This window comes from Delphinus delphis, chromosome 3 (assembly GCF_949987515.2).
Source record: "Delphinus delphis chromosome 3, mDelDel1.2, whole genome shotgun sequence".
NCBI classification, from domain to species: domain Eukaryota; kingdom Metazoa; phylum Chordata; class Mammalia; order Artiodactyla; family Delphinidae; genus Delphinus; species Delphinus delphis.
Genome location: NC_082685.1, coordinates 104,214,646 through 104,358,824, shown reverse-complemented (window position 1 = coordinate 104,358,824; position 144,179 = coordinate 104,214,646).

Genomic DNA, 144,179 nt, shown 5'->3' with positions numbered 1-144,179 from the left:
TATTGGAGAATTTTAGGATGGAAATGACATATATTTGTATTCAAGAAGAGGAAATAATTTATAGTTTCTCAAAATGTGCATGAGAGATTGTATTTCTGATTTAGTAAATAGGAGTAATGGCTCAGAAATATGCATTTTTAACAGAAAGTCCAACACCAACCCCAGGTATTTCTGATGCAGTTTATTCATGAAACTTGGAAGAAAATTACTGGGACATTCTGTCAGCCAGTAAACTGTTTTCATCCATTGTTTGACAAAAGTCCTAACAGCTCTCTCTACTCTACGTGTCCTTACAAGTGAGAGGTCCAGAATGTCACCTGCAGCTTCATCCCTTGAATGTTACTGGCCCTATGAGTAGATGGAGCCACTGGGCATTTGCATGTTGTGAGTTACAAATACACAGATTACACCTACTTTTTTTTTTATTGATTTATTTTATTTTATTTTTTATTTATTTAATTTTGGTTAAGTTGGATCTTCGTTGCTGTGCACGGGCTTTCTCTAATTGTGGCAGCGCAGGAGCTACTCTTTGTTGCGGTGCGTGAGCTTCTCATTATAGTGGCTTCTCTTGTTGCAGAGCACAGGCTCTAGGCGGGTAGGCTTCAGTAGTTGTGGCTCACGGGCTTAGCTGCTCTGCGTCATGTGGGATCTTCCCAGACCAGAGCTCGAATCCATGTCCCCTGCATTGGCAGGTGGATTCTTAATCACTGCACCACCAGGGAAGCCCTACAGCTACTTTTTGAGGTGTCAGATGTTGAATAAAGAATGCTGAATCAGAAGTCACCAGACCTCTGTCGATATCTTAATACTTACTGTGTGGCTCTGAGGCAGCTACTAAACTTCTCAAGTTATCAACCGTGTGCATGTAAATTAAAATGCTTACTCTCTCTGCCTCAGGGTGACTTAGAGGTTCATAAGAAATCTTGTTTGTGAAAAGCTCCTTGAAATAATCTACCAAGTGCTATACAAATGTGAGACATTTTAATCCCTTTGGGTTAAATCATTAAATCTCCAGACAATTCTATTTAGATGCAAATATGTTGTATATAAAGGTATAACATTAGCACATATATTAGAATTTCAGCTATGCATTAAGGCACATGGCATTTTCACAAACATCTGACACTGAAGAAATGGGTAGTAAGACCATTATATATATATTTTTTCTTTTGCGCTACATGGGCCTCTCACTGTTGTGGCCTCTCCCGTTGTGGACCACAGGCTTCAGACATGCAGGCTCAGCTGCCATGGCTTACGGGCCCAGCCACTCCGCGGCATGTGGGATCTTCCCAGACCGGGGCACGAACCCGTGTCCCCTGCATAGGCAGGCAGACTGTCAACCACTGCGCCACCAGGGAAGCCCAAGACCATTACATTTTGATGGGAGAGAGGAAGAAACTGTAGAGGAGGGCAAACTTTACCTCTCCTCTCTTAGGGTCTCCAGCTGGGCCAGAGAATGAAGTTGACATAAGACAGATTAACAGGAGAAAAACATAGAGATTTTATTTAACATACGTTTTATATAATGTGGAAGTCCACATGAGGAAATGAAGATCTAAAGAAGGGGCAAAACCTAAAGGATTTTATACTAGTTGAACAAACACAAGCAATTGAGGAAAAGTAACTAAAATATTGGGGGAGGCTAAAGGAATTTAAGAGTTATTTTAACAAACTGTTGTTTTTGTACAGAGTTCTCTTCAGCCTTGAGTCTCCTCTGCTATTAAGACTGTTTCTTTCCTTCAGGTATAGGGAGGACATCTTTCACATGGAAGTTTTATCTCCTGCTTTTAGGAGGAAAAGGGAGGTCAGAGCACTCTTCTTATTTAGCTCAAAATAATTTTTATGCCAAAGTGGCATATTTGGGGATGGCATACACTGGTACCCTTCAGAAGCATAAAGAAAGGAAGAGAACGAGAGTTGGGAGAAATTCAGTGCGTGGATCTGAAGATCAGGCCTAGGAAAGTTACACTGTTTGAGGTCCAGAAATAGACATGAAAGGGTCTGAAAGCTAACAGGCTTACTTTAAGCTATTCATGAGACCAGGTCCTGATGCTCAGAAAGAAAATCTGTCAAAAGACATAATTTTTTCTTTTCCTAGAGGCAAACATTGAAGGGAATAGTAGATATAGCTGAGCAACATGTTGTAACCTCTTTGTATATGTGTGTGTGTGTTTGTGTGTGTGTATGTGTATATATATATATATATATATATATATATATATATATAAACATATGTACATATGTTTGGCCCAAGGATGCTCTGTGGATGTACTATACTGTGTGGAACACAAAGCAGTATCCCTATTGTGTTGAAGGGACCATTGTATGTATGAATGCCCTACTGCTCTACCTTGTCCAGGGTTTTAAATTTAAATGTCCAATATATTGAGGGGAGAATTGGGGCCTGCTGTTATTCAGTTTCCATTTTAGACCCTCCCAATATTAGACCCTCCCAATAAAGTGAACTGGGCTATGGCATCACCAGAAAGAACCTGTAGGGACCAGCTTTCACAGATACTCAAATGCACTAAGCCTCCAGAAAACAGGGAAATGACAAAAATCAAACCAGGCCCTGTAGCTTATTTGCACATATTCAGTTTCATCCTCTCCTTTTTGTGCAACTCAAGTTGAAGGCTTTTATGTGACATTAGTATCAATAAAATCAGAGTCCTGGAGACCCCACATATAAACAGAGAGGGCAATGCCACAGTCTAAGGAAGAAGGCTCCTCTGATGAAGATGCGTTTGAATCACTTAGATGGCTTGGTAGTTGCTTGGGTTAAAGGCAGACAAGTGTGTTGACCCTTGGGGTTTACATGTGCTTCTCAATTACAAAGACACAGTTTCACCTTTGGAATTAGCCTTGAAAACTGCTGCAGGCTCTCAAATCTCCCGTGCAGAATAACTTGCCCTAACAGAGCCAACTTCAGCTGGGGTGCATTAGAACTTCCCCTGGGCATTCCACCTGCTGTCTAAAAAGGCTGCTAAACAAACAAGAGCTGTGAAAGGAATACAAGAAAATCATAGAAAAAAAGAATGTTTCAAGAACAAGTACCTATCTGGACTCTTATTCAATCACTTTTTCTCAAAGGAAAAATGAGTTCCAAATGTAGAATTAATTTTGCACAAAGCCTCTGTACTTGTCTTCATATTCATATCTGACTTTTGGCAGTAGGACACAAATTCAGATCCTTAGAATTCATTTTTTTACTTTTAAATATTTATTAATTAATGAAAGTTTCTGAAAAACAGAGCATTCCCATGACAGCAAATGCAAAATGTGCAAAAGGATATAGAAAGGGAAGAGTCTTCTCTTTCATCTTTGCCCCCAACCACCTATTCCTTTTCTAGAAGCTACCACTGTCACCAGTTTCAGAGGTAGTCTCCATATATTAATATAAATGTGTATGTGTGTGTGTGTATTTCCTTTCTTCTTTACCCAAATAGTTGTATATTATAGCAAGGAAGCAAGAAGCAAAAGAGTATCTCTATCTATCTGTCTATTTATCTATCTCTATATGATAACCATGTTTGTCTTCCTTGTGAGTTAGATATAAATTTCCTTTGTTATTTTTAATAGTGACATCATGTTTCTTTGTGTGGATACAGCATAATTTATTTAACTCACCCCTGCCCGTAGCCACTTAAATTATGAACCTCGTAACACCAAATATTTGTGACAGTATCATTTCACACAAGTGCAAGAATACACTAGATAAATGCCTATAAGTGAAATTTCTAGGGAAAAGAACATGTGCTTTCAACGTTGTTATATGTTACAGAATTTCCCTACCTAAAGATTTGTATCAACTCACAAATAACGTCTAAGATTTCCTATTTCCTTATGTTATTGAACTTTTTGATCTTTGACAATTAGATAAGTAAATATTAGAATTTAAATGTAGCTTGAATTTGCCTTCCTCCCAAAATAAGTGAGATTAAACACCTTTTTATATACTTAAAAACCCTTTTATTTCTATTCTGTGAACTGTTCTTGTTTCTGTTTTTCTGCTGGGTTTTTGGTTTTGTTGATTTGTAGGAATTCCTTGCATATTAACTGTTAAATGTGTTATAAGTATTTTTTCCCAAGATTTTGTCTTTTGTTCTTTTGTTTTTTTAATTGTGGTTGTTGCTGTCTTTTGATGTTGTTGTCTTTTGCCAAATAGATTTCTTCTTAAATTTTATTTTATTGCCATATTAAATTTTCATGAGTTGTAGTTTTTGTGTTATATTTGAAAATACTTACCAATGCCAAATTTATTTTTTAAATTATCTCATGTTATCCTTACTGCTTTTATGGTTTTATGTTCTTTACTTATAAGCTTCATCTGGAATTTATTATTTTTTTGTAAGAAATTCAGGAGGTATCTACAAAAACTTTTACCATAGAGGTATATCCTTGTGGTCAACAACAAATATTAACACTATTTGTTGAATAATCTATTTTTCCATGATATGAAAAGCCTCTTCCATCATGATCATATTCTTATATATTTGGCTTTATTGTTAGACTAAAATAATCTGTTCCATTAATTCATCTGTTTTTTTTGTCCAGTAGCATTCTGTTTCAAGTATTTTAACTTTATAATAAGCATTAGTATTTGGTACATCAAATTCCCTCTTTTTTCTCTTCTCTCTTTCTCTTTCTCTTCTCTCTCTCATGTGTACTCATACCTTTTCCAAAATACCCTTTTTAATCTTGCATGTTTTGTTTTCCAAATGACCTTTAGAACCAGTTTCTCATATACAAAACATTCTATTGGCATTTTACTGGTACAATATTAAATTCTAGATAATAATTCATTTTCTCTGGATTTTCAACAACTCAAAGAATAGTCTGGAGTATTAAGATATGTACCTACCACAACACACATGACAAAGATTCACACAGACATTTGTAGAATTCTCTCTAGATTTCTCTGTTCCCTAATTTCCTGATTGGACACGGAGTTCATGTGTCCTTGTAATGTTCTGGAGAAATGTAGAGAGGAGTGCATTTTCTCTATGAGGTGTAGAGAGAAACACATGTCCTTTGAGAGGCTCCATGGCACTTCCAATATAAAAACCACTGGGAGAACCAGAACTAATGAGCCATCTTTAGAAAAGACTCAGCAGTATTCCTGCATACAGAAGCCAGACCATTTTTATGTACTGAGATGTGTCCATTCAGATTCTTTGCCCATATTCAATCAGGTTAATTGTTTTCTTGCTACTGAGTTGTTTGAGTTTCTTATATATTTTAGATATTAAACCCTTACTAGATAAATGGTTTGCAAGTATTTTCTCCTATCCCATAGGTTATCTCTTAACTCTGTTGATTGCTTCCTTTGCTGTGCAGAAGATTTTTACTTTGATGTAATCTCATTTCTTCATTTTTGCTTTTATTTCCTGTGTTTTTGGGGTTATTCCAAAAATTCATTGCCCAGATAAAGGTCAAGAAATTTTTACCTTGGGTTTCCTTCTAGCAGTTTTAAAGTTGCAGGTCTTGCATTTAAATCTTCATCCATTTTGAGTTGATTTTTGTATATGGTGTGAGATACATGGGTCCAATTTCATTTTTCTGCATGTGGATATCCAATTTTCCCAACACCATTTGTTAAAGAGATTATCCTTTCCTCACTGTAAGTTCTTGACATCTTTTTCAAAGATCAATTGACCATAAACATTTGGATTTATTTCTAGGTTCTCTCTTCTGTTCCATGGATTTATGTGTCTGTTTTTACACAAGTACCATACTGTTTTCATTACTATAGCTTTGTAGTATACTTTGAAATCAAGTAGTATGATGCCTCCAGCTTTGTTCTTTTTGCTCAACTTTGCTTTGGCTATCCAGAGTCTTCTGTGGTTCCATATGATAGGATTTTTTTTTTCTATTTCTGTGAAAAATGTCATTGGAATTCTAATAGGGATTCAATGATTGCTTTGGGTAGTATGAACATTTTAACAATATTAATTCTACTAATCCATGAACACAGGATTTCTTTCCATTTATTTGTGTCTTTTTCAATTTCTTTCATCAATGTTTTATAGTTTTCAGTGTACAGATCTTTCACTTCCTTGATTAAATTTATTCCTAAGTATTTTATCTTTTTCTTGAAGCTATTGTAAATGGAATTGTTTGCTTAATTTCTTTTTCAGATAGTTCATTGTTAGTGTATGGAAATACTACTGATTTTTATAGAAGTGGCAAGAGTGGGCATCCTTTTCTTGTCTTGAAAAGCTTTCAGTGCTCCATCATTGAATATCATGTTAGCTGTGAGTTTGTCATATATGGCCTTTCTTATGTCCAGGTATGTTCCCTCTATACCCACATTGTTGAAAGTGTTTATCATGAAAGGATGTTGAATTTTGTCAAATGTTTTTTTTGTACTTATTAAGATGATCATATCATTTTTTTATCCCTAATTCTGTTAATGTGGTGTATCATATTGATTGATTTGTGAATGTTAAGTCACCATGTCATCCTAGGGATAAACATCAATTGATTATGGTATATGATCCTCTTAATGTATTGTTGAACTCAGTTTGCTAATATTTTGCTGGGGGTTTCATCAGGAATATTGGTCTGTAGTTTTCTTGTACTATCTTTGTCTCACTTTGGTATCAGGGTAATGCTGGCCTTTTGAAGTGTTTCTTCCTCTTCAATTTTTTGGAAGTTTGAGAAGGATTGGTGTTAATTTTTTTTAAATATTTGGTAGAATTCACCCATGGAGACATCAGATCCTGGGCTTTTCTTTGTTGGGAGTTTTTTTTATCATTGATTCAATCTTCTTATTATATGTCTTCATGTTTCAGACATATAACTGGTATATGAAATAAAAAAGCTCAACATTATTAATCAACAGGGAAATGCAAATCAAAACCACAATGAGATCACATCACCCCTGTTAGAAAAGTTATTATTAAAAAGATAAAAGATAACAATTATTGACAAGAATATGAAGAAAATGGAACACTTGTACACCATTGGTGGGAATATAAAATGGTGAAGTTTCTATGGAAAGCTGTATGGAGAGTCCTCAAAAAAAAAAAAAGATAGAACTACCATATTTTCCAGCAATCCCACTTCTGGGTATATATACAAAAGGAAATGAAATCAGTGTCTCAAAGAGGTAACCATACTCCCATGCTCATTGCATCATTATTTACATTACCCAAGATAAGGAATCAACCTAAGTGTTCATTGGAGATAATGAAAATGTGGTATAGATATAGATATAGATGAACATTTCAGCTTTAAGAAAGAAGGAGATCCTGTTATTTGCAACAACACAGATGAACCTGCAGGACATTATGCTAAGTGAAATAAGCCAGACACAACAAGACAAAAACTACATGTAGAATCTAAAAAATCAAACACCTAGAAACAGAGAGTAAAATGGTAGTTATGAAGAGTTGATAGGGATGTGGTAGGGTGGGGGGCAGGGTTGGGAAGATGTTGGTCAGAGGGCACAAGGTTTCAGTTACGCAGGATGAATAATTTCTGGAGCTCTAATACACAGCATGGTGACTACAGTTAATTTTGTATTATATACTTAAAATTTTCTGAGAGAGTAAGTATTTAATGTTCTCACTAAACACAAAAAAAATAACTATGTGAGGTGATTAATCTATTAACTAACTCAATTACTGTAATCATTTCACAATGTATATGTATATCAAAGCATTACATTGTATACCATAAATACATAAAATCTTATTTGTCAATTATACTTCAATAAAGCTGGGGTAAATGTTTTTACGAATGTAAAAAAATAAATAAATATGCAATTTATTTGGAAAAAAATCCTAGGAAGATTTTAAATGATGCTTTAAATTATTTTTTCCAAGGTTATGAGTTATTTTAAAGTTTTCTGTACTTTCTTAAAGTTCTATAATGCACATATATTAGCCTTATAATTACTACACTGCACAAAATATTACCTACATCAAAATAATTCCCTGTTATTGTTGATTTCTTTGAATACACTCACATCAATTAAAAAGCATTAAGGGAAAAAAAAATCCCAGAAGAAAAAAGAAAAAAAGGACAGGTCAGAGCAGGGATGAGGCTAAGGAAGGAGATGGAGAAGGTGGGAAAGGTAAGAGTGGGCCTGAAAGGGCAGGAAGGTATTGGACCCATATCTCAAATTCCCAAAGAGCTTCAAATTTATATTTTTTATGTTATCTCCAAATGGATTTTTATACAGACATTGCATATTTAAAATATTATTTTGATAAATGAAAATATTTAAAATATGCCACAATTTTTAATGCAATTTTGATATTTCTCTGCCTCTTCCTCCTCTTTCTTTTTCTTCTCTTTTTCCTCCTTTTTCTAAATAACAGGAGCCTCAAAACATGGAAGTGCCCAGAGCCTGTTTTGAACTTTAACAGACTCCATCTGTATTTGTAGTGTAATACACTAAGCACTTGAGTGATTTTTCCACATCAGGTATTTGGCAAAAGAAAAATAAAATCAGAGCTATGAAGAAATCTCCCATTTTTCTTAAGGTCCTTTCCTAAAGCCCTGGGAAAAAACTATATTACAGAGTGGGACTATAGGTGGAGAAAATTAAATAAGTAGCAACTAACTGAAAGGAAACACACACAGTAATGGATGGTGTGGAGTTGCAATTGAGTGGGAGAAATGGCTGATTTTGTATATTTTTCTTAAATTCAAAAAAAGGAAGGCCAAAGTATAAACAAGGACGTTTTGATATGCCACTACACATCTCACCCTTTTAAAAGATAATTTGCACTTATTTAATACGATTTGTCTTTGTTTTTCATCATGGTCAGATGATGAAAAGAAAAGCTGGATCTGAAATTGCTAGAAGAAAATGCTAGCAGCTCTAGTGGTAAAAAGGCCTAAATTTCAGAATAAAATCAAAGTTCACACTGTATTATAGCATTTTAGCAGGACAACATGGATTTCCTCATCTCTTATAGCTCAGGGTTCTATAACTGCTCTTTTTAAAATAGTTTCTTTGGCTTTAGTTTAGAATTAACAAGTCTCCAACTGTCCATACCTCCTTCTGTGTGATCGAATATGTCAGGAAGCAAAGTTGTTTATTTTTAAATTTTAAAAATGCCTATTAAATTTTTTTTCTATAATTGATATACTCAAAAGAAAAAGCTCTTTGGTTTGATAGCAAATCACTTTGATTTGCCCTCTCTTACTTAGATAATTCCGGATTTATAAGAGTAATAAGAAATTGCTCGTAGGCCTTATCAAGAGGAAGTACTGCATGATTCTTAAAACTGACAATTTTTACCCCATTTTCTTTGCATATGGGGAAGCAAAGAGCTTATCAACAGCTCATCTCTGAAAACTGGAGTAAATTGCTTAACAAGATTTTTGTGTACTAACCCTTAGCTTTAATTTATTTTCTTCCCTGCTTTCTTTTTTTTTAAATTTATTAATTTTTATTGGAGTATAGTTGCTTTACAATGTTGTGTTAGTTTCTACTATACAGGAAAGTGAATCAGCTAAACGTATATATATATCCCTTCTTTTTTGGATTTCCCTCCCTTTTGGGTCACCACAGACCACTGAGTAGAGTTCCCTGTGCTATACAGTGGGTTCTCATTAGTTATCTATTTTATACATAGTATCAATAGTGTGTATATGTCAATCACAATCTACCAATTCATCCCACCCTCACCTTTCCCCCTTGGTATCCATACATTTGTGCTCTATGTCTGTATCTCTATTTCTGCTTTGCAAATAAGATCATCTATAACATTTTTCTGGATTCCCTATACATGCATTAACATACGGTATTTGTTTTTCTCTTTCTGATTTACTTCACTCTGTATGAAAAACTCTAGGTCTATCCACATCTCCACAAATAACTCAATTTCGTTCCTTTTTATGGCTGAGTAATATTCCACTGTATATATGTGTCACATCTTCTTTATCCATTCATCTGTCGATGGATATTTAGGTTGCTTCCATGTCCTGGCTATTGTACATAGTGCTGCAATGAACATTGTGGTACATGTCTCTTTTTGAATTATGGATTTCTCTGGGTTTATGTCCAGTAGTGGGATTGCTGGGTCATATGGTAGTTCTAATTTTAGTTTTTTAAGGAACCTCCATAATGTTCTCTATAGTGGCTGTATCAATTTACATTCTTACTAACAGTGCAAGAAGGTTTCCTTTTCTCCACATCCCTTTCAGCATTTATTGTTTGTAGATTTTTTGGTGATGGCCATTCTGACTGGTGTGAGGTGATACCTCATTGTAGTTTTGATCTGTATTTCTTTAACAATTAGTGATGTTGAGCATCTTTTCATGTGCTTCTTGGCCATCAGTATGTCTTCTTTGGAGAAATGTCTACTGAGGTCTTCTGCCCATTTTTTGATTGTTTTTTTTTTTTTTTTTTTGATATTCAAGTTTATGAGCTGTTTGTATATTCTGGAGATTATTCCTTTGTCAGTTGCTTCATTTGCAAGTGTTTTCTCCCATTGTGAGGGTTTTTTCATCTTGTTTATGGTTTCCTTTGCTGTGCAAAATCTTTTAAATTTCATTAGCTCCCATTTGTTGATTTTTGTTTTTATTTCCATTACTCTAGGAGGTGGGTCAAAAAAGATCTTGCTGAGTTTTATGTCAAAGAGTGTTCTGCCTATGTTTTCCTCTAAGAAATTCATAGTGTCTGGCCTTACATTTAGGTCTTTAATTCATTTTGAGTTTATTTTTGTGTATGGTGTTAGGGAGTGTTTTAACTTCTTTCTTTTACATGTAGCTGTTCAGTTTTCCCAGCACCACTTAGTGAAGAGGCCGCCTTTTCTCCATTGAATATTCTTGCCTCCTTTATCAAAGATAAGGTGACCATATGTATGTGGGTTTATCTCTGGACTTTCTCTTCTATTCCATTGATCTATATTTCTGTTTTTGTGCCAGTAACATACTGTCTTGATTACTGTAGCTTTGTAGTATAGTCTGAAGTCCAGGAGCCTGATTTCTCCACCTCCGTTTTTCTTTCTCAAGATTGCTTTGGCTATTCGGGGTCTTTTGTGTTTCCATACAAATTGTAAATTTTTTTGTTCTAGTTCTGTGAAAAATGCCATTGGTAATTTGATAGAGATTGCATTGAATCTGTAGATTGCTTTGGGTAATCTAGTCATTTCCACAATATTGATTCTTCCAATCCAAGTACATGGTATATCTCTCCATCTGTTTCTGTCATCTTTGATTTCTTTCATCAATACATTATAGTTTCTGTGTACAGGTCTTTTGCCTCCTTAGGTAGGTTTATTCCTAGATATTTTATTCTTTTTGTTGCAATGGTGAATGGGATTGTCTCCTTATTTTCTCTTTCTGATATTTCATTGTTAGTGTATAGGAGTGAAAGAGATTTCTGTGCATTAATTTTGTATCCTGCAACCTTACCAAATTCATTGATTAGCTCTTGTACTTTTCTGGTGGCATCTTAAGGATTTTCTATGTATAGTATCATGTCATCTGCAAAGACTGACAGTTTTACTACTTCTTTTGCAATTTGGATTCCTTTTATTTCCTTTTCTTCTCTGATTGCCATGGCTAGGACTTCCAAAACTATGTTGAATAATAGTGGTGAGAGTGGACACTCTTGTCTTTTTCCTGATCTTAGAGGAAATGCTTTCAGTTTTTCACCATTGATAATAATGTTTGCTGTGGGTTTGTCATATATGGCCTTAATTATATTGAGGCAGGTTCCCTCTATGCCCATTTACTGGAGAGTTTTTTTCATAAATAGGTGTTGAATTTTGTCAAAAGCTTTTTCTCCATCTATTGAGATGATAATATGGTTTTTATTCTTCAATTTGTTAATATGGTGTATCACATTGATTGATTTGCGTATATTGAAGAATCCTTGCATGCCTGGGATAAATCCCAGTTGATCGTGGTGTATGATCCTTTTAATGTGTTGTTAGATTCAGTTTGCTAGTATTTTGTTGAGGATTTTTGTATTTATGTTCATCAGTGATGTTGGCCTGTAATTTTCTTTTTTTGTAATATCTTTTTCTAGTTTTGGTATCAGGGTGATTGTGGCCTTGTAGAATGAGTTTGGGAGTGTTCCTCCCTCTGCAATTTTTTGGAAGAGTTTGAGAAGAATAGGTGTTATCTCTTCTCTAAATGTTTGATAGACTTTGCCTGTGAAGCCTTCTGGTCCTGGACTTTTGTTTGTTGGAAGAATTTTAATCACAGTTTCAATTTCATTACTTGTGATTGGTCTGTTCATATTTTCTATTTCTTCCTGGTTCACTCTTGGAAGGTTGTACCTTTCTAAGAATTCATCATTTCTTCCAGGTTGTCCATTTTATTGGCATATAGTTGCTTGTAGTAGTCATTTAGGATGCTTTGTATTTCTGCAGTGTCTGTTGTAACTTCTCCTTTTTCATTTCTAATTTTATTGATTTGAGCCCTCTCCCTTTTTCCTTGATGAGTCTGGCTAAATGTTTATCAATTTTTGTTTATCTTCTCAAAAAACAGCTTTTAGTTTTTTTGATGTTTGCTGTTGTTTTCTTCATTTCTATTTCATTAATTTCTGCTCTGATCCTTATGATTTCTTTCCTTCTACTAACTTTGGGTTTTGTTTGTTCTTTCTCTAGTTGTTTTAGGTGTAAGTTAGGTTGTTTATTTGAGATTTTTCTTGTTTCTTGAGGTAGGATTGTATTGTTATAAACTTCTGTCTTAGAACTGCTTTTGCTGCATCCCATAGGTTTTGGGATGTCATTTTTTTGTTTCGTTTTGTTTGTTTGTGGGTTTTTTGCTTGCTTGTTTGTTTGTTTTCATTTTTGGCTGCATTGAGTCTTCATTGCTGGTGTGTGAGCTTTCTCTAGTTGTGGCGAGTGGGGGCTATTCTTCGTTGTGGTGTATGGTCTTCTCATTGTAGTGGCTTCTCTTGTTGCAGAGCACTGGCTCTAGTTGTGCGAGCTTCATAGTTGCAAGGTGTGGGCTCAGTAGTTGTGGCTCACAGGCTCTAGAGCACAGGCTCAGTAGTTGTGGTGCACGGGCTTAGTAGCTTCACGACATGTGGCATACTCCTGGACCAGGGATTGAACCTGCATCCCCTGCATTGGCAGGAGGATTCTTAACCACTGCAACACCAGGGAAGTCCTGGGTCATCATGTTTTTGTTGTCATTTGTTTCTTGGTATTTTTTGATTTTCTCTTTGATTTCTTCAGTGATTTCTTGGTAATTTAGTAGTTTATTGTTTAGCCTCCATGTGTTTGTGTTTTTTACAGTTTTCTTTTTTCCTGTAATTGATTTCTAATCTCATAGCATTGGGGCTGGAAAAGATGCTTGATATGACTTCAACTTTCTTAAATTTACTGAGGCTTGATTTGTGACCCAAGATTTGATCTATACTAGAGAATGTTTCGTGTGAACTCGACAAGAAAGCATATTCTGCTGCTTTTGGATGGAATGTCCTATATCAATTAAGTCTATCTGGTCTAATGTGTCATTAAGGTTTATGTTTCCTTATTAATTTTCTGTCTGTATGATCTATCCATTGGTGTAAGTGGAGTGTTGAAGTCCCCCATTCCCTGTTTTCTTCTTATTCCAATTTCCTCATTTATTTTTTTATGTTGTGGATATCTTGTTGAAACAAATTCTTTAAAAGATTAATATTGAAATGTATTGTGATGAACATTTTCTGATTGTTTAAAAACAAGGGTATATTACAGTATTTACTTATAAACCATATGTTAATACCTGACTGGAATCTTGAGAGGGTAGGGAAAATCCAAAAATAATTTTTTATACAATAAATATATATTGATCCAAAAATTTCAACTATAAAGTTTCTAATTTATCCTTCTAGAATTCATCTATGCATTTCAAAATAAAGGTATGCATACAAACATTTTTATAACATAAATGGAATCATTCCATACCTATTGAGCTGAAAATTGTTTTTTTGCATTTACAGGCATCTTTCAAATTTAATATCTATACTCTTACATCACTTCTAAGACAGTTATTTAATCTTTTGTTGTATGTATACTATAGTGTATTTAAGATATTCTCATTCATAGATTATAAGGTTTTATTTTTCAAATAATGCAGTAGTGAGTTTCCATGTACAAAACTTGTTCTTCCAATTCTACATTTAAAATTCTATATTGAAATTTGGTTTATAGTGAGATTCTGTATTAATAGTATGAAATAAAATAAAAGAAGGCTTTAACCTAGAAAAAGTGAATGGTAAACTTAAAAGAGAAAAAAAACTCAGTTTTTTTCTCTTTTAGTCTGTATATTTAATATCAACAATGATCTCAAACTAGAAAAAGGTAAAATAAAGAAAATAACATTTTTAAAAGGAGTGAAATAAAACTTTCTTCACTATTTATTGGTTCTGATTTTACTTAATGAGTCAGTGACGTTCTTAGGAAGTGTCAGAAAGTGGATATGAAGTGCAGGGTTGAAAGCTGTGGTCAGGATTTGGGTTTTACAGATTCTTGACCCTTATTCTTCAGACTATTAAGACTGAAATTGCTCGTCACCCTTTAGCTTGACAATAAATTGAGGTCAATCTTGATTTCAAGTTTCTCTATAGAGTTAATAAGTATGATAAATTTGAAAAACAGAATGTAATCCTTCCAATAATAATTTAGTTAAGCCTTCCTAAGTGATTGGCAGGAAGTTATATTACTAAACAGTTCTCTAAAGTTAATTCCTAAGAACTCCAGGGGTGCCTGCTCAAACCAAAAAAGATGACTTAAAGCCCTAAGGATTCCATTGGTATTGTGCTGGTGTCCTTCAACTGGGGTCCTTAGCAAAGGCTCACAGGCATGTGAATCAATTGTCTGACCCCCAATATAGTCTTTCCTAGAACTGATCTACCTAGAATGAACTTCTCAGGTGCAGTTACTCACCAAATCCTTCCCTATCTCTCCTTTCTCAATCACCCAGTTTGTACTTTACTAAAGAAAGATGTTTACCTCTCATTCACCCTAAATGCTACTATAGTGCCCTGCCCCAAATTGTGAAAAAAAAAAAAAATCCTGAAATGGAAAAATACACCTCCAAAAGGAAATACAAGATTTTGGTACTTTATGCTGGCCAAGTGATTGCCAATTGTTTGAATAAAACTGAAGGTGGCCTAGAAGAATTTTCAACTTATAGGTTATTAGAAATCATTTCTGATGAGAGTTCACTATGTGATAAATACATACATACACAATGGTTTATTTTTGATAGCATTAAAACTATTAAAACAAACAAAAAAACAGGAATAGAATTGGATAGTAATACTCATCGAAGAGAACAATGTAAAATTTCTGACTGTTAAAAGTTTGCATGTGTTATGAACCCTCATCTGTAAAATGAAGGAACAGAATTAGATGTAAGATTCCATGTTCTGCATCCTAAAAACACAGTGCTTATTTCCCCCAATCCATAGAGCAGAGACAATTTGACTACATCATCCTTCAAATAACCAGTTGAGTAACTGTTCTGAACATGGAAATATGGCCAATTAGACATGATTTGACAGTTATAATAGAAACTGTCATTTATTGAAAGCCTACTCTGTCAGGTACTGTATTTGATTCTACTTATATTTTCATTTAATCACCAAATTAAAGATATTACCTTGAAATATTATTAAAGATGAATGTTGTATTCCTAACTTGTATTTTGTTCCCACTCTACTTCTTCCTCTTAACAAGGATTCAGCCAGGCTTTTGTTACCTTGCTTCAGGGATATTGATGTTGCAAGGTTTAAAGCAGATGTTGTTCAACCACAACCTCCTCTCTCCACCACTTGTTTCTGAAAACAGAAATCCATTTAAAGGATTAAGCCAGTTCATTCTAGAGTGGGATAGAACAGAGTCCCCATGTGGTGGGAGGTATGGAGGAAGTAGACAGCATTGGACAGAGCTATAACACTAAAATATTCCTTAAGACTCTGGTAGAAGGTGTATGTCCATGATGGTGGAAATTATGCTCCTGTGTAGTAACCAAAGGAGGGAACAGGGCTTCCGAAGGGGTGGCTGCAAGGTGCAATCATGGAGGCTACATAATCGGCCAGAGCTTTTGGCCTCACAATGATCCCACACTACCTCCAAATGAACTGTGCCCAACCTAAGCACGAAAACAGCAAGAAAAGCCCATTTTCTAATGGATTGCATAGGATTGGATAATATATTTCTTAGCTGTGACCGTGATATAATGAAGAGTAGAGAACCTTTCCTTATTTTCAAGGCAGGATGAAAGCAGTTTGGATACTTGTGAAACTTTTTTAAAGGGCTGATTTTTTTAATTAATTAATTAATTAATTAATTTACTGCACCTCGTGGCTTGCGGGATCTTAATTCTCTGACCAGGGATTGAACCCATGCCCCCTGCAGTGGAAACGCAGAGTCCTAACCACTGGACCACAAGGGAATTCCTGATTCTTGTGAAATCTTAAGGAGATAAATGCTGTCCTTTTGCCAACCCCACCAAAAACAGAATTTGTACTAAATTACTCACCAGCTTTGGCACTGGTGGCTAAGCTTTAGATTTGAATTGATTTAGAAAAGCAAAGTCCTATTTCTTGTTTAAAAAAAAAAAGCAAGATAATTATTATAACAGATTGCGATTATTGTATTGTAATTATATTGTATTGTATTGTAATTGATTGTATTGTATTGATTGTATTGTAATTATATTATAACCCATATAACAGATGGCTATTATAATTTCCATTTTACAGAAAAGATAACTGTGGTAGCCACTGGTGCTTTGAACTAGATATTTCTGGTCCTCCTGGATACAAGGTAAGTTCACATTACTTTTCTCACTCTTTGAAGGTAGGCGTAGCCATGAGGCTTGTTAGAACAATGGAATGTACTGGAGGCGTGCATCCCCTACAGGTGGTAGCTGTTAAGAGTGGGTTTGCCAATCCCACACAGGTTTCTCTCTTTCTCTCTGCCTCTACAACAGGCAGTGCTTCAGACGGTGGCTTGAGTTCTGGAGTGAGGATGCCACGGAGCAGCAGCCACAGCCCTCCACAAGGACATGACGTGTGAGCAAAGAGTAAGTCAGTTTTTTTGTTTCTTCTTGTTGTTTTTTTTTGCGGTACGCGGGCCTCTCACTGTTGTGGCCTCTCCCGTTGCGGAGCACAGGCTCCGGACGCGCAGGCTCAGCGGCCATGGCTCACGGGCCTAGCCACTCCGCGGCATGTGGGATCTTCCCGGTCCGGGGCACGGACCCGTGTCCCCTGCATCGGCAGGCGGACTCTTGGGCCACCAGGGAAGCCCAAAAGTAAGTCATTTTGATTTAAGACTGAGAGGTTGGGGTCTCTACAGCATAACCTGGCCTGGCCTGCCTTGGACACTTATAGGGCTCAGAGGGTTAAGTAGCTTGCTTACGTGTACTTCTCAGTGAATCCATGCTGATTTCAAACACAACCTTCCTTTCTAAATAGTCAGCTAAAATTCAATAAATATTTATTAAGTACCTACTAATGACACAGTCTGTGAAGGACCCTGAGGATTCGGGGTTGAACAATACATACAGTTCTCCGCATTCAAGGGAGCTACTCACAGACTGCTTAACCACTGTTCAAAAATTTAACCAGAAGCTTACCTTGAGTTTTTAATTTTTAGAATCCGTTTCTTCTGACTCTCACCCACACACCCACTTTAAGAAACAGGGATAGCATTTGCCAATGTCTAGACTTCTGGGTGCTCCTTTTTTCTCTGTGATTTCTTTGTGTTTAGCAACAATAGTTCCTTGATCACATCTGCAAGTTATTTACATATCCTGGGATACAATTTATCTAGACCTGAAGGCTTGAATTAATTTAAAGCTGTAAAGCACTCCCTTATCTCTGCACCTATCTTGCACTTCAGTTCCCTCCTAATGATGTTTGTTCTAGATTTGCCAGCTTAAAAATTATTTTCCTTGATAGAGAAAAAGAAGCAAAACAGAATACAAATCTACTCTGCTTTGTTCCTTGACATTATATGTTTTGTCATAAAGTGCAAACTTTTCCCCAGGGGTGTGGATTGTTTTGAGCAAGTGCGTCTTTCTGCAACACAGCTAAGAAAGGTTACTTATCAGGGATCCAGACCAGTTAATAACCAGTGAAGCTGAAACTAAAAATTTATACACAGGTGTTCAAACAAATTGCCAAGGTGAGCGTGATGAGATTAATCAGTATTTGGGAAAACTCAGTGGAGAAAGCCCTGGGATGTTTGGTACTATGGAACACTCCAGTAGAACGCAGTTTTATCTGGAACAGCCTAAGGTAGCACTTCTGTATATTAACCAGCACAGAGTTACAGGTTTAGTTAACATCTATGAAGCACCTCCTCTGTATTCGGCGTGGTGTCTGTATTGTTGCTATTACCCTAGCATGGCGACAGTGGTCTAAATTACATGTTCCCAATATTTGTGCTAGAATTCAGTGCTCCCTCTTCTGGGAAGATTGTGGGCTCCCTTTGGGCCAGGAAAAGCTTCATCCCTCAGAGTTGACTGATTAATTAATTGCCTCATCAGATTCTTGGACAATGTTCTCATTGTTGGATTTTTATTCCATTTGAATCCCTTTCCTATTCTACTTAATCTACCCAAAAGCCCTTGTTATTTTGCCCTGAGAACTTTCAAATGTTCCAGGTCTCTGTAGACTTCCTTCAGATTCTCTCAGTCTTTGATATTCTTGTGTCTTGTCAGCCTTAAATGTCTGAGCTCAGGGCACTGCCTGTTCATTCATGAAGATTTTATCTTTGATTTTTGATTAATACATTTGGTCAGGGCTCACATTAAGTTCATAATACCTTAGAACCTCTGACTTTTTTCTGACCAAATGTACAACCTGTCTCAGAACTTTGGAAATGTTTTTTAATAAGAGTATAGTGTTTGGCTTTTCTGAGTCTCGCTCCTTGGCTTTTATAAACACTAGGATGACATGGTTACTATCTCCCATGGTTGCTGTTACCTCTATTTTCATAGCCCCTTCTTCCTAGATGATAAGCAGTATGTCCAGAGTAACATTTCTTTTCCTTGGTTTTTTACCTTCAAAGTCACCTGTTTTCAATCTTCAGTGTGTATCACAGTGTGGTCTGCAGGCACCTGAATTGAAATCACATGCAGTGCATATTTAAAATGCAGATTTCTGAGTGTTCCTTCCCAGCTACATCATCAGCAGGGCACACTGTAAAATGAAAGTGTGAAGCCCCTTGCTCAAAAGTCATTGAGAATTTCAAGGTGATGATAGCAGAGCATTAAACCAAGCATGGGGCCCTTCTATTCTAGTCCATGAAGCCAGCCTCAGAGATTCTGATTTAGAGATTTTGATTTGGGGCTAGAAACCTGGATTTTTAGCAAGCTCACTGGGTTTACAGATAAATGCTGTTCTGTAGACTCCTGTTTGAAAACTCTGTTCTACAATATTCTAGGTTGCATGCTTTCAGAAGGTAAACATTTTACTAATAGATTTTGCTTTGTTGCCTGTTTTCCAAGATATTTTAGGAAATCATTATCCACAGACTGAGTTGTTTATAATACTATTCCACAGGGATATCATATCTAGTCCTCTACCATTTTAATCAAACAAATGCTTCTTTTCAGGTGGTTCAATCTTCATATTCTTAGCTATATACTTTTTTTTGCATGATGTAGATGTATTAATGTAGAAACATGGTTATAGATATAAAAATCTGTATTCAAATGCTCAAAATAGTATATACTTCTATACTTGAAAAAAGCAAACACAAAACAATATGTAACAGGGAAAATTCTTTACTTATTTATTTTTAATTAATTAACATTTGGCTGTGTTGGGTCTTTGTTGCTGCACACGAGCTTTCTCTATTTGTGGCGAGCGGGGGCTACTCTTTGTTGCAGTGCACAGGCTTCTCATTGTGGTGTCTTCTCTTGTTGTGGAGCACAGGCTCTAGGCACGTGGGCTTCAGTAGTTGTGGCATGCAGACTCAGTAGTTGTGGCTCATGGGCTCTAGAGCACAGGCTCAGTAGTTGTGGCACACAGGCTTAGTTACTCTATGGCATGTGGGATCTTCCCGGACAAGGGCTTGAATCCGTGTCCTCTGCATTGGAAGGTGGATTCTTAACCACTGCGCCACCAGGGAAAATTATTTTAGTAGAACATATATTCAACTGCTAAACTGGCTTCTACGGGATATAGAAATCCTAGAATTTCTTTCCTCTACATGAGCATAAAATATTTGTATACTTTTAAAGAATAAAAATTTTAAATTTAAAAAATATGTTCTAGATACATGAAGATACCTTGGTCTAGCATGCAATATATATACTAATATGGTCACCTATGAAATCATACTTGCCAGTCGATGTTAATAGTTTAAATTTCCTTAATTCGTAGATACCGTGTGTTGGTATGTAAACATTTAAGTTTACCCATTTTTCATTAACTTCTTCATTACTTTTAGGTACTTTCTCTACTATTGTTATATGATATAAAATCCTGTCTTCATTTTCATTTTACCTATGCGTTTCACCATTTCCACTGAGATTTCAGTTCAAATCCAATCCACAGTCATATGTATTCATTGAGCACATGCCATATTCCATGCTAAACACAGAGGTTATAAATACAAAAACTACTGGGACCTAATCTCTTCTTTAATGAGTTCAGAAGGACATTCAAATTATCAGATGGAAATTTATAGTAGTATATGCTGAACCCCCAATTCATGTTAAAGTCAAGATGCTATTAGAGCTCCACAAAAGGATGCCTACCAAACCCAGTTAAACTGGGGAAAATAATTTAGGAAAGGCTCACTGAATTAGATGTAAACTGAGATGAGGCTACAAGGATGAGGAATTAACAAGGAAAAAGACTGTTCTTAGCATAGCAAGTGCCCAGAGACAAAATAAAACCACATCACACTGTGGAGACCATAGAAGTTTAGTTTAGGTGGCCGAAACCCATGCGTGTGTGTTTTTGTTTGTTTTACAGTGGGCTGGGTATAGAAGACTGAGGGGTAGATTGAAAGATGCTGTAAATTTGGGACTAGGGTAAAGAAAGTTCTGTATATTTACCTAAGTAATTAACTTTGTCCTAAAGGAATGGGAATGTTGGTAAAGAATTCTAACTAAGTGATGGGATCAGATTTTTGTACATGGTCAACAAGCCTCATGAATTACCCAGTCTTCTCACTTCTAAAGAATATTTTACCCTTTGCCTGTAGCTCACCAAAATGGTGAGCACTTTCCAGGTTTCTTTAGAAGGTGTCATTCAGTGCATCCAATTTGGCTATAACTAGGAAAAATTGCTTGAGATTGATCCCATCTTGTTTGCTGTCATCAGCCCTGGATCTAAATTCCTTCACACACCTTCCCATCTGCCACATCATGTTTTCATATGGCTGCTCAATTTTTCACTACTTAACACATCTACTCTTATCTGGGGGAGAAAAAAATTAAGCCAAATCTTACGTAAGATGATGCTGTTTTTAAGTAGAAATAATACAAATGTAAGCAGCAGAGTTGGTTGCGGTTTGTCATGCAGTTTTGACATTTGATCCTTTTGTCTAAATATAGAGAAAAGCGTCTCCTAAAACCTCATTGTTTCATATAAGATTTAGGAGAAAAGGTATTGGGAGGTCAAGTCATTGGCTCATATCTACTTGCTTTATAGCATTATAAAAATCAATGTAACGCCAGCAACCACTAACTAGGTGATATAACCTATTCAAAGTTAAGGAAGAGATATCTGAACTCTGGGAATCTCACTGCTTATGAAGATGTTATTGTTAATTTTCAGTAATGTGTATTCTCAATAATTACTATTATTATGTCATTATATTTCCGTGAAATCTATACTATTATGAATCTAAAATATCGTAGAGACAATGTTGCTATCTGAATGTCAGTCTCTGCAAGCATTGGGGTTCATATCAGAAGTTATTTTTAAAAGTTTAAATTTTTCTTGCAGTTCTAATATTTTGAGATAATTACTAGTATTTCCTGGACCTGCTTCATAAATCTAACTTTGTATTATTTTAAAATTTACTTTTCACATAAAATAATAGGCTCACTATTTCCCAGAGGCATGAATTTTTTCTTTGTAAACGTAAAAATGAGGTCACCAATAAAACATTCTTTAAATCGTGTTTCCTTCATTACTTCCACATTTAAGATGATATCGTGGAAGGAACAATTACTGCTTTGTTCATTTTGATTCGTTTGGCCCCGCCCCTCCTCACCTTGCTATTGAAGAACAAACTGTTCTACATGGGTCATTTATGACGTGATATAATAGGACACTTTTTTGTATTTCCAGCCTGCAGCATAATATACCAGCTCAAAGCCACCTAATAGGAAAGAATTTTTTGTTTTTTCTGTTTTTCCTGTCTATCTGATGGGTAACTTTAAGCAAAGATGTATTTAATCATCATTATAAGGACTTAAAGATTCAAAGGACAAATGATGGCTATTGTCAAAATAAGAACCTTTGTTAAGCCATCTTCTCCTACCCCCTAATTTCCTGTGAGTCCTGCTACTTAAATAGAATCTTACTCTCGCTCACTGTGTCACAGGGCAGACTACTCACCAACAGGTCGGACAACTACATTTTATTTCAACAGAAATGTGTGAATGTGACCACTTTCCCACCAGAGGAGCTGATGTCTTAGGGCACAGTTTTAAGTCACCATGGAATTTTACAAAGGCAACTTCAGTTGCTTCATTGACAGGGAAGGAGATAGCGTCATATAAAAATACAAATTCAGACCTAATATCCTCCAAGAAAAGTAAAATGGCATGTTAGCATATTCAGAGGCTCACTTTGCACCATGGTTTGCTATCAGCATGGTTGAAGCCAGAAAATATTTTTCTCTTAATATAAAACTTGACTTTATGTTAAATGGACAAGGATACATCATTAGTAGCACAACTTTATAGTCCTCACGAAGCTAGTTTTCATATGAGTACCTCAGTCTCGATCCTTAGCTAAGAGTTGATTTTAGTCCCATAATGGATGGCTGGTTAGCATTCTTTTTATTCATATGTGAACCACTATAACTAGATGGAAAGACTGTAGGAGTAGAAACCAGGACATGAAGCCACACATGCCTTGGGAATTAGTTGTTTCTGGCCCAGCTTGGGACTGAGGACTGCTTACGGAACGCAGATGTCAGTGTCTGCTGTCTTTCAGAGGATTGCTGAGGAGGGTCGTCTACAGACTCACCCAGAACTTTGAGTCCATATGAAAGTCTGGACTGGTTTGGTTCATGTTGGTTTTAGATTTCTGCGTCAGATCTGACATAATTCAAAGAGTCAAATTTTTATGTATATGTATACTGTATATAACTTAGAGATGGCATTAATACAGTATGTATTCTTATACCAATTCACAGGAACTAACTACAGCTATTTTAACTTACAGTGCTTAATTTTGTGCTTTTTTTCTTCATGTACACAGTCAAGGTCATAAATAACCAAGACATTATATATTTTGACTAAGGACTACTATGTTTCCACTCTTTCCTACTAGGCACATTGGTAGAAAATCTTTTTCAGCATTAATAATTCAAAACTTAGTTTTAAACAGTCAGCCCACTGTGGTCAGATTTTAGTAAATACAAATTCTCTTTTTCCTTTCTTCCAAAGACCTACCAGTATGAACTTAATTTAAAATTCATTGGTCCCTTTTTCCTGATCATCCTCTCTCCTAGGTTTTCATAATTGCTCTAAACTTTAAAGTTGTTGCACACAGGAGAGAGATACAGGACAAATGAAAGCAAAGAATTCTGTGAAAAGATAAAGATATGCTCTCATTACTCATGAACTTTATAATTTTGTTGAGGGAGTGATTGCATGAAAATACCCACCTGAATACATGTACTACAGTCATAATAATCTGCAATAATTCAACACTCTTGTAGCCAGAGCAAAGTGCTCTTCTGCCTGCGTTATTGGGTTCCTATGTATTTGTAGATGCTATGAATCCAAAGGCTCACAGATGGTCATTATAACCTGACATGCTCTGCTGTAGAAGAGCTTCTTAAATTCATTAACTTCATTTAAAAAGACACAAACCGCTAAATCAAGAGAATTCCTTCTGATCATTTTAGAAATCGATAACAACCTCATAACAGTAATATGTCTTTTGGGTATCAGACAGAAACAGTATATTCTCTGGAAAGGTGTAGTTATAGGGAATTTATTACTTATGGTACTGAATGGGGGAAAACTAAAAATCTGCTTATTATAATTACTGTAGCAGCATTAGAGATGGCTGAACAACCAGAGCGGTGGAAAGAGCAGTCTTGACAACAGATACTGTGTACAGAAGGAAAACTACTTTTGTAAAGGAGTCTCATAGTTAGAGTTGTAAAACCCAAAGGAAGCAGTAAACTGAAGAACTAATTCCATTAATGCATAGCTTGGAAAGGCCTCTAACCATACATGAATGCAAACAGTAGCATCATTTTTGGAGCAGGACATCAGCTCTTTGAAACACATGTGCATTCTCCTAGAGGAGTCTTCATTGTTTGCATCATAAAAAAAAAAAAATGTCCCCAAGCCCAAAGCAGCATATATCCCTAGTTTAGAATTGAGTCTAGGATTGATACTTTTACCATTGTCTTTTAAATCAACATGGTTGATGACTGAGTACATAGAAGTAATCCTAGGAAGTCTTGTTGCCTTGATCTTTGCTAATATTCAATCAATTTGATTTCTCTTACTATGTTAAGTAGAGTAACAGAAGAACATTGAGTTGATTTAAAGAACCCCAGGGGCAGAATAAGATCATCATGACAAACTGTTTTTTAGAAAAAGGTGCTGGAAAGAAAGGGCATGTCTCAGATTTGGGGCCCCTTAGATGGTACACAGATATTTTATATGACTGTGATGATTGTGTCATTTTATAAATACTTGAATAAAAATATCTCAGATGTTATGCAAACATCTAGATTGATAGTTGTAGGAAGCCCTTAATTTTAATGTAAATTCTTTTGCAATAAAATACAATTTATTTTTTCACTTCAGACTCAACTCTGAACTATGCCAATTCTTAAACTGTTTAAGAAATAAATTAAAGTGAAATTAGTATAGATATATTTTTAACATTTAGTAATTAAACAAAAACAAGTAATAAAAATGAACAAATGTTGGGCAGAAAGGTAGATCAGGCATATGAAGAGGGAGAGAAAGGGGAGAAAGAAAATCAAGGATTATCAAAAGGCCCTACTAAATGGAGGGAGGCGGAAGGAAAGTGAATTGCTGGCTACCTGCAGAAAACTCGTTTGCTTGTTTTGATTTCAACAAACACAACAGGGATCCAGTTACTTGTCCCAGTCCCCTACCCCGCCCTCTCATGTCTTTGTCTTTTCCTTGTCCTTCATGAAGGCTTCTTCCCTCCATGCTTCTTTCCTTCATCCCCTTCTTTGCTTTTTCTTCATTCCTCTCTGATGCGTAGAGGACATTTCATTACATGTGTACGGGGAAGGTTTGGCATCTTTAGTCTGGCTCAGTAGACACCTGCCTTTGTACATGCCTTGTCGTTAACGGCACAGTGGAGCAGATGGGGCTGACCGATAGACAGCATTCATTCTAGGAGCAATGGTAGCGAAAGGATGGAGCAGGCTTTTCTACAAACCTGGGTTCTAGTCTAGACTCTGACTCTCTGTCTTTAGTTCTTGGCTGTGGACAATTGAGTCTTCATTCCTGGTCTCCGAAGTGATTGTATTGGATTAGGAAGTAAGCTCTTCCTGTGGTAATTTATTCCAACCTTCTCATTTTAGGAGTAGGGAAATCACACTATGGACATAGTTGTGTACAGTCAGACATCTCTTTTATTTTGTAGTAGTGATAGTTTATGCATATATTATTGCATCTATATAGAATTGATTATGTAGACTTTTATATGTGTATAACATAAAGCTATTGAGTATACTGCCCCCCCCAAAAAAAAAGCCAAAATGAAACACAAAAAAATTAACCTTCCTAAACTCGGTCTTTCAAATAATATTTCATCTATGCTATGCTACTAACTCAAATCCTCCAGAGGCTTTTTAGGCTGGAGAACAAAATGAATATTTCAGTAGTAGAAGTGGGAGACTAGGGATTTTTGCTGCACATCGAGTTGAAGAATCAAAACTTTCTGGGACAGGTCAACTAGGGTGGTATGGCTACCCATACAATGAGCTCATAAAATATATACTTCCATAATGTTTTTGTTTTTATGCTTTTGTATTTGCTTTTGGCAGGGTAACCAAAAACCCCACCTGTGCAGATGTTAATCATTCCATCTTATTGGATACTATGTTACGTGAATGAGGTTATATGCATGTGCACTCTTACATTCATTTATTCACAGTTATTTTCAAATAATAAACTGTTTGATATATTATCAAATAACATTTAGACATAAACTGGTGTCTACTTTTGTAGCAAAGTTTAAGATTTTACTGCAAGAATTTCCCTACTAAGGGCTAGAAGTAACCTGAAATAGAAGAAGAGCTCTTGGAAGGAGAGGCACTACCAAGCCTAATTTATCTACACTACAGATTATCCCCATTAACCTAATTGAAAGGGGAAATCATTTTTGGTGTATGAAAACAAAGTCCACCTTGTGAGGGACTTTCCATGGACTGCATTTGACAGAAAAACAAATGACTTTCTGAATTTCAGCCAGACCTGGTAGAGGGTACTTTGGTTTGGACAAAGACGAACTTGATATTATAATTTATAATGCAATTCACGCTGTTTGAAACTTTTGCCCTTTAGTAGCTGTGCAGGATGTGTGTGTGTGTGTGTGTAATGGTACTAACAGCTGGCAAATAAAAATAATTTGTTTCTTAAATAATGTTACAGTATTCCCATGTTTGTTTCCAAAGTACTGCCCTACTGAATTTTCTTGGTAAATATTGCCCTCTTCAGTTCATTCTGAGGGTGTGCATGGTAAACGGAGATGTTAGTCTTTCCCTGGGCTGTGTTAAACTTGGCATTAGGAAGACTCCCAGATGATGCAGCCAAACATGCTCTAGGCTGCTATGGCCTCATTGGACCATCTAGTTCTTTCCCAGGCATTATTTCCACATGAGAAAAGACATTGCTGTGTTTCAGGAAACCAGGAACCAAAACCAATATCTACTTCAAGGAAATCATTGATAGTTATATTACCATTAGTGACAATGAATGATTTTGAAATGTGTGTACATTTTCCCTAAAGCTATTTTAAAGAAATCATATGGGCCCATTTGAGTTAATTTTACATATATATATATATATATATATATATACAAGTGAATATATATGAGAAATATATTAAAATGTATAAATTTTCCTCCCTAAGGCCGTGAAGGTAGAGGCTGATATTGTGAGAATCCTGTTGCTTTAAGGGCAGAGAGAGAAATAAAGGCTGGAGAGCATTAAATTCAGCCAACCCTTCATTATTGGTTTAATATCTTTAGTAACATTCAATTATTTCCAAGTATTCTGTGTATCAAGAAAGCCAGAATATTTCAGAAAAGACTCCTTGCTTGTAGGAGGGCTTAGGAGAACTGAGAAAATTTTGAAAAAACAACATTTTATTTTAAAGAAAACTATGAATCATTGTTAACAACCACAAAAATATAATTGTAGACACTTTGAAGTACTCATTATAGGTCTAGGAAACTATTTAGTGATTTCATAAAACATTCCAGACTTATACCAACCTTGAAAATAGTTTCCAGAAGGCAAAAGGCTCACAAACACAGCTTGTCACTAGGCAACACTGAATTGCTTAAGTATTAATTCCATCATTTATTCTGCTTGTCTCTTCTACAGTATTCATTTTTCAGCAGACTAATAAAAATTAAACCTAACTCTACATTTAATTCTAGAATTTTTCCAACAAGTACGGATTTTCAAAGAAATTAAGCTAACACTATAGACAGGATTTTTATATGATAGAAGATAAAAAATATAGTTTTAATTTTTCACAAAAGATGAAAGTAGAAAGGTAGAAACATGTTAAATTACTTTGGCCTCTAATGCCAATTTTGATAACTCGATTATCTTTGAACATGGAGCTAAAGATTAATATTTTATCCAGTATTGCTGCATTTCTGTTATGTACCAATGGCAGTGTTTGTGAGGCTTTATAAATAATTAAAAACTACAAAAAATATTTGTATCTACACTTTCATTTGTGATATCCCATGAAACAAATATGACTTAAATTTAATATCAATGGCAATTAATTACTTGAAAAATCTAGTAGAGCAGGCTTCACACTTTATTTTGGAAGTTTTCTTTCTTCCCTTCAGGTTGATGTGTGTATGTGTGTGTGCGTACATATGTTTTTTCTATCAAAACTAAAATATCCTAACTCTAAATGTTTGGAGAATATAGGGAAATAGTGGCAGGATAAGAAAGAGTATCTGATTGTCTTTTGCTATTCCAAATTTTGTTCTATGCATGGCTTTTTGTTTCATGATACTTTATAAGAACCATATCATCTCATCTTTCTTGAACAGTTATTCATAGTCACCCAAGACACTCTTGTCCCTAAATGTGTTCTCTACTCAGAAGCTGAAGTGATCATTTTAAGTAAATGCTAAATCTCTACTGATGTCTATAAGACCCTGCATGATCTTGGCCCACCTCACTGTCCATTTTAATCCTCAAATGCCTTTTCCTCCTTCAGGATATTTGAACTCCTTACGCAGCAAACCCCACATTCTGCACGTTCTGGTTTAATGCCTTCTCAGCCCATTCACTTAAATTGGATCATCCAAGTTATTCTCATTCACTATACTGTTTCTTCCCTTCAAAGCACTTATCATCTTATAAAATATGTTCATTTATGTATATGTGTACATGTATGTCATCTGTGTGTCCCTAGAGTAGTTGAATGAATAGTTATGTACCTAGTCAAGTTTTAAAGAACATTGATTGATGTACTGAGCCAAACGTAGATCCCACTATAAACATGGAATGTCGGTAATTTATTCATTGATTTTGTTATCTAATAAATATTTATTGGCTATTATGTGTGAAGAACCATCCTAGATTTAGAGAGTACATCAATTAAAAACAAACCTGTTCTCATTGAGTTTATATTCTGGGCACAAATGGGGGTATGCGTGTAGGGCGGAGGGTAAATAGGCAAATTATGGGTAAATTTAAAGGTCAAAATGGCTACAGAACTGAAAGAGGAAAGAAAGATGAGAAGCATGTGGTAAGGGGGAGCAATTTTAAATAAAATGACCAGGCAACTCCTCAAATGGGAGGAAAATCATTCCAAGCATTAAGTCAAAGAAAGCAAAACAATCATAAGAAGTGCAAATACCACAAGGTCGGGCACGTGCCAAGGAAGAACTGGGGGAGTAGAAGGAGAAGCCAGAGACATACAAGGTCTTTTAAGCCATTTAAAGGACTTCGGATTTTACTCTGCATGAAAATAAAGCCTTTGTAGTTTTTAAAATTTTAAGCCGAGAAGTGAAATATGTTTTAACAGGATCCTCTGGCTGTCCTGTTAGGAGTAGTCAGTAGGGGATCAAGAGTGGAATCTGGGAGACCACTTAAGGAATAATACATGTGGGAAATGGTGGTGACTGGGACTAGAATGGTCACAGTGGAAGAGGTAAAAAGTAGTCAGATTCTGGGTATGTTATAAATGTTGACTGTTTTATCACCAAAGTTTATCCCTGGTAAATGATGCAGCAGAGAAGGTAGCGTTAGCAATGAAAAGGGCAATTGATTATAATAGCATGTAGGAATTTTTACTTACAGATCTACCCTTAGGGAGTTTTCTGTATTTGGAAGAAGATCCTTAAGAAGCTTAACTGAGGGAGAAAGGCCAGCGCTGGGACCTGAATTTAGGGGGGGAAAAAAATGTTGTGCCTAAGAAAATGGAAGAATGTGTGAGTTATTCTGAAGAAGCAAAGTACTGAGAGAAAATGCAAGGACAGGGGTTTGGAGACTGAAATAATGGAAGGCAGTGGGCTCCATGATGTGGCCATTTCCTCAATGGTCAAAATTTTCAGCAAAGCTACTAAAATCATGAAATCCTTAATGTGAGTAAGCATATGTGGAAATAGTCCTTATTGGAATGGATGGGTTGAGGAATCAGGCACAGAGATAGAAACAGGAAGTTAGTCATGCAAACTCAACAAAAGGAAGAGCTTTTTTCCTTTCATAAGACCATGAAATTGGGCACTAAAGACAAGCCGTCTAGATCTTGGAGAGTTAGGCTGCAGTTGGTTGCTGCAGTGTCCTAACAAGTTTTAAATCTAAAACTTCTGATTTGGGGAGCTGACTCAGGCATAGGAACAAACCAGTTGAGATGAGTAAGGAAGGTATCGAGTTATGGGTGAGATCAAGTTTGTCTACTGTCATTTAAAACAAAATAAAGCATCCTGAAATGAAAGGGCCACCAGAACTAGAACACCCAACAGCAAATGCAATGGCCATATTGGTAACAATTACCATATTTCAAAAAAGCCAAATGTGTCAAGTAATTATTTGACAAAATAAAGGTGTCAAAAAACTATGTTATAAAACTGTGTGGAGATTAGGGGAAAACTTCTTTGGAATATTTTCCCCTAAGACTCAGACTCCAAAGATAATTAATGATTATCTTAACAAAATTTAAAAATCTTTTAAAATGAACAATACCAGAGTGTGATTATCACTATTTTTAATGATCATAATAATTGCTAGCAATTTGTAGACTATGAACATATTTCTGTACTGTGACTACATAATTTGTGGTTTCCATCCTTAAGAAAAAGAATAAGTCATGTAACAACCCTTAAAGATGACATAAACACACAGATACTGGACTCAATGGACTGACTGACAGCCTGAATCAACTCCTGTCTCATACCTATATGCCTCAGATGTCATATTGCCCTTATATATCAACACTTTCCTTTTTTTCTGTTTCATATCAGACTTTTGTTGATATTAAACTTTATTCGTATTAAAATGGGCATAGGAACAAAGGACCTCAATATGGAATCTATAATGTGGTATTCTCCAAGTTCTACCTTCCAATCAAAAAGGCTTTCTAGAAATGTACTTGCAAAAATAATTTCCCAGACTGAAGCAAGGAAACAGATTGAGTGGTGGTAATTCTGAGTTTTTCATCGTAAAACTGGCATTAGGTTACATATACACACAAATACACATGTACAAATATGTTCATACACATTCAGATATATATCTTAATATAGCTACATATGTATACATATATGGACATGTATCTGTATACACATGTACATATATACATAATACAAGTCATGTATACATATATACATATATATACCTTATACGTGTTTACATATATGTATATATTTGTATATACACGTCAATGCTAGTGGCTGTGTTTTAACCTTAAGCCTCAAGAGATCAACTGCAGCACCAGAATGAAGACTCCAGATGACTACTCAACTAACGATCCTCCCCAGGACATTACTGACGAACTGACCTATTCTACAACCCAAGTGCTGGAGCACCTTAGGAGAAGGCAAAGCCTTTGACATTAGGTACACTTGGATGCAAATACCACCTCTGTCATGCATTAGCTAAGTAAATTTGAATGGGTAACCTGACCCTTTTGAACTTAAGTTTCTTTACTACATATTGAAGATCATAATATCTACTTTATTGTATTTTCCAGAGCACTATACTAACATGAAGTAATTTATGTATAGAGAATGGCACATAATAATGCTTCTGGATATTAATGTTGGGAATGAAAGAATGTTGTGGGAGATCATGGAGTCTGGTGGTTGAAAGCATGGGCTTCAGAGCCAGACAGACCTGGATTTGAACCCCAGTTCGGCAACTTTCTGGCTTCATGAACTTAGGCAATTTAACTACCTGGTTTAAACATCAGGGTTTTTTTTTAATTTATAAGATAGAGATACTATTACTTTATAATATTTTTATTATATAAATAATTATACTCATAAATAAACCCCTGGTTGGCATAAAGTAAGCATTCTATAAATGGTAATTACTGTAACTTTAATTTTTTCCCTACCAGTGACCAGGCTGCCACATTAGTAAAAGAATAACTATTTGATTGAAGGATATGTTAGAAAATTAAACTTATTTTTAACAGGCTGGAACACTAGACATAGCTAAAAAGATGAAATTAAATGGGGATGAATGTAGAGTCCTTCACTTAGTTTTACAAAAAAATGTTTAAAAATAAAAAGAGGGAGGATGAACCTTGCAAACATTATGCTAAGGGAGCTAGTCACAAAAGACTACATAGTAGGATTGCATTTGTATGAAATTTTCAGAATAGGCAAGTTAGTGCAGTCAGTAAGTAGATTAGTGAATGTTTAGGGCTTATTGGGAGGACAGGTAGAAGAAATGGGAATTGACTGCTAATGGGTACACAGGTTCTTTCAGGGAGTACAAAAATGCTCTAAAATTACATGGTAGTCATGGTAGTGATGGTTGCATAACCATGTGACTTTGCTAAAAAAAAAAACATTGAATTGGACATTTAAGAGGTAAATGGGTATGTGAATTATATCTCAGTAAAGTTGTTTAAGAAGAGATTTAGATAAAGACGGTCCATCTTAAAAATGAAAAGATATTTAATTTTACAGCATATCCAACAAGAAGTGTTTGAGCCCTAAATTTAGAGTTGTTTAAAGATGTAATGGGTTTCACAAGACATAATGAGCTTCCTGTCACAGGAAGCATTCAACCATAGGCTAACTGCTTAACAGAGTATCAACTGGAGATTTGAGCATGGGATGACTGTTTAGTTTAGATGACCTTCCAGGTTACATTCAATCCCAAGATTCTGATTTAGCAATTCTTTGATCAGTGTTGCAAGACTGCCAGAGAAACTAATGTAATCCAACTTTTGTCAGTAAAAGCAGAGTGTTAGGTCAAAGGAGGTGAAAGTCCCATTGTAATATTTCTGTTCAGACTTCACTGAGTGGGAAGAGCAGGGTGGATCAGGAATTCAGGTTTTGTAGAGCCCAAAGCTTATACGATTTTGGGGCCTCTTTAAAAATTAAAAAATACAAAACTAAGAATAAAAGCTAATGGTTAATTAGAATGAAAAAGATCACAAATGATAAAGTTGATAAATGCCACAAAATTCATAATATTTTCATTAATTGACATACTTCTTAACAATGTGGCTGCAGAGCCTTAGATCACATCTTTACAAAATGGCAGTTTTGTGATTTCTTTTTTTTTTTTTTTTTGCGGTACGCGGGCCCCTCACTGTTGTTGCCTCTCCCGTTGCGGAGCTCAGGACGCGCAGGCCCAACGGCCATGGCTCACGGGCCCAGCCGCTCCGTGGCATGTGGGATCCTCCCGGACTGGGGCACGAACCCGTGTCCCCTGCATCGGCAGGCGGACTCTCAACTACTGCGCCACCAGGGAAGCCCTGTGATTTCTTTTTGTAGAGGAAAGAGAGAATTCAATCTTCTTGGTATGGTTGGTTGAAATGTGTTCTTATTAGATCACTTAGAAACATTATTTTCAGCTTCACAATTCACTGTCAACTTCAGGAAAACTGTTCTCTAGTTTCTTTTCATGTATAAGCTGTTAAGATTTCAGATCACTTCACATTTTCTTATGCACTAATTTTAAATACCCTTTAAACTTTAATGATCTCACTAACCGGGTTTTCTTCAATTTCCTCAAGTCAAGATGCCAGGAATTTGCACAGCAGATAAAGACTCCTGCAAACCATTCTTACTCCAGAACAGATAGTGAAAGCTCAAAAATCACAGAAGTGACTGCAAACACACAGGTATATCCCACTAAACCACTGAAAGATATACCCAATTACCCAAATCCAGAAATGCCTACGGCCAATCCAAAGCCACCTGGCATTTCCACCTAAAGTCTGAAAAGTCAGAGTATTCTTAATCCATTGAGGTTTAAATATCTTACTTCTGCAAGTTTTGCTACATAAACACACGGCTCAGTTCCCTCTCCAGGCTGTGAAAGAGGACCATGCAAATGGAGTCCTGAAGCTCTTAACTTCATGCTAAATCCACCTCTGTCAGAGGGTCATTTTTAAAGACAAACTGGCTACTAGGATGCTAAAACCATGCAGCATGAGAAACATTTTAGGGAACTAGGGATTTTTAGCCTGGAGCATGAAAGACCTAAAGGGACACGATTACTGCCTTCAAATATTTGAAGGACTGTCATGTAGACATCTGTCCAGGCAGTCACTCTGAGTAGCTCTAGAGGACAAAAGTAAGAACAATGGGAAGAAGTTACAAGGGAGGAGATTTCAACCAACTATATGAAAGAACTTTCTAAATGATTAAAGTTGCTCAAAATGGAGTGAGTTGCCTTATGTTGAAATGAGCTCCCTGTCACTTGAAATGTTCTAAAGAGGCCGAATGATTACCTGTCAAGAAGAGTGCTGTAGATGATCTTTCTTCAATGAATAGAAGTTCAGGCCAAGTTACAGTTCATTTAACTCTTCAATGTACTCAACAGGTTAGATCATCAGGAAAACAAAATAAGCCTTCACTGTATCTATGGTCAGAGTAGTTTATTAAGCAAATTTCGAAAGGGAGTATTACAGAATATTCCATGTATATCAAATCATACCTTTCAGAATTTAAAAGCTAAACGCTGTGGAATTATCCAGTAATACTTGGGTCTATCCTCCAAAACCCCAGTCTATATTTGACATCAGCATATAGCCCCATTAATATTATTCATTTGTTCATAAATATTGATTACCTTCTATGTGGCAAACACCATGTTACACTGTTAGGCACTAGGAAAAAAATGAGCAAAACAGGTCATGGTCTCTTACTTCATGTGGCTTATAGTCAAGTTTCATTTCTATGTATGAAAAGTTTATCTATTCAGAAAAGCATATGTAGTTTATAGAATTTTATTAAGCAATATTGTCAAAAGCATGAGCTCTCAAGTCAGGCAGCCAGAGTTGAAACCCTAGCATGCAATTTGCATGGGCCATTTATTAGCCTCTCTGTATCTCAGTCTCCTTGTCTGTAAAATGAGATAATACATACTTCACAGGATTGCCATGAATATAGATAATGTCTGAAAAAAATGCCTGGTAGAGTATCTGGCACATATAAATGCTCTGTAAATAATAGCTTTTATTATTATAAATATATGGCATTCACAACAGTCTTTTCAGTGTTGTATAGCGTAAGAGATATGTAAAAGCAATATGCTGTAACACAGAAGAGTCTGAAAGAGAAGCTTATACATTCCTCAAGCTGTTGTATTTTTCCTTGAAACTACTGCATAGCTGAAATAGTTTATCTGAATAAAAACACGTGGTTAAAAAGAATTCTTAACAATAAACTACGTAAAACCCTTGTCAGGCACTAGACGGAAAGCATATTGTGAGAGAGAATTCTTTGTAATGACCCTGTGTAACAGTTAGCTCAGTGGTTACAGAATACGGTATTGCTGAGGTGAGGTGAAATCTGCCCACTGAAATCTGGGATAATCCTGAAGAAACTGAAATATTGCTTCTTGGTGAGCATCACTGAAGCCACTATTTTTTCAGAACCTTTTTCTTTCATTGACTACTGCCATTTAAGAAATCTTTTAAAGAAAGATTTGCCCCTGCATTTTCAGCAGCCACATAGTAACCACCTGCCACAGGCTGACTCATGTTTTGATCAAACAACTAAAGCCATAGGCTTCTGAATGTGGAGGCTCCCATGATTGTGTGCAATTGGTTTGTAATTGCATTCATTGTACCAAAAATGTCAGCTATTTTCATTGATTATATTCAGTTTAAAGGTTCCCACAAGAAAGGGAGACCCAGAGATGACCACACAAAGAATTTATCATAAAAAATGAGAAACCACATTCCTCATCGGGTCAGGGTTTTACATCTCTGACATTCAAACACAGGTAAGCTTTATGGGAAGGCACAATAGTTCTGGCCATTTAAGCCAGCCTTAAATGCCTATATATTCAAACTGTAATGGCAGGTCCAAGTCATTCCCACCCTTGGTCTCAGTTTCTGATTCTGTAACTGCTCAGCCTGAACACTTAACACTTTGGCTGGACTTAAATCCTTCGGCAACTTTTATTTTGTGTCTCAATCATTACAGTCAGCTTTCCCTAAATTGATTCTAGTTTTAGACAAACTTCTTCCAATGGCAAGTAACAGAAACCCACTCAAATTTAGTTACTACAACTGAATTTATGAGCTTATGTAACAGGAGTGCAAGTTTCAGATGTAGCTTAATCCAGGGTCTCAAACTATGTTTCCAGGTCTCTCTCTGTCAACTGCCTCTTCCTTCCTGTGGGCTGGTCTTTAATTCCAGCAGCCCCCTTACTGATAGAAATCCCTGCTTTTCCTTCTTCAGTGTTGAGAATTGGAAGTGAGCCTCTTTGGCCATGCTTGTTGTACACGTCACCCCTGAGATTAAGGATGAGGTAGGGTCATAATGTTCAAAAGACCTAGACTGAGTTTGCAAGAAGGACGGTTCTTTTTTTTTTTTTTTTAAACATCTTTATTCGAGTATAACAGCTTTATGATGTTGTGTTAGTTTCTGCTGCATAACAAAGTGAATCAGCTATACATATACATATATCCCCATATCTCCTCCCTCTTGCGTCTCCCTCTCACCCTCCCTATCCCACCCCTCTAGGTGGTCACAAAGCACCAAGCTGATCTCCCTGTGCTATGCAGCTGCTTCCCACTAGCTATCTGTTTTACGTTTGGTAGTATATATATGTCCATGCCACTCTCTGTTTGTCCCAGCTTACCCTTCCCCCTCCCCATGTCCTCAAGTCCATTCTCTACGTCTGTGCCTTTATTCCCATCCTGACCCTAGGTTCTTCAGAACAATGTTGTTTTTGTTTGTTTTTTAGATGCTATATATATATATGTATATATATATATGTTAGCATACAGTGTTTGTTTTTCTCTTTCTGACTTACTTCACTCTGTATGACAAACTCCAGGTCCATCCACCTCACTCCAAATAACTCAATTTCATTTCTTTTTATGGCTGAGTAATATTGCATTGTATATATGTGCCATGTCTTCTTTATCCATTCATCTGTCAATGGACACTAACATTGCTTCCATGTCTTCACTATTGTAAATAGTGCTGCATTGAACACTGTTGTACATGACTCTTTTTGAATTATGGTTTTCTCAGGGTATATGCCCAGTAGTGGGATGGCTGGGTCATACATTGGTTCTAATTTCTGTTTTCCTCCATACTGTTCTCCATAGTGGCTGTATCAATTTACATTCCCATCAACAATGCAAGAGGGTTCCCTTTTCTCCACACTCTCTCCAGCATTTACTGTTTGTAGATTTTTTGATGATGGCCATTCTGAATGGTGTGAAGGTGATACCTCATTGTAGTTTTGATTTGCATTTCTCTAATGATTAGAGATGTTGAGCATTCTTTCATGTGTTTGTTGGCAATCTGTATGTCTTATTGCAGAAATGTCTATTTAGGTCTTCTGCCTATTTTTGGATTGCGTTGTTTGTATTTTGATATTGAGCTGCATGAGCTCTGTGTATATTTTGGAGATAAATCCTTTGTCAGTTGCTTCATTTGCAAATATTTTCTCCCATTCTGAGGGTTGTCCTTTCATCTTGTATATGGTTTCCTTTGCTGTGCAAAAGCCTTTAAGTTTAATTAGGTCCCATTTGTTTATTTCTGCTTTTATTTCCATTTTGCTAGGAGGTGGGTCAAAGAGAATCTTGCTGTGATTTATGTCATAGAGTGTTCTGTCTATGTATTCCTCCAAGAATTTTATAGTATAAGAAGAACTGGCAGAAGACCTCAGACTTCCCAAAAGACAAGAAAATCCCCACGTACCTGGATAGGGCAAAAGATAAAAGAAAAAACAGAGAGAAAAGAATAGGGACAGGACCTGCACATCTGGGAGGCAGCTGTGAAGGAGGAAAAGTTTCCACACACTAGGAAGCCCCTTCACTGGCGGAGACAGGGGGTAGCAGGGTGAGAAGCTTCGGTGCCACAGAGGAGAACACAGTAACGGGGGTGTAGAGGGCAAAGTGGAGAGATTCCCGCACAGAGGATCAGTACCAACCAGCACTGAGAGGCTTGTCTGCTCACCCGGCGGGGCAGGTGGGGGCTGGGAACTGAGCCTTGGGCTTCAGAGGTCAGATCCCAGGGAGAGGACTGGGGCTGGCTGTGTGAACACAGCTTGAAGGGGGCTAGTGTGCCACAGCTAGCCGGGACGGAGTCTGGGAAAAAGACTGGACCTGCCTAACAGGCAAGGGACCATTGTTTCGGGCTGCACAAGGAGAGGGGATTCCTTGTCTGCCCACAGAAGGCAGAGCACTGCCTAAATGAGCTCCAGAGATGGGCGTGAGCCACGGCTATCAGTTCAGACCACAGAGATGGGCATGAAATGCTAATGCTGCTTCAGCCACCAAGAACCCTATGTGCAAGTACGTGTCACTATCCACACCCCCCAGAAGCCTGTGTGGTGCACCACTGCCAGGGTACCGTGATCCAGGGACAAGTTCCCTGGGAGAACACACGGTGCGCCTCAGCCTGTTGCAATGTCATGTTGGCCTCTGCTGCTGCAGGCTCGCCCTGCATTCCAATTATAACTACCTTACTAATCCCTCTCTCAGCCTAAATGAGCAAGAGCCCCCTAATCAGCTGCTGCTTTAATCCTGTCTGGTCAGGGTGGGAACAGATGCCTGAGGGTGAGGGTGACCTACACGCAGAGGTGGGGCCAAAACCAGAGCTGAACCCCAGGAGCTGTGCAAACAAACAAGAGAAAGGGAAATTTCTCCATGCAACCTCAGGAGCAGCGGATTAAACCTCCACAATCAACTTGATGTACCTTGAATCTGCAATACCTTAATAGACAATGAATGATCCCAATATTGAGGTGGTAAACTTTGGGAGCAACTGTAGACTTGGGGTTTGCTGTCTGAGACTGTTTTGTTTCTGATTTTTCTATTTATCTTAGTTGTTAGCGCTTGTTATCATGGGTGGATTTGTTAATTGGTTTGTTTCCTCTCTTTTTATTATTTTTTTATTTTAATAATTTATTTTTATTTTTATTCTTTCTTCTTTCTTTCTTGCTCTCTTTTCTTCTGAGCCGTGTGGCTGAGAAGGTCTTGGTGCTCTGGCCTGGTGCCAGGCCTGAGCCCCTCAGGTGGGAGAGCCAAGTTCAGGATATTGGCCCACCAGCGACCTCCCAGCCCCACATAATATCCATAAGCGAGAGCTCTCCCAGAGATCTCTAAGACAACACTAAGACCCAGCTCCACCTAACAGCCAGCAAGCTCCAGTGCTGGACACCCCATGCCAAACAACTAGCAAGACAGGAACAAAACCCCACCCATTAACAGAGAGGCTGCCTAAAATCATAATAAGTCCACAGACACCCCAAAACAGACCACTGGACATGGCCCTACCCACCAGAAAGACAAGATCAAGCCCCACCCACAGGAACACAGGCACCAGTCCCCTCCACCAGGAAGCCTACACAAGCCACTGAACCAATCTCACAGACTGGGGGAAGACACCAAACACAATGGGAACTACGAACCTGCAGCCTGAGAAAAGGAGACCCCAAACACAGTAAGTTAAAATGAGAAGCCCGAGAAACACACAGCATATGAAGGAGCAAGGTAAAAACCCACCAGACCAAACAAATGAAGAGGAAATAGTCTCCCTCAAAAAGAATGATAGTAAAGATGATCCAAAATCTTGGCAATAAAAGTTTCTTTTATTTTCTCCACTTTAACAAGGACCTAGAAGAACTAAAGAGTAAACAAACAATGATGAACAACATAATAAATAAAATTAAATATCCTCTAGAAGGAATCAATAGCAGAATGACTGAGGCAGAAGAATGGATAAGTGACCTTGAAGATAAAATAGTGGAAATAACTGCTGCAGAGCAGAATAAAGACGAAAGAATGAAAAGAATTGAGGACAGTTTCAGAGACCTCTGGAACAACATTAAACGCACCAACATTCGATTATAGGGGTCCCAGAAGAAGAAGAGACACAAAAAGGGTCTGAAAATATTTGAAGAGATTAGAATTGAAAACTTCCCTAACATGGGAAAGGAAATTGTCAATCAAGTCCAGGAAGCACAGAGAGTCCCATACAGTATAAACACAAGGAGAAACACACCAAGCCACATATTAATCAAACTATCAAAAATTAAATACAAAGAAAAAATATTAAAAGCAGCAAGGGAAAAGCAACAAATAACATACAAGGGAATCTGCATAAAGTTAACTTCAGCAGAAACTCTTCAAGACAGAAGGGAGTGGCAGGTCATACTTAAAGTGATGGAAGGGAAAAACCTACAACCAAGATTACTCAGCAAAGCAAGGATTTCATTCAGATTTCATGGAGAAATTAAAACCTTTACAGACAAACAAAAGTTAAGATAATTCAGCACCACCAAACCAGCTTTACAACAAATGCTAAAGAAACTTCTCTAGGTAGGAAACACAAGAGAAGGAAAAGACCTACAATAACAAACTCAAAACAATTAAGAAAATGGTAATAGGAACCTACATATCGATAACTACCTTAAATGTAAATGGATTAAATGCTCCAACCAAAAGACATAGATTGGCTGAATGGATACAAAGAAAGACCTGTATATATGCTTTCTACAGGAGACCCACTTCAGACCTAGGGACACAAACAGACTGAAAGTGATGGGATGGAAAAAGATTTTCCATGCGAGTGGAAATCAAAGAAAGATGGAGTAGTAATTCTCATATCAGACAAAATAGATTTTAAAATAAATACTATGACAAGAGACAAAGAAGGACACTACACAGTGATAAAGGATCAATCCAAGAAGAAGATATAACAATTGTAAATATTTACGAACCCAACATAGGAGCACCTCAATACATAAGGTAAATGCTAACAGCCATAAAAGAGGAAATCGACAGTAACACAGTCATAGTAGGGGACTTTAACACCTCACTTTCACCAATGGACTTTAACACCCTACTTTCACCAATGGACAGATCATCCAAAATGAAAATAAATAAGGAAACACCAGCCTTAAATGATACATTAAATTAGATGGACTTAATTGATATGTATAGGACATTCCATCCAAAAACAACATAGTACACTTCTTCTCAAGTGCTCATGGAACATTCACCAGGATAAATCACATCTTGGGTCACAAATCAAGCCTTGGTAAATTTAAGAAAATTGAAATCATATCAAGCATCTTTTCTGACCACAACACTATGAAACTAGATATCAGTTACAGGAAAAAAATGTGTACAAAATACAAACTTATGAAGGCTAAACATTATGCTACTAAATAATCAAGAGATCATGGAAGAAATCAAGAGGAAATCAAAAAATACCTAGAAACAAATGACAGTGAAAACATGATGTCCCAAAACCTATGGGATGCAGCAAAAACAGTTGTAAGAGGGAAGTTTATAGCAATACAATCCTACCTCAAGAAATAAGAAAAATCTCAAATAAACAATCTAAACTTACACCTAAAGCAATTAGAGAAAGAAGAACAAGAAAAAAACCAAAGTTAGCAAAAGGAAAGAAATCATAAAGGTCAAATTGAGAGAAATAAAAAATAAGTGAAGAAAACAATAGCAAAGATCAATAAAATGAAAAGCTGGTTCTTTGAGAAGATAAACAAAATTGATAAACCATTAGCCAGACTCATCAAGAAAAAAGGGAGAAGACTCAAATCAACAGAATTAAAAATGAAAAAGGAGAAGTAACAACTGACACTGCATAAATACACAGGATCATGAGAGAGTAATATAAGCAACTATATGCCAATAAAATGGCCAACCTGGAAGAAATTGACAAATTCTTAGAAAAGCACAACCTTTTGAGACTGAATCAGGAAGAAATAGAAAATATAAACAGACTAATCACAAGCACTGGAATTGAAACTGTGATTAAAAATCTTCCAACAAACAAAAGCCCATGACCAGATGGCTTCACAGGCAAATTCTATCAAACATTTAGGGAAGAGCTAAGACCTATCCTTCTAAAACTCTTCCAAACTGTAGCACAGGGAGGAACACTCCCAAACTCATTCTATGAGGCCATCATCACCCTGACACCAAAACCAGACAAAGATGTCACAAAGAAAGAAAACTACAGGCCAATAGCACTGATGAACATAGATGCAAAAATCCTCAACAGAATACTAGCAGACAGAATCTAACAGTACCTCAAAAGGATCATACACCATGATCAAGTGGGGTTTATCGCAGCAATGTAAGCATTCTTCAGTATACCTAAGTAAATCAGTGTGATACACCATATTAAAAAATTGAAGGAAGAAAAGCATACGATCATCTCAATAGATACAGAAAAATCTTTGGACAAAATTCAACACCAATTTATGATAAAACTCTCCAGAAAGTACGCATTGAGGGAACCTACCTCAACATAATAAAGGCCATATATGAGAAACCCACAACCAATATTGTTGTCAATAGTGAAAAACTGAAACCATTTCCTCTAAGATCAGGAACAAGACAAGGTTAGGCACTCTCACCACTATTGTTCAACACCGTCTTGGAAGTTTTAGGCACAGCAATTACAGATGAAAAGGAAATAAAAGGAATCCAAATCGGAGAAGAAGTAAAACTGTCACTGTTTGCAGATGACATGACACTATATATAGAGAGTCCTAAAGATGCTACTGGAAAACTACTGGAGTTAGTCAATGAATTTGGTATAGTAGCAGGATACAAAATTAATGCACAGAAATCTCTTGCATTCCTATATATTAGTGAAGAAAAATCTGAAAGAGAAATTAAGGAAACACTCCCATTTACCACTGCAACAAAAAGAATAAAATACCTAGGAATAAACCTACCTAAGTAGACAAAAGACCTGTATGCAGAAAACTGTAAGACACTGATGAAAGAAATTAAAGATGATACAAACAGATGGAGAGATATACCATGTTCTTGTATTGGAAGAATCAACATTGTGAACGTGGCTATATTACCAAAGCAATCTGCATATTCAATACAATCCTTATCAAACTACCAATGGTATTTTTCACAGAACTAGAACAAAAAATTTCACAATATGTATGGAAACATGAAAGACCCTGAATAGCCAGAACAATCTTGAGAAAGAAAAACGGAGCTGGAGTAGTCAGGCTCCCTGACTTCAGACTATACTACAAAGTTACTCTAATCAAGACAGTATGGTACTGGCACAAAATCAGAAATATAGATCAAGGGAACAGAGTAGGAAGCCCAGAGATAAACCCATGCCCATATGGTCACCTTTTATAAAAAGGCAAGAATATACAATGGAGCAAAGACAGCCTCTTCATTAATGGTGCTAGGAAAACTGGACAGCCCCACATAAAAGAATGGAATTAGAACACTCCCTAACACCATACACAAAAATAAACTCAAAATGGACTAGAGACCTAAATTTAATGCCAGACACTATAAAACTCTTAGAGGAAAACTTAGGCAGAACATCCTATGACAAAATCATAGCAAGATCCTTTTTGACCCACCTACTAGAGAAATGGAAATTAAAACAAAAATAAACAAATGGGACCTAATGAAACTTAAAAATTTTGCACAACCAAGGAAACCACAAACAAAAGGACAACCCTCAGAATGGGAGAAAATATTTGCAAATGAAGCAACTGACAAAGGATTAATCTACAGAATATACAAGCAGCTCATGCAACTCAATATCAAAAAAACAGACCACCCAATCCAAAAATGGACAGAAGACCTAAATAGACATTTCTCCAAAAGATATACAGATTGCCAGCAAACACATGAAAGAGTGCTCAATATCACTAATCATTAGAGAAATGCAAATCAAAACTACAATGAGATATCTCACACCGGTCAGAATGGCCATCATCAAAAAATCTACAAACAGTAAATGCTGGAGAGGGTGTGTAGAAAAGGGAACCCTCTTGCACTGTTGGTGGGAATGTAAATTGATACAGCCACTATGGAGAACAGTATGGAGGTTCCTTAAAAAACTAAATATAGAACTGTCATACGACCCAGCAATCCCACTACTGGGCATATACCCTGAGAAAACCATAATTCAAAGAGTCATGTACCACAATGTTCATTGTAGCACTATTCACAGTAGCCAGGCCATTGAACAACCTAAGTGTCCATCGACATGTGAATGGATAAAGAAGACGTGGCACATATATACAATGGAATATTACTCAGCCATAGAAAGAAACGAAATTGAGCTTTTTGTAGTGAGTTGGATGGACCTAAAGTCTGTGATACAGAGTGAAGTAAATCAGAAAGAGAAAAACAAATACCGTATGCTAACATATGTATATAGAATCTAAAAAAAAGAAAAAGTGGTTCTGACGAGCCTAGGGACGGGACAGGAATAAAGACGCTCATGTAGAGAATGGACTTGAGGACACGGGGTGGGGGAAGTGTAAGCTAGGACGAAGTGAGAGAGTAGCACTGACATATATACACTGCCAAATATAAAATAGATAGCTAGTGGAAGCAGCTGCATAGCACAGGGAGATCAGCTCGGTGCTTTTTGACCACCTAGAGGGTTGGGATAGGGAGGGCGGGAGAGAGGGAGGGGATATGGGGATATATGTATACATATAGCTGATTCACTTTGTTGTACAGCAGAAATTAACACCACATTATAAAGGAATTATACTCCAGTAAAGATGTTAATAAAAGAAAAAAGGCTGGTTGTATAAAATATCAGATGTTTGCTATTTTTATCCGATGTTCCTATGCTTTGTGGCCTGCTCTGCTACCTCAGGTGAGAGCTTGCATCTTTGCCCTTAATCCTGTAGAACTTCTCTTCATCCTTAAACAATGGCTTCTTGCTCAGTACCCTAGACAAACTCTTGAGATTGTTACTACCTATGGAATCATTTCCGAAAATTAGAACCATTTCACTCAATTTTCAATTTAACAAATCTGTACTGAGCCACTCTGACTCACAATAATTTTTTTTTTTTTGAGACTTAAAACAACAACTCATTTTATTATACTGCATGATTTTGTGGGTCAGGAATTCTGGCAGGACTCTGCTGGGTGATTCCTCTGCTCAACATGATCATCTGGGGTCACCCATTGGTTTTTAGCTGGTGGCTGTTTTCACCTGGAGGGTCAAAGACAGCATCACCCTCATGCCTGGCAAATTGGAGAGGATGACTGTAAAGCTGGCTCAGCCAGGCTTTTCTCGCTCTCCCTGTAGTTGTAGGCTCTCTCAATGTGGTCCAGAGCTCCCAGAGACCAAGGCTAGACCTGGAACTGGCCTAGCATCATTTCATTATTCAGAGCCACCGTGGACAAATTTCAAGGGGAGGAGAAACAGACCCCACCTATTGACGGGAGAAATGTCAAAGAATTTGTGGCCATCTTTTATCCACTACAGTGCAAATGCCAGAGTTCTATTCCCAGAAATTCTTATTTAGTATGTGTGTGGTGGGGTTCAAGATTCTGCATTTTAGAAAACACCTAATGAGATTCTGGTGCATAGAATCCTCAAGCACACTTTGAAAAATACCATTTTATATGATGTGATGGAAAGTGTGCTTATAATGAATCTGTCCATCAAACAATTAACAAACATTGGCTAATCATGTGATGTGTACCCAGAGTCATGCTGGGTGCTGTGCAGAGTAGAAGAGGAAGGGATTCCTTCAAAAGTATTGACTCACAGTACTGTTTGCTAAGTATTGTAGAACATTCTTTCATACTGTGGATATTAGATCTCCTGTATCAAAACAGCAGGGTGTGAAGTTTAAAATACAGAAAACTGGGTGATATTTGAGACCTATTTACCAAGAATTTTTGTGGTCATGTCCTGAAAATCTAGACTTTTGGCAAGAAGCTTATTAGTTCTTTCCCATCATAACTTGAACATTTAGAATATAGAATATATATGGAACCTTGCCTCAGGTCTCTAAACAACACTGGGCTTCTCAGCCTTGGCTGCAGAATAGATTCAACTAGGGAACTTAAAAAGGAAAATAACCTCTGTATCCTGCCACAAAAGTGATTGATTACAAATCTCTGGAAATGGAATAAGGGCATCTGTAATAAACCAACTTTTCTAAGTATAGAAGTTTCCATACAAGAAATTATTAAAGGATTTCATTTTGGGTAGTTCAATGAAAAAATTTACTAGTGGCTTAAAATTATAAAAAGTGTACATGGTATGAACTTTCCAAAAATCCTGGAATCTGAGATTATGAGGTTTTGTGCTATGAAAAGCAACTACTCCTTTATATAAACAGTACTAAACAATATGACAGCTTTCTATAGGTGAAGTTGTTTTGTTTTTATTAAAGAACTTAAACTAATACATATAGGAAAAGTTAACAGTGATTTTTGTCCAACTTATCTGTTAAATGTCTATAACATTCTATAAAATGTTATATATATATAAGTGTTATATATAACATTCAGTACATTATATGTGTGATGTTTAGATAAAACTAAATATGAAATGGTGCTGGAATTCTAATTCAGAAACTTACATTCTTGAGGTATCTACTACAAGTACTTTTGTTTTCATGATCGTAATTAACAAGGTGTTGGCAATTAGCATACTGTCAGATATGGCTTTGTATTCGACAACATAGAGCACAAAATATTAAAGTGGATTTTTTTGTTGAAATTGAAGGCATTTGAGGCATATGGCTAAGAACATCTTCAACACATGCATAAAGGTATAAGAATCCAAGGAAATTGGACATTTTTGGGGGGTGGGGATACTTTTTTTAACCTTATTTGAAGGTGTAGGCCAAATCTCTAAATTGTCCTGTGTTCCAAGATGAATATTGGAGGACTTTGTCTGAGGCTGGCTTTAAGGCTGAGAGAATTCTGTATCTAGAGTCTTGGAATTTTCCTCAAGTCAACTTTTTAGTGCAAGGTGTTGCTTGAAACTTCTAAAAATCAAGAGCTAAGAGTTCCTAGAGAGTCAAAACAGGTTATATCTGAGCTCATTTGCTAATAAAATTAGTTAAGGAATGTATGGACATATAGCAGTTTTCTGTTTGAGAGCTAGTAAGGGGAATAGTTAATCCTCATTCAAAACTTCTTTGAGCAAAGCTACCAAACAGAACCTAAGAGCCATTGTGTTTGACAAAACTGGCTCATTTCTCAATCCTATCTCAAACACCTCAGCTCAGCCAGGCCTATCATGCACCTTGCCATGGGTATCACAGGAGACCTGTGAGTAACAGTTTTGGTATTAACCCTGAACCACCTTTCCACTGGCCAGTTCCCCTGCTTCTCTCTGGAACCCTGATACTTGGACCCCTCATTCTACACCCTTTTCTGTTCCCAGCAGAAGTCTTTTTCTTAGGCTTCCCTTTGTACCTTACAACCTTAACCTTGATCTATGTTCCCTTCTATTGTGTACAAATTCTGGTTAATTGCATATGGAACTTTTTGTATGAGTCACTTTTTGGCCCTGATATGGTTACCAGATTGTTTTAACAAATTGGTGAACTTTTGTCAGCATTACATAGAAAATATATTGACAAAGTTACATCTTACTAACTCTGTGGGCTTGTATCCATATCTTTCATTTTTTAAAAAAAATATTATTCTAGAACTCTTTCACAAAGTTCAAACACAAAGTTCAAATACCAGACAGTAGTTCAGTACTAGGCATTTGGCAAATCTATGGCCTTAAACTAGGCTGGCAGCTCTGCAGTCCCTACTCCCTCCCAAACTTCTCTACCTGTTCTAGAGAAGCAGACAAAATAGCTTATGTTGACTTTTTCCAAATCATATACATGCAATGTATGTATACAATGGCCAGAATTGTACTCGTTGTCTCAGATAATGAGTACCTACCTGAAATGGTTACCATATTTGATTCAACTATAATAACATGCCCAAATTCCAACCTCTTTTTTTCTTTAAGTAATCTAGGGAGGTGGGAAATTAAAAATAGATGTGAGATCAAGAGTGCTAAGTGTACACACATACAACACACAGCCCCCAGGTGTTTCATCTTCATTATATATATGGTTCAAGAGCTTCCATAAAGATCGTGAAGTATAAAGACAGTTGTATGTCTTGGAGTCCTGTCGGGAGTTGAGGACAAGTGATTTTAGTGAAGAATAGACAATATATTTGAAAATTATTTACAAATGATTCAATGACAAAAGCAGCATGACAACTGCTGAAAATTTCCATGCACATATAGATGCCATTCTGCTAGTTCTTCTTTTCACACATGGGACATCAAACAAAAGGAATACCCTGAGGGCATGCCCACACAAAGTAAAAGGACTTCAGATAAGTACTACCACCTCTATGAGCAGTTTATTAGAGCAACAAACTCTCCTGGACAATCAGTGCTACATTACAGACTAAACCAATGAATCTAAATGAAAAATTAAGGAAGGTCATTATGAATAGACAAGTGGAGTCAGGAGAAAAGAAGAACAAATTTTTAAAATAAAACCCCCAGTTCATGATGGGTTTGTATCTTGCTGTATTTTTCCATGTTCCTCAGTCTTAACCAGTTTAGTGTAAAATAAATTGTAAAAGCTTTGATTGGGGAATTAACATGACCAGAAAGAAATTGGGTTTCATTCCTAAGCCTTCCAATTTCAGCTTAAATCAAGGCATCTTGTCCAGTCATGTTTCAGTCACTTAAGATGAATTATGCATATGCAATAGACTTTAGCAGTCTTCTATCCCTAAATCATGTTTCCAAACACTGTTGCAATCTTATTTAATTGTGTTAAATGCTTTCAATTATTTCCCCCCCCCTTTACCAGGGAGCTTTCTTGACCCTATTCTAACTCTTCTATGCTTTCTAACTTTCTATAACCATTCACAGCTCACCAGAGTAGACAAGCATGAAATTAATGCTGTGTAGTAGTAATTCACTAATTCCAAGAAAGTTTGTTGCTTGATTATTAGGTAACACTGCTAGCATTTCAGGTCCTAATTTTTCTTCTATAGAATGTGGTCAGGAGTTTGTAACTCTTTGAACCAAATAATTTGTTTCACAAACAAATAAATGGACTTTGTCTTTTTTTTCTAATATTGGTGGGGGAGGATTACATGATAATTGCTTAAGCAAAAAGAGCTTCATTTAGTTTTAGCTTCAGTTATAGCTTTAGGAAACATGGTTTCTAATTTTTTTTTTTTTTTTCCAAATCTCTGTCTGACTTTAGCCCAACTGTAGGTTCAAATGGCTTGCAGTCTTTGTGTGTATCATCAATGAAATGATCATTTGGGGGATTTAGCCACAGCTTTATTCTTTGCTTGGGCAATTTTTTTTTTTTGCGGTATGCGGGCATCTCACTGTTGTGGCCTCTCCCATTGCGGAGCACAGGCTCCGGACGCGCAGGCTCAGCGGCCATGGCTCACAGGGCCCAGCCGCTCTGGGGCATGTGGGATCTTCCCGGACCGGGGCACGAACCCGTGTCCCCTGCATCGGCAGGCGGACTCTCAACCACTGCGCCACCAGGGAAGCCCTCTTGGGCAATTTTTGAAACACTTTCTGCACAATGATTCCAGTCATGCAAGTGACTGTCAATAAGGTAAAACTATCAGGGCAAACATTTCTGAATCTACTGTGGAAAAATCATACAGACTGTCTTTGTAAGAGCCTCTGATAATCCCCTTTGTGGTGCCTGAAATTCGCTAAATAAATGTCACTTTGTAATGAGACTTTCTTTGGTCTCCAGACTGTCCTTAAAGAATTGGTAGTCTGTAGTCCTTCGATATGAAGCTTGTTAATGCAACTTGATTATAATATAGCAATTTTAATTGTGGTGTAAATGCTACACTTGAAATATGAGTCTAACCGTCTTTGATGCTGTCTGTTAAAAGGATTGGGTTACGTGTATCTAGACTGCCTGAACACTGAGTGCCAGGCCACTCACAAGAAGAATTAAGATTATACCTGGCAGGACCCCATAAACAGGGGGGCTGGATACCCACAAGGTATTGAAAACATTTCAGTCTCCTAGTTTCAAACTTTCTTTGGAGTCAGAGAATCTATAACTCCTAGTTGACCAGGGAGCCTCTCTTTTCTTCCCTTTGTGTCTCGGGAAGACTCAGGCAGCATTTGTTTTTTTACTTTCCCTGTTGTCAATGTATAAAGGACCATGTACTTAGAGAAAAAAACAATGTAACTGCATCTACTTCTGTCTTTAAACTTTAAAAATTAATCTTCAGCCATACTAGTATACAGACACACAGCCTATTACCCCTATTATGGTAATTTTGTTAAATTTTGATCTTTTTGTTATGTTCACAATCTTGGAAAACTAGTATTTTCTTGTACGTCATAGTATCACAGAATTTGGTTCGTAGTGACTCACGTGTTAACTTTGTTTACCAAATCTACCAGTTGTGAGACTGAGAAATGGGACTTGACACTGAAGCAAAATAAACACACATGAATAGAGAAATATTAAATTTTATGGCTGTATAGAAATTACAGGATAAGGGAATGGATCAAGGCCCAAGATGATGCTGCAGAAGTGAATGGAGTTGTCATAGGAAAAATGGGATAGTTGGAAATAGGAGTATGTTTTAGAAGAAATGTATTAAATTTGATAGACAAAATCAGAGTTTCAAAATTGTAAATAACTTTAAAAATTATGGCGTTAAATAGCATCCCTTTGTAGACAAAGAAGTTGAAATCCAGAGATTTTAACTGGCCTTTTCAAAATCAGGTAGTTACTAACGAATCCAGAACAGCAGCCTAGAATCCCTGACTCTGGAACTAGCACTGTTTAGTGCAGCTTAATGTATCCCCCATTGTGTTTCATGTGACAAAGAAGCCTTTAGAGATAATCAGGAGTCCCCTGGAAATATGGACCTGGAGTTAATGTGCTGCCTAAGACACACAAAGTAGAGAAAATAAAGCAAATCAGCAAACCATGAGGAGCACTAATCAAGTGGTGAAAATATAAGACAAAACAGTAGCTGCAGGGAAGAGTAAACAATTCAAAGTTGCAATTCTATTAAGAGAAATTATAGAAAGAAGTAACCAAGAACTTGACCTCTAGAATCAGAAAGAATAACATCAAATTGTGTACCACTTAACTGTTGAATAATGTTACTCAGCTCTTAAACTGAATTACAATGTCCCGGTCTATTAAATAGCATAGAAATAGTATCTACCTCAAATACTGTTATGAAACACACATGGTTAAAAGTGTACAGTTAGTACATTGGCCCATAAAAAGTGCTTTATAAATAGTGGTTATGACTATTATTGGCTAATAGGGAAGCCAGGATAGCAGTTTTCAATGAGTATGGTGATGTTAAATGTTAAAGTGAAGGTTTGAGAAATAATCCTACCAAAATATTTTTAGATATAGTAAGTTTGGGCCACTGTTAACCAGTAAGAGTCAATTTAAATGAAAATGCAGTTGTATGTTACTTTTAGAAAAGAGAAGAAAAATTGTATCTTTAACCTGGGGTACATTTTGAAAAGAATAAAATTACTGCTGTGTTGTGTAAAATAACACAGGTTTCTATATTTCACTTCTAGTGGCATATATTTTTCTAAAAATCTTAGTGGATGTGTTTTTGCAAGTCATGAAACTAGTACTGCTTACGTGTTCAGATGTTTTAACAACAGACTTTTGAAGCAGTGGAAATTTTTTATGTAGCCAACACTGATATCCAAAGTCATCAGAAGTTATGAGTGTTTTCGCCTCAAAAATTATTTTCAGTATATTCACATTTCACCCACAAATAGTTCATTGGGAAAATTAGGCATCTTAGAATCAGCTTAAGGATATCCACACCTGTTATTTCCTCCCAAATACAGTTTATGTAATTAGCATTTATGTGCCACTGTATATGATTACTGATTCAAGGCAGTTAAGCAAGAGTTAATGGAGACAGAAAGCTAATAATTCTGTTCTATGCATAGAACAGTGACCTAATTATCTTCTGTTATTTATTTTGACTCATGTGAGTCACTCAGCTCTCTCCTAAGAGGATTTTGAAATCCTCAGGATCAGAGGACAGAACAGAAAATTTGCTTTTGCTTCTGTGACCTCAGTGGTGCCTAATTCAAAAGAGTTCTTCAAAAAGCATTTAATTCAAGATATTTCTTATATGCATCTCTTAGAACGCAGAGTTATGCCAGTTCTGGAAAGGCCAAAGGTACTGACTATAACATTTATGTTGTGTTTAAACCTGTTTGTGCCACTTAAATGTTCTATTCAATATCCCTTTTCTATGTTTTCTCCCTTCTGTCTATATGGTCACTGCATCACTTCAAGCACTCACCCTCAAGCTCTCTCCAATGCAAAACCTACCTTCTGGAAGGGATGTGCTTTAGCCATTTTCACCACAGTATGCATATAGGTCACCACGTTTCCTCTCCCAGAGTTATCTGCTTTACATATCTTATGACAGAATTAAAGAATTGTATACATTCTGCTAGATCCATCTTAATATTAAAGAGCAAGAAGATATGGGTAAGGGAAAGGACAAATCCCTGGGTCCTTACAGTTATATCACGCTTCTTAAAGTTATATCACACTACAGACTGTCAGTGTCGCCCCCAAATTTGTTAAATCTTAACTCCCAATGTGATGGATTGGGAGTGGAGTGGGAAGGTGGGGCCTCTGGGAGCCGATCATGAGGGCACAGCCCTCATTAATACAGTTAGTGCCCTCATAAAATTAGTGCCCAGAGAGCTCATGTTTGTTTATAAGCCACCAGTCTAGGGTAATTTTCTTAAAGCAGCCCAGAGGGACCAAGACATAACCCGAGTAGACATGGACACATCTACAGTTAAAGTTTATCCTGGTGTTGTGCGTTTGGTTCTTCTGCCTGAAATGTGCAAGGGAGATGTGATCAAAAACATGGAGAACAGACTTTTGGAGACTTTTTTCTCCAGCTTTATAATAAAACACTTTAATATTAAAAAAAAAAAAACAGTCATACCAATTTAGACATCAAAAGTAAGAGAGACACTTAGTTATTGAAAAGTAACCCTGGGGAAAATGAGCGCTTACTGGCTCTGTCTTTGGAGGGTCAATACATATATACAAAGATTCCAAACTTCTATGAAAGTAGAACATTAGTCATTTTACTAGAGGTCACCAGCCCATATTTTCCTTATACCTCAACCTCATTAAATTGCCTTCTGAGGCGTCCTTGCCCCACACAAGCACACTGTGCATTCAGATGTTTATTCATACTCCATGGCTTTTCTCTCATCTCCCACTGAAAGGAAAATCAAATTTGCTTTCTATCTGGTGTTTAAGTATTAAATCAGAGACTCTTGGTCACAAAGCTCAGAAGGATGTTCTATAAAAAACATCTTGCCATGTAGCTATGTTAGAAAAGTCTGTGATATGGGATTGATTTCTAGGGAAAACAGGCTATTTATGAGGTCTTCAACGTATTTTAGTAACTGAGCCCCTTCTTGGGTATAATGTAATTTAGCAGTGCCTTCTATTGAATGTCACACATTATCAAAGAAGTTATACAGTGAGATCCCACTGGAATGAATGTGGTCTAATTTTAAAATGACCCTCTGTTATACAAAGTATTGACCAATTATTTAGACATTAAAAGAATCTGAAAAAGAATGGGTATATGTACTACTGAATCACTTTACTGTACACCTGAAACTAACACAATATTGTAAATCAAATATACTCCAATATAAAATAAAATTTAGAATATTATGGAAAAATTAAGCTAATTCAAAAGGGCATAAATGGAAAAATCTGAAAAATTAAAAATGAAAGACTGTAAGTGGCACATTGCATATGATACAAATACAGATCGTTAAAGATTCATTTAATCTTGGGTACTTCTCCCAAACACTTTTACTTAGCATCTTTACACATTTATATGGATTTGGAAATAAATTGGATCACAATAAAACTTTTTTTAGTTCTATAATACAGAAAATTGTTATATTAATAAATTTTTACTTCAGCTATCTGTTCTAGTGTTATAACATTTGGAAATTCAATAAAAATGTTCTCAGGAAGGATTTTATGAAGACAGTATATGGACTCATCTGTCAATTGCTTTATGTGGACATATAAGTAATAAAGGTATAAGGATTAGAATCTGTTTTTAATAACAGTCATATATTTAAAGGAAAGATCCAAAGAGTAGACATGTTCATTTAGACCTTTAGAAAAGTACTATAAAAAGTTATTCTTGTACTTTAATTATGCCAAGGAAGAGAGAAAATTTACTCCTTCTTTATAAATGCCACTTAGAATTTAATTTTAGGTGTTCTGCTTGGTTCTGCTTAAAAATAAAGTTTGACAAAACTTATGGCTTCAAATTTAATCCAATCTTCCTGTGACCTGTGTCTTGAAAATAAGAGTGAAAGATGTAAATTAGCCTCCTTTTTAAGCTGAGGAATGAGTGGCACATTTCCTAGTAATAGGAAAGGGAAATTTTAACCCACCCAGTGAATAGATTGGCTATGTTATCAATAATGAGTTCTTACTGATAAAAGTTATATTTTGCAAATTCTAGAACTTAATGTGTGATTTCCATTTTAAAATAGTCTTGGAAAAATCTTTGAAAACAATTCAGTACCTTGATATAAACAACTCTTTTATTCAGAGCAATAACAAAAATCTTGTGTCTACAAGATACTCTACTCAAGTTTTAGGCTGCCCAATATTGCCAGGTAGTATAAACCAACGTCTATTATGTTCAGAACACAAGGAAGTGTTTTCTCAAGGTGACATGGTGTTTACTACCAATTTAGAGAAGGTGGTTATTAGAAATTCACTAGGAAAAGAGCTGGAAGAGCAAGGTGGGTTACCAAAGGTGGTAGCTTCACCCTTCATGCATTCCTTCGAGTCTCTTTTGAATGAGACACATAAGGGTAATGGAGAAAATTAATCAAGAATCTTTAAATAAAACTGGTAAAGTTGAAAGTTCATTGATACATCATCTTTTCAGACTCCTTTGATCAAGACAAAGACACTTTGCTCCTCTTCTTCCCATGCTGTATCCTCACTGTGATATTCTCTGCAATTTTGCAAGCAAGTCAGATATAAGGTGCTGAGCCTGAATCAGACTGGAGTTGAGGTGACACTGTGTCATTGTTGTAAGTTCTAAGTCAGTGATGTAAGCACATGAGAATATTGAAAGTCAGAAGGAAATTATAAAATTACCATCTTCATTTTAATGCAGACTTTTATGAAGGCTTTGGTGGAATAACAACATGTTAATGGAATTTTGGCAGTTTCCTTCTTTTTGTGGAACAGGGTAGGGGGTAAAACAACTCCTCTGATACAAAGAGAAATTGAAAAATAGCAGCTGGACAGTTCCAACTTGCTCTGATGACCCTCACTCACAAGCGTCAGGTAGTCTCCTGGTTACGACTTGCTGCAGGACACACAGGAGTCTGTTTATTTGAACATATCATATCAAAATGACATCAGAATTGCTTCAATATTGTTTGTTATTTTAGGAAGTAGAAAGGTAAAGCCAGCCCTAAAGAGGCTGGTATCCATATTCATCTAAACATTGTCATTTTATCTAATATCTCTTTAAAACTGAACAGCCACATTGTTTTTCTTTTGCATAGCAAATGTCAGTATTAGATTTTTGTGGGGAAAAAAGAAAAATATCCACAGCTAACAGAATACAAGCCAGGAGAACTAACATAGTATTCCAAGTATTTCTTGATGTTCTGCCTCAATACTTCTTGGCAAGGATAACTTATTGCCAAATACATTTCCATTGAACCCTCATGACATAAATTGAGTAACTACAAGAATGTCAACTTGATCCCTAATTGTAAAAGTGTTATTGTTGCTTTAACATATTTTAGACAAATTTATTAAATTTTATCTACTATACAGGTATGAACACATATTGCAGCCCATAGAAACCTGGGTTTACAGACATATGTGAGATGGTTTTAGCAGGCATTTGAGTTTTTCTGCCAAAGTTGGGTGAATACAAGATGTCCTCTCTTAAGTGATATCTTGAAGAGAAATTTTCTTCCCGAATACTAGGCATAATGTCAGCTTAATCAGCATGTGCCAAGTGCCTGTTGGGTGCTAGGCATTGTTAGAATCACTGAGAGAGAGCCAAAAGAATTGAAAATGAGTGTAGCCACTGCTTGTTAAGGACCTACACACTCTGCCAGTACCAGGCATTCTTCACGGTGGCATCTCCAACAGCCTTTGCAGGGTTAAGAAGCCACAAGTTCTACAGGGACTAAAGAGTTTGTATTGGCAAAAAGTTAAGAGAGAATTCAGTTCTAAAGCCCAAAGGCTTTAGAACTTATTATTCTTGTGGTCTTTCTGGGAAATTTAGAGAATATTAGAAGAGAAAGAAGGAGGAGTTTGAGCCAGCTCTCCTTCACCCTGGAGTGCCCACATAGTGCAGGGAGAGTGGGCCCAAGATATAGTGGCTGGGGTGAAAGAAAAAGAGGGGAAGGAAAAGTACTGGGCTTGAAGCTTCCAGCAGTCAGATTGTGTTTAACTGAAGTGAATTTAAAATGGAAAGAGAGTCTTGCCAATAGGTCAGAAATCTCTTTCTCTATGAGTTTGTGCTCATTATATGAATCTGGGCTAGACTTAAAGTAGTGACTCATTGCATCTCTTCAATTAGGCCCTCTCCTAAAGAATGATATTCAACTGCAGACTCTCTACTCGCTCTGCAAAGTTCCAGACTGACATTAACAAGTTGCTCTTTGGAGTATCTTCTGAAGTGATGTATTCACTAAGTATACACAGAAGCTCAGTAAAAAATCAACAAGGCTTCTCTCCACAGTATATATTACATATTTTTTTTAAAAGTTCTTTCTTGATTTCAGGTTTCTAAACCTAAGAAATAGTAATGCACGATTTAGATTTAATCAATAAATTTGCAATTACTTCTAACAATAGCTGGGGGTAATACTATAAAAATTCAGCAGATTGCCCTCATAGTGAGAATAAATCCCAGAATTTCCTATAGGTTTATCCCATGCAAACACCAGGTCCTATAACTTGGCTTGGGGTAGCTCTAGAATTTAGAATGGATACCATAAGAGGTAGAAAGTATTATAGATCGTTGAGCTGTAGAATAACACTATCTACTTATTTGCCTTCATGTGTTTTAATCCTCTACTTGAGCCCCAGGTAATGGATGGGAGGGGTGGACATTCAGTCGTGAGTTGGAGAAAGTTGGCTTGACCTAGTAGACAGAAGAAGTAGAAAGTTCTGAGGTGAAGTACAACAAAAAGGGGAGGAAGCACAATACAAGAGATGGGGTTTTACAGGAAGATAGACACTGATTCCTATTCTGACGTTAACATTTTCAAGATGTATACTGGCCAAAGGGAGACTAAATTTTCCTATGTTTTAGTTCTCTTATTTTGAAAATGGAAATAAAATCTCTTAGATTTTAATGAGAATATTAGAAATTACACAAGACACCTAGTACCTGGAATCAAGCACCCATAAATGTCACTATTAGGATTGGTCTCTTTTCCAAACATCTCTTTCTTAACCTTGCTGGAGATCTTTCAAAATCTGTTAGAATGGTACTCTTGGGTAGACTAAGACTGTAGGAGTAATTTAGAGTGACATATCACAAAGAACTAGACTTGGTAACATAAATAATCCCATAAGAAGAACTGAAGGAAAGGAAAGATGGAAGAGGGTCAGAGGAAGTTGATTTATAAGTTGGCCTAAGATGGACCTTGAAAAGAGTTAGAATTGGGAAATGAGGTATTGCCAATGTCTTCTCCTTATCTCAAGGTCTTAGTTTATTCAAGTCAAGAATCCATCTTTGCAATTGAATTCTCTGCTAGAAGTTGTCATATTGATAGCCCTGAAAATTTAATTTTCTCATCCAGTTTGAATACAGTCTCTTACTCTGTCTTGCCCTTGTACTGAAAAAGATTAGAATCTGTTCTTCAGCCTCCTGTAAAGAATTTTGTCAAAAATATTCCTTCATGTCTGGGAAGATGCTGCAGGTAGTCGATAAACAGAATCATCTCTCAATCTCTCACCTGATTTTCCACAGTGAAGTTTTTCCCATAGGAATAAATAAAAATCTCTGTACTGTTGTTGTTGTTGTTGTTGTTGTTTTGTCAGTGTGGTATCTAGACCAAGTCATTTCTTATTTGAAAAGAGCATATTCTTGAAATGAAGAGTTAATTTTGTTTAGATTCCACCACCTCTTCCTTTGTTTCAAACATTGGAGGGCTGTGTTCAGGTGCTGGAGGATAGAAGGAGGCTTTGTATTTTCACAGTGACCTAGTGTTGATCAACTTGAATTTTCTCAGGTGTTCATTTAAGTATTTCCTTGCTTCAAAATTTTGACTGGGTTGCAGCAGAGGAATGCTGACAAATTGCTGTCAAGTATTATGCATGTGGTCTGAATATAATCACAACTAAATGTCCTTAAATAAGACACTTCTTTATGGGCTGCGGAGCTGTTTGCACTTCAAGATTAATTGGCAGGTTACTTTAGGGCCCATCTTTTTAGGAAATGGATTGACTTGTGGGCAATATCAAATTACACTGAGGAACAGTAAAGACTGGATTACTGAAGTTTCATTCTCAAAGTTCCTATTAATACTTTAATGGGCCCTCTAGCTTCTTTTCTTTAGAACCCAACTGACAAATTATAAATATATGTGTTTGAAATTCATGGATTCTGTGAAAGTATATACACTTCGATTTGTCTTCCTTTTGTAAAACTAGCTTAATTCTCACTTATAGAAATTGCTCCCCACCTAATATGTATTTTCTCTTCCATTCTCTTCTTTCACATTACAAATACCAGATAAACTCAGTTCTAACATATAGCATTATAGAATCATATATTTAATGCCGAACAACTCAATTTCCACATTGAGAAGTTGAGATAGAGGCAGTTTAAGTGATATACTAACATTGTCAAACTAATTAGTTGCAAAACTGAGTATGGATCCCAGTCTTCTTGAATACCGTGGGTCCAGACGATTTTCCCATCTCACTGTATTATCTTCCCTAGGCCAGGCAACTGAAAAAATATGTATAGTGCCAGTCTACAGAGGAATTACTTTTAACACATGGCATTAGAGGATATTATAATATATGAGGATTCCTGTACTCCCAAATATCTGCTGTATAATGCATCCCTTTGCCTGAGAACATCCTTAAAACATGGTACAGCTATATAAATGCTGCTTTTAAAATACCAATATTCTTTAAAAATAACTAAACCTCTAGCATGTTAGCAAGAATTAGTTCATTTCATTGTGTTGCTGACCTGAAAAATACTGTAAGGATGTGGTATTTTGTCTTAAAGGGAAGAGAGATCATTTCAGAGCAAAGGGACATATGTCCAATACAAAAGTAGGTTTGTGTGTGTGGTAACACAAATTTGTGGCAAAAACTCACAAATTTAAATAAGAACACAGATATAATAGAGGGCAGAAAACTTCTGGGAATATCCCCACATCAAAGCCAGTAACTGTATCTCCAATTAGATAACATGGGGCTGGCACCACAACATATAGGTGATGTAATAGAATAAGTCCGAACCTAAAGGGAAAAAATGGGAAAACATTATTCAAGAACTTTGAGGAATTCCACATGCTTATAAAACCTGGATGTGACAGCAGGTGGAGTCTCTTTTGCAAGAGAGGCATGGCAGCCTAAACTAGCAAATACTGAGCATTTAGCTTGGGCTTCAAGCCCACAACGTTATTCACCCACAGTTGCTGTGTGAAACTCAGGTGTTACACTGTGGAGGGCTAGTGTTCCCTTCCCTGAGATGAGACATTTTCATTCCACAGAACTGAATGATTCTGGCTTAATACTGGGAAAAAAGGCCTTTGGACGAGGGTGTGGCACAGAAGGGATAAGAGAGAATAAAGCAAACTAAACATACTGGGGAAGGGGAAGAACATGGTGACAGTGAATTAGTGAAGATATGGAAAGAAAAGGCATGGTGAGATTCCATTTAAATGTATTCAAACATTTTGGAAGGGCTCAGATGTGAGCACATTTCTATAGCCAGAATAACCTAAGAATGAAGCAATACAATGCATATTTAGTGCAGTTAATCTAGTTTTTTAATTCTTTCCTCAGACCTCCACCTCACTTACCACACACAAAAAAATTTTGCATAAAGAGACTAATGACTTAATATATTTTCCATGAAAGTATAAGACTATTTAGCAAGAGCAAAACCATTTTAAGGTAGTATATTCCTAAAGTCAAATAACTTCCATTTTCTCAACCCACTCACATTCTTTGCAAGAATGACATTTAAACGTTTCATCTTTATGCACCATTAATTTCAAATATACCTTCTTAGACATTTCAAGTTCTTGAATATTTGGAACTATAGACAACACCTTTGCTAAATTCTATCTTATTTACCTAATTTATTTTGTATGACCAAGTTGGAATTTGCCTTAGAGACCTCAGTCTCAGAGAGAAAATAGTATTTTATTACTAACAGGTATATAAATCCTTTTTTAATGATTCAACCGTTGTTTAACCACTACTGGGTCAGAGTAATTGAAATTCTCTGTGTTTATTTAGTGCTTTTAACATTTGCAAGTAATTTTATCAGCTGCCTACTCATCCTAAATAAAGGCTATACTTTTGATAAGGTTATTGCTAGAATTTGAATAGTGACAAACCTTAGCTGGTCAGTGCAACTTTATTTTCTAGTGATTCTAATTTCAAAAACAATTGGATTGTGACATTCTAATGACCTACATTTGTTATGTGGCAAAGTGTGTACACACTGCCTGCCTTCTTGATGTAACCCAGAAGCTCCGGCACTGGTACAATCCAGGTTCCGCGGTGATTACTGCAAAGGGATGGTGTTCAGTGGCTTTCAGTTTGGACTCTTTAGCCTCTGAGTAGCCTTGGGCAAAGTGCTTGAACTCCCATGCCAGAGCTAATTCATTGGTAAACAGGTTTAATAATTCCTAATTCATAGTGTTGCTGTGATGTTAGAATGTAAATCTTAAGAAAATACCTGGCACATAGTTCAAATTCAATAAAAATATAGCAATTGTTATTTTAAGGCCATTAAGTCGGTTCTGTGGGTTTCATGTAGCAATACTTTGGAATGACCTCTAGGATAGGAGTAGTGCCCTGTATGGTGCTGATTAAGGACTTAGGGAAGGATATTCTACAAGTTGCTAAAACGTGTTCATGTTTAAAGATCCTTTGGGAGAAGAACATTTTGGAAACAGCTAACCAAATCCTCAAGTAAAAAACAAATTTCAGTCTTTTTCCTTTGCTTGTTTCTTTCTTCCCTACTTATCCCTACCTACCGCACTCTCACTCTGGGTCTACAGAAAATATTTGTCCAATATCCTTTATCTAGTAGCTATGTACAATTTACACTATTGAATCACATCAGCTTTTTCATATCTAGAAGTTACTCTAATTTAGTAATATTTTCTATTATATCTGATTTTTTAATTTTAAATTAATTTTTCTGCTATCTCATTTTCCCCCCAAATCTACATTCTCCTTAGTTTATGGATATAAAACCTGGACACAGTCTTTAAATAAGGTTCTAACTAATGCTAACTATAATAGGAGACTTCCTTCTGGTTCCTTTGTATTATCTCTTATTTATCCAAATACTATGTTTGTTCACTTTTTAAACAGCTAAAAATTGCATCTATAATGAATAAAATGATCTTATGCCAGATGTTTACAGGTCAGACAATCCCCGGTTAGTATTTGTGATAGGCTTTTCCCCTAAATATGCAAGTGGGGAATGTATATAAAATGTAATAAAACAGTGTCTATAAAATGTAATAAAACAACCAACTACTCAGCACAACTATATGATATCCTAAGTAAGTTCCCAGTGATTAACCTGAAGTCCTGCCCCATGTATGCCCCTGTAGGAATCCATAGCAACAGAGTAGGTCTGTTCTGAATGACGCACCCAGGTGGTTTTGTCATGTTGTACTGCTTTAGACTAATTAAGTATAAGACAGCTTGGTATTGACCAAGTTAGGTTTAGGAAGAACTATAATATATGCCCAGTAAATAGTTGTTCAACAAATAAATGATTAAATGAACAAATGAATGCTTTGAATAAAGCATCCCTTGTCTTTCTCTTATAAATTAATAAGCAAGGAAGATATTGCTGTGAGAAACTAAAAACTACTACTTTATTAACTAAGAAAGCTGATCAGGATTTCTTTGAGAGAAAGAAAACCATGTAGTATCTTTTTACAAACCGTTGCTCAGAGTTTGACATGTTTTAATTTTTTTGTCCCAAGGCTCTGTCTGCCATCACTTGACCTATATATTATTTGTCACATATGGATCAGAAGTTCTTAAAATAGTGGGGCCTGTAGCAGAACTAGACATTAACCTGAACATTAAGTTTTCTTACTCCTCTTGCTATGTTCCAATCTTAACATCATTTTAATACAAATCTTTTAGTGTTAATGGTTCATTAAAGGAGAGCTCTGACCTCTGCAACATCCTCTACAGAGCTATTAAGTTTCACCATATATGTTTATATTTGCCTCATGTGTCAAAAGTAATTTTGTACCTCCTTAGCTTGCATATTCCTTGTTAGAGAGTTTAAACTCATTACCAGCACAGTGTTTTTTCTGTAAACTAGTTCACAGACTTCCAGTGGTATCTAGCTGGTACCAAATTAGGTGACTTTATATTGATTTACTTTAGTTGGCTTATGTTTTTTCATAGCATTAATTAAAGATTTTTATAATTATTATTTTTATCTATTTGTTTACTTATGTGTTCTCTTTATACTTCTCTAGAAAACAACTGACATAAGAGCAGGGACTCTAATACTCCACTGGTAACCAAGCATTCACAAAGTAACCAGCAAAGAGTTGGAGCTTAATAACCATTTAATGGATGGATCAATGAAGACCTCCAAACTAGAAAATTCATGTTCCAAATAATTCACTTTGATTTGGCTATTTTGTCTGTACTGTTGCAAGGATTCTGCTATTGAAGGCTCATTAGTTGGCAACTGAGAAAAAAAGACATAGCCTAGATTTACCTTGTATACGAGGTAACACTTAAAAGAGTGCCTGACTTACTAGGAACTGATTGAATACGTGTTATACCCAATGTCCAAATACTCTGTTAAAACAAAATGTTGTCATATATATTTTCCAAATAATTTTGGAATATTTTCCAAATATTTATCTGCTATATTGTGGGCAAAAGAAGATTGCTTTACTATGTCAGCAGTTGTTGAGGATAATAAACATTAGTGACTAGTTATATTAATCCATTTCTTCTTACTCGTGTAGTCAAATGTCCTACCCAGTTTTGTATACATAGTTTGATTACTTGATTACAAAGCTAAAGAAACTAAAGGGAGGCAAGAGATCTTGATTTTAGTCTTTTTCCATCAAGGAATCTCTTCTTGATCAATGAATAGTAAATTAAAGTTTTTTGACGTGATTTGTCTTACTACTCTATTAAGAGTATTGCCTGGATGCATTTTTGAAGATAAACACAAGCACAAATTCACACATTGGCCACCTTCTCACCTACTTCACCTCTTTTCCTCTTGGTTACCACCATCTCATATTCCATATTGCAACTAGGTCAAGTTATGTTGCTGATACACAATGCCTCATCCAGTGCATCAGGATATCCCATTAACTATTTGGAAAACTGCATGAATAAGGTAATTGGTTAATCTACTTTTTTCTTTTTTTTTTTTCTTTTACTTTATTATGTCGAGCTTCTGGTTCAGTTTTCATTTTCATTCTCTCTCTTGTCTAGTATTTAACAAGTTCTGCCTAAATGACCAATAATCACTAGTGTTTCCTCAAATGATGCAGTTCAATCATCCATATTATAGGGAAAGCTCTGCTATAGTGTTGGTTAACACAGAATTTTAGAAATGTAAATGTTAAACCGTTTTGTCACTGTTAGCATTTTTTCTTCAGATCCTGTTCACTCTCAAATTCCAGCTTATGTTTTAAATCATAAGACTCTAAATGACTATTTGGAAGAAATAGTTAAATGTGAAAAAGGTCACAAGAGTTAAACAGATGTGTAAATTTACTGCTCATTTAACCAAACAAATCTATGAGTCCATTAATGAAAAATTTATTTTGACCAGATAATTTAGTCAAATGAACTAGCTTGGTGAAATACATATCACCTAAAATATTTGCCCAATATACTCTTCATCTGAGGTCCGTTCCAAGACCAGGATTTGTAGAAGTCCATAAGAGTTTATGACTGTGAAATAAAAGAGTCAGTTAAATCAGAATCTAATATTCCTAACCCCATGCTTTAAATGAATGTCAAAAAATCGCTGCCTTACATAGCACTAAGAGTCACAGGTCCTGAGAAGATGACTCATAGATAAGACGTACTAAAAATAAAATCTTTGGATGCTTAAATACATCAGCTGCTTTTAGTGATAAAATATGTTTGGATCAATATCTCTGGATGTCAGCATATAATAAATGTTGAAGAAATCTATTGAACTGGTTAAAAGTAAATACAAATCAAAGACGTTTTAAGGTTGTTAAGGAGAGCGTTTTAAATGTATAGTAGATTTTGTGTACCTGAAGCTGCTGTCACCCACACTTTTTTCCTGTCGCTATTGACCATCTTTCTGAACAGTGGATATAAGGCTAATTCCCACAAATCTATTAGATGCTTAATACATACATTTTATGTAAAGTCTTAATATAATCCATAATGCATTTCTGTTTCACATATTGCACTTCACCTTATTGCCTTAAAATTGAATGAATAATATAAAAATTAAACATTAAAACTCATGGTCCAGGGCTTCCCTGGTGGCGCAGTGGTTGAGAGTCTGCCTGCCGATGCAGGGAACATGGGTTCGTGCCCCGGTCCGGGAAGATCCCACGTGCCGCAGAGCGGCTGGGCCCTTGAGCCATGGCCGCTGAGCCTGCGCGTCCAGAGCCTGTGCTCCACAACGGGAGAGGCCACAACAGTGAGAGGCCCGCGTACCACAGAAAAAGAAAAAAAAAACAAACTCATGGTCCAGTTTACAAATGTAGACTTATTTTGGCTTACTTATGTTTACTTACTATGGCCTCTTTCAGGTCAAAGACTGAGTCATGTACATGTTGATGCTACCAGCCCCTACGGTAATGCTCTCACAGGATAGGTGTTCCCTGGTACTTGGGGGGATTTAGATTATGCAGCAGAAGACACACATACACTTGAACGTGTTTTCTTGTTCCCTAGAGTACTTTTGCCCACATTTCAATCATGAAATCAAGTGTTTAAATTGTTCTGTAAAATGATCAGTTTCTATCCATAAGAATTAAACCAAGTATCCATAAACTTAGATTTAAAATACATGATGACAAAATTAATTTAATAGCACTTTAAAATGCATTATCACCCTATTAATCAAAATTACATCTCTGTATATTTAGAGGTAAGGAGATATACATATGTGAGACATATTTATTCAGTGTATAGGCAATGATTATGTTGGTAAGGAGGGGGCTCTCAAAAGATTAAATTCCATGCAGACCATGGTTATCCATTGATGGAATATACTTAGATTTTCACCAACATTTAATAAGGTTGTTTAGAACTAGCTGGAGATTTAATCAATGAGTTTTGGCATGAGGGATGGGGAAAGGGGAAAAATACTTTATCCAAACACTCTTAGATCTGTTCCGCATTACTTGTGCAGCTAAGCTAACGCGTTTGAGAAGAGTGAACAAACTGAGCAACTTTCTATTCCTATTTCCATTATGAAAAATAACCTTTTATATTTTAAGAGCTTGTGTTCTGAATAAAGGAATGATTTAACATGTGAACTTGTAGAGAAAGGATATTTCCTTTCTTGAAATACACAGTGTGTTTAAGTGAAACTTAGTCTTGAGGAAATGCAAATACATTTTTATTGCACACAGAAGCAACTAGCTTTATTTAGGACATGCTACTTTACTTAAAATATAAAGCCTGATGTATACACATAGAGCCTGATATATAGAAGGTAAGATCTTGAGTATTGCTTTGTTTTCTTTTTAAAGATTTTTGATAGTACAGTATCTTACTCATTGTTTAGCCTAGAACTAACCACCATCTTCAGACAGAAGTTTCAGCAGACATGCAAGTCTGCAGATGTTTTGAGTGGACCCGTTCCTGGTTCTGTAAACATGAAATGATTTCCTAAGATTTCCTAAGCTAATTCTTAAGGCTCATACGCTATAATTTTTTTCTTGAGAGGACATATTCAAACTGTAATATTTGAAAATGCAGAATGCAGTATTTGATTCAAATACAATTGATTTTCTGCTGAGTTTTTGGGAGGCCACTCAGCTTCACATTAAAAATCCCCGAAATAAACCCACAAATCTATATATGTAATTTGATACCTCTGATTCACAGAAGGCCAGGATAATGGTGGAGTAGAGCTAACGGAAGTTAGTGCCTAGGTGTAGTATTTGCATAATGAGTTTGGAACCGACAGTGTATTTCCTGTGTGTGGTAGGGGTGGCAGAGTGAACTAAATGAAATGTTAAGGTAAAAGCAATAGATCATATTGCACAGTATGCTACAAACATTAAGCAATTTGGAAGGTTAATGAACAAAGCAGTGATTCTCTATGAGGGCCTCCAGAAAACATTAGCAAACAGCAAAATGAAACTGCCTAAAGCATGAGAAAAGGTCTAAAGAACTCTTTCTTTCTCTTTTTCCCCAATGCTCTGTGGATGAAACAATAGCAACTTCAACATAAGGTATGGGTTAAGAATGAATAACTTGTTGGATTAATTGCTTCAGTCTTGTCTCAAGCCAGCCATGCCTTCTAACTTGTCATTAATCCTCAAGAAAGGCCCTATACTGCAATTGTTTCTGCCCAAATCATGTTACTTTAAAGTAACAATATAATAAATAAATCTTCCTAGGACTTAAAAGTTATTATTATTGGACAAATTAGATATAGGACCAAAAGAAAAAAACCCAACTATTTCTAAGAATAATGTAATTGTAGCTGGAAAATAAAATTATTTTATCAGTCTCTCCAAAAAGAGGTCAGCAATCTTCTATTTCTCTCCTAAAATATAATTTACTCCCTTGCTATTACATCTTTACAGGAAGTAAAATGTATGCCTAATGTGCATTTGATATGGACCCAGGATCAGTGCTTCTCAAGCTTTAATGTGCATATGAATCACCTTGGGATCTTGTTAAATGTAGATTCTGATTCAGTAGGTCTGGGGTGTCCAGATACTCTACAAGTCTAATAAGCTCCCAGTTGATGCCAATGCTGCTGATATGGGGAACATGTTGGCAGTAGGTGCCCAGAAGTCTTCCATAGCACCTGGTGGAAATACTTGTGTACTTGTGCATCAGGAAAAGGCAGGGATGGAGGGTGGGATGGGCGGGCAGAGGGAGGTTTGAGGTGGGTGCCAGGTTGGCTGCTCAGAAAAGCTGGGAGAAGGGAGCATAATCTGATAATCCACTTACAACATTGTTACAGTGAACTTGAAATCTTGGCTTAATGGAGTGAGAGGAGATGGTCCCTCTCACCTGCAGCATTCCAGGCACTGCAATACCTGCTAGGGTACAGTGATGAACTAAAGATGTCCAACCCCACACTGGTGAAACTTCAAGTCTGTTATAAAGATTCTATTTTTTCTCTCAGCATCTGAAGGATGGGATGAATATAACAAAATCGAAATCATGGCATTTTTAAGAATTAGATGACAGGCTCTAGTTCTTCTTTCTATACTAGTTCTATAAATTTGGGAAACTCACTCAGCCTCTCTGGGTCTAGGTTTCTTATGAATTTTTAAGTGAGAGGGTTATCTTCAGGCTCCCTGTTAGCTTTGTTACCTAATCAAACTTGGGTCTGCTCTCCAGCTGCACAGTAAAGCCAATTTACTGACATTGGGTTGTGATGAAGGGAAGTACAGTGTTTATTGCAGGGCCCAGCAAGGAGTATGGGCAGCTCATGCTCAAAATGCCTGAACTGCTTGGTGGTTTTCAGGGGAACATTTTTAAAGGCAACATTTGGGAGTGAGGGCTGCAGGATTCATGACTTGGTTCTGATTGGTTGGTGGTGAAGTAACAGGGTGGTATTTCAGGAATCTGAATTATCAACCTTCTGGTTCCAAACAGTCTGGGGTCTGCTCAGCATGTAGCTGCTACCCTTCACCTGGTGGCTGTGGCTGGGGTGGAGGTGGGGTGCAGCTAGGGGGAGAAGGGGGTATCTTAGTTCCTAAAGAATAACTCAAAGATATCCATAAGATTGTTGTGTATATCCCTTGAGGAGGGACTAGGACTCTGTTTTATAGCTGAACTATTGTCATTACTTTTCTTATTTAATTGCTTTTCCTTTGTTTCTGCATCCCTTCACTTCCCTAATTAGTACAGCTTGTGCCTGCTCTTTGGAACTCAGGGAAGGCTTAGGAGACTAAAGCCTTTTTCTATGAACAAGAAATGGGGGGAAACAGGAGGGCTTTTGTATCTGGGAGGGCTGCCCCAGGGACCTGATTGGTTTCAGCTTCAAAATTATATGCTTATAATTATCAGCCATGTGATTCTAAAGTAATGATTTTTTTCTAATAACACCAAATTTTTTTAAAAAAATAAATTTTGTGCTTGAAATTAGCTCCCTTGGAAATCAGTTACTCCAAATATTTTGGGAACTGCACTTTTGAAATTTCTTTCAGTGTTAGTTTGGGGTTACCTAAAAAAGTCAATGACATTATTTTCTAGCCCCACTTAATTGAGCCATAAAGCTATCTGAATTACCCCTTCAAACGTTAGAAGAAGATCTAATCAAAGATGAGATCGGGATGATGTAAAATCCTCGAGAGTAGGCTTCATATTTACTTTATCTTTGTGTTTTTACAGCAAGATTTTCCAAATTTCTTTGTTTATAAGAATCCCTTGCAGTGTTTTCTGAAAGTATTAATACTTAGTTCTGGAGTATACTCTAGCCTTACTAAATAAAAATCTCCAGGAGAAGCCATATTTTCCCCACAGAGATGATTCTAATTGTTGGGAAAATTTAGGTAGGTTATTTTACAGTTTACGCAGTGTTTAGTACAGAGGAGTTGGTCAACTGCTGACTTAACAAAAAAAGGAAGAATGAATGACCAAAATCTGTCATGTAAGTGGTGAATTGCCATTTATGCAACTGTAAACAGAATGCATTAACTTCAGAATCTAAGACTTACATTTTCTGTGCCACCCTCTCAAATCTTACTTTATCAAGATTGAAGGTCATAAATGAACCCTTCTCCACCATCAGCCTTTTGGCTCCATAATGGCCAAGACAATGTGTTATACACTATTATATTCTCAGGACCCAAAATAGCAATTGATACCTAAATATTTGATGACTTGAGTTTAATTGCAGTGCATAACTTAGCTGACAATTTGGTTAGTTTAACTGTAAATAAGACTGTGGCAATCACCTGAAATGCCTCCATTTAAAGTTTTCTTCAACTCAGCCTAGCTGGGCTTAACTTCCATGTCCCCAGAAATTAACTGCACTTTTCTCTTGAAGAACAACCCTGATTCTAGAGCCATGAAATTCTTTGACCAAATACATCTCTAAGCAATTATCAATCACTTGGACATTATCATATGTGCCTGTTGGGAGTTTGTGTGTTGCAATGTCCTTTAAAAGGTTTTGAAAATACATCTGTCAAAGTACTCCATATTGTTCTAGCTTTCCTGTTCCTACAGAGAGATTTGATGTCATTCCCCTTGTTTTGAAACTCTACTCTGATCATCTGCTTTCCAAGCAACTTTTCCCCCTATTCTTTCTCCCTTCTTCCCTTCCTTCCTTCCTTCTTCTCTCTCTCCCTCCCTCCCTCCCCCTCATTCTCTTCTTTTTTCTTTTTCTTTCTCCCCTCCTCCCTCCCTCCTCTCTTTCTCCTCATCCCCCTCCCAGTTTTTACCATCTGTTTTTTCCTCTTCTATTTTTTTCACCTTCTTCACCATCCAAAGCCATGTGGGGTATATGGTAGATAAAAGGAAACCATTCTGTTTTGAGTTATCCATTTGCCTAACCTGTGGGCATAGGATCAAAGGCACTACAGATATATAATGGACTATGCAGGTGAGGCTATGGCCACTTGCTATGTCTTTTCCTGCAAAATTTCCTTGAAAGTCCCTTAAAGAAAAGGAAATCTTTAGAGTTAGAAGGATAACAGTGAGCAGTGCAAACTTACCCAAAATGTGCTGGAACATTGGGTACAAATTGAGTCAGGGACACAACTGACAAAGGGAGAGAGGGAGAACAAAGTTCATGCCAATGTCCCAGAGAAGGGAAAATCTAAGGGCAGCATAGGCCGCTTGAGGAGAAAGTAAAATGTATGGTGCTCTTGAAGAACTATGATTAAAAAAAAAAAAAAAGTCCCAAGATTGAGCAAAATAGAACCTGTAGATAAAATGCTGAATGCAACAGAAGCAACATTAACACAGGTTTGAAAACTAATAGCATTGATTTGCATCTGACTGAAGCAAAAAGCTAGGAAATCTGTACACTATAGAAATTTAAAAAATAAAATAAAAGAGGTGCTTAGTGACCAAAGAAGGAAACAAGGTTAGATGTTTTCTTCCCACTAAATGTGTCCAGAATCATTCAACCAGGAAATGCATGACTGTTCATGAGAAGTTAGGAGAAAAATTTTTTTTTCTAGAAAAGATTATGTTTAAATTCATAAGCCCCAGGAACAGAATTGTCTGTGTCCAGTTCCAACTCTGTTCACCTACTAACTTCGTGACCTTGGGAAAACAACCAAACCTCATTTTCTGTAATATAATACCTACCATACCTTTATTGTGGAGTTGCTGTAAAAAGAAAATGAGTTGATATTTGTGTATCAGGGATAATATTTTTATATATTAGCTGATATATTAGCCTTTTCAGAGAAACCTTAGCACAACATCAAAACTAAAAAGTTAATTCTTGTTATTTGATCATCATAGATTTGAAGGACTATCTGCTGAATCTGATTTTTCTGTCACAGGGGCTAAATCATACCCTGGGACAGGAGAAAAGATGGGCAAAGTTGGAAAGGGGAGTACTAATGTGGATGACAAAGAAATTCTGAGAATTACTTAGGAGGGAGGGCACACCTCCTTCCTGAGTAGAGTTCCCCAGATATATTTGGTGATCTCAGGTTAGAGGAGGCATCAACATGGTGTGAGAGGAACAGAGGAGAAGTGTTTGATGCTATTTGTAGACAGAGGACTCTGAGGCTATCAGACATCCAGTCCTGTCTGTCTTGGGGAGAAGCTGACTGTTTTTCAGTGTAATCAGCATTGGAGCAGAGGGGACGTTGACAGTGCTGGATCTGGAGGGCTGTTTCAGTCCACGGGGAGGATGAAACAGCAGGCACCAGAAAATCAAGGTAGACCAAGAAAGGTCAGTTAGGAAGGATGAAGATCATCACAGTCAAATGAGAAAATTAACAGCTCAGGAGAGGTCAGCCTGGATGGGAAATGGCTGAAGACAAAATACTTTCTTTTACCAAAAACTAGATACTACAAGAATATCCCCAATTGCCCTCCCCACCCCAGTAGCAGTATAACTTTTAAGATAAGAGAGAGTAGAAGAAAATTCTGAATGGACTTAGTTCACTCCAAAATTAGAACTCTATCTTTGCCACCAGTGGTGTGGGTTTTGAAATAGAAGTTCAGTCATGGAAAAAATAAAGTTACATCTTTGGTTCACTAAATTTATACTCAGTGAAGCTTGTACTTTCTCTACTCATAAAGGACTAAGCCCCATGACTGGCACAGAGAATTAGGTCTATAAAAGAAAGCTGGAGTTACTGTCAAGAAGGAGAACTCATAGAGGTGGAGGGAATTTGAAGTTTAAGAAATAAAACTGAGAAGCTTATGCTTGGTACAGAGTAGGGTCTCAGTCAATATTAAAGAAATTTCATAAGTGAAAGGTGGAAGCAAGTTGGCTGGATTGTAACCTTATTGGGCAGAGTCAAGCCTTAATCTTCTTTTGTTCCTTGTAACGCCTAGCAGAGTGTTGGACTCATTGTTTTTGCTTCATATACAGTTGTTAAAATATTAATAACTGAGGAAGGTATGCACATTATTGATGACATTGGAGTAGGAGAATCAGACAATACAGGGATATTTATTCAAAAAGAGATTCATAGGTATTCATGGAAATTTAAGTAGGTCAACTGTTGAGGCTTTATAAGTGATGATGTGATGAGTTGGGGAAGGAGAGCATGTCCATCTTTAGCAGATTGTAGTTGTGGTAGATTGAGAGGAATGGAGAAATCACTAGATATGGTAGAGAAAAACCCTAAAAAAATGCCTTTTTTGGAGCAATAATCTTCTATGTCATGCAGTATATATATATATATATATATATTTTAACATCTTTATTGGAGTATAATTGCTTTACAATGGTGTGTTAGTTTCTGCTTTATAACAAAGTGAATCAGCTATACATATACATATTTTTTGCAGAAAAATCTCATGGGAGTTTTGCCAGCCACACCAGACAATAGGCATGTGCAAGAAGACTACCTTTTCAGTCCTTTCTGAACTTATGTAGCATGAGTGCTTAGTTACCAGGCAGTGAAAGAGGGTTTCCAATCACTCTAGTATGTCCTGTTATTATGTCCTGGAATTATCTTGTTGTATTTATCCTTAAAATTAATTTATTTCTTTCGAGTTCTAAAATTGTTGACTAGATAATAATTCCCGGTTCAGAAATCACAAACTATAAAAATAAATATGGTGAAATGTCTTCCTACCACACATCCTCCACCCATCCAGTTTCAAGCAAACCTCCCCCCAAAACAGAGGTAACAGTTATTAGTTTCTTCATATTCTTTATGCATAAATAATAAATATATTGTCTTGAACCTCTTTTTACACAAAAGATAGCTTTCTATCTTTTGTTTCATTTAACAATATAGTTTGTTGATGTTCCCATTATCGGTATATAGAGAATTTTCTCTTTTGAAAAGTTGTATCATGTTCCATTTTATCAGTGATCATAATGTATTTAGTCACTCCACTAATGTTGGACATTTATATTACTCCCCATTATTGAAATTATTGAACAGTGTGGAAGTGAATAAGTTTGCAGCCATGTCATTTCTCACATCTGCATCAGGACTGCTTCAGGACTGTGAGAAGTTTTGATTGACTGTTCAATCAGAATGTCATGTGCTAGTATTTCTGTAGCATAAATTTTCAGAACTTTTTGACCAGGGATTACTGGGTCAAGGATTATACATTTATAATATTAAAGATATTGTCAAATTGCCCTCCACACGGTTTGTTTCTTTGGAATCATTTTAAACCTCATAATCTAGAGCAGACTTCTTTGAGAAAATCCTCAAGGACCCTAAAGTGACAAGACTAGAAAAACAATAAGGGAGTCTTTTTTTTTTTTTTTTTTTTTTTTTTTAGCGGTACGCAGGCCTCTCACTGTTGGGGCCTCTCGCGTTGTGGAGCACAGGCTCCGGACGCGCAGGTTCAGCGGCCATGGCTCACGAGCCCAGCCTCTCCGCGGCATGTGGGATCTTCCCGGACTGGGGCACGAACCCGTGTCCCCTGCATTGGCAGGCGGACTCTCAACCACTGCGCCACCAGGGAAGCTGGGGAGTCATTTGTTAAAAGAAAGAATTTTAAAAAGAATTTTAAATGTTAAAAAAATTAAAAGTCGCTATTCACTTTTATAATTAAACATTAACGCTTGAGCCCAAATTACTCAGAAAGGTAATCACAAGTCAGCCATGATATGATATTTTGTAACCCCAAAGGGGTGCTGAATGTCAAGTTAATCTTAGAGACTGGTATAGGGCTTGAGTTATTTGACAGGTTATTTTAGTTTTACTATGCACTTGAGAGTTACCAGTCTTTATAAAACTCAGAGGTACTATGCTTATTCAGTTTTCCACCTTTGTTCAATCAAAATGTCATTAAAGGAAGAAGTTAGCACCAATGTTAATAATTAAAAATCCTAATTCACACTTGCATTTAAAAATGCAGTGGAAAGAAACCCTGAGGATCAACCAGTGCAGGTGCTTGGAGATATTTTAACAGGCTATAATTTTAGTTGAAAGATTTTTTTAGAACTTAATACAAAAGCATTCATGTTTTCACACACATACACCCCGTATAAACATACATACATACATACATACATCAAATAATTATCTGTACACCTTAGCAGCTCCACACAGGAATCCTCAGATCCTTGCCTCTAAGAGGTTGATGCTGATGTGCTTTCACATTTGAAAAAATGTTTTTTCAAACAAAACACATGGTGCAGAGGGTCATGATGCAGCTGTGGAGTCCTGAAGCAAGAAGAGAGGTATAGGCTGAAAATGAGGTCCTACCATGAGGAGGTAAGAATAGGCCCCTTGCTGTGTATCCAAGCACTGACTCTCCAGCAAAGAAAGGATGAATGAATAAATAGATGAACGCTATGTTTTGCAATTTTAACAGATGCAGTGAAATCTGTTTCGTGATGGCAGCATTTCAATAATGATGTGTTTCCCTTTTAAGCTTGTAATTTTTTCCCTGAATATTCATGTGTTCTCTAAAATACTTCAAAGATGTATTGTTTCGATTTTGATCCACGATAAAAGACAATAAAATGGGTGTGGAAACCTTAGACAACATTTATGTCATGGACCTGAAAGCACATCACTGAGTTACAGAATTTTATATACATATATTTCGATTTCCCCACACTTTTCTTACGTAAATAAAATATATTTAAATGTCAGTAGAAAAAAGCTGGCTTTAGCAACTGTACATTTCATTTGCTGACTGAACTGGAATAGAAATTATAGCACCCCGGTCTTTTCATTAAATTTTTTTCAAGAGTCCCACGGTTCTGCTTTTGGTACAGTGGTGGAAGACATTTAAGTAATTCAATTTTAATTTTAAAGCAGTATTAGGTCAGCATAAAATGTAGGCTGTATTTATGCCACAATGATTGGGTCAAGAGTGGTAGAATTAAATATCTCATAGCACACAATCAAATAATTTCAGAGCTTTGAATAAATATCCTTAATGAATGCCAACTAGTTTATTTGGCTGAGTTTTTTTCTCCCAGCTGTGTTAAACTATTACTGTATTCCTGAGTATTTGGGCCAAAGTTACTTCTAATCATACCTCCATTTCCTAAGCCTGTCAGTTATAATTTCTCAACAGTAATGCCAAGAGGTTGCTCACAGGAACAAAGAGCAGAGTCTATAGAATCCATGTCATTCTATTGCTGACCCAATCCATTATCTCCTGGCTTAACTGCATTAGCTCAGGCTCCTCTTTTCTCCATAGTTTTTTCTTCCCTTTGAGCACAAGAAAGTACTGTTAAAGTCTTTTTGATATTCCCAAGGGAGAAAAACACTGCTCAATAATTTCTTCAACGTTTCTATTATATCAGGCTACATGTTATATACCATGGATATGAATATGAACAAGTCCTGTCTTCAAAGAACTTACTGGTTCGTAGGAAGGAAATTATTTAGTTAATCAAATAAAGGGTATGGGTCTATTGTCAGAGCATTTGTGGGAAAGGGTGAGAATCCAGAATTGGATTTCACAAGATTTGCCCAAAGGGCATAAAGGTCAAGAAAGGCCCTACCCCTACCTTCTCAAGTCCAAGGGAAGAGTTTAGATTAATGAATTTTAGCTAAAGGGAATCCTAAATACTTCCGCTTGACAATGTAGAAGAACATCACTTGGGAGAAATTCTGAAGAGGGTTACTCCTTGATTACTTAGTTGCTCTTTCCTAAGCTTTGTGGTGTAGAGTCTGTATTAGTTTCTGAGGGCTGTCATCACAAACTACCATAAACTGAGTGGTTTAAAACAACAGAAATATACTGTCTCACAGTGCTGAAGACTAGAAGTCTGAAATCAACGTGTTAGTAGGGCCACGCTCCCTCTGAAGGTGGTATGGAAGGAACTGTTCTTTTGTAGGTTGTGGTAGCCTCAGATGTCCCTTGGTTTATAGATGCAACACTCTAATTCTTCCTCTTCACGTGGCATTGTCCCTGTGCGTGGTCACATCATCTTCCACTTGTCAAGCCTGTCTCTGTGTTCACATTTCCCCTTTTTACAGGGACACTAGTTACATTGAATTAGGAAAGATCACATTCTGAGGTACTGAGGTTTAGGACCCCAACATATCTTTTTTGGGGGGAGGGGGTCAGACACAATTCAACATGAGTAATTAAGATAAAATGAAGTAGTTAGAGTGTGTCCTAATCCATATGATTAGTGTCCTTAATACAATTCAACCCATAATGAGTTCTGTAGTGGATACTTTTGCTACTCTGACCAGATTCTCTTTAACAGAAGTAGCACCTAATCCCCAGGCTGCGAATGTTGCCTCATGATGACTCAGACGGCCCTCCTCCTGGTAATTCAACGGGATCCACCTTGAATGGTAGCCACTTGTAGGCTATGGCCATGCCCAGACCTCTAGCAGGCCTTTTGCCTCAAGTTGGGACTCATTTTGTGGTTCACTTTGTACTCCAGAGCTTTTACTTGGGCTCAGGCTGAGCCTAATCTCCAGCTGAGATCACATGTTGATTTATCTTTGTTCTCCAGCCCCATCCTGCTTCCATTCCTTCTGTTCTACTGAGAACACTCTCCTAATAAATCCCATGAATAAAAATCCTGTGGTAGGCAGAATAATGGCCCCCAAAGTTGTCCAAATCCTAACTCCCAGAATAGGTGAATAGGTTGCACAGAAAAGGGGAAAACTTGCAGGTGGAATTAAGATTGTTAAGCAGATGATCTTAAAATAGGGAGATTATCCTGGATTATATGGGTAGACCCAATGTAATAATAGGGACCCCTAAAAGTGGAAGATAGAAGCAGAAGAGATCAGAATCAGAGGAAGGTATGGCTACAGGGAAATGTTCAGAGAGATACAACATTGCTGGCTTTAGAGATGAAGTGGGCTATATGTGGAATCTAAAATATGACACAAATGAACCTATCTACGAAGCAGAAACAGACTCACAGACTTAACAGACGTGGTTGCTAAGTGGGAGCCGGGTAGGGGAGGGATGGATTGGGAGTATGGGATTAGCAGATGCAAACTATTATATATAGAATGGATAAACAACAAGGTCCTACAGTATAGCACAGGGAACTATATTCAATATCCTGTGATAAACCATACTGGAAAAGAATATAAAAAAGAATGATTTATATGTATAACTGAATCACTTTGCTGTACAGCAGAAATTAACACAACACTGTAAATCAACTATACTTCAATTAAAAAAAAGAGAGATGAAGTAGAATGGAAACTCTCACTCCTAGAGCCCTACGAAAGGAATGCCACCTAGTCCAACATCTTGATTTTAGCTTAGGGAGACCGTGTCAGACTTCTGATCTACTGAACTGTGAGATAATAAGTTGGTGCCATTTTAAAAGCCAGTAAGTTTGAGGTAATTCATTACAGAAGCAAAAGGTAACTAACGCAAATCCCCATTTGGGGTTCTGCTTTCAGGAAACCTGATTATAGTCAGGGTTCTTCTTCCCAGATAACATAGAGGTGCCATTCTCAATTGCCACAATTCCCCTAAATTAAAATAACTAAATAAATGTAACTAAATAAACATACAAATAACTTGCTAGTCATGTAGTACACAATGATTAAGGGTCTGAACTATGCATGCCAACAATATGTATTCCAAGCCTACTTAGCACCATCACTTCCTAAGAGGGAAGAATACTTTTTTTTTTTGGTGGGGGGGGGGCTCACTTCTTTCCATTTGTAAGAGGGTGGTAGTAGCAACCAATTTAAATGAGTTGTTGAGAGTTAATACATGAAGTACTTAGAATGTAGTGAGTGTTGTATACATTTTAGCCATCTTTATTTCTGTTTGTCCAGCAAGCTCTGAATTTTGCTTCTCTCTGAAGACAAAGGAGTGGTCATGAAATAAGACTACATTAACATGATATGGTGTGCAAATATATTCTAGTTTAAAATTTGTATTTTATTATCTACTGCAGAAAATTTATCAAGAAAAAAAAAGACATTGCATGATTAGGGGAATGTCTGCCTTATTTGTATTTTATCACCAAAGCCTTAGCTAAATGACAGAAGCAGAAGACATTTGGAATTGATCTGATTTATTTCAATCATGTTTAAGTCTGTTCTACAGAGGATACCCTGCATAAAGTAGCATTTCTCAGATGTGCTCTTAGAGCCTAAAACAGAATTACTTAGAGCTGTTGTTTAAAATGCAGACTCCTGCACCCTACCTCTTTGAGGATGAGGCCTAAATAGTAGTGTTCTTAGTGATTTCCCCACCAACCTCCATGATTTTGAGGACAGTACTCAAGTTGCTGAGTGATTTTGTATAACATACCTCAAATATTCATGCCTCAGTTTCTCCATTATTAACATATGATAGTAACCTATTTAAGAGAGACTCTGCAATTTTTTTTAGTGCATAAAATAATGAACACTATCACTGAAATACAATTAGAATTGGTCAGCCTGAACAGTACATTTGGATTTAAGTGATTAAAATATCAGCAAATTTCTATTTAAGTTAAATCTTATCCCTATCTCATTATTTGAATACACGTAAGAGTACAAGTGCAGTCATTTGTATTGCTTGAAAATGATAGGGAGCATAAATACTTAATTTTAAACCTTCTTAAAATATATTCTTTTTTTTCACCTGTTGCTCGTTTTTTATTATAATTGTGTTAAAATATATATAACATAAAATTTATCATTTTAACCATTTTAAGGCATTAAATACATTCACAGTGATGTATAGCCTTCACTGCTGTCCAACTCCAGAATCTTTTCATCATTTCAAACAGAAACTCTGTACACATTAAATCATTCCCCCCCTCTGCCCAGCCCTGTTCTACTTACTTTCTCTATGAATTTCCCTATTCTGGTTGTCAAGTATACCTCTGTTCTACTTACTTTCTCTATGAATTTCCCTATTCTGGTTGTCAAGTATAAGTGAAATCAGACAGCAGTTATCCTTTTGTAGTTGGCTTATTTCACTTAGCATAATATTTTCAAGATTGATCCATGTTGTAGCATGTATCAGAATTTTATTCCTTTTTATGGCTGAATAATATTCCATTTTATGTATATGCCACATTTTGTTTATTCATTTATTGGTGGACACTTGGAGTTTTTCTTCCCTTTCACTATTGTGAATAATGCTGGTATGAACTTTAGTATACAGGTATCTGTTTCAGTCCCTGTTTTCAATTCTTTTGGGTATATACCTAGGAGCAGAGTTACTGGGTCATATGGTAATTCTAGTTTTAAAATATATTCTTTTATCTAAAGATGATTTGTCTTGGGGCTTCCCTGGTGGTGCAGTGGTTAAGAATCCGCCTGCCAAGGCAGGGAACACGGGTTCGGGCCCTGGTCTGGGAAGATCCCACATGCTGTGGGGCAACAGTGTGCTCACAATTGTGGAGAACAGCAAAGAAGTATGAGGTATGGTTTCTGCTCTCTGAGACCTTAATGTGCAATAGTAGAAATGAGATAGATACATAAAACAAAGTATGTGTGCGTGTGTGTTCATGCATATAAATATATATTAGAAATATACACACATGTTTATATTTACATATATATTGATATCTTTAAGTTTATATTTCTATAAAATAATATTTAAGGAATGAATAATGATGAGATGCTAAATTATATCATTTGCATGCAAATTTGCTGTAAAATTTGAGAGAGGGAAATATTAGTAGGGACTGAAATAATTAGAAACTCAATTCAGGACTTAACGACCTGTGCTGCCCCTATCCAGTATTTTAAATGTTTTAAGTTTATGAATCTTTGGTTTGATAATAGATGGCTTGATGTTTATCAGAGTTGGGTCTTTTCTTTTTTTCATTTAATGCCCCATTTATTTATTATTCACAATGACTAAGCCAAAAAAAAAAAGCATCAACTCTTGGGCAACTTCTGGAATATTTTATTTTATTTGTTTGTTTATTTTGCGGTACGCGGGCCTCTCACTGTTGTGGCCTCTCCCGTTGCGGAGCACAGGCTCCGGACGCGCAGGTTCAGCGGCCATGGCTCACGGGCCTAGCCGCTCTGTGGCATGTGGGATCCTCCCGGACCGGGGCACGAACCCATGTCCCCTGCATTGGCAGGCGGACTCTCAACCACTGCGCCACCAGGGAAGCCCACGGAATATTTTATTTTTTTACGTAAATTTTTTATCAGTTTAATGGTTCTGCCAGATAAATAAGGACACTGTACAGTATTGAACTAACACAAGAAGAAGCTTTGCAAACAATTCATTTACTTGGATTTGTTCCTTGGAGGTACTGTTTGCTATGCAGAAGCAAAATAAGAACTTTCTGCAGCTTCAGAGCTAGTACAGAACAGTTTGTGACTCAGCCCTTGCCCCAGGTATTGCAGCCACTTAGAGTATTTATTAATTAAGATTTAGGTTTTAAAATATCTTCAGCAATCTGTCTTTCAGAGATTTTATCTCCTTGGAAGTATGGCTGAGGTGAATCATCTTATTGGTCCTGAAAGAAGTCCAGTCTAATTATATCCTTTGAAAAAGGCAATGCAGCACTTTGAAGCATATTATTTAAGTCTAAAAATAAGACAATGCTCATTTTTTAAAGTATAAGCCAGCATTTTAAAATTACTCTTGTCTGTTTCAAAACTCATTCAACAATGTTTATGAAACTTTGATTTTGTATACAGGTAACTGGACTTGGATAGAAAGAAAATTCAAGGGTCTAAGGAATTTAATATTATGAAGGGTATAAATATAGGGTTCATTTTTATTACATTTTAAAATCTGATTAGTGTATAGAATGAGCAATATGCACATGTATAATTTTAAAATCTAATTATATAAATATCTAATTTAAATATCTATTATATCTATTTAATTATTTTAATTCTCTCCCAGTCATCTAATTCTAGGAGATAGCCCCAGTCACCAGCCCTATCGTGTCTGGCAGGCATGCTGGAATTCTCACAAAACACTGACATCAAATACAAAACAAATTTGAACTTTATAATGGTTGAATACAAAAAAGTCAGAGAAACATGAGAGTGAGAAATTTAACAAATTAGAAATCCTTAGGTCCTACTGATGATGCCAGTTAGAGAAGTTTGGTTATGGCAAGAAGAATTGGACCCATGGTAGGTTAAGGCTGAAGAAAGAGAATGGCTTGAGATGGAGACTTTGTGTACTTTGACCACTCTCTGACAGCTAAAGCAAATTGCACCCAAATAATGGACATAATTCGTATTTCTCACTATTCTTATCACTGTTGTGTTTACTAAGCCTAAGGAACTATATTTTATAGAATTGTATGCAGCAGAATATTTCTCCACTAAAGTTCCACAAGGGAGTGATATTGAAACTTGAGTGTGCATCAGAATCATCAGCCTATGAAAAACTGCATTTTTTAAAGCTCTAGCCACAGGGGATTTTGACCCAGAATATTTGAGATATGATCTGGTGTCTGCATTTTTGACTCTGAAGTAGCTCAGGTGATCCTGCTGTAGTGATTTCACAACATCTTTGGAGAAAGTCCAAAGACGAGGACAAGAAACATTGGAATTCTTTGAGCTGTCCAGGCCCAATGTCAGGTACACATCAAATGAATGTTGGTACTGGAGTTTACCTTCGGGTCCCTCCCTGGTTTTTCAGGGTTTTTTTAGTGATGTTTAAAATCACTAGAGAACAGCTCCAAGGTGAAATATTCAGACAACTTTTATTCAGACCCTAAAATTACAACCATAAATTGATGTGCGTTTTTCCTTGCTGAATCCTAGTTTTTCCTCACACAACATGAGGCCTAGTTTACATGAATAAATGAGAAAATTTATGTGAGCAGTGTTAGAAGCTGGTGGGTGAAAATTAACCTCTGTATCTTATGCTTTAACAGAGGGGACTTGACTCATTCCTGCTAATCGGTATTTCTTTATATTCCTTTTATTACAAATGGGGCTGTGATCTGCTTTTGCATAGGAGTTTTCTTTAATATCACAGTATAATTTGCTTGTAAATGTAATATTCATTGGAACTTAATCTGAGAAAATTATATCATCTGGAATTGGGCTTGGCACCAGCATTTCAAAATTTTATGTTTAAATTAATTGTGCACATATAATATCATGCTGGGATTCATTTCCCCCACAATGTAGCCTACCTTTTGGTAGATTACCAAGAGTTAAGCATTTTGGCAATTCTTATTAACTTTTTAAAGTCACCAGGACCAAGATTAACAATTCCTCATGTGCATTCCAGGCCACTCCGTATTCTCTACTCTTGCCTTCAGCTCAGTGCTACTGACCTAAAATTCCACTTGTTCTTTCCTCTTTGATTCCCCTCTCTGTTGAGTTGGTTGTAGTGGCATTGGCAGGGCTTTGTGCCCAGGAAATCCAAGACTCCTATTTGAGCAAAACCTATATTCACTTGCCAACTAGTCCCCTTACCCAAATTGCCGTAGCAACCAAAAAGACTGCAGGTGCCTATATTATAGAATCATGTACTGCACAGATGTCATCATTTACAAAAGGAGCTTTGTTGAATCTGAATGATTCAAGCAGCTGCAAACAGGATAACTCCTCCCTGAGAGATTTCAGGGAGTCAAACTGCAAATTATCTATTTTGTTATGGTTAGGAGCCAAGTGGAATGGAAAGGATAATTCACCCTGGAGGCACATGAGCATGTGTACACACACACATGCCCCTCCCTCTCCTCTCCTTTGCTCACTAAGCAGGCAGCTATGAAAGGAGCATAAGTAACAAGTATGTCAAAGACCTGAACTGCTTGCCTTTAGGACTAGGACAGTGATCTGGTTTAAATGCAGCAAGAAAGAAAAAGAGGTTTTTATCCAAAGGGGGGTAATGTCTGAAAATGGAGGTGGCAGATAACTAATAGGATATGAAAGGTTTTGCTGAGCTCCCTGTACAAATACATAGTGCCAGAGATTTTATCTGGTTCATCCTTCCTTCAGATTTAGAGACTGAAGTCTTCAAACAACTACAAATATGGTACGTCTCTGAAAAGGGAGTAACATAAATACAATCACATCTTAGTATAATTAGTATGAATGAATTTATAAGATTATTAGAAATTAGATTCCAAGAAAGGTCATGAGGTAATAATAGGTAATCTGTAGAGGTCTTCTGGAGAGTAGCTATATATAGGTGGAGTTTCCAATTTAAACACTGAACCAAGAACGCACGGATATTGAGACCAATGGTGAATGAAGAAGACCAAAAAGAAGTTCAAGGAACATTGACATGACCTCCAAGTAGGTTATATTACTTTGCTAGAAACCAGCTGATTTTCTCTCTTCTGTGAACCAGGAAGGCAAATTTCTAGTGATCTTCCAAATGAAATGGGAAATCTAAGCAAATACTCAGTTAAAAACCAGAACATTCTCCTTAGTATGTTACTTTAATGATAGATTTAAATGTCCATTCAGTATACTCATGGGATGTGTTGGCCTGATATTCTCTAGCATATTTCAGCAAATGAAGACAGATAAGATGCTACAAGTATTAAAAACTTTAGACTGGTCATATATTTTCTTATGATAAGCAAGCACAAAATAGAAGCTTAACATGCAGTAAGGAAATTTACTGACCATGCCCTTGGTACTACCGTTGATTGTATATACAGAAACTACTTGAAGCCAGTGAGTTTCACTCCTAGAAGAAAACTTTAAGAATGAGTCTAAAATTCAAAAGGGGAATTTTATCCAACACACAAAACCAAACATCTTTTTTTAAAATTAATTAATTAATTAATTTATTTATGGTTGCGCCGGGTCTTAACTTGTGGCAGGTGGGCTCCTTAGTTGCAACTCCAGGGCTCTTTAGTTGTGGCATGCGAACTCTTAGTTGCGGCACGCATGTGTGATCTAGTTCCCTGACAAGGGATCGAACCCGGATCCCCTGCATTGGGAGCGCAGAGTACTATCCACTACGGCACCAGGGAAGTCCCCAAAACCAAACTTCTTAAAGGCAGACTTTAGTAAGTAATAGAACAAATACAAGAAGCAAGGAATGGAATTACTTTTTCTGCATATTTGTATATTGACTGCCAGTCTTAAAACTAGTTTAGGCAATGTATTTTGAGAAACCAGAAAAGCTACTCCCTTGAGTTTTCAGCCACAATGGAATAGCAAGATCCAGTGCTTGTACTTGATGGTGTCTTGCTTAGGCCCAGCGACTTCCCTTTTATGTAAACTACCTGCAAGTTTATAACAGCTGAAACCCACAATCATCATAGAATGGAATGAAGAGGTAAGCTGAAAATAGGCAATTTTCAGAGGATCTGAAAGCAATGTCATCAGTTATCTATTGCTATGCAGAAGCCACCCTCAAAATTAATGACTTAAAGCGACAGTCATCTATTATCGCTTGTGAGTTTATGGGTCAGCTGGACATTCCTGCTGATCTTAGCCTGGCTAGGCTCCTTTTGGAAGGGTTTACTCATGGACTGCAGACAGTTGACAATTACCTTAGAGGCTGGCTGACAGCTGGTTTCAGCTGGGATGGCTCCTCTCTGCTGAGACATCCTCAGCAGAGGATGAGATTTGCTCACCTGGTAGTTACAAGGGACCAAGAGGCAGCAGAAATGTTAAAAGTCCTGAAGGCCATGTTCATACCTACACTGCTTGGTTTACAGTGCATTCTCTTGGCGAAACCAAATTGCAAGATCAGTCCAGGCTTAAGAAGGTGAAGAAATAGACTCCATCTCTTGATAGGAGGAGCTGCAAAGAATTGTGACAATCTTCACTGCAAATAGTATGTTCAAGGGGGATAATGTGAGAAGATATGCCTTCCACCAACTTTCCAGAGAAAAATAAAGCTTTTTAGAACACAGCATTATAAACTGTCTAAAATTTCTGGAGACATCTACCACTTTGAGTTGAAATACCTAACCCTACCGTCCAAACAACTTTAAACAAGCTATGACAGAAATTAATTTTTTCAGGCACATGTTAAGACCCACATATATATGCAGTACAGTTTTGGGGTGCTGAGTAAACATTACTGAACTGACTGGAAAGATTGTAAAAAACTGAAGAAAAAAGATGTTATGAGAACCCCATCAATACCAAACATAAATTGTCTCAGGTTCTGAGATATTCAGTGATGCATTCCCCTTACCCAGGCTCCTTTGGTTTAGCTGATTTTTTCATTTTGGCTATGAAACTTCTAGCCTGGTGTAAAATAAAGAGGTGGGAAAATTCTACTGGGTCTTTGGCAGGCCTATAACTATATCCTGATGCCATCTTAGAACCTCAAGATCTTGAATCTTCTATTGGTACTTTACAGAAAAATCAAGAAATACTAAAAAAAACTTATATCATACTGATTTTAAGTAAATTATTATTTGTAGGGCATTGTTTAAAATCATTGAAATGTATATTATAGAAAATTTGTAAGTAAATGTATTTTAATTTTATCAATTTATCCCACAAGTAGCTCCAAACTGGATTTTAAAATATTAGTTAAATTCAATTTAAAATAAGCAATATAAACTAAACTCAATTTAAAATAAGTTTAAAAGAAAAACAGATGAGGAAAAAAGAAGGCATCATGATTAAGATTAATACACATCTTGAATACTTGTACAGTTGCCAAATATTTGGCTACAGCATTTCTGGCAACTAATGCAAAGAGGTAAACAACCAAATTTCATAGCATTGTATGGTGGACTGTGGAAGTTACAGTTTTTTCTGCCTCTCATGTTTTCATATCCTCCTTTATAGGAGGATATCTACTTTTGCACTCCTGATAGGAATCATCAACCACGGTGAAAATGGATTTAAATACTGAGTCAGTAATTTCTAAATCAATTAATCTGGTTTATGAATTTAGAAGAATTACTATGTTGCATTTGTAAATTCTCTATATCATTTCTTTCCCTATCCACTGAAAATAGGTAAATAATATGGTACTTAGAAGTCATACTACTAGACATAACTTCTGTTTCAGGTTCAATAACATTTTTTTTTTTTTTTTTTTTTTTGCTGAGCAAAAGAATACACACTGTTTGATTCCATTTATTTTAAAACCAATAATAGGCAAATCTAAACTATAGTGACCGAAAGTAGCAGAATGGTTGCCTGGGGCCAGGGCCAGGGTTGCATATTGACTAGGAAGCAGTACAAGGGAACTTTCTGGTTTGGGGGGTAATGCTCATTATAACCTCAGAGATATTGCGGGTTCTGTTCCAGATCAGGTTCAAAAACTTTTTAAGCAAGGGAAAAAGAAAAAAATATATATATATGTTTATATTTGCAACATTATAGCCTAGAAAAATATTCGTCACCTAGAAGTATGTGTTTGTGTTTAGCTGCAGTCCATAGCCTTACTTTAACATCTCGTCTATGGGAAATGACCTTGGTTTTATGAGTACCAGGTCAGTGAAAGAATAGTAGACTGGTCAAGAAAACCTGCGTTTGGCAGTCAGCATCTGTGAGTCATGATTAACAACAACAAGGGAACAGTCAAGATTTGGAGTCAAAACAGGTCATAGAGTAATTTTAAAAGGATGATTATTGTTTAACATGAGTGACATAAAGCCGTATTGTGTTTCTTTAAAATTCATGTTTTCCCCAAAGCAACAACTGCAAAAAAATAAGGAAACATTATTCTGGTTTCTGTATCACTTTTCTCTTTGCTTTTTTTTTCAAATGATAAAAAGAGATTTTGTTGGTACCAGAAACCAGCAAAAGCTCTCTTGATGACACAGTCCAAGTGTTTTAGGATTACTTGCTGACAAACTCACACAAGCATGATGCAGTCTCCCTGCCCTTTGACCTGATGCAGACTTCTGTACAGCACGAGTCCTGCCCTTCTTGTGTGGAGCCGATAGCCTTGTCTCAGTGGAGTTGCAGTTACCAGCCAAGCATTAAAAGCAGCACATGGATTAGAGGGCATGACAGAGAAAAGAGACGTAGTTATACATTACATTATTATTGTAAAGAGGGAGAATGTAATCAAGGGTACATTAGTAAGAAATCACTGGTTTGGGGAATGAAACTCATAGAATGGAGTCCAGAACTATATACAGGGAGTTTGTAAAATTAGAATGTCCCATGCTGCTCAGTCACGAGTTTTCCGATACTTTACCTCTAAAGGGTGAACAATCGAGGTTTCCATTGTTCCTTGAAACAAAAATTCCCTCAGTTACTGTTGATGTTAATATTAAAGGCAGAAAACCTTGCAAGCAAATATGATATTATGTAAATGCCACATAAGTTGAGTATTACCATGTAATTATGTAAATTCCAAGTTAGCACTATTCCTAGTTACTGTTTCCTCTGGTATACAGTTATCAGAAAGAATGTGGGGGCAATATTGAAAGCAGGACCAGAATCACAACTGAGAAACTATGACCCGAATGAAAAAAATAATTCTGTGTTTTACACCTATAACGTAGGGCAAAAGCAATTATAATTCAGTTTGGAACTATCTTTGGATTGCAAAACAATAGTTTAGCTTGGAAAATTCCCTTTAAACAATTAGAGGTAAGAGAGTCATTTGGAACACCATAGTAAATATGCTGATTTGTTTTACCAAACCTTGAATTATCACTCAATAACAACAAAAAAATGGCAGCTTATCCAAGTTTTAAGTTTTGATTTCTAAATCAAACCAAATAATTTCAAAGAACATACAGTGTATCTATCACCCACTCCCATTAAGTATTATGCAAAATATTTCACTGAACTTTGATTTCAAGCATGCGTCTCTAAGGTGAATATCCTGTCCTTTGGGTAGACACAGACAGCATAGCTCCAGCCAGGTTTCATTCAAGGTTAGCCAGGTCAGTGAGGACAATCAAAACAAGATTACAGGCAGGACACACAGATTACAGGACAGAACTGAGGGGAAGGGACTCTGAGAACCAATTACATACACTATAAAAAAGTGAGGACATGATTACAGGGTAGAAATATCCTAGAGGTAAAAGCATAAAGTGGAAAGGAAATTAGCACACCAGGGACAAATGGCCTAAATTGCCTTTTCAAAGAAGAATAGTTGAGCTAAAGTATTGATAATAGCAATAAAAAGTTCTGAAAGTAAGTTGAACCTGATACTGAAAAATGCCTCCATATTAAGAGTTAACTAACACTTAAAATCCCCACATCTGAAACGAGTCATCTTTTATCTAAATTCTCTTCTCCCTTCCCCGCTATTTTAAACTCTTCAGGACATCTCACTCTCCTGGTTATCCTGGATTAAGATACTGACGATGTTCTTAATCTCTTCACTACCTTTCTCATCACATTCAGCCAATGAGTCTAGTCACTCTCCGTCCTCATTGTTTCCTAAATTGTCCCTTCCCCTCCTGCCTTCACAGCCACTACTCTCATTCAGGCTCTCACTTCCTCCAACCTGCCCTCTGAAACCACTCTCTCTAACTCTGAGCTCTTCCCTCCCTCAAGGGTCTTATATGCCATTGCTGAATATGTCTTCCTAATGCACAACTATAGTTCTGTCTTTTTCCTGAACAGGAACACTCAGGTATGCTCCCACTCTACCAAGTAATGCAAGCTTACTCCTTGAATTCAGGGTTTCCTCTGCCTCGACCTGATCCATCCTCCAGCTGTATCTTGCATCTCATCCTACACTCAGTGACACAGCTTCTTCCAAGCCTACTCCCAGCCTTCCTTTTTCTAGTCATTTGTGTTAGTAACTCTTCCATATGTGCACCTACATTTCAAAATTCAGTTTAACTGCTAGCCATCCATGAAGTTTCCATGACCCTAGGAAGGAGAAAGCAATCTTTTCTTCAGAAACATTCACTTTGTTTCTAATGTCTCTGGTGCCATTTTAATTCATTTAAAAAAAAAAAAAACAAAAAAAACTTATGTGCTTGTCACAAGTCTCCCTGTTGGAGGGAGGGCAAGAGCACAGCCTAGTCATCTACTGTGTAAGCCACTATGTGCTACATATACAAAGTGTTAATAAATGTGAATGAATTTAGAGTTCACATTTTAAAGAGGTTGCCATTCTTAATAAGACAGGGAAAAAAAGAAAGCAAACCAAATGCTATTTCATTCTAAATAAGGTTTTCTGGGAGAACAACCTCATCCCAACCATCATCAGGCTGGGCTCAGCTATTTTATGATATTACCAAACTTCATATCCAGGAAACCTATGTGTACACAAAAAGATATAACAGTATGTTAATAGTGGCCATCTCTGAAATATAGTATTTGAAGTAATTTTTTAATGTTTTAATGTATTTCTGCTTTTATACAGAATAGTTATAGCATTTATAGCCAGAAAAAACATTATTAATAATCCATTGTTCAAATATTTTTATCTTTGATGTATCAAACATTTTAAAGATATAAACTTTGATCTAGATAGTACTGAATCCTAAGAATACAAAAATTACCCTCTATAGGTTGAATGATATGGTTTATATTTTGGAACAATAATTCTGAAGGCCTTTTAAAAATACAGTGGAAGCAAAAACTTGATGCAAAGAGAACAACAAAGAGACTTGTAATTGTTGATGCAAACAGTAAGATAAAAGTTTGAACTCAGATCATAGCAGTGGGAAGAGAGGAAAGCTTAAATCTTAATCAATGAGCATTAGTCAACAATTCAATGAGGGGACTGAAGAAGTGGAAGGAGCTCCCAATTGTCAGACACTGTTCATACCCTTATTGATAAAGATTTTGCTTTTAATGCTAGGGGGTGGTGATTAAATGATGCAGAAGTTAGTTGACAGAATGGGTTACAAAGATAGTTCAACGGAAAGAAGTTTTAAAGGGGTATAAAAAAGTCAACAAGGAAAAGAAACTTGATATGTGAGCTCTTATCTTTAGGGACTTCTGGTCAGCTTGAGTCATAGTCAGAAGAGATAACAGGGTTTCCTGTTGAGATTCTTTTAAAGGAAGAAAGTCTCTGCCAAGAGCTGGCTCTGCAGGAATGATGGTGACAAATTTCTCTGAAAAGAACAAGTAGCTGGTCCTTAAAGGAAACATGACTCTACAAAGCAAGGGCTAGAGGCAGGGTAGGTTGTAATTTAGGGCTGAACGTTTGTGACATTAGGTAGTGGTGGGGAAATTAACTGGTTTAATTTACCAGTGATAGATGTCAATTAATAATAGACATTTCCAGTTTGCACAGTATATATTTAAGTCTTTATTTCATGACATACATTTCCTGGCATTTAATGTGACCACTATATCTACTACCACTTTAATACAGAAATTTATAGAAAAGTAATATTAATATATTCTGTTATTTTTATTTATTGGGAGACATTAACCCATCAAGTTCCATAACCACAGTTGGGCTTTGTACCAACCATATAAAATTCATTTGAAATGCCTAGGAGGGAGAAATCTTTATAGAGTGATTCTCACATATTTAACCCTATTTTAGGAACTGAAGCATCTAAATCCTCTTACAGTTATATTTTTTATTAAAATATATATAGTATCATTTCCTTATTTTTAACTACAAACATTATATTGGACTAGATGAAACAAGAACTGAATTATTTAATTAATTGCATTTCAACATTGTCTTATACCATGAATCACAAAATGCCTATGGCAGGAGCTGGAACAGAGAAGACCCATATTCTAGTTCTACCACAACAACTTGTTACTATTTTGATCTTGAGAAAATTAATGAAATTTTCTGTACCTCATTCTCAATTTTCTCATCTGTAAAGTGGACATTTTCAGGAACTACAAATTTCCCAGGATTAAATATTCCTACCATGACAAATTTAACAGCCCACTTAACAAAAGCCCTGAATATTTAATAATCAGGTCTAGTGGGCTGGTAGAATTAGTATGAGCTACATCTACTATACAGTGGTTGAGGGGAATCGATAACTAAAAAGTTAGGAAGCAAGGGGCTGCAGAGTAGAAATAATATCTTAAAGACAGGTTGAAAATTAGGTTTAAATCAACAGAATGTCCTGATACAAGAACATTAACTTTGAAAGCCATGGAATAAATAATCATAAAAATAGATGGAAATGACATATGTAAAATGGTAAAGATTGGAAGATTGAAACCTGGAGAACAGGTAAGGGAAATACTTAAAATATATGTCAATTTATGTAGCAAGTCTGTTAGGGGCAGGATTTTATAAAAGAGGGGATTGTGATCACTTATTAAAAGTTGACATATAAAAAGAATGTACACATTGCAGAATGATAAGCTCACATGTACAAGTCTTTCCATACCAAGAGCCAACTGGCAGCCCAGAGTGTTAGGTAGGACGGTCAACAAGACAAACTCTATTAAGTTTTGCTCAGAATGAAAAGAGAATTGAATAAGATGTTATCTATTTTTAGATTTGTGTTTGTGCCATTACCTTCAGAATTTCCTAATTGTGAGTCTATTCCCACTTCCATCCCAGAATCATTCCTACTCCAGTTTTTAATATCTTCTTAAAACAAGTCTTAGCCCCACTCTTAGTACTACTGGTAATTCTAGCAGTCTTTCCTAGGTATATCAAGGAATCCAGTCTTGCCTATAGGACTTTCACATGGTCCTTCTTAATCCCGTAGGTGCATCTCACCAAATTTGTCTTAAGCCAACTATATATCGATAGACTGTGCCAAAGAAAAAACATGTTTCCCCAAAAGCTACACTGTCCAAAGTTTGGCTTACATCGAAGTTACTTATTCATGGTTGTAGCCTTGGTTACTCTGCTTAGTGCTGTCAGGGAGAAAGAAATTTTCCTCTATCCTTCTAGGTTCTTCTGGCTGGTCTAAGAGTTAAATTGACAGGAGACACACAAACAGGAGAAAATCAAACAAAGGTTTAATAACATGTATACGTGGGAGAGACCCGGAAAACTCAATAACTTGCCAAAATGGCTGAAGCCTTCACTGAAATACCACTTTTAGCTAAAGGCAAAAGAGGATGTTAGCATGTTGAGTGTATTGGTTTGGGACTTAAAAGGAGAGGAAGGTAGTTCACATGGAGATGGAAAAGCAAATGTTTGGTAAACAAATATTTGAGCCACTGAGAGACAGTGCGGCACAGAGTGGAATTTTAACACAGACTATGCTAGGTTCCTCTCTGTCTATCACACCTACTTCATACTATGGTTATCTGTGGTGATAGCTCCCTTCCTGGAACAGGTCGTCTGTCTACATTCTTTAGGCAGCTAAGGGGGAGGTAGAAAGAAAGACTTCCCGAGTCTTCTGTTTCTTAAAAATTAATCAGCCTAAATTAATCCTCATGACAAAGAGACATATTTTGGGGTGCCAAATTTTGTTCCCCTACAGTGCTGTCTCTGGAGTAAGTAGGCTGGGTTCTGTTACCTGAATCCACACATTTCTGACTGCTGTTGGCATGATTTATGAATGGAACTTTTTCCAGTAGCTGCTAGTTGTTGAACAGGACCTCCTAATACTGATTTTTTTTTTTTTTTTTTTTTTTTTTTGCGGTACGTGGGCCTCTCACTGTCGTGGCCTCTCCCATTGCGGAGCACAGGCTCCGGACACGCAGGCTCAGCGGCCATGGCTCACGGGCCCAGCCGCTCCGCGGCATGTGGGATCTTCCCAGACCAGGGCACGAACCCGTGTCCCCTGCATCGGCAGGCGGACTCTCAACCACTGCGCCACCAGGGAAGCCCTATTTTTTAAATTTCATCATAGTTATGCCTGTTATTTTTAAACATCTTTATTGGAATATAATTGCTTTACAATGGTGTGTTAGTTTCTGCAGTATAACAAAGTGAATCACCTATACATATACATATATCCCCATATCTCCTCCCTCTTGTGTTTCCCTCCCACCCTCCCTATCCCACCCCTCTAGGTGGTCACAAAGCACCGAGCTGATCTCCCTGTGCTATGTGGCTGCTTCCCACTAGCTATCTATTTTACATTTGGTAGTATATATAAGTCTATGCCACTCTCTCACTTCGTCCCAGCTTACCCTTCCCCCTCCCTGTGTCCTCAAATCCATTCTCTAGTAGGTCTGAGTCTTTATTCCCATCCTGCCCCTAGGTTCTTCATAACCTTTTTTTTTTTTAGATTCCATATATATGTGCTAGCATATGGTATTTGTTTTACTCTTTCTGACTTACTTCACTCTGTATGACAGACTCTAGTTCCATCCACCTCACTACAAATAACTCAATTTCATTTCTTGTTATGGCTGAGTAATATTCCATTGTATATATGTGCCACATCTTCTTTATCCATTCATCCAATGATGGACACTTAGGTTGCTTCCATGTCCTGGCGATTGTAAATAGTGCTGCAATGAACATTGTAGTACATGTCTCTTTTTGAATTATGGTTTTCTCAGGGTATATGCCCAGTAGTGGGATTGCTGTGTTGTATGGTAGTTCTATTTTGCCTATTTTTTTTTCATAAAGTTTTGGTGTGCCTTATCTACTCTCTGTGGTCAGCTGTTGTACTGAATCACTTTCCTCTAGGTCTGGCCAAACTATATCTCTTTGTGTACTCTCTTATCCCATTATAATATTGCTCAAGACCTTTGTGCCCACCCAGGTTAACTTTTAGCCTGGCACCTACACACTATACCATACCCAAAACCATAGGAACAATGTGTCTTCAGGTGGGCAGATAGAAAATTCCTAAAAAATTCAGAATCTATAGGACCCAACTGTCTCATTTAAAAAGAAGTCAGGATACTTAAATATAAAGAACATGTTGAATAAACTATTCAGGTAATGAAGAGTACATTCAAGTAATATTGTATTAGGTCATCTAGAAAATCTATTCTTGCATCACAATACTGTAGAAAAGGATGTTTTATTTATTTTTAAAATGCATCAGGCTGTCTTCATTTTTTATAGATTATAGCCCATTTATAGTTATTATAAAATATTCACTATATTCCCTGTGCTGTACAATCCATCCTTACAGTTTATTTATTTTATACATAGTAGTTTGTACCTCTTAATCCCCTACTTCTATCTTGTCCTTCCCCCCTACCTTCTCACTGATAATCACCAGTTTGTTTTCTACACTTGTGAGCCTTTTTTTTTTGTTATGTTCACTAGTTTTAATTTTGAGATTTCACATATAAAAACATATAGTTTTTGTCTTTCTCTGTCTGACTTATTTCACCTAGTATAATACCCTCCAAGTTCATCCACATTGCAGCAAGTGGCAAATTTTCATTCTTTTTTATGGCTGCGTAGTATTCCATTGTATATTTATACCACATCTTCTTTATTCATTTATTTACATTGGTGTTTTTGTTTTTGTTTTGGATAAATACCCAAGAGTGGAAAAGAAAAGACTACCTATTGAATGGGAGAAAATATTTGCAAATGATATGACCAATAAGGGGTTAATATCCAAAATATATAAACAGCTTATACAAGTCAATGTCAAAAGACCAACCTGATTTAAAAATGAGCAGAAGACCTGAATAGACATTTTTCCAAAGAACACATGTAAATGGCCAACAGGCATATGAAAATATGCTCAATGTTTTTAATCAGAGAAACACAAATTAAAACCACAGTGAGGTATTACCTCACACCTGTCAGAATGGCTATCATCAAAAAGTCTACAAATAACAAATGTTGTCAAGGATGTGAAGAAAACAGAACTGTTGGTGGGAATGTAAATTGGTGCAGCCACTGTAGAAAACAGTATGGAGTTTTCTTAAAACTAAAAATAGAACTACTATATGATCCAGCAGTTCCACTCCTGGGAATATATCTGAAGAAAAGGGATAGTTTACTTTGTCCTATAGGCTATGTTGATAATTGTCCTCTAGGGATAGGGAAGGTCAAGGAAAAAAACTTTCAGGTGCTTGCTGGTGACTGGAGAATAGGGGTTATTCCCTCCCCTATTCTGGATAACTCTTTGGCTACTTTTCTGAAAGTGAACATAGATTCTAAAATGTCGTGAAGATCTAAGTGATTTTTTATTAATGTCAAAACTCTACAGACACAGGGGAGTGAAAAAGCAGTTGTCCCCTAATCTAAGATTAAGAAAACCTCTAAGCTTAGAAATAGACAAAAGGTATCACTAAATTACCTTTCAGTGTCATGCTGCCTATTGTCGGGTGGACCCTCAAATGATAATCTGATTCTCTAGGAAAATATAATTTTGATTAATTTTCCGGGCTATTGTATGTTCTATAGGTCTAGAGGTTAAATAAATTGTAGAAGTTAAGTTGCAACTGATTCCTCTCCATGGCAATGTAAATGATTCCTATTCATAACTATGCAGATGAATTTTATCCAGTACAGATAGAATTGAATTCCTCCTGGTTGAAACAGTAATACAAACATTACAATTTATTGCTCAGTAGGCTATTAGACAGTTTTATTTCTTTTCTTTTAAATGTTTTAATTTTAATTTTTTATATAGCAGGTCCTTATTAGTCATCAATTTTATACACATAAGTGTATACATGTCAATCCCAACCACCCAATTCATCACAACAGTTTTGTTTCTATTAGCAAATTTATTTCACCATTCCTGACTTTTTCTCTCTTTCTCTCCCTCCCTCTCTCTCTCTGTATGTATATACAGAGAGAATCTTCTCCAAATTTTCTTTTGAAGCTTCCTACTTCTTCCCTCATTTATAAATTAGTTAAATTCTTTAATTCATGTTCATTTTATATTTGCAGAAAACTCATTTTATCTTTTCAAAAATTATTCTTTACCACTAACTAATCTGTATCTTTCTACCCTACAAAAATGGAACCTCACTGCCAGGATCTTTGGTGTTGATGAGACAGTCTGTAGCCTCTAGAATGTCTCACATGAATACTGCCTCCTTTCCTAGTTCAACCCCCATTTTTTCTTCCCAAAGTCTATCTCTTGAATAAGAACTTTGCTTTTTTAAGTATCCCCAACTTTCCCATATTTTATTTCTCCAAAATCTTATACCTCTGGAAAATCACAACACCCTTCCTTCAGAAATTGTATTGTAGCAATGCCCCTCTTACATCTTGTAAATTTTATACCCTAATCTTTGCTACTGGCTAAAGAGAAGTGCGATTCTTGGCCTGGGGGGGGGGGGTGAAGAAAAAAATAGTATGATGTATTTTCTGAAACTTGGCTGTTACCTAAGTCTTTCCATAGATGGAGAAAAATAAAAACCAAACAAAAAAGGTAGCACTGTATGAATTTAAAAACCCTCTGGAAAAACTTAACCAGGGCTATAGAAGACTTATATTCCTCCTTTTAATATATCTCTGATTTGATTATGCTGAAAATGCAACCTCCTCACCACCGCCCCGCACCCCCACACACGCACATATACCCTGAGTCACATTCTGAAGTCTTTGCTCGTTAGTCCAACAACAGAGCAGCTCCTGCACATCGCTTCTGCCTAATTCCTGGGTTTTTGTTTGTTTGTGTTTCTGGCTGTAGGAGATGGCAAAAAAATCAGGGTTATTAGGAACTGCTGGAGTAGAACTATCTGGAAAGGTGTTGGTGCCTCAAAAGAACTGAATCCAGTGGAAGTGTGAACAAACCTATCTTACCATAGGCGCTAATACGGTCCTCTTCTTCAGGGGTACCTGGCACATGGTATGTCCTCAACCAATATCTGTCCAATGAAAATACTTTTCAAAATGGCATCACTAAGCCTCAGGACACAAAGTTACTTGCTATACTCTTATTCCATGCCCTTTGGCTTAGAGAAAACTTGCGAATATAAGCATTTTCAATGAACTTAAGTCCCAAGTGACAATTAAAAGTGTCTCTAATTGAGGGAATCCTGTAATTTATTAGCCTTGTAGTCCTGTTTTATTCTTTTACATTATTCCATCCTAATTTTTCTCAATCGAAGAAAGTTTCTGGGATTTAATAACTAAAATCTCTTTTCCTGAGTCATGCTGTTGACTCTCATTGTGTGTTCAGCTAACATTGTTTCTGCCTGCCTGAATTTCTTTCCACACCTTTGTCCTGCCAAAACCCCTTCTGTTAAAAAGGAGTTCACAGAGGGGAAATGAGTGGGTAGAAGGGGAAAACAGCACATACACACACACACTTTGAAATGAAAAATAAACCAGAGTGCAATCTTTGTTGAATGGTGATGGGCTCAGACAATACTTTGCAGAGCTTCTCTCCTGCAGAGATTTGTCTGTGATTCACCTTGAAAGGAAAATTGTTATATCCTACCTGAACAAGGGTCTATTGTTTTCCTCAGAGCTTTCATCTGCCACTGATGTCAAACTTCATATATTCAGGCCGAGGTCAAAATTGTTACTGTCATTAAACTAGGGAGAGTCTAGACATTAACACTCCACGAAGGGTCCTAAGATCTGCACATCAGACTCGGAGATGTGAATTTTTTTGGTTTTAATTTTGGTTCTGGTACTTTGTTTCAAAGGAGATACACCAGTTTTGTAGTTAGAACTCCACCTTCCTGGACAGAGTTTCATTTATTCAGAAACTTTAGTGAAGATAAAAAAGACATATAATATTCTCCAACATACCATAACTCTAACAAACCTTGACTGAAAATGATTGCCTGAATCCAATCGCTAATGCCCTCTCCATAGGCATCCTGAAGCATCCAGGATCAGTTTATCATTACCACCATCAAAAGTTTATGATGCTGGGGGCTTTGAAGTCTTTTGTGACACTGAAAGAGAAAAATCCCCAGACTACTGGATCAGAAAGCAGGACCACACAGTTGCCCTCTGGCCTCATTATGGGACTTTAAGGGGAAAGACCTTTAATTTTCTAGGATATGTTTCAGATTAATAAAACTACAATCATAATCATATTTTTTTCCATTTTAATTTTATTGCAAACTTCTAAATGTTTCCTCATAACTTTGTTATTTGAAATAACAAACCACCTCTGAAGTAGTAGGATAAACATTAGCATCCTCATTTTACAAGAGAGGGAACACAGAAGTGACTTGCCCAAGACTGTGCAACTCCCCACAGAGGCAGGGGTGGAGCAGAGTTCTCCTGATTCTTAGTCCACCGCTTTTCCTCTGTACTTTCCCATCTTAATTGCAGCTTGATTTTTCCCATTGGGTAAATATAGAAGTCCTATACAGACAAAAAGAAGACTAAAATGTTTCCCAGAGAATAGACCGTCATTTATAGAAGAAATAACATTAGGAGGATCAGAAAAATACCAAGTCAGCTAAGAGAGGGATAAAGAAAAAGAAACGAAAACGGAATGAACACTTGTTGAATCCCTACTTGATGCCAGACACTGAATACAGAGCTGTTCTTATTCTATGATCTAATTTCATCCCCATACCAGGTCTAAGCAGTAGACAAAATGATCACCCCCTACAGTTAGGAAACTGAGGTTCTAAGAAGCCAAGTGTCTTGCCTAGGGGTCACACAGTTTTGTAAAACTGAGTTTTGAAGTCAGCCTATCTCCAAAGTCTGTGTTTATTTTCCTGAACATAAACTGTACAACCTGAAGGTCAAACGGCAGACCTGTAAACATTTAGAGGAAATTCTGTAGATGCTCACTCAAAGATTTCAGAGGACCAAAGTACGGCCAGCAGACAGATGGAAGACCTAACCTCCGAGGAAAAGTACGGAGAGAAAAATTTTGCAGTCACAGTTGTCCAGCCACATGCTCAGAAGAGTAGTAATATCATACACAGCACTGTCTCTGAGCATTAAATCATTATCAAATTATTATCTCTGAAAGTACAGAGTAAATTGTAAAGTAATACACAGAATGAAAGGTGAGGTTACCTCCTGAAAACAGTGTATCTTGATTGTGCTTTAAATGAAGTTTGTCCAGAAGGGGAACCATCTTTCTTTTCCTTCCAAAATTTTCCCGAAGAAAAATGGAGATAAAAGGTCAGAGAGAGAGAACAACAAAATAAGCTAATGTTAACCTCAGTGCTCTTAAACCACTATACTGCCATCATAACAATAGTACCTTGCCCTTTTTGTTTGGTACAGTAGCTTTTTGTCTACAAAGTCATTTTTCTGGAATTATGCTTACTTATTTTTATGGAGATAACTGCAGCTCAGTGAGGTTGAGCCCATGTCCAGGGTCCCACAGATGTAAGTAGCAGAACCAGCCCTGCTTCCTACTTGTTCCTAGTCCATGCCCAGGATTCATTCGACCATATCAAAACTGTATAAATTCCTTTCCAGTTAACAAAGATAATTACTGTCCATGAGAACTCCTGCTATGGTGAGAAATTCAGTACATATTTTGACCCATTGTGGAAGATAAATTATTGAATAATGAACTGTGTTATATTAGAATTTTAGTGAATTTTTAAAAACATTTTATAACATATGATCAACCTTCCCAAAGATACTAAATTAAATTATAGCAAGGCTCGTGCTTGTTTTGCTCCCGAGGAAACCAAACAGCCAGCATTATTTGATCAAGTCCTCTCTGGGTATATTCGTAAGATGTTAGCTACCATAAACACCCACCCCCAACCTCATTTTAAAATAAACACAATTATTCAGATGAGGACTCTGAAACACAGTTTTTAAGACTGTACAGAGTTAATGACAGAATAGGCGGAATACATATCCCTTGGACACATCACTTAAATTTTATGGGCATCAGTTTCCTCATTTGTAGAATAAAAGGTGGAATTCAGAGGTTACTTATGGCCCAGAAGTAGAATTTGGCCAACATAGATATTTTCTTTGTCTAGCTCATAAAAGAAATGTGAATATGAGTGGTATTTTTAATACTCCTTTGAGTTTGTAATATTGCACATATCTTTCCAAGAACGGAGGAGAAAGTCTTCTTTACCCTTCTCTGAATTACACATTGTATTTCATTTTTTATCCTCTGTTTTCTTCACTCCTTGTTCCTCAACTGTCAGGATAAATTTGATGACTGGATAAAAGAATTCTCCCACTTGAGTTGCATTCTCCAAGAGCCATACAGGTACACAGACTGCAGGTGGTGAAGCAGGGCTGTGGACCTGGGAGATGTTACACACCTGGCACCAGCTTCCTGCCTCTTGGAGTCTGCACTGCTGGCTGGAACAACTAGAACTTAACTGCCTCAGCTCTAGAGCAGTCGATAAAAGTCACCACGACCTAGAGTCCTCATGGCAGCTTTGTAAAGTCCATCCGTAGGGGAGAATCTGGACATGATCAGCTACTCAGTGAACATAACTCTTGCTTTAATATATGATAATCTATTTCTTATTTCTCAAGATTTTTTCAGACCTAAAGTAACTAACACTTTCCTTTCATGGACAGCAGTCTGACTGCCCACTAATAAAACAAGGAACAAAGGACAAGAGCAGCTAGGGGCTGCTGATTCCTTTAGGGCTCAGTCTTGGGGGAAGTATTAGAAACCGCTGCCCCTGCCTACACTTTGGGATCTAACCATTTGTGCCGAGGCCTGTGTAGAGGCCTGTGAGACGTACAAGTTGTAAGGCTGCCCAAGAGCAGGTTAGATAAGAACCAAGGAGAATTAAAGGGCAGGTGTAAGGGAGATGTGTGTGTCAAATAGAAGCTGAATGTTGATGCCATAGAGAGCAGAGAGAATAATCTGAATGCTTTTGCTTTATTGTTTGGTTCCTTACTGAATAATATGAGTCTAAAACCATTATGTTATTGAGAGTAATACTTAATTTTTTTCCTATAAACTCTTTTACTATCAATGAACTATAAAACAGGAAGTACATATCAAATAAAAAATTAAGTACTGAATTTTCATTTTGCAGAAAGTTGATGAGGAAAATGTAATATGCACAAAATATTTTTGGTATTTGCTATCTACAGTGGGAGTGATATTGCTGATCCCATGAGAACCAGAAGACACTAATCTGCTGAAAACATACCTCTTCAGAGTTATTAGTTATGTAAGAAGACTGAGCCCAAAGATAAAACAATGACAAAACTTTTCATTGACATCAATGACCTGTTCCAAATTAACTTTTTTTAAATTTATTTATTTATGGCTGTGTTGGGTCTTTGTTTCTGTGCGAGGGCTTTCTCTAGTTGCGGTGAGCGGTGGCCACTCTTCATTGCGGTGCGCGTGCCTCTCATTATCGCGGCCTCTCGTTGCAGAGCACAGGCTCCAGACGCGCAGGCTCAGTAATTGTGGCTCATGGGCCCAGTTGCTCCGCGGCATGTGGGATCTTCCCAGATCAGGGCTCAAACCCGTGTCCCCTGCATTGGCAGGCAGATTCTCAACCACTGAGCCACCAGGGAAGCCCCCGAATTAATTTTTAATTTCAATTCTTAGTTTTTAGGTGAATATGTGAACAATGAACTTAGAGCTGTTAACAATTGTCTTCATTAACTGAAGATGAACGTTTACAAAGAGTTACATGAGGTCAGTTCTATAAGGTGTCATCAGGTTTTTCAAATAGAAAGCAGTTAAGTTATTTACAACAAGGGTTTAAGTTTTTATATGGATAGAAAAACTTTTCGACTTTCCAGGCTATATGGTCTGTGTGGCAACTTCTCAACTCTGCTGCACCAAAGCAGGGCAGACAACATGTAATGAATGGATGTGGCTGAGTTCTAAAAAAACTTTATGAAATGTAAAGCATCCTTCACTAGGAAATTAGTTACATATATGATAAATTATATGAAATTGTTATTTTCATAGTTCAAAAGCAGTCAATTATCAACAATTTCATATTGTTTAACCTGTTAAATTATATTACATCTGTACATTGGAAATACTACTCAGGCAGGCAAGAATGAGGAGACTATATATGATATACATAATATCCATTATATATTTACTGAAAAAGATGTAGAACTCTGTGTACAACACGCCACCATTTATGGAAAACACAAGAAATAAACTATTCATTTTTTGTATTTCCTTTATTGCTTAAAACATCTTGAAAAGATAAAGTGTTAACAGTGGTTACCTGCTTTAGGGGAGGAGAGAGGAGTGTGGCTGAGTAGACAGGGATTAAGGATAGAAGATATTTCATTCACTATACACTCATTTAAAACCTCATTTCTGAAACAAAGTTTTCACTAAAAAAATAAAAGAAGCATGCCTCCAATTTTATATATGACTGAGAATTGCACCTGGAAATGTTTTATTTATGTACAGTTTATTTATGTGGCTTTTTGTTTGTGAAAGTGGTAAGACCCCAAATATCATGGTTATTTATTGATTTGTCTCGTCCTCTTAACAGTAATCAACTTTATAATATTACTAAATGGCTATTGTATTGAGGATCAATTGAACTATGTTAGTCCAGGTTCTGACTGCTTTGCATGTATCATCTTCTTTTGAATCATCCCAATAATTTGGTAGCTATTATCATTGCCTATTTTTTATTGTAGTAAGAACACTTAACATGAGATCTATTCTTTTAACAAATTTTGAAATACACAACAGGATTGTTAAGTATAGGCACAGTGTTGCACAGCAGATCTCTAGAACTTATTCATTTTCCATAAATGAAATCGTATGCCAGTTGAATAGCAACTCGCGATTTCCTGCTCTACTCAGCCCAGGGCAATCACCATTGGACTCTGCTTCTAAGAGTTCGGTTATTTCGTCTACCTCAGATAAGTGGACTAATACAGTATTTGTTCTTCTGTGACTGGCTTATTTCACTAGCATATTGCCTGTGTGATCATTCTCGTTGTCATAAATGGTGGATTTCTTTCTTTTCAAAGGCAGAGTAATACTTTTTTCTATGTACAACCGTCCCTCAGTATCTGAGGAGGACTGGTTTCAAGAGACCCCACCGTTACCATGCTCCGTGGACACTCAAAACCCGGAGGTAGCCGTCTGTAACCATAGATTCCACATCCATGGATTCAACCAATCACAGATGGAAATTTCGATCCCCAGTTAAATCTGCAGATGCCCAAATCCTCCAATACAGAGGGCGACTGTGTGTGTATTGAAAAATATCCACATGTATGTAGATATTCAAATTCATGTTGTTCAAGGATCAGCTGTATGTACCATATGTACCATATTTATCCATTCATCCTTCAGTGGGCATTTAGGTTATTTCCACACTTTAGCTGTCATGAATAATGCCGTAACGAACAAAGGAGTACATATATCTCTATAATCTTGCTTTCAATTATTTTGGATAAATTCCCAGACATGGAATTACTGGATCATGGGGTAGTTCTAATTTTAATTTTTTGAGAAACATTCGTCCTATTTTTCATAGCAGCTTCACAATTTTACATTCCCACCAAGGATGTACAAGGGTTCCCGTTATCTTTGCCTTTTTTAAGACAAAGAGCTAAGATTCAGATAGGCTAAGTACATTGCTCAAAGTTATAAGCCTAAAAGGGGTGGACCTGAAATTTAAACTTTGAGCTGACACCAAACACTATGCTCTCCTCCCTCCCCTCCTCTAGTTATTAACCCTTATTTCATATAGTTAATAAAACTTTTTGGAAAGCAGACACCTTCACCATTGTTCTATATATCTTAAAGTGTTTATCTATTCATAGGTGATTCTCCAGACTTCACATGCTGGTCAGAGCAGATTAATTTGTAACAGTCTTTCACTGACAGGTTGACTTCTCTACCTAGAACCCTATTTCCTCTTGCCCCGACTCTTACTCTCCCTACACAGGCCTCGTATCTTCCATGAAGCCCTCCTGGATAACCTAGGGTCCCATATATGATCTTGCAGCAGCAGCATATACTTATTACAGATTTATTCATCTGAATTAAATCACTTACCCATTAGATTAAGCATATGAAATTGTCAATATTCAACGGTTTTTGAACTACAAATACAGCTATTTGAAATGATTCTATCTGAAGTTTGTTTCTTATACTAAAAAAACTCCTTGAAGGCAAGGCTAATATCTTGATAATATCCAAGGGCTTAGCACAGTGCCTGGGATATAGCAGACATTTAACATAATTTTTATGTTAAGTGAATGAAATTAAATAAGTGAGCAAATAAATGAATGAACCAGCAGAGTTTCATGGACACTGTTTAAAAAAAAAAAGTAAAGGTTGATTAATCTACTTAAAAATATCCAGTTAGCTCAACCTCTGCTTATCTAAGACTGTAGCACAATTTATGATAGAAGCTATGAAGAGGTTTCAAAAGAATACTTATGTCTTATGCAACTTTCTTTTACTATTGCAAAATGAAGCCTAAATGCATATGAAATCAATAGGAGACTTCATTGTTATTGTTTTTCTGTTTTGTTTCTTTTTTGTTTGGTTGTATGTTGTCTAAATGTATATGACTTAACATGAACAAATAGAAAGATGACTTTCCAAATTTCCTTTTGTAAGGCAAGCCTTTAAAGATTTTTATAACTGAGGCTGATTTGCTAAGGTTAACAAGACCTTACCCACTATGAGGTTATTTGTATATGAAACTGGAAATTTTTATTCCATCTACTGATTGCCACACACACAAACACACACACACAAAAAGAGTTGAGACAATTATATACTGATTAACTGTTATCAGTGGATTTATCATCTATTTATACTCTTTCTAATACAGTTTAAAAATGAAAATTACATAGCTTTCTAGGGTTCCCTAAACTATCACTAGTGCTGTCTAATAGAACTTTCTAAAATGATGCAAATATTCTACATTCACACTGTCCAGTACAGCAATCATTAGCCACATTGGCTGCTGAGCACTTAAAATGTGGCTGGTGTGACACAGAGGCTAAATTTTTAACGTCATTTAACGTTAATTAATTGAAACTTAAATTGAAAACTTAAATTTAACGTTAATTAATTGAAGCATATGGCTAGTGGCTACTATATTGAACAGCTCAAGAAACTTCCATTAAAAACCAAACAAAAGTTGTCTCAGTGTGGTTTTAGCCAATTTTCTCTTCTTCTTGTTTCTTGCATCTGACATTTTCTTTCTGTTCTGTTTTTTAACTTCTTGCTGGATGAATACTTTGCTGGTTCTTTCAGTGAGGTGTGTGGGTGGTAAACTGTCTTTGTCTGCTTATGTCAGAAAGTACTCTGATTTCCTCGCACTCTTGAAACAGTTATTTGGCTGATATAAAATTCTATGCTGACAATTATTTTTCTCCAGCATTCTGAAGCTGTTGTTTTATTATGTTCCAGCAGCTATTGTTGCTGATAAACAGCTGCAGTCTATCTGACGTTTTTTAAAAAAAACTCTCACTCTTTTTTTTCTTCCAGTTTTATTGATATATATTTGATAAAGGTTTAAGGTGTACAGCATAAGGATTTGACTTCATACATCTTGAAAGGATTATCACAATAATTTTAGTGAACATCCATCATCTCATATAGATATACAATTTAAAAATTAGAAAAAATTTCCTTGTGACGAGAACTCAGGATTTACTCTCAACAACCTTCATGTATAATATACAGCAGTGTTAATTGTATTTGTCATGCACATTACAACCCTAGTACTTATTTATCTTATAACTGAGAGTTGGTACCTTTTGACTGCCTTCATCCAATCTCCCTTTCCAACCGCTGCCTCTGGTAACCACAAATCTGATCTTTCTCTATATCCTTTGCTGTGAAAAATCCTTTTAGTTTGATGTAGTCTCATTTGTTTGTTTTTGCTTTTGTTTCCCTTGCCCAAGGAGACAGATCCAAAAAATATTACTAAGGCCAATGTCAAAGATTTTACTGTCTGGATTTTCTTCTAGAAGTTTCATGATTTCAGGTCTTACATTTAAGTCTTTAATCCATTTTGATTTTATTTTTGTGCGTGATGTAAGAGAGTAGTCCAGTTTGATTCTTTTGCGTGTAACTGTCCAGTTTTCCCAACACCATTTAGTGAGCAGGCTGTCTTTTCACCACTGTATATTCTTGCTTCCTTTGTCATAGATCAGTTGCTCATGTAGGTGAGGGTTAATTTCTGGGCTCTCTATTCTTTTCCATTAATATGTGTCTATTTTTGTGCCAGTACTGTACTACCTTGACTACTGTAGCTTTGTATTATAGTTTGAAATCAGAGAGCAGGATATCTCCATCTTTGTTCTCCTTTCTCAAGATTGTTTTGACTATTTGGGATATTTTGTGTTTTCATACAAATTTTAGAATTATTTTGCTCTAGTTCTGTGAAAATGACATTGGTATTTTGATAGGGATTGCATTGAATCCGTTAGATTTGCCTTGGGTAGTATAGTCATTTTAACAATATTAATTCTTTAAAACCATGAACACAATATATATATGTATATATATATATACATACATACATATATATATATATATATATATATATATATATATTTCCATCTGTTTGTGTCTTCTTCAGTTTCTTTCATCAATGTCTTATAGTTTTCCAAGTACAGATCTTTCACCTCCTTAGTTAGATTTATTCCTAGGTGTTCTTTTGGATGCAATTATAAATGGAATTGTTTTCTTAATTTATCTTTCCGATAGTTTGTTGTTAGAGTATATATATGCAACAGACTTCTGTATATTGATTTTGTATCCTGCAACTTTACTGAATTTATTGATGAGCTCTAATAGATATGTGGTGGCATCTTTAGGATTTTCTATGTATAACATTGTGTCATCTGCAAACAGTGACAGTTTTACTTCTTCCTTTCCAATTTGGATTCCTTTTCTTACCTGACTGCTGTGGATAGGACTTCCAATACTGTGTTGAATAAAAGTGGCAAGAGTATGCATCCTTGTCTTCTTCCTGATATTAGAGAAAATTCTTTAACTTTTCAGTATAATTGTTCAGTATAATTGTTCAGTATAATGTTAGCTGTGGGCTTGTCATATATGGCCTTTATTACGTTGAGGTGTGTTTCCTCTATGCCTACTTTCTGGAGGCTTTTTATCATAAATGGATACTGAATGTTGTCAAAAGCTTTTTCTGCATCTATTTAAATGACCATATGATTTTTATTCTTCAATTTGTTAATGTGGTCCATCACATTGATTGATTTGCAGTTACTGAACCATCCTTGCATCCCTGGGGTAAATCTCACTTGATCATGGCATATAATCCTTTTAACGTATTCTTGGATTCTCTTTGCCAGTATTTTGTTGAATACTTTTGCAACTCTTTTCATCTGTGATTTTGGTCTATAATTTTCATTTTTTGTGATATCTTTGTTTGGTTTTGGTATCATGGTGGTGCTGTCCTCATAGAATGACCCTGGAAGCATTCGGTCCTCTGAAATCTTTTTTGGAATAGTTTGAGAAGGGTGGGTGTTAACTCTTCTCTAAATGTTTGGTAGAATTCACTTGTGAAGCCATCTGGTCCTGGACTTTTGTTAGTTGGGAGGTTTTTTTTGGTGGTGGTGTTTTTTGTTTTTTTAGTTACTGATTAAACTTCATTACTGGTAATTAGTCTGTTTGTATTTTCTAATTTTTCCTGATTCAGTCTTGGGGGATTGTATATTTCTAGGAATTTGTCCATTTCTTCTAGGTCATCCATCTTATTGGTATATAATTGTTCACATATAATTATATGCTAATCTCTTATGATCCCTGTATTTCTGTGGTGATGATTGTAACTTCTCCTTTTTCACCTGATTTTATTGATTTGGGCCCTCTCTCTTTTTCTCTAGACTAGTCTGGCTAAAGGTTTATCAATTTTGTTTCTCTTTTCAGAGAACCAGCTCTTAGTTTCATTGATTTTTTTCTACTGTGCTTTTAGTCTCTGTTCATTTGTTTCTGCTCTGATCTTTATAATTTCTTTTCTCCTACTAACTTTGGGTATTATTTGTTCTTTTTCTAGTTACTTTAAGTGTAATGTTAGATTGTTTTTTTGGAGCTTTTTCTTGTTTCCTGCAGTAGGTTAGTATTGCTAAAAACTTTCCTTTTAGAACCACTTTTACCATATCGCATAGGTTTTGGATCATTGTGTTTTTATTTGTCTCCAGGTATTTTTGATTATTTCTTCTTTGATTTCTTCAGTGACCTGTTGGTTGTTTAGTAGCATGTTGTTTAGCCTCTACACGTTTAGTTTTGTGCAGTTTTTTTCTTATATTTGATTTCTAGTTTCATAGCAGTGTGGTCAGAAAAGATGCTATATATGATTTCAATTTTTTTAAATTTAATGAGGCTTGTTTTGTGGCCTAGCACATGATCTATCCTGGAGAATGTTCAATGTGCTTGAACACGGAAAAAAGAAAGTATATTCTGCTGCTTTTGGATGGAATGTTCTATATAAACCTATTAAGTCCATTTTTTCTAATGTGTTGTTTAAGGCCAGTATTTTCTTACTGAATTTTTGCCTGAATAATCTGTCCAGTGATGTAAGTGGAATGTTAAAGTCTCCTCCTATTATTGTGCTATTGTCAGTTGCTCCCTTGTGTCTGTTAATATTTGCCTTATGTATTTAAGTTCTCCTATGCCAGATGAATATATATTTATAATTGCTATATCTCCTTCTTGATCATTATGTAATGTCTTTCTTTGTTTCTTGTTACAGTCTTTGTTTTAAAGTCTATTTGTCTGATATAAGTATTGCTACCCAGCCTTTCTTTTCATTTCCAATTACTTGAACTACCTTTTTTTTTCCATCCCTTGTCTGTTCGTGTCTTTAGATTTGAAGTGAGTCTCTTGTAGGCAGCACATATACGGGTCTTGTTTTTATATCCATTCAGTTACTCTGTGTCTTCTTATTGGAGCACTGCGTCTATTTACATTTAATGTAATGCCATCTTGTTAATTGTTTGGGGGCTGTTTATGTAGTTCTTTTTGATCCTTTCTTCTTCTTTTGCTCTCTTCTCTTGTGATTTGATGTCTATCTTTAATGCTATGTTTGGATTCCTTTCTCTTTTTTGTGTATCTATTATAGATTTTTGGTTTGCAGTTACTATGAGGTTTATATGTAGCTAGCTAGCTAGTTATATATATGTATGTGTGTGTGTATATACATGTGTGTATATATACGAGTATGTGTATATATGTGTGTATATGTATATATGTGATTAATTCAAGTTCCTGATTTCTTAAGTTCAAACACATTTTAACCCTGAACAACTCCCCACCCCATGTTTACCATTTTTACATCTTTTGTATATCCTTCAATTATTTATTATAGATATAGATGATTTTACTGCTTTGTTTTTTAACCTTCCTACCAGCTTTGTACACAGATGATTTACTACCTTTAGTGTATGTTTGCCTTTACCAATGGGGTTTTTCCTATTGTAATTTTCATGGTTCTAGTTGTGGCCTTTCCTTTTTTGTGTAGAGAAATTCCTTTAACATTTCTTGTAAAGTTGGCTTCACAGTGCTGAACTCTTTTAGCTTTTGCTTGTCTGTAAAACTTTTGATCTTTCTGTAAATCTGAATGAAAGCCTTGCCAGGTAGAATATTCTTGGTTGTAGGTTTTTCCCTTTCATCACTTTAAATATATCATGCTACTCCCTTCTGGCCTGCAGAAGTTTCTGCTGAAAAGTCAGCTGGATAGCTGGGAGTTGCCTTGTACATAAGTTATTGTTTTTCCCTTGCTGCTTTTAGTATTCTCTCTTTATCTTTAATATTTGCCATTTTAATACAGTGTGTCTTTGTGTTATTCTCTTTATGTTGATCCTGTTTGGGACTCTATGCTTCCTGGACCTGGATGTCTGTTTCCTTTTCTAGGTTAGGGAAGTTCTTAAATATTATGTCTTCAAATATGTTCTCTGACCCTTTCTCTCTTTTCCTTCTGGGACCCCTATAATGCGAATGTTAGTATGTTTGGTGTTGCCTCAGAGGCCTTTTAAACTGTCCTCATTTCTTTTTCTTTTTTTTTGAATTTTATTTTATTTTTTTGTATACAGCAAGTTCTTATTAATTATCTATTTTATACATATTAGTATATGTATGTCAATCCCAATCTGTCCTCATTTCTTTTCTTTTTTCTATTTAGCTTCAGTGATTTCCACTATTCTGTCTTCTAGCTCACTGATTCATTCCTCTGTATCATCTAATATACTGTTTATTCCTTCAAGTGTATATTTTATTTCATTTATTTTATTCTTCATCTCTGTTTCGTTCTTTATATTTTCTAACTCTTTGTTTAAAACATCTAACTTCTCACTCTGTTCATCCAATCTTTCCTTGAGTATTTGAAGATCTTCACAATCATTACCTTGAACTTTTTATTAGGCAGATTGCCTGTCTCCACTTCACGTAGTTCTTCTGAGGTTTTATCTTATTCCTTCATTTGGAACATATTCCTCTGTCACTTCGTTTTGCCTAATTTGCTGTTTTTATATCTATGTATTCAGTAAGTTGATTATGTTTCCCGACCTTGGAGTAGTGGCTTTTTAAAAAAGACATCCCATATATTCTAGCAATGCATCCCCCTCTGGTCACCAAAGCTGTATGTTCTAGGAGTGCCCCCTTTGTGGGGTATGTGGGTTCTTCTGTTGTGATAGGCTGACTACTGTAGATGGTGTGATAGGCATGGTTGGCCCCCAGTCCACTTTGTTGCCAGGTCCTGCCTTGTACTTAGGCTGCCAGCCACTGGTGGGCAGGGTTGGGTTCAGGAGTGGGTGTTTGTGGTGCTGGGGTCCTGTATCTAGTGTCGGCCTCCTGGTGGGCAGGACTGGTTCTTGACACAGCTAGCTGAAGTGTCCAGTGTGTCTTGGAGCTGATGTTGGCCTCCTGTTGGACGATGCTAGGGTCCCAGGTGGCAGTGGGCTCAGGGGTTCTTAAAGCAGCTAGCCTGCTAGTAGGTGGGGCTGTGTCCCCACACTGCTAGTTGCTTGGCCTGAGGTGTTGACAGGTTGGTTGGTGGGGCCGGGTTCTGGCACTAATAAGGTAGAGGGAGGAATCCAAAATGGTGCTTCCAGAATCAGTCTCCTCATGACAGAATAAGCTCCCCAAAATGGCTGTCACCAGTGTCTGTATCCCCAGGGTGAGCTCCAGTTTCCTCCTGTCTCTCTGAGAGACTCTCCAAGGTCAACAGATTCGTCTGACTCAGGCTCCTTTCAAATTACTGCTTTTACCCTGAGTCTTGGAGTGTATGAGATACTGTGTGCACCTTCTAAGAGTGGAGTCTCTATCTCCCACACCACTTGGCCTTCCTGAAAGTAAGTCCCAGTGCCCTTCAAAGCCAAACCTTCTAGGTGCTCATCTTCCAGATGCAGGACCTCCAGGCTGGGGAGTCCAATGTGTGGCTCAGACCCTTTGTTCCTTGGGGAGAACCTCAGCAATTGTAATTATCCTCCTGTTTATGGGTTGCCCTAGGGGTATGGGCCTTGACTGTACCACATCTCCGCCCCTTCTACCTTTTTGTTGTGGTTACTTCTTTATATCTTTAGTTATAGAATATGTTTTCTGCTAGTCTTCTGGTCTTTCTCATCAATACTCTGTAAATTGTAATTTTGCATGCACTTGGGTGAGCTTAGGTTCTGCCATCTTGGTTACTCCCTGTCTGTCACTCTTTCTAGCTGTGTTTTCTTTATTCTTGATATTCTACTGCTTAACTAGTATGGGTCTTGGTGTGAATTTAATGTTATTTTGCTTGGTATTTGAAGTGCTTTCAACTTGAGGACTCATATCTTTCTTCAGTTCTAGAAAACGTTCATCTATTGTATTTGCAAATAAAGATGCTCCATCATTTTCTGTATTCTCTTCTGGAAATTATGCAAGTGTCTCAGTTTATCTTCCATTCCTCTTCCTCTCTTACATCTTTATCTGAGCAGCAAACTAGTGGATTAAATGAGGATTCTGGTAGAATCCTCATCTGGTCCACTAGTTTGCTCTTAGATTGTGCCAACTGAACATTGTCCTATCCTCATTCATCTTTTCATTTAAAAATAATAATAATTTTGTGTTTTCTCTAATAGAAGTTATTTCTTTATTTATACCTTGGTTTCTCAGCATAATTATTTTAATACCTTTTTCTGACTCCTATGCTATTTTATGTCACCAAAATCAAATCTTTACTTTGATTATTGATTGGAAAAGTGGGTTTTTTTTTGAAATTTTATATTGCAATCTCATTTGAATGGGAAATTCTCTCTGTCTCACCCTACTTAACCCTATGATTGACTCCATCAAGACCCCTGAGGACTGTAATCCTTACTCAGTCTTACATTGATGGATGGGATTTCTCTCCACATGATATATTAGAAACCACAACTCTTGCTCCCTTACTAGAAAGTGGTTTAGTTTACTTCTACAAGTTATGTCTGTATCCTCCTTACTCTCTAAGATGGAATGTTAATTAAGCTATAAATTGTCTACAACAGATTTTTTTACATACTACTTTTATGAACAGGAGTAACTTACCCCATCAAAGATACAGGTCCAGTCTCTCCTCATGTGGAACACTTTTAGTTTCTTATTCTACAGGGACCAAACTCCCAGTGACCTCTACCTGCTTCTGGACCTGAAATCCATCAAGATCATAACTTCTGTCCTGGTCATGGCTATGTATTTCTGTCCAATTTCTAGACCACAGAGATGTTATTCTCATTTTTATGTTTTTTTTCTATTATCATATTTGTTTATAAGATAAGGTGACTTAAGGCTTTGGTATGCCCCAGGGCAGGGGTGGGGATGGGTATTTATGTATCAAGATTGGACAGAGTAATATATAGGTCATTACATCAGGAAAAAAAAGAAAAAAAATGAAACTGAAGGGATGCTTCCAAGTACAGATTTATGATATTATCTTAAAAGAAACCCACCCAAGGTTTTCTGTCATGTGCTCATCCCTTGAAGATATGCACATTATCTTGCCATCTTCATATCTTCAACAATTAAAAGAGTGCCCAACACTTATGACCTAATAAACATTTTATTGAATATATGCACAAATGTTCCAAGCCTATGGATTTAATCAATTTCAGTTAATGCAGCTATGTAGCTACAAGGCACATTGAAGCCACATTGAGTAAAAGCCAAGAGAGGGTTAAGTCAGTCCTAGAGTAACTTTCCAATTATGCTTATTCTCAAATAAATGTTCACAGCTGCAGGTAAGCCTGTGTGCATCTCCTGAGAATCAAAACATAGATCCTTTACACTGCAAACAATTTTTATTCTCTATGGGCCATCTCTACTTGTAACTGGTTTAAACATTTGAATTGAATCAGTCAATTACATCTGTACTGTTGTTATATAGTAATTTTACCTGAGAGTGTAATGGTGGGCATATTCAGAGCAGCTAAATGGGAGCTCACCATGTTTATATCTTACTGTATTTCAGTTACAAATAAAACCTCCTCAGGCCCTGGCTCAAAGTCTATTTAATCTTATGCTATACAAATATTGTCAAATTTGGCTCTCTGGTTTCGAAGAAGACTATAAAAGAGGGAGATAGGAGGCTATAGACAAGCAGATAGGTACATTGAGATCAACAGGAAATGATAGCTGATAATCAAATAAGGTGAAGAAAGTTATATAAAGCTATCTTGGTGAACCTATTTTATCTTCTCTACTTAGAGGATTACTCTATTATGACTGACCCAATTATTGACTCATAATTTATATTGACTCACAAAGAAAAGATTCAATTATGTTCACTGTACGTCTGTTAAGTGGGTAGGGGAAAACCAGGGAACATTGTAGAAATATTTATTTGGAAAATAATTTGGTAGTATTCATAACAATCTGTTACCCAAGAACTGTAAATAGCTGAGATAGAATTATTTGAGTCTCATTTAAATTTTTCCAAAATCAGCTGTATATTTTGATGAGCCTAGGGTAGGGAGAGAGAGATTGAGAACATCAGTAGTGCAGGCTTTTCTATTTGCTGTTCGACTCGGTGACCTCATACCCTGGAATGAATATGAGTTGGCAAATGTGAATAAATTCTTCCCACCAAGAGTCTTAGTTCCTACAGGTCTCGCATCACAGAAACATTACCCTAGTTGTGTGAGATACTCTTTTCAAAGATAGGCTTTTGGAGGAGGGGTTTTACAACAAAGCCAAACAATTTACTCCTTCTGGTTTCAACCTGAAATAGTGATTTGTCACAAGACAAGGGCTGTGGCGGGGGCAGTGGGATCATCTCTGTGGACTTATGGAGCAATGGTATTTTGATCTCTAATGTGACATCTTCCCAAGGAATATTCAAGGTAATGTGACTTTCTTTGATTTTTGCCACGTGTCAGTATTCTGAATAAAGACTCAACTTAGAGTCAACTCTACAGTAATTAAAGACACTAAACACTGTAAGAGACAGGACACTCCCTGACATGTTGATACTTGAAACTCTTGTGCCTAGCACATAGTAGGTATATATTCACTTAAAAAGTAAATACATTTTAGAAATTGATAATTTGAGGAAAGACAAAGGATACTGCTGCTAATTTACCAAGATTTAACTGGCTATTCAGATTAAAATTTATGAAAGTAGGAACCTCATCATCTACCTTTTCTACTTTCATTCCCTCAGAGACTTGTGCGTGGTGGGAGTGTGATAAATATTCTAGTATCAATGAACAGACTAGTAAACCAATCTAAATTGCATGTAGCCACTCTTAGTCTTTCAGTTGTGTTTTAAATTTAACTAGCAGTTAAGCAAATCTGACTAGGGATAAGAAACATGGCAAGTAAAACAATTGGCTTTATTTAAGAATTTGAAGATGATTAAAGGACTTGATTTATATAATTTATGATGACGTTAATGGACTGACTCAGGTTCATCACTTCTGTGCCTTTTAAGCCTTTTAGGACCTAAGAGAGAAAGTGAAAGGACTTTTTACCCTATGTTTCAATAGAAAACGTCCCAGTGAATCAGATAAGTGTGGTGATAGTTGATTACTATTATGTGTGTATACATGTAGACATACATATATGTTTGTGTGTATATATGTTTAGTAGCATTATGGTTCAGGACTTGCTTCACATATTTTCAGAGAATCTCTCCCCTGGGCCAACTGCATTTTACTGTCTTGTGGATTTCAGCATCACTTACAAAGGAAAAGCAGAACCCCTGGGAGCTTTGAATCTGTGTGCAACTAAACAGAGTTAATTACCATAAAATATATTTTGTTAGGTTCAGGGAAGTCACAGACATTCTGAGTTGGGATTAGTCCATAACTGGCAAGGAAAATGAGAGCCTTCCGTTCCTTGAAAACAAATTGCCTCTCACAATTCATCAAGGATCTTTCTTAGGAAATCCAAATACCAAGTGAAAGTTACTTTCACTCTTTAAGTTGAATCAGTTAAACATTGTGATGTTGGTGAGAAAAATGGAAGCATGAACTGGAAAATCAGAAGCACAGAATGAGCACAAATCCATTTTCTTCTCTGATTAAGTCTTTCCCTTTTTCTTCTCCCACATACTTTTTACTTTTTTCTTTTTTCTTTTTAGTGTGAATTACAGAAATTTCCTCATTCCCTAAGGCTGCTGAAATTGATCCCTAAGCGTTTTAAGGATTAAATACTAAGGTCTGCACTCAAGTTCTGTTCATTTGTCAACATGACTAGGTTGTAAATTCTTTGACAGCAGCAACATTTTTACAGTATTCTGTATTTTGTTTAAGATAAGTGGTACCATTCACACTATTAGAATGGGCAAGATAAACCATACCACTGGTTTCACATGCCATTGCTTTCTTGTATTATCAATTATTGACTGTATTTTAAAACATTGTACCTGAACTACTGAAATACTATATATCATAAATGGCCTGTGAAACCTCTCCCTCTTTTTCAATGCCCAAAGACGCGATTGTTTAATAGTCTTTAAATCTTTTGAAATTTGTTTACTACACACATACATCACACACAAATGCAAATAAAAATAGAATGCTTGGTATGGCAATATCAAATCTAGAATAAATAAAAATGTTTGGTGTGTTTGGTGCTCTTCACTCTAGTAAATGAAAGAACCATGGGACATAAAAAAAAGGAAAGGGGCAAGCAGGGAAGACAAAGCAGGACAAAGAAAGACTTTGTGTTCCTGAGAGCATATTAGAGATAAAAGGAAAATATAAATCAAACTGAGTAAATGCCCTTTAGAGGCTTACTGATGAAATGGCACAATCACACATCGAGAGCCATATGGGAGAGTTCAAACAGTTTTAGACCTGAGCCCAGAGGGCAGTGAGGAGGGTGGCTGGGAGAATAATTTGTTTTGTTTCTTGGAAGGAAGGCCAGAATGACTGATGCTTTGACAGTTCCTGCTGGCTGATAAGCAACTCCCTCCTATTTGTCTTAACTTCTTATAAGAGATAGGACTAGAAGGGCAGAGACTGTGTAGGAGGTGATGACAGTGAACAAAACTCAAAGTAAAAAGAGAGCCTGACATTACAAGCACATTTTAGTCAGACACAGAATCTTGAGCTGATTAGGCTATTTAGACGGTTTTATGCGGCAGCCTTGACTGAGCTTTACTTCTTCAAGCAAGAGAGGCTTGTATTTCCACTGATGTTAGGAAAATGCTAGAGTTTTTTGACAAAAATTTGTGGCACCACTTCCTTCCTTTTACTGAAGTGAAAAAAAAAAAAAAATTCCAGACCTGACGTTAGGCAGATACAACTTTAGTTAGAGCCCAGAAGATATTGAAGATCATTTTTCTTTTTGTTTAAAAAAAAAAGGCAGATGGCTGCAAGAAAATATTTTCATTTGGATTTATAGGAAATCGCACACCAAAAGTTTAAATTTTGTGTGATACATGACTTACACATTAGAAAATTTGTTGGCATAAATGAAATTAAATTCATTTCTAACCAGAAAAAAGAATATTGGAAATTCAACTTTTCAAATAGTTATCATTGTTAATGAACTAAAGCAAACTGGCGGAGAGTCTAATTAAAAGGGGAATTAAAAATTTAAAGCATTTACATATATCACTATTCTCTGAAACTAATCTATCCCACCTAGAGAACTTCATGTGAATGTAAATTATATACTAAAACCATACAATTTAAAACAGTGTTATAAGTGGTATAAAAGAAAAATGAACTGGAAACTTAAGGAAATAATTTTATTCCTTTTAAAAATAGTTTTTAATAAGTTTAAAAGTTTTATAATACTTTTATAATAAGGAGAATGTGAATATTTATTAATGAGGGCCATCTAAATGAAAAGGAAGAGTAGCTGGGGCTTAGTAGAGGCAAGTAGACAAGGGAGTCACCTGAGAGTCCTGTAGGGATCATGAGAAGGATGGAGATGGGTGTTACCTAAGTCATTGAGGAAAGGTGAAAGTGGACACTATCTTGGAATGAACAGCAAAAATATTGGTTCATGGTGACTGGCTATTTTATAGAACACAAAAGAGAATTTCTTTCTGGAAGCACAAGGCTCAGATAAAGTTCATCATGTGCAAATGGAAACTAAAAATATGTTCTCCTTCTGGTTGTATGCATAGCAGTGATCTTTCAGTTGACTAATGTTTTCTGTACTGTTTGATAAAATATATCAAAGTTATTTAGCAGAGCCTCAAAAAAGAAGAAAAGAAAAAGGGAAGAGAAGAGAAAATAGGAAAGGAGAGGGAGGGAGAGAAGGAGAAAAGATTTTTAAAAAGTTAAAAACTTATCATTAACGGGGCACCACATACCAAGAGTTTTATTCTCCATCATTCATTATTATCAAGTGGCACGCTGCATGTTCATGGGGGCTTCCTGTCTTTTGGCCTTAGCTCATTCCTAGGGAATGTCCAACATTCAGTTAGTTAGAAAAAATGTCAGGCTATACAAGTGTACAAATCTATTAATCTTAAATAAGAACTTGTACAATACTTTTTGGCTACAGATTCAAACTGGTTTAGAATATATATATGTAATCAACTCTCCCTTCCCTCCTAATAATTTTCTTATTGAATTTGATCTTTTCCAAAGTAATTAATTCAACCATAGAATCTACAGGGGCATATCTTAGAATCCATACAGGATACACCTCCTTTAGATTGACAATACCCCTGTGAATAAACCTATCAGCTCAGCCCAAGTGCAGAGAAATCCAACCTCAAAAATTAACTGAAATATCACCATACTTTAAAAAAACTTGCTGATGACACAAATGCAAATCTATCCATATATAATAAAAACACCAAAAATCCACCACCGTACCTGTAGTTTTCAAATTTTACTGTGCCTAAAAATTACCTGAGATAGTGTCTACCAGGTCTCTCCTCTGTGGTATTTTCCAAATGGTGATGTTTTATTTCCATCATTCCATCCTCATTTTTTAATTGGAATTCTACTGTAAGAGCTTTCCTTTCTCCATTCATTTATTTATTCATTTTACTGTGGACATACAGACATTTGTTCAACATAACATTATAATCCATTATTATTATTAATTTCATTTTGCTCAAATTTGTTCCAGCTTTGGTCTTAGGGGGTCCTTTTACTTGGCTTCTGTGTCTTTTCAACCCACTCATGTTAACTTTTTAATGCTCCCTTACTTTCTGGCACCACAAAATGTTCCAGATTGATCTTCTATGTTCCCCGCCCTAGTGCTAAAAGCAGCCATTTCTCCAAGGGGTCCTGATCTGTTTTATCAGAGAATTGTGTTTGAGACCAAGATGTAGAAGCTAGATAATCACTGCTATCGCAGTGTTATTGCTTCTAGGCCCCTTTAGAAGACAGAACTAGAAAAAATATGTATTCACATGTATACATATATTTATTTCTATATCTATTTGTATAAACATTGAAAACCATGAGTTCTGGTTTCTAGACACCACCGCAGTGTCTAGCCTTCCCCACTTCCCTATTTATAACTTCTTTCTTCGAGAGCTGAAAAACCTGGCCTCATTACCTAGAATATATTTGCTTATTTTCTCAGTTCTAGAATATTCACAAAATAGTTTCAAATTTGCTAATTCAACTTCTGTGAAAAGTAGATTTACTAACTAGAGAAAAGTATTTGCATAAAATTCTTCATGTCTTTAGCCTTACTGTGTCTAGTCAAAATACTGATTTCCCAAAGTTAGATTAGTTCTTTTCTTCCTCACCCCCTTCAGTGTGGTTATTTTACTCATTTGTAATACAGTTAAGTTCATTTGTTACTGTTTGTATTTCATTATGGATTCCACCCTCATTGTGGTTACTTTTCATTGATTTTTGAGCATGTGAAACATTAACCTGGTTCTAAAAGTCAAAACTACTCAAAAGGTAGTCACAATACTGATTATTGGTCAGTATTGTGGACTTTTTAATAATCAGTATTGGTCACAATACTGATTATTAAAAAGTCCATTTTTGTTCCTACGATTTGAGATGCCCTCTTTATCATTTACTAAATTTGCATATCTACTTGGGTACATTTTTGGGCTTTCTGTCCTATTCCACTGATGGGTCTGTCTATTCATGTGACAACACCATACCGTTTTAATCATAGAGGCTTGCTTTACAGTATGTGTTAGTCTGATAAGACTAGTCCCTCCCTCATAGTTTTTATCTAGTTTTAGTTTTTCTTGGATGTTCTTGCATGTTTGTTCTTCTTAAGGGACTTTAGTGTGAAATTTTCTAACTCTGTAATAAAGCCTGTCGGTATTTTTATTGAGATTTTGTGTAATTTATACATTAACTTAGGGATAACTGTCTGCTTCAGGATATTGAGTCGTTATATCCAAGAACAGCGGTGTCTTTCCATTTGTTCAGCTCTACCTTAGTGTCTTTCAGAAGAACTTCAAAGTTTTACTCTATATGTTTTGTACATTTCTTGTTGAGTTTATTCCTAGGTATTTAACCTTTTTTGTTACTATTATAAATGGGTTTTTCCCTCTCATGATGTCCTCTAACTGGATATTGATTCAAACATTTTTATCCTTCCTTTTCATGTATTATTTCATTTAATCCTCACAACAAACATATGAGGTTTGTGATAGATGGCAAGGAAAGAGTTCTAAGGCAGGCCATCTGCTTTCAATGGACTCTACTGCTTACTTCCCACTAATACTTTGCTTAAGAGTTGATTTTTCTAAAATCACAGATGACAGTCTAACATATTTTCAAAGTTCAAAGAGACTCCAAAAAGCAAAGGGTCAGATCTGCAATTTTTAACATGGGAATTCTGACCATGTCTAGCAACTTAACTCCAAAGGACAGGGGATGATACAAGAGGGAATAGCATGAGGTTCTTTCCTCTGCAGGAGCCTCTAGGGGCTTGAATTCCTCTCAGATTCTATCTGCAACCCTGAAAAAAAGGAACCTGGAAAAGACAACTATCAGGGCATGGAAAACACAGCACACATTTTTGTTGAATACATTTTCTCAGGTGCTCCTAACTTTAGGGGAATAAAAATTAGGAGAAAAGTGGGAGCCCCTGATACCAAAATAAGGAGTGAGGGGCTCAGAGCAGCTCTTAGAAGAAGAGGGGTCAATAGAAGGGTGTAATGTCCCAAGGTCCCAAGACGGTGAGCAGCTGCCCTGAACTTGAGAAGTATAGCAAAAGCACAGGAGTCAGGGCAGCTGCTACGAAAATAATGGACATGAGCACAGCAACCGTGGCAGCAAAGAAATTACAGTAATCTTCATAATGGAGGAAAAGTCCAAGGAAAGCATAGCACACCCACCTCATTCCACCTCTAGTGAAAACCTGGAGGAACTCGGCAGTGACTCCAGGAATGACAGTGTCATCTGAGGTAGCAAGGAGAGTGCTCTACCAAGCAAATGTACAGAATTTACACTAACAGAGGCTCCACTGGACCTCACTGTTTTGTCACTCTATACCTTCTTTGTACTTCCTCATGTTGCTAACCTAGAAAAATCTGTTAAAGAGATTTTAGGTGGGATAAATTTCTCTAAAAATGAATTTTCTCAACATAAGAATGATTAATGTGTGAAGGCCTATAATTTCCAGGTAATCAATGGCAAAATATGCTCTCTCGAGTCATTTATTTTTCCTCAATATGCATCATAGTTCAGTCCCTAATGCTGTAGGGTTAATATGCTTAGGATAATATTTATGCTGTTCATCCCAAGTTACCAAGTTAAGCATATAGGCAGCTTAGGATGTTTGCATCTATTTTTTGGCCTCAAAAAAGCATTTCTCTTCATGGAAGTAGATTTTCAAAAGGCAATTTCCTACTGAGAGAGCTCTTCAATGGAGTTTCTGGTGATGGATTAAGGGCCTTTTGATATGACAGATTCCCTGCTCAGAAGACCATGAGAAATAGACAGCCACAATTATGATTATACAGACTGTAACCCTTCCAGTCACCCAAACACCACTGCAATGTTCAGATAAAAAATAAAATTGTAATAATATTCATTATAAATGGAACATAAAGTGAATTCAATTTTCCTAGGAAAGGAAGTGGCCATTGGTGGCATCTGTCCTATTTACCCAATAGCCAGCATTAGTCACTTATAGGTATGGCTTCCAGCATAAACAAAGTTACTAATAACAGGCCAGAGAAGAAAGAAAAGTAATTTGGAAGAGGAAATAAGAAGTCAGAGTTCCTCATACAGCACTTTATTGTAGAGACGAAAGCTTTTACCTATCTTTATTAAGTTAGTGAGAGGTGAGAGAGTTAACACGGAACAAATTATATATTTTCATTTTTCATGTTTGTTTTTGCAGTGGTTTGAGGCTTCTGGGACTTCAAACTTTCATAGCAGTAACTCAGCTCAGTATTATAGCATGTATCACCTTGGAAAAGCAATTGCAAAATGCTTGTTTGTATTCTCTTTGTGCACTGAGTGGGCTGGAATCATTCTCTTCAAACATCATTTACAACTCAACGTAATGAGCACATGTAGTCAGCAAGGCTTTTAAAAGTTAATGAGAAATAGAAAACTTTGAGGGGGCTATTTCTCACTATGCTCAGTGTCTACAACTAGGTTTCTGGTTTAAAAAGGGCACTTCTGGCTTTGCCGTAGATTGCATCTTTAGGACAATGGACTGGGAGAATAGACATCCATCTTGCCTTGAACCTAATAAGGAGAAAGCAAAGTTGGAAGGAAAAGAAGGAAAGAGAAGAAGCACGGAAAGAGGAAGACAAGGAAAGTATAGCATAGTTTTATTTGAGTGTCTGCAGGACAGGGGAAATGATCTTATCCCAGGTATAAAAATACTGAGCCCCCAGCCCAGGCATTACCAGGAAAGTTGGAGGAAAGGTCAAAAGGGAAGAAAGCACAGAGAAGAAAAGTAAAAGGTCCATTTTCCCTGGGTGATGATTATCTTTTTAACTTCAAAAAAGGGGAGAAATAGGGGGAAGCCTTTCTGAAATGATTAAATGGGAGACCAGAATTAAACTTACTACAAAAGAGCATGTTCAAGGAGAGGTAGTGGCCCTACCTTTATTAATTCATTAAAGACAGAGAAGTAGCACCAACTCTTGAAAAGAACAATGAATTCAAAACCTGGAACTCCTCGTGGCTCCACTGTTCATGGTTTCCATAGCCTTGACAACTTAACGAACCTCTCTGTAAATCTGTGCCAAAGTCTCTAAAGGGAAACTTGGGCTAGAGGTCACTTCCACCTCCCTACATTTAAATTTTAACTTTAATTTCATTAGAGATACTGAAATTTGGAGTTTTTGAAATAATGCAAAAAGAGCAAAGGGAAATTTGTGAATGTTAAGCACTTTTTATCTGATTATGCATAGAAAACTCCTTCAGTTTTATAGCAATCTCACTGCCTTTATATTTTCCATTTTCTTAGTCCTCAGATGTATTTATTCTAATACAGTAATGATATCGTTCTCTGTTACCTCAATTTCTAACCATTATTTCAGAGATTTACAGAGGAAGGAAAGGGATTTGGAGAATTAGACTAAATATTCACTACACCAAGGCAACAAACAGCATTCCATGTAAATGTCATAATCAGTAAATTCATCACTTTGCTATTTCAGCACATTTTTAAAACATTGTTTACTTTACACTTATATTCTATAAGGAGTCTGTGCTTCCAGTATAGTTTCAATATTTGTTCACTAATAAGATACAGTCATAAAATCCCATGATTTGCATACTTGAATAGTTTTTCCTTTCTATCCCTCATGCATCAGAAAGTATAGGATATTTTGGAGCTACCCTTTGCGTTTAATTCTGGAGTCCACGCATGTATAAAACAAGATCTAGTGTGGATATAAGTAATAACCATGTTAAAAAAAAAGAACTAACTGCATATTTTGGCGAGGTTTTTAGAAAAACAAGAACAAAACAAAATGTGCATATTTAGAGGTTCCACCCTGAACCATCAAACTAATCTCTTGGTTATCCTAAGACTATGGAGATCCTGAGTAGCTTCTGAATTGAGTGACTTTTTTGCAGTTTCTACTACACTTGGTGACTAGCAGTGTTCTTTAAGTTTCACTTCCTCCTTGAATCTAAACCACAAGCCTCACAAAATGCCAGTAATATCTTCAAGTAAAAATTAAACATTGCATGGTTGAAATTGTCAAAGTTTTCATTCCACATATAGCAGTAGGTTTTAGGAGAGCTGTCTCATAGATTACCAAATTTTAGATTATTCCATACCTGCATGGGAAAAGGGGATTTTCTTTACTAAATTGACTAAAATTCCAATGACTTTAACTTGGCATAGTCTAAACTTTCTTTCATCCTACATTCAATAATATCTACATTAAAAAGTTATTGTAGGGCTTCCCTGGTGGTGCAGTGGTTGAGAGTCCGCCTGCCGATGCAGGGGACACGGGTTCGTGCCCTGGTCCGGGAAGATCCCACATGCCATGGAGCGGCTGGGCCCGTGAGCCATGGCAGCTGAGCCTGCGCGTCTGGAGCCTGTGCTCCGTAATGGGAGGGGCCACAACAATGAGAGGTCCGCGTATCGCCAAAAAAAAAAAAAAAAGTTATTATTAAAGACATTACTATGTAAACAATACTTGAGAAGGAAACTTGGGTTTAGACCTGGTCTCCAAAATCAAATAACTTGCTCTCTAGTACCCAGTAGAATCTCTCTCTCCAATTACCACTCCCCCATCCCATCCTGTCCTGATGCCCTGGTACTTTTCTCTCCAACAGAGGTAGGTGTTATCCTGGCTATGCTAATTACCAGCTGTGTGACCTTGGCCAAACAGCATATTCTCTGAGCCTGGGTCCCCTCTTCTGAAAGGGGTGATTATAATTTTACTTGAGGGAATTTTACTACACTTTAAAATAACTAGCAGTATACTTTATTTTACTACCATATTTTGATATTATTTTTATTAGATGCAATTCCTACTTACTTTAGTATTAGGCATTCCCTCTATTCTGCTTACATTGCACTTGATACATCACTTCTTTGTAGCAATTTTCACACTGCATTTTAATTGTTTTCTTACATGTTTGTGTTACTCAAGAACAAGTATTGGGTCTTATGTCTATGTCCAACCATAGTCTGACACATAATATAGGCTCAGTAAATGTTTTATGAATGACTAAATAAATGGTAAAAGATGATGAATAAATGAATTATAATTTAGTTATGTGAACAGGACATATAAACGTTGTGAGCTAACTTCATATGGGAGAGCTGATTTTCAAATGGGGGGATCAGGGAAATTATTGTGGAGATAAGAGGTGGGACATGGTCTGAAATTTCCTAGATGGGTTTTCATAATTATTTTTTAAAAGGATCAGAGAAACATGCTAGTCAAAGAGAAAGGTATATGTCAGGTCCAGAGTAAGTAAGGTATAAGCCTAATCAGGGTCTAGGGAGCAACCCAGAATGGCCAGAACTTAGATCTTATATTAGAAAAAGGTGGGAGATGAAAAAGAGGTAAGTTAGAAACAAACTGTAATGGGCTTTGGATTTTTGAACAAGGAACTTGTACTTTATTTGGTAACAAATGAGGGATCACTAAAAGATTTGAGTGGAAGAGCCATGATATTGGGATTATTCTGGTCACAATGTGTCAAATGGATTGGAGTGGACAGACATTGAATTGGTAATACAAATTATGAGGAGGTAGATACCTGAATTATAGAGGTTGAAACAAAAAGAAAACATGGGTTCAACACACGCAATGGAAGTAAGAATAAAATCCTCCTCAAAACCCTATGAAAAGCATACCTTGAAAATCTCTCATTTCAGCAGATTTGACAAAAAAGTAACACTGGCTGCTTCCTTCTAAGCTCTTAGCCAAAAATATTAGCTATTCGACACAGTGAATACTAACAATCAGACTTCCCTAAAATAGAGGTATAAAGTTTGAAGTTGCTCTTAGGTCTTGGACATCCACTTCTTCCCTTTATTCTTTCCGCTGTTATTTTATTCCAAGCCTTTTCATCTCTTAGTTATAATCACACCTTGCCTTCCTGTCTAGATTCCTGAGCTCAAATATATGACTGCAGTGCATAACGAACAAACTGTTCTGCTAGTGGGTCACCTGCTGAGTATTTCTATTTATTCCTACTAAAGCCTTAAAGATCAGGTGTGAGCAGTTTATTCTTCTAAAATGTTTACCGAATTACTCTTGAAGCCATCTTCTTAGTTGCACATGTTCCTGAATTTCCCCCTTAACCTAGAGAAAAATAAAGTAGTATCTTTCATTTATGCTACATGTTTTCCTAAGAAGCTCACAGACCTTTCCCAGATTCATCCTGCTAAGAAGAGAGAAAAAATGAAAATATCATCTTTACTTAGCATTTGAGAAAACAGGCAGGAAGGAAAAATTTGTTCCAAGGATTCATGGCAAATCTGCTAACAGAACCAGAAAAAAGAAACCAGCTTCTTGACTCTTGGATCATGGCTTCTAGCTTCAGTAAAAATAGGTGAGAAAGATTATTACTGAGTGGCCTTAGGGGATGAGGAAGTCTCATTGCTCTGACTGGAAAGTGATGTCCTTGCAAGAGAAGGATCATGATCATAAATATAAAGCAAATATGAAAAATGAGCCTCTCCTTTGGCAGTTCTCTAAAAATAGATGCTACCTTTCCTCAAAGACCAAATTCCCGGAATCAAGTTTTTCCTCAGTTTACAGAGAGTAATAAACTACCGTGTGCCAGTTCAGCAGGGCATCAGTACTTTTGTTGCAATATGTTTTTCTAAGATGGTGCACACCTCAAGCTAACTGAACTCTTTGATAGGTTAATATTTATTTATTTATTTATTTATATATATGTTTTTGCGGTACGCGGGCCTCTCTCTGTTGTGGCCTCTCCCGTTGCGGAGCACAGGCTCCGGACGCGCAGGCTCAGCGGCCATGGCTCACGGGCCCAGCCGCTCTGCAGCACGTGGGATCTTCCCGGACCGGGGCGCGAACCTGTGTCCCCTGCATCGGCAGGCGGACTCTCAACCACTGCGCCACCAGGGAAGCCCTGATAGGTTAATATTTATACATTCTCCCTTTTGACAGGAGAAAACAGTGTAATTTAACCTGGACAATTAAACATCCAAAATTTTGTACTTTCCCTTAATTATCTGTTCAATTCTAGTGAAACAAAATGTGTATAATAATAATCTCAATGATTACAGCTTTATGGAGCTCATACTTTTCATTATGCCTGTGTGATATTCAATGCCCAGATGTGCAAAAAAGTAAAACATGTGGGCTGTGCTCTTATGCACTCTACCTGTGTCACAACTTGCTCTAATATATTACCTTCCAAGTTAAGGGGATCTTAAGCTTGAGACTTAGGAAATATAACAAAGGATTAATTGAGAATCAATGGACTGACCAATTGGAATGCTACCTATACAGTTAATTATGCAGTTAACTTGAACAAGTTATATCTGTAAACTATAAATAAAAAATAGTAGAGTTCTGGTTTTAACTTATTATTATTCTTCACTTAGAACTAATGAACTTTTGTTGAATGTGACTAAGGTAATTGCCTCTGTTCTGGCCCAGATTTCTCTCCTTTACTTATACAGATACTATTCATCTTCTGTGAATTCTGTTCTCTTTCAATCCCACACTAGTTGGTGAGAAATGACTCTTCCTAGTGTGAAGGTCTTTATAATTGTCACTATTATTCTGTATCAATTTACAAGGACTCAAAGTTCCCACTTGAACTGTACTTACACAGTTCCAGCTATTTCTACTCTTGGCGTTATATGATGATTTTCTTCCTTCCAGATATTGTGGTAACGCCTCCATGTTATGTGAGATTGTCAACAATTTGTATTGGTCTACAGAATTATTCTGTTAGACTAACTCCAGACTTTGGCTTTGTCTTATTTAACTTGACAGAGTGAGATGAGTTTTATCTGGCTCCAGCTTTTGTCAAGAAGAGTGAATTACTGAATTCTCCCACCCAACAAAAGGCTACTTCCCACGTCTCCCTTGTGACACCATCAGCCAGAACCTCTTGCTGCAGGAGCATAAACCCACAAATACACAGGCTACATATATACATTCTCGCCTTTCTTGGTTTTTGGTCAACCTCAAATACCTCTTTATTTTATTAGGAAGGTATCTTTCCTTATCATATGATATCTAATATTTATACTAATTAAACTCTTTTGAGGAAAATAATCAGGTGAACATGTGTGCAATTTGTTAAAAGAAGTCACCTCCCCAAAATAAAATGAAACAAACTGAGAGAAATGAGAGTCTGAGCCTGCACTCAATTTTTCACCCTCAAGACCATAAGGTTTACATGAAAAAGAATTTCTTTTATTATCACACATTCATGGCAGACCAAATAACTTTCTTCATGATGATCTTCATAGCAGCTTCTAGAACATATTTTCCAAAACCTTCAGAGAAATTGTTTTAATCTATCTTGAATGGCTCAAGTGAGGACTTGCTGGAAATAAGGTGCTACATTCGATGATCTCTAAAAACTTTGCTATTACAGATGATCATTTTAAAACTTGAATTTTAGAGTGAGCTTATATGATATAATGCAATACCAATCTCTGATGAAGTAAACCCATATCTAGTTTTAATTGTGACCACATAACAAATTACTTCAAAGAAAGTAATAACCTTTATTATTCACAGTCCCTGTGTGTTCAAAAGAGGTGGTTTGGACTTCCCTGGTGGTGCAGTGGTTAAGAATCTGCCTGCCAGTGCAGGGGACAGGGGTTCGAGCCCTGGTCTGGGAAGATCCCACATGCCACGGAGCAACTGAGCCCGTGCGCCACAACTACTGAGGCTGCGCTCTAGAACTCACGAACCACAACTACTCAGCCCTCGTGCCACAACTACTGAAGCCTGCGCACCTAGAGCTCATGCTCCACAGCAAGAGAAGCCACTGCGATGAGAAGCCTGCGCACCGCAGCGAAGAGTACCCCTCACTCATGGCAACTAGAGAAAGCCCGCATGCAGCAATGAAGACCAAATGTAGCCAAAAATAAATAAAAATAAATAAAGTTTAAAAAAACTTTATAAGAAGAGATGGTTTGCTGGGTGGTTCTGTCTCAGAGTCTCTTGTGAGGTTGCGATCAAACTGTTGGCTGAAGACATCTGCTTCTGAGATGGCTCACTCATATAGCTGGCAAGTTGATGCTGGCTGTTAACAGGAAGTCTCATTTCCTCACCATATAGACCTCTCCATAGTACCGCTTGAGTTTTCTCACAACATGGTGCTGGCATCCCGAACAGCAAGGGATCCAAGGGAACATGGTGGAGGTGTTCATGTTTTTCATAACCCAGTCATGGAAGTTCATCATTTCCACCATATTCTAGTGCATTGTATGTACAATATAATAGGGGACCATCAAGGGTATGAATTTTGGAGTCTGGAGGTAAATACATCTATCTATAAGGATCTGTGGATATATCTCCCATATGTATTTAGCACATCTGTTAATGTTTTCAAACTGAAATTAAAATTATGGTACAAAAAATATTTTTTCCCTTGTATTGTTATAAGAGATTCACTTCTTGTGGCTAAACATGACGCCTTTGTTTAAAAATTTTTATTTAAAAAGGGAATTATAGTTTTTATTTCTTTAACTTTCTACACTATGATCATAGAAATTAGATGATTAACTTCATCAAAATATTTTAATTGTCTATATTTGAGTCTGAAGATTAATTCAAATGACCACATAGTTTAAACCTGAAATATAATTTGTCAGTATAATTCTTTTTTTCAGCCTTCACTATATTAAACAAATGCTAGTGAACTAAGCAATTTCATTTATGTCTTAAAGATGCCTTATTGACTTGTAAGAAGTAACTTATAAACCACGAGATTTGGACTCAAAATATTTGCTCTGTGCTCTATACCAATACTTTTCATACACATCACTTGGGGATATTGTTAAAATGCAGATTCTGAGTCAATAGAGCTGGAGTAGAGCCTGAGATCCTGCATTTCTAATAAGATCCGAAGGGTCAATGATGCCGTTGTTCCTCTGACCACATGCTAAGTGGTAGTGTTGTATGCAGTGGAGGTTCCTTTGAAATAATTTTTATTATAACAATATTTGCTCGTTATATGAATTCAGAATACACAGGGTTTCTTAGCTTAGGCTTATATCTAAACCATTCCAAAGTGGAAAGAAAAATCTTCTGAATATCTTCCATAGGAAATTTCAACCATCCTCTGCCCTTAAATATTTTTTTCCAAATAGAACTTGGAATTTATGTCATTTCTTATTTCTAACCTCATCTACTAATTTTAATAGAGAAGAAAGACAGTGTTATAGTATTAGATGTGTTAGATCTCTAGTAAATATTTTTTCATTATAACATAGCGATTTCATATGCTTACACATATTTTGACTTAACCCTTACTTTCTCCTCTTCAGGATGATGTATCTTAGAATCTAATTATTGCAATACTTTCCCCCATTACTCTGTACTCAGGCTTTGACTCTTGGGTCATTCCTGCCTTTATGCCATGCCATGCCATGGGCCATATTGTTGCCCAGGTCATTTAGATTTCCTAAATGTCTGAAGCAGTTCTTGCTTTACTAACGTGCTCTAATTCTCTCTACCTCCAGCCTGGTCCTTATGGACATAATTCTGTTTGGGGCCATGACTAACAGAGTATATCCTATTTTAGGAAATTTGCTTACCTTTAAACATTTATAAGTCACTTTCTGAAGACCAAGTGAATCAGGATTTTTAGTTGTAGGAAACAAAGTCTGACTGCCTACCTAAGGGAAATATTAGGTTTATTGGAAAAATTTGAGTCATTCACAGATTGTAAGAGAAAGGAACAATTTGGCCTACATAAAGCTGACTTTTAACTATCCCTATAACTTCTTGTCACCTACTGAAGACTCAAAGCTCCCAATGTCTGCCCTCTGACTGCACCATGGCAATGAGAGGAGCTGTAGACATAGATACCGCCCCTATCAACTCTACATCCAGTACAGAAATGCATTCATATAAGGAAATCAAGATGCTAATAGAAAAAAGAGAGAGAGGACTTGATGCTGGGTAGAAAAAATGTAAAATGTCCACTATCTCCACAACAGATAGAGCTTAAAAATGGCAGTCGTATCCTGACATTGCTCTCAGATTATCTCGAGTACCCTCTCCACACTGGATAAAAAACCCATGTGCAGCAATAACCTAAGATACCTTATTTGTCTCAGCTTTTTGCCTTTCTGGATTATACTTGCCCTGAAGGCAAAACAGAAAAAATGAGCAGCTCAGATTTTAAAAGATGCTATAATGCACTCACCTCCCATAAAATTCTGCTTCGCCAAAGGAGGTTACAAACTTCAAACCATCATTTTCATTTGTAAGTTATAGAATAGATTACTATTCTGGGAGAAATGAGCTGATTCAATGCTTAATTGAAAATAGGTGTTCATAGGCAAGTGTCACTAATAGCTGAGGGAAATATGGAAGAGAATTATATGGTGATTTGGAGAAAAAATCTAAACATCTATCAAAGCATGCTGAACTAATTTGAAATGTGGGCTTTTTGTATGACATGTTGCAATGAGCTTGTCAAATCTGAGGTTAAAGGGATAGTCCCCCACAAAATTGCGCTTACTTCAGAAACCAGCCACAAGTTTGGGGGTCAGGAGGCCACCCTTAATTCTGACCAGCTAGCTGCAAATTCGGGAGTTCTCATTACCCTCTTAGGTTCAATAATTGGCTAGAATAACTCACAGAACTCAGGAAAATGCTATATTTGTAATGATAGTTTTATTATGGCAAAAGGATATGTCGACTAAAAAAAATACGCAACCTAAAAGTTGAGAGTTATGTTTTATTTGATGATCTTTCTGAGCATTATAGCCTGGGAATCAGCCTCTCAGATAGCTCTGAGGAATTATTCCAAAGAAGTAAGGGAGGAGCCAGGATATATAAGTTTTTACTAAAAAAACAAAACAAAACAAAAACTCATATAGTCTAAAATCAAAAGATTACTGCTAATCACAAAAAAGAAAACAGACATTTCAAGGTAATGATTTTAGTGCTTTTCTGTGTATAGGAAGTTGCAAGAGTCTGGGCTCATTGAAAGTATTCCTTTGATATGCATCTTAGCTATCTAGGGCCAGTGTCCCATTTTTCTCATCCTGAATGCTCCTCAGCATGCACAGCTGGGGAGCTTCAGTGGCTGACGGCTTGATGGCAGGCAACATTCTTTTGTCTGCAGATGTAAGTTAGAACCAGGCAAAGAAAGAGACACATAGGGTAAGATCTAGGAGGGTTCCATGTCCTCAGGAAGCATCAATTTCCCAGCACGTTGATGTATGACAATACACAGAGTATTGCCAACTACGAAAACTCACCTGAGCTTCCGCGTCCTAACTTTTCAGTCGGTTTCATTACATAGGCAAAATTGATTGACTCACTGGCCATATGGTTGAAGTCAATCTGCTGCTCTTTTTCCCTCCCCAGTGGTTGGGTTGATAACACATGTTCAAAACCCCAACCATCTAATCACACTCTTTGTCTTTCTGATATGGCCACCCTACTGAATCATCCATTACTAACACTAATCACATTAGTGTAAACTACGGAGGGGCCCACCATGAGTCACCTCATTAGCATAAACTATCAGGTGTTATTTTAGGGGCCACTATGAATAATAAAGACACCCCAGTGACTCAGGAAATTTCAAGCATTTAGAGGCTACCTCCTAGGAACCAGGGACAAAGGCCAGCCTTATTCTTTATTATACATGTCTATGATTATTTTAACATAGATAATATTTCCATGGTTTAAATCTTAGCTCAAATGCTCTGGAAGGGGAAAGAACTCCAGCACAATAGTTGAATGGATCTCTGGGATCCCTGCATAGAAGCTTATATTAACTATAGAGCCACATATCTGACATCTTTCAATAATGTAGGAAAACTGCTAGATTATCCCCTGAATCACTCTGTACACATTATTTTTGTTGTAATAGAACCAAAAAAAAGTCTTTTTAGTTTTCTGCAAAATAAATATACAAATGGGAAATGCTCCTTTGCTTTAAAATTTAGATGGATGAAAAACAGACATGAATTTAGGTAACTTAATGAAGAACCATCTAGAAAAATCCAGAAACAGCAACAGCATCTTAGATAATGAAGACTTGAAAACAGGAAATTTTCTGCTGCATGATGAAAGCATCTCTTACTGAAAATCCTCTCATATTATGGAGAGAGAAATGTGAGTCAACAGGGATAATAGCAAATATTTTAACCTTTTAATCTTTTCTTTTTTCTTATCTGAAAGCAACTCTATAAGTAGTAGTTTTTTGTCGTCTCCAAAATTAAAACATAGCTTAAGCCTAAATGCTAAATTTTCAAATCTGCAGGTTAATGTGAACTCAGAAAATGTGTGCTCATTTTGTTTTAAAGTCACACTGTCACCTAGTGGTTTCTAATATGCAAAATTTGAGCAAAGAATACTAATGGCTTATTTGGGCAATTCTCTGATGTATACAAAATAAATACAAGACTATTTTGTCTTTATAACATCTGAAAGATGCTTTATATCTTTGGATACCATTATAAATGACTCATAAATTATTTTTATTGGAGCACGTGGTTTCTTCTCACAGACATATGCAGGGTATGAAAAAGAGCAAATAATGGAGAATACATTACAGTGAAATATTTGGTGAATTTACCTGGTTTCCCTAAATTTTTAACATAGTGGTTCTATAAACCAGCTTGAATTATAGTGCCAAAGTTTCTTATCTGCTCTAACAAAATACTTGGTTAATCTGTAGCTAAAAAAACTTGGAGTTCTCCTTCCTCACTCCTTCTCTGCTTTCAGTCAACTTTTCCTTACTCCTTTCATCAGAAGGAACAAAGACACCTAAGTGCCTGACACATAGTGGATTCTTCATACATAATTAAGATAAAAGTGGTCCTTGGCTAAATGTCATAGCCTAGGCTCAGAGAATAAAAATTAAAATTAATATTTTTCTGCTAATGAATCAAGAATCTAGTTCTTGCCAAACTCACAAGAAAAGCCTATTTCTTTTGAGTTTCATCTGGAGGAAGAAATATTACATTCCATCTTTAATATCAATTAAAAGACTTTCTTTTCTTTTTGTATTTAGTGAAGGTCTTTGGTAGGTAATGTTTGGCATTTTAAAGTAGGTTGCAGAATATCTGGGCTTTCTGGGAGAATCAGAGCACACCTTATTATGGTGAATTCTAAATCAACCTAAAAACTACATCAGCAGTGTGTACACCTATGACCTGCTGTAATATTCATGGGAATCAGTTTATCTGCATGGTGATTGCCTAATGATTTGTGTATTTATATACATCTGTCTGATAATTAGAAGAGATTATCTTCATGTAACTAAACAACTGAGAAAAATGTTAATAGCTGACAGAGAACACACAACAGGGCCCACAAACTCTATTTTCCAGTAATGTTTATGTTCTTATATTTAATAAAATCCTAGAAAAAATTCACAGTGCTGGGAACTGTGATAACTACAGCATGGGATTGGTTAGGAGCCCTTGATTTCAGAGTTCCATGGTGTCTGCTGTAAACACTCAAAGCATATTAGAAGTCTAGCCAATTCTGACTTGATCTAGATGTAGGAGAGGAGATGTTTGTTATAGGATTCAGAAATTTTCTCTGGTGAAAATAGTTGTTCACTCTGAATGTAGGTTAACCGCATCATGTCATTTGAATATTAAAAAAAAAGTAGTAGTATTTATGGAAAAACTTTATTTTGGGATGGAAAATTAAAGGAATCACTTTTACCCAGTATATGTTTAATATTATGTACATATACAGTATTCAGAGACCCACAAAAGTAACAGAAATGCTTACTGGTTTACTTAAGATAAAGCTCTCCTATGGATCTCAGATGTAAAAGTATAAAAATACCAGTTTCATACAGAAGTATAACAATCATTCAGGTAATCTAAGTTTTGGAAGAAAGTATTAATATCTTCTCACAGTTATTAAAAATTTTAAAAATCCCACATATCAGCCAGAAGAAATGCTGACTTTTTTCAGTTTTAATCAAACATCCAGTGAGTTATGGTAGTTAGAGCAGATTGTACACTTCAAAAAATTTTAGACACGTGAAACATAATTACTTTAGAGGGATCAAATCAAATGGTAAGATGCTCTCCACGTACCTGTCACCCCACCTGATCTGAATAGAAGTATTCAGAGCATGCTTACATAAGGTCATTGAAAGTTAGATGATGGTGGTGCGGTCATACCCCTGTTTAGTACTGTGAACCATGGGCAGCAAAGAAGATGTAAGAATTAACCAACATGAAGTTTGCTAATTGGTTGCAGAGACATTCTCCCCATAAGATCCATAAAAACAGAGACTTATAACAATGAGTATTTGTTATTGAATGAGTGCCAAGAGACTAAATGTGGTAAATGTAGGATTGCTATGGATTTTTACAGTGTACCTACCTATTTGCAGAAGAGCAGTAAAATACTATCTTTTTGTTATTTATATAATAAGTATATATGTACATATGTGTACACACACACACACACACTCTATGTGCTGGGTACTATTCTAAATGTTTTCCAAATATTAATGCACTTAAGGCAAATATGTGTACTTAAATAATGCCACAAATAATTACTACCAAAATGTTGTTGGCCAGAAGAATTTTAGTGCTCTGCCTTGAATATTACAGAGTCCAGGTTGGGTTTTCATGACCCTGATTATGACTAATATTATTAAAGTCTTAGTATAAGTCAAAATAACATGCTCTTCGTCAAGTACTTAATCTAACAGTTGGGATCCAGTCAAAAGCCACTCATTATATTAACAAAGATTTTCATATAAATAATTTTGAACTAAGTATTGAAGACTGAAAGACAAGAAAACACTAGCATATTGTAAAAGTAAACTACAGAGGAAAAAAAAATAACTATAAAACAAGCAGCTATCCCATCCCATCCCTTCTTAGGGCTCAGGGAACAAAGAGAAGTGGGAATTATTAAAACCTGCAGAGCTCAGACCTCTGAGTGCTGCCGCTGGTGCTGATGGCTCTAAGGGGGCAGCATGAGGCTGGCTTTTTAAAGTGGTAGAAAACAGAAACTGAATTGCTGCTGGGGTGAAGTATGGCTGGGGTGACACTTGGGGAACCAGGAAGGAAAGGGCAAACACGCGGAAAACTGCCTGAAGCAGTCCCTCCTCTCGCCTCCAGCCTCCCGGGCTTCCTCTAATGCCCCTCACGCAAAGAGAAGAGCCGTTTCCTGAATTCCAGCCCTAGTATTCCAAAACTAAGAACAGTGGATTGAGACTGAGAGATAATACCTTCATAAGCGACTCAGGGTCTTTTAACATAAGAGAGGATTCACTTCTCCCTAACCTCTCTCGTATTAAGATGTGAATGCATGTGCTCTGATTCATTTCTCTGAGAAGAGGCAAAGGACCTCCTTAATATCATCACCTTAATTCCTGGAAACATTCATTAAGTCATAGTTGACATCTTACTTGGTGCTCTTTGTATCGCTTGCACAGCACATAATGTTCTTAACATGTTAATATTAGTTGAATGAATGAATTTGTAAAAGTATATTCCCAGCATAACTCTGACTCCTAAATTCTCTTTAAACAATGAATTTTTCATCCCTTTTGATCACCGAGCTAGGTTATAAATATTTATACCATAAAAACTATAGCAGCACAGCAATACAAATTCTGAATGTCAGAAGTTCTTGTCCTTCATTAAGACAGTTAACATAGATTTTGCTTATTATTCTCTCAAATTCCAGAGAGACACAAGGAAAGAAATTAAAACTCTCCTCCTTTGATTTCTTCTTGGATTGAATCTACCTTATTGAAACCCCAGTGATGCTTCAAGCTACTCTTTGGCTTTTCTGTTTTGCACAAAAGATGTAAGCGTACTATTCAGCCTTCGTAGGAAAGGAATGAGAGATTATCTTTGCTTATTTTTGGCTTCACTCTCCTCAATTCATCCTCATCTCCCTTGGGTGCTGTAACACTGCCCAGGTACAAGGAGCTCAACCATGTGCTGTAAAGGAGTTATTTTAGAGATAGTTCTATAAAGTATCTGTGGAAAGAAAGATCTAACATCTACAGAATTTCATTCAGCTTGCCTATTTACATGCTTAGCTTTCTATCTGGTTTGTAACATTCATTGTGTCATCACTGAATATTCTTTTCCAAAAGCAGTTGACACACACTTGAGTATGAAATACAAAGAGAGAGCTGACTCATTGAAACAGTGGCCTTTAAAAACTTTTTTTCACAAAATATTTGAAAGGGAGATGAAAAAATCTGTTATTATCATGGCAATTTTTCAAGTTCTCCAAGTCTTTCTCATATTTAAGGATATTATTTTGTAGTCACTTCAGGAATTGAAATCTTTTTGCAAGAAATTTTGTTAAATATTAGAAAAGCAGTCCAGCTCTAAAGAACATGTATAAACACATTTTAATGCATTGTGTAGTCAATCTAATATTTAAACCCAGCCATCCATTTCATTTTACAAACCATATGTTTATTATTTTTCCTGACATTAATTGCATTATTAGGGGATTATGGAGAAGTGTATTTGTCATTTGTTTATAACCTTTTTGAGGGTTCACCAGAAGTATGCTTGTACAATTAAAGACCAATTCCTGCTCACCAGGCTGTTTACAATATAAGAAGAAATGGAAGGTCAGAGTCTTGGTAGTATAATCCCATGGGTGGTTCCTTAATTTTCAATAGAAACTAGTTTAACTTTATATTACCCTTAGGATTTAAACAAAACAAAATATTAGCTTTAAAATCTAGAGCTGATTCTAAATCAATGCTGCCCTGTGCCCTTGAGGATGTTTAGTAGAACTCCTGGCCTTTATCCATTAGATCCCTCTTGCACCTCACAAGTTGTGACACCAAAAATGTACCCTGAGGGGCAACACCTCCCCAGTTAAGAACATACTGCCCTTAGCTCTTGACTATTTCTCTTCCATTCTATTTTTCTCTTTTCTTGTCCCTGCTTTTGTGGCCAATTATGGCATATAGGGATCAGATTAGTTTCTTTCTCATTAGGTTGCTTACTCTGGAAGATTGACCTAGAGTTAATCACAAGGCAGACCTAGTTTAGAGACAGTGAGATAGCTCTTTCTGGAAATAATGGTTGCCTGGTTATTTGAATCATGCTAGCCTATAGTATGACGGTGATATTAAGGATGCACCATCTTCTAAACATCCGGTACTTAAAGCTGTTTGTTCTGAGAGTGGTGGCGGGAGAAATCATTCAGTAAGATTGAGTGTTGTGAATTTTCACTAGAGTCTTTTATTTTTTATAAAATTAGCACCTTGTTAATGATTAAATGTGTCCTTCATCCATTTACTGTATAATAATTATTTACTATTTAACAATATAATTTAATAATTTAATAACATAATTTGTATTTAATTATAATAATGTGACATGAAGAAATCAGACACTTAAGATCAGTTTCATTAATTTTGAGTCACTACCATTATTTTTATTTATTTCTTTTCACTTTTTATTTTTATTTTATTTTTTTTAACATCTTTATTGGAGTATAATTGCTTTACAATGGTCTGTTAGTTTCTGCTTTATAACAAAGTGAATCAGTTATACATATACGTATGTTCCCATATCTCTTCCCACTAGCATCTCCCTCCCTCCCACCCTCCCTATCCCAACCCTCTAGGTGGTCACAAAGCACCGAGTTGATCTCCCTGTGCTTTGCGGCTGCTTCCCACTAGCTATCTATTTTATGTTTCGTAGTGTATATATGTCCATGCCACTCTCTCACTTTGTCACAGCTTACCATTCCCCCTCCCCATATCCTCAAGTCCATTCTCTAGTAGGTCTGTGTCTTTATTCCCATCTTGCCCCTAGGTTCTTCATAACCTTTTGTTTTTCTTAGATTCCATATATATGTGTTAGCATATGGTATTTGTTTTTGTCTATCTGGCCTACTTCCCTCTGTATGACAGACTCTAGGTCCATCCACCTCATTACAAATAACTCAATTTCCTTTCTTTTTATGGCTGAGTAATATTCCATTGAATATATGTGCCACATCTTCTTTATCCATTCATCTGTTGATGGACATTTAGGTTGCTTCCATGTCCTGGCTATTGTAAATAGAGCTGCAATGAACATTGCGGTACATGACACTTTTTGAATTACGGTTTTCTCAGGGTATATGCCCAGTAGAGGGATTGCTGGGTCATATGGTAGTTCTATTTGTAGTTTTTTAAGGAACCTCCATACTGTTCTCCATAGTGGCTGTATCAATTTACATTCGCACCAACAGTGCAGAGGGTTCCGTTTGCTCCACACCCTCTCCAGCATTTATCGTTTGTAGATTTTTTGATGATGGCCATTCTGACCGGCTTGAGATGATATCTAATTGTAGTTTTGATTTGCATTTCTCTAATGATTAATGATGTTGAGCATTCTTTCATGTGTCTGTTGGCAATCTGTATATCTTCTTTGGAGAAATGTCTATTTAGGTCTTCTGCCCATTTTTGGATTGGGTTGTTTGTATTTTTGATTTTAGCTGCATGAGCTGCTTGTAAATTTTGGAGATTAATCGGTTGTCAGTTGTTTCACTTGCAAATATTTTCTCCCATTCTGAGGGTTGTCTTTTGGTCTTGTTTATGGTCTCCTTTGCTATGCAAAAGCTTTTAAGTTTCAACTGGTCCCATTTGTTTATTTTTGTTTTTATTTCCATTTCTCTAGGAGGTGGATCAAAAAGGATCTTTCTGTGATTTATGTCATAGACTCTTCTGCCTATGTTTTCCTCTAAGAGTTTGATAGTGTCTGGCCTTACATTTAGCTCTTTAATCAATTTTGAGTTTATTTTTGTGTATAGTGTTAGGGAGTGTTCGAATTTCATACTTTTACATGTACCTGTCCAGTTTTCCCAGCACCACTTATTGAAGAGGCTGCCTTTCCTCCACTGTATATTCTTGCCTCCTTTATCAAAGATAAGGTGACCATATGTGCGTGGGGTTATCTCTGGGCTTTCTATCCTGTTCCATTGATTTATATTTCTGTTTTTGTGTGGGACTATACTGTCTTGATTACTGTAGCTTTGCAGTATAGTCTGAAGTCAGGGAGCCTGATTCCTCCAACTCCATTTTTCTTTCTCAACATTGCTTTGGCTATTCGGGGTCTTTTGCGTTTCCATACAAATTGTGAAATTTTTTGTTTTAGGTCTGTGAAAAATGCCAGTAGTAGTTTGATAAGGATTGCATTGAATCTGCAGATTGCTTTTGAGTAGTACACCCATTTTCACAATGTTGGTTCTTCCAACCCAACAACATGGTATATCTCTCCATCTATTTTTATCACCTTTAATTTCTTTCATCAGTGTCTTATAATTTTCTGCATACAGGTTTTTGGTCTCCTTAGGTAGGTTTATTCCTAGATATTTTATGCTTTTTGTTGCAATGGTAAATGGGAGTGTTTGCTTGATTTCACTTTCAGATTTTTCATCATTACTGTATAGGAATGCAAGAGATTTCTGTGCATTAATTTTGTATCCTGCTACTTTCCCAAATTCATTGATTAGTTCTAGTAGTTTTCTGGTAGCATATTTAGGACTCTCTATGTGTAGTATCATGTCACCTGCAAACACTGACAGGTTTACTTCTTCTTTTCCGATTTGGATTCATTTTATTTATTTTTCTTCTCTGATTGATGTGGCTAAAACTTCCAAAACTATGTTGAATAAGAGTGGTGAGAGTGGGCAACCTTGTCTTGTTCCTGATTTTAGTGGAAATAGTTTCAGTTTTTCACCATTGAGGATGATGTTGGCTGTGGGTTTGTCATATATTGCCTTTATTATGTTGAGGGAAGTTCCCTCTATGCCTACTTTCTGCAGGGTTTTTATCATAAATGGGTGTTGAATTTTGTCAAAAGATTTCTCTGCATTGATTGAGATGATCATATGGTTTTTCTCCTTCAGTTTTTTAATACGGTGTATCACATTGATTGATTTGGGTATATCAAAGAATCCTTGCATTCCTGGGGTAAACCCCACTTGATCATGGTATATGATCCTTTTAATGTGCTGTTGGATTCTGTTTGCTAGTATTTTGTTGAGGATATTTGCATCTATGTTTGTCAGTGATATTGGCCTGTAGTTTTCTTGTTTTGTGGCATCTTTGTCTGGTTTTGGTATCAGGGTGATGGTGGCCTTCTAGAATGAGTTTGGGAGTGTTCCTCCCTCTGCTATGTTTGGAAGAGTTTGAGAAGGATAGGTGTTAGCTCTTCTCTAAATGTTTGATAGAATTCGCCTGTGAAACCATCTGGTCCTGGGCACTTGTTTGCTGGAAGATTTTTAATCACAGTTTCAATTTCAGTGCTTGTGATTGGTATGTTCATATTTTCTATTTCTTCCTGGTTCAGTCTCGGAAGGTTGTGCATTTCTAAGAATTTGTCCATTTCTTCCAGGTTATCCATTTTATTGGCATAAAATTTCTTGTACTAATCTCTTATGATCCTTTGTATTTCTGCAGTGTCCGTTGTTACTTCTCCTTTTTCATTTCTAATCCTATTGATTTCAGTCTTCTCCCTTTTTTTCTTGATGAGTCTGGCTAATGGTTTATCAATTTTGTTTATCTTCTCAAAGAACCAGCTTTTAGTTATATTGATCTTTGGTATCATTTCCTTCATTTCTTTTTCATTTATCTCTGATCTGATCTTTATGATTTCCTTCCTTCTGCTAGCTTTGGGGTTTTTTTGTTCTTCTTTCTCTAATTGCTTTAGGTGTAAGGTCAGATTGTTTATTTGAGATGTTTCTTGTTTCTTAAGGAAGGATTGTATTGCTATAAATTTCCGTCTTAGAACTGCTTTTGCTGCATCCCATAGTATCTGGGTCATCATGTTTTCATTGTCATTTGTTTCTAGGTATTTTTAAATTTCCTCTTTGATTTCTTCAGTGATCTCTTAGTTATTAAGTAGTGTACTGTTTAGCCTCCATATGCTTGTATTTTTTACAGATGTTTTCCTATAATTGATATCTAGTCTCATAGCATTGTGGTTGGAAATGATACTTGATATGATTTCAATTTTCTTAAATTTACCAAGGCTTGATTTGTAACCCAAGAAGTGATCTATCCTGGAGAATGTTCCATGAGCACTTGAGAAGAATGTGTATTCTGTTGTTTTTGGATGGAATGTCCTATAAATATCAATTAAGTCCATCTTGTTTAATGTATCATTTAAAGCTTGGGTTTCTTTGTTTATTTTCATTTTGGATGATCTGTCCATTGGTGAAAGTGGGATGTTAAAGTCCCCTACTATGATTGTGTTACTCTTGATTTCCCCTTTTATGGCTGTTAGTATTTCCCTATGTATTGAGGTGCTCCTATGTTGGGTGCATAAATATTTACAATTGTTACATCTTCTTCTTGAATTGGTCCCTTGATCATTATGCAGTGTCCTTCTTTGTCTCTTGTAATAGTCTTTATTTTAACGTCTGTTTTCTCTGATATGAGAATTGCTACTCTAGATTTCTTCTGAGTTCCATTTGCAAAGAATATCTTTTTCCATCCCCTCACTTTCAGTGTGTATGTGTCCCTAGGTCTGAAGTTGGTCTATTGTAAACAGCATATATACGGGTCTTGTTTTTTAACCTATTCAGCCAGTCTATATTTTGGTTGGAGCATTTAATCCATTTACATTTAAGGTAATTATCGATATGTATGTTCCTATTTCCATTTTTTAATTGTTTTGGGTTTGTTATTGTAGGTCTTTTCCTTCTGTTGTGTTTCCTTCCTAGAGACGTTCCTTTAGCATTTGTTGTAAAGCTGGTTTGGTGGTGCTGAATTCTGTAAGCTTTTGCTTGTCTGTAAAGGTTTTAATTTCTCCATCAAATCTGAATGAGATCCTTGCTGGGTAGAGTAATCTTGGTTGTAGGTTTTTCTCATCCATCACTTTAAATATATCCGTCCACTCCCCTTAGCTTACAGAGTTTCTGCTGAAAGATCAGCTGTTAACCTTACGGGGATTCCCTTGTGCTTTATTTGTTGTTTTTCCCTTGCTGCTTTTTATATTTTTTCTTTGTATTTAATTTTTGATAGTTTGATTAATATGTGTCTTGGCGTGTTTCTCCTTGGATTTATCCTGTATGGGACTTTGTTTACTTCCTGAACTTGATTAACTATTTCCTTTCTCATATTAGAGAAGTTTTCAACTATAATATTTTCAAATATTTTCTCAGTCCGTTTCTTTTTCTCTTCTTCTTCTGGGACCCCTATAATTCGAATGTTGGTGCATTTAATGTTGTCCCAGAGTTGTCTGAGACTGTCCTCAGTTCTTTTCATTCTTTTTTCTTTCTTCTGCTCTGCTGTAGTTATTTCCAATATTTTATCTTCCAGGTCACTTATCCATCTTTCTGCCTCAGTTATTCTGCTATTGATCCCTTCTAGAGAATTTTTAATTTCATTTATTGTGTTGTTCATCATTGTTTGTTTGCTCTTTAGTTCTTCTAGGTCCTTGTTAAAAGTTTCTTGTATTTTCTCCATTCTATTTCCAAAATTTTGGATCATCATTACTATCATTATTCTGAATTCTTTTTCAGGTAGACTGCCTATGTCCTCTTCATTTGTTAGGTCTGGTGGGTTTTTACCTTGCTCCTTCATCTGCTGTGTGTTTTTCTGTCTTCTCATTTTGCTTAACTTACTGTGTTTGGGGTCCTTTTTGCAGGCTGCAGGTTTGTAGTTCCCGTTGTTCTTGGTGTCTGTCCCCAGTGGTAAGGTTGGTTCAGTGGGTTATGCAGGCTTCCTGGTGGAGTGGACTAGTGCCTGTTTTTTGGTAGATGAGGCTGGATCATGTCATACTGGTGGGCAGGTCCAGGTCTGGTGGTGTGTTTTGGGATGTCTGTTGCCTTATTATGATTTTAGGCAGCCTCTCTGCTAATGGGTGGTGTTGTGCTCGTGTCTTGCTAATTGTTTGGCATAGGGTGTCCAGCACTGTAGCTTGCTGGTCGTTGAGTGAAGCTGGGTCTTGGTATTGAGATGGAGATCTCTGGTAGATTTTCACCGTTTCATATTACATGGAGCTGGTGGTCTCTAGTGGACCAGTGTCCTGAAGTTGGCTCTCCCACCTCAGAGGCAGAACCCTGACCCCTGGCTGGAGCACTAAGAGCCTGTCGTCCACACGGCTCACAATAAAAGGGAGAAAAAATAGGAAGAATATAAAATAAAATAAAGTAAAATAAAGTTATTAAAATAAACAATTATTAAGAAAAAAAATTTAAAAAGTAAAAAAAATAAAAAAACGGACAGACAGAATCCTAGGACAAATGGTAAAAACAAAGCTATACAGACAAAATCACACACAGAAGCATACACATAGATACTCACAAAAAGAGAAAAAGGGAAAAAATATATATATCTTTGCTCCCAAAGTACACTTCCTCAATTTGAGATGATTCGTTGTCTATTCAGGTATTCCACAGATGCAGGGTACATCAAGTTGATTGTGCAGATTTAATCCGTTGCTCCTGAGGCTGCTGGGAGAAATTTCCCTTTCTCTGTTCACACGGCTCCCGGGGTTCAGCTTTGGATATGGACCCGCCTCTTCGTGTATGTTGCCTGAAGGCATCTGTTCTTCGCTCAGACAGGAAGGTGTTAAACCAGCAGCTGATTAGGGGCCTCTGGCTCACTCAGGCTGGGGGGAGGGAGGGGTATGGATGCGGGGCGAGCCTGCAGCGGCAGAGGCTGGCATGACGTTGCACCAGCCTGAGGCGCGCCATATGTTCTCCTGGCAAAGTTGTCCCCGGATCACGGGACCCTGGCAGTGGTGGGCTGCACAGCCTCCTCTCAAGGGAGGTGTGGAGAGCGACCTGTGCTCGCACACAGGCTTCTTGGTGGCAGCAGCAGCAGCCTTAGCATCCCATGCCCGTCTCTGGGATCTGCGCTGATAGCAGTGGCTCGCGTCCGTCTCTGGAGCTCCTTTAAGCAGTGCTCTTAATTCCCTCTCCTCTTGCACCAGGAAACAAAGAGGCAAGAAAAAGTCTCTTGCCTCTTCGGTAGGTCCAGACTTTTTCCTGGACTCCCTCCCGGCTAGCTGTAGCACACTAGCCCCCTTCAGGCTGTGTTCAGGCCGCCAACCCCAGTCCTCTCCCTGGGATCCAACTGAAACCCGAGCCTCAGCTCCCAGCCCCACCTGCCCCGGCGGGTGAGCAGACAAGCCTCTCGGGCCTGGTGAGTGCCGGTCGGCACCGATCCTCTGTGAGGGAGTCTCTCCGCTTTGCCCTCTGCACCCCTGTGGCTGCACTCTCCTCCGTGGCTCCGAAGCTTCCGCACTCCGCCACCTGCAGTCTCCACCCGCGAAGGGGCTTCCTAGTGTGTGGAAACCTTTCCTCGTTCACAGCTCCCTCCCACTGGTGCAGGTCCCGTCCCTATTCTTTTGTCTCTGTTTTTTGTTT